Source organism: Schistocerca piceifrons, chromosome 8 (assembly GCF_021461385.2).
Source record: "Schistocerca piceifrons isolate TAMUIC-IGC-003096 chromosome 8, iqSchPice1.1, whole genome shotgun sequence".
Lineage (NCBI taxonomy): Eukaryota > Metazoa > Arthropoda > Insecta > Orthoptera > Acrididae > Schistocerca > Schistocerca piceifrons.
The window spans coordinates 179,234,551-179,378,729 of record NC_060145.1 but is presented as its reverse complement, the minus strand read 5'-3'; positions in this window follow the sequence as shown (position 1 = coordinate 179,378,729).

Here is a 144,179-nt window from a genome sequence, read left to right as displayed (position 1 = left end):
ACGAACTCCAGTGGCATACGCTATAGGAGAGGCATTGCGCATCATCGAAAGGTTAAGTATTGAAATTTCGAGAGAGTCTTTTCCTGGAAGAGCCTGACGAAGTAATACCTTCTCCCACATACACTACTGGCCATTAAAATTGCTACACCAAGAAGAAATGCAGAAGATAAACGGGTATTCATTGGACAAATATATTATTCTAGAACTGACATGTGATTACATTTTCACGCAGTTTGGTTGCATAGATCCTGAGAAACCAGTACCCAAAACAACCACCTCTGGCCGTAAAAACTGCCTTGATACGCTTGGGCATTGAGTCAAACAGAGCTTGGATGGCGTGTACAGGTACAGCTGCCCATGCAGCTTCAGCACGACACCACAGTTCATCAAGAGTAGTGACTGGCGTATTGTGAAGAGCCAGTTGCTCGGCCACCATTGACCAGACGTTTTCAGTTGGTGAGAGATCTGGAGAATGTGCTAGCCAGGGTAGCACTCGAACATTTTCTGTATCCAGAAAGGCCCGTACAGGACCAGCATTATCCTGTTGAAAGGTAGGGCTTCGCAGGGATCGAATGAAGGGTAGAGCCACGGGTCGTAACACACCTGAAATGTAGCGTCCACTGTTCAAAGTGCCGTCAATGCGGACAAGAGGTGACCGAGACGTATAACCAATGGCACCCCATACCATCACGCCGGGTGGCCAGTATGGCGATGACGAATACACGCTTCCAATGTGCGTTCTCCGCGATGTCGCCAAACACGGATGCGACCATCATGATGCTGTTAACAGAATATGTATTCATCCGAAAAATGACGTTTTGCCAGGTTCGTCGTTGAGTACACCATCGCTGGCACTCCTGTCTGTGATGCAGCGTCAAGGGTAACCGCAGCCATGGTCTCCGAGCTGATAGTCCATGCTGCTGCAAACGTCGTCGAACTGTTCGTGCAGGTGGTTGTTGTCTTGTAAACGTCCCCATCTGTTGACTCAGGGATCAATACGTGACTGTACGATCCGTTACAGCCATGCAGATAAGATTCCTGTCATCTCGACTGCTAGTGATACAAGGCCGTTGGGATCCAGCACGGCGTTCCGTATTACCCTCCTGAACCCACCGATTCCATATTCTGCTAACACTCATTGGATCTCGACCAACGCGAGCAGTAATGTTACGATACGATAAACCGTAATCGCGGTAGGCTACAATCCGATCTTTATCAAAGTCGGACACGTGATGGTACGCATTTCTCCTCCATACACGAGGCATCACAACAGCGTTTCACCAGGCAACATCAGTCAACTGCTGTTTGTGTATGAGAAACCGGTTGGAAACTTTCCTTATGTCAGCACGTTGTACGTGTCGCCACCGGCGCCAACCTTGTGTGAATGCTCTGAAAAGCTAATCATTTGCATATCACAGCATCTTCCTCCTGTCGGTTAAATTTTGCGTCTGTATCACGTCATCTTCGTGGTGTAGCAATTTTAATGGCCAGTAGTGTATATCTCACGAAATGATCACGATGAAAAATCCGAGAAATAAGAGATAATACAGAGGATTAACCAACAATCATTCTTCCCAAGCACCATTCGCTGGTGGAACAGAAAAGGGGGTCAATTAGTGGTACCAGAAGTACTCTCGTCAGGTGGGCTGCGAAGTATTGACATAGATGTCGTATGTGAATGTATGTAATGTACCCTTGTTATAATGAGATATAATAGTAAGACATGTATCAGATCGCCATACAGCTCTGTACGGTGGCCTCTGGCCAGTAATACTACATGGTCATTTCATTTCATAAGATGCCACATCTCAGAATATAATCTTTGTAGCCTCATGCGTAAGATAAAATTCGCCCTATTTTTCTACGTTCGCTTAAGTAGAGGTGCAGTGTCTGTGGAACGCCCTGTACTATGCAGACAGTAGAATTATCGCGTTGTTTACTCGAATATGTATTCTCCAAATTTCGGCAACACAGTTCCCTGCGAGGAACATCATTTTTCTTTGAATAATTTCGATCTTAGTTCGCGTGCATCTGTTTCATTTCGTATGTCTTATAACCAACATCTTCAAACACTCTGTGACCGCTACGGTCGCAGGCTCGAATCCTGCCTTGAGCATGGATGTGTGTGATGTCCTTAGGTTAGTTAGGTTTAAGTAGTCCTAGGTTCTAGGGGCTGATGACCTCAGAAGTTAAGTCCCATAGTGCTCAGAGCCATTTTTTCAAACACTCTAAAATAAATTGCACCGTGAAATACACAGCCGTAATTCTCTATTTTTATCAATGTCTATCAATTGCGGTCATGCTTCGGGTCACAAAAATGTATTTAGCTATGCGTTGTATAACAGTAATATCCTATGAAACTCTTAAAATGTTCCATTCTTAATAGAAATGCCCGAGCGAAACAGCCGTATGACTTAGTTCTCTCTCGATCATCTGCTGTAGATCTCCAAAGTGGCTCGAAGATTGGCAACTTATTTTAAATTTTCAGAAATGTAAAACTGTACATTCACGAAACGAAAAGCGTAATGCCGGACGCCACGAATCACCCTCCTCCGCCAACCTTTCCATCTCAGCGTAGCACTTGGAACCTACGTACTCATTTATTTGCTGGATGTATTCCAATCTCTGTCTTCCTCTACGGTTTTTCCCCTATGTCTTAACAGATGTCCTATCATAGTGTCTCTTCTTCTTGTTAGCGTTTTCCATACGTTTCTTTCCTCGACAATTTTGACGAGAACCTCCTCATTCCTTATCTTTTCATTCCACCAAAATTTCAACATTACTTTGTAACAGTGTATCTCAAATGCTTCGCTTCTCTTCTGTTCCGGGTATCCCACAGTTCATATTTCATTAACATACAGTTACGAGCTCCAAACGTACATTCTCCGAAATTCTTCCTCAAATTGAGGCCTATGTTTGGTAATAGTACCTTCTCTTGGCTCGAACGCCCCTTTTGACAGAGCTAGTCTATATCATACGTCCTTCTTCCGTCCGTCATAGGTTGTTTAGCTGCCTAGGTAGCGGAATTTCGTATCTTCATCCACTTCGTGATCCCCAATTCTGATGTTAAAATTCTCGCTGTTGGCATTCCTTTCGTCTTTCTTCGATTTACACTCATTGTCAGTCCATATTCTGTACTCTTTGTACTTTTCATTCCATTCATCTCATTCTGTAATTCCTCTTCATTTTCACTGAAGATAGCAATGTCATTTGCAAATCTTTTCATAGCTATCCTTTTTTTTCATCTCTGTCTTACACCCTTTTTAGTCCCAGCACTTCGTTCTTGTTCATCTATTGTTACTGTTCCCGCTCTCAGATCTACATATGGCGTTTGGCCTTGTCCTCGGATAATACGTTTCGTCTGCATGAAAAATATTTTGAGTGTTGACGTGTGTCCGAGTTATCCACAGTAGAAAAACCAACATCTGTTTGAAGACGCAACAGACCACCGTGGCCTCTTCACAGCTAAGGCGGTTTTCGTCTGGACGACCACATGACATTACACGCAGCTGGGGAATTCCACCATGTGGATTTTATGTAGACATTCTTGTTTGATCTGTTTCCTATTGACCGTCACATACCAAGTAGACTGGACTTCAGAGTCGAGTATGGCTGTGTGGACTGTGCGCCATTGCATGCTGTGGTATTTCGTTTCCACCACATTCGGTTGTCGTCTCCATTGCAGGGTGCAATAGATCTCCTTCGCCGTCGCCAAGGGTGGAGCCAGGAAAGCGTTGCGTGTGTAGCTGAGTTCCCAATAAAAATGCTCAAGACAGAAGAACGGCCGGCCGGGTTGGCCGAGCGGTTCTAGGCTCTGCAGTCTGGAACCGCCCGACCGATACGGTTGCAGGTTCGAATCCTGCCATGGGCATAGATGTGTGTGATGTCCTTAGGTTAGTTAGGTTTAAGTAGTTCTAAGTTCTAGGGGACTGATGACCTAAGAAGTTAAGTCCCATAGTGCTGAGAGCCATTTGAACCATTTGAACAGAAGAACGGTACCGGGATGTTTCGCAACGACAACAGGGACTCGAGGGAAGCTGACGCTAAGGCTTCCAGCTGCAAGCTGGACAGGCTGATGGGGCATTGATGCTGCAACCGTAAATGTGAACTAATGAACAAGACCACCGCTCTGACGAAAACGTTACTAGCCCTAGTCCTTCCCTGTCCTTGGAGGGGAGGGGTGGGGTGAGGGATTCATATAGCACTTTGAACAATATTCATTTGCTGACTAAGTATCCGATAGCGCCATTGTGCTGCGGGTCAGTGGGTTCGTAATTGAAAGTGGCTGTGAGATATATAGCATGCTCGACGTTAGGTAAACATTGGCATGCTGTGTTACGTGCAGGGTTTTCAAAGACCTCTGGCGGTGATCTGATGCCCTTACTCTAATTTGATGCAGAAGGCGTCTGTAGTTACAGACACATATCTCGCGTAAAATTTAAATCCAAGCATTTCAGCTGGTCGCTGACACGTAAGAGAGGTGACCTTGTCGGGTGGTAACCCCGTCCCGATTCGCATGGCTACTGATTTTTTGACGTTAATGCAGCTACCAGAGGCTGCACCAAATGTCGTGATTCATTCCACGGCCATTCTCATATCATCATCACCCCTGAGAACTGGCTTCAAGCTGTCATCGCATGTATTTCATCGGAAGGTGACGTAATTGATCATTATCCCAGTCAGTCTATGGCGTAGACCGCATGGAAAGAATTCTAAGGCCCAACGCCTATAGCGTCGTTGATAATGAGCAGCCTTGGCGCACCACGAAGACATATCATGTAGTAGGCGCATCACCACTTTGGTGAAATAGTCTGGGTGTCGCATGCTCCAGAGAACTGCAGTCAAGAACGAGTGGTCGACTTGGTCAAGTGCTTGACTAAAGTCGACGGATTCCAGCGCACCTGGTATGTGATGTGCCGAACCTCTGCCTGTGTTATAAAGCACCTATAGAGGTACAGAGCTGCGCGCCTGTTGTGGAGACCCTCTTTCCCCCTCAACGATGCTAGATCCTGCGAAATCGCACACTGTACTTCATTCCTGAAATGCTTATCCATTAACGTGGTGAAAATTTTAATGTCAGTATTCACCAGCGTGAAGGGTCGGTAATCGTGGATATGGAACCTACCATTCAGTTTACGAATAGGCATTATCAGTCCTTCTAAGGAATTTTAAGGAAGTGATACATCCAGAGACATTAGTTCTTGGCAGATCTCTGTCCAATACGGCACCAACAGCTGCTTCAATGTCCGCCAAATCTCCGAATCGAGGCCTTCAAGTCCCGGGCTCTTGTTGGCCGCGACTCTGTCAGCAGCATCAGGCACCTCGTCTTTTGACCCTTGCCTATCAAGCCCGCTTCCAGTGCCTGAGGTATGGGGGCATGGGTAAACCCTGACACTTCCGTAACGACCCCCAGATCCGGTATCTACGCCGAATATAGTGGCGCATAGTGATCATGAAAAGCTTTGGCTCTATACCGACATTCCTTGAGATGTCTACCATACTCTTAGACGATAGTTTGAACCAGCGCTCGTCTCCGCTTTTTGGGCTCCATGAGTACGTAATACATTGAAGGTCGTTCTGTGAGCAAGCGATCTTGTACACAGGCGCGTACTAGGCTGCTTACAAATGGAAGCGCGTGAGATAAACGATCTTTTCTTGGCATGGTTGACCAATGGCTGCCATCCAGCGAGGGTGGCTGTTCTGAACATTCTCTGAAGATGGTAAAGTAACAGTCCATTGTTTGTCTGCGCCAGGCTGCTGCTTCTGTAATGTATGTCACGAAGGTTTGCCTGAGGACTGGTTTTGCGCAGTCAATCCACCACCGTAGGGCCAAGGGTAAAGACCGTTACAGTGGACACACTTATTTCATGTATCTTCCACAGCTACATGACAGATCGGGGAAGACAAGTGGGTAGTGTTGAACTTGCATGGACTCCTGCTCCGCCATACCTTGAAGGGACTGAGGCCAATGGCATTGATGTAGATCGAGTGTTCCGATAAAGCTGTTGGCCATAGTTTTGCATGACATTTTGCCGTCTCTAGTGAGTGAGTGACGGCTGGATGGTTGATTGGTTAAGTGAGTATAGCTGTGTCCATCACCTTGGATGTGGCGCCATGTGTCCACCTGTTGAACACTGCAGATATATATGTCAAGCTCAGCACATGGGGACTGGCGCGGAGTCGTTCCGAAGCCGCTTGTGTGCAACTGAAGTCCCTGCCAATCTCCAGACCGTCTACCTGACCCTGGCAGAGCAACGCGATGCCCTCTGTAAAAAAGCTGGAGCCCTCCCGCCATCGAACTGTACCGGAAGGGGCATAGACATTGGTGAGTCGGACTCCGTTCACCGTGGCGGCCATGCCCTGTGCACTAGGGAGCTATCGGACATTGGCTACCGAGCCCTCTCTAAGTAGGACAGCGACGTCGCTGCCGGTGGGCGAAGTGTGGGAGACATTAGTTTTATAAGCGTGGAGGTCAGGAAAACTGGCTACGCGCACCTCTTGTAGTAGAGCGCCGAAGACGTTCGCAACATACAGCATGTCTTGAAACATGAAGAATTTATGACGCGTTCTGATAGTGTTGAGGTTGATTCTAAAAGTTTGTTACCTTGTCTCTGCGTTGGTGGTGTCGTCATGGACGGCGACAGAATGGGATATCGTCGCCAAACGCCGCTGACTCACTGCAACTTCCTTGTCGCCAAAGCGGTAAGGCGACACTGGTTATCACCCTTATCCTCCGCCGTCTCTTCCGTCGTCGCGTCACATTCAGTGTCGTCTGCCCATAGGTTGTAAGATGCCAGCTGCTATTGTGTAGAAGTTCCAAGGCTCAGAACGTGTGTCACTTTCCTACGGGCAGCCGATGGAGGATCAGCATCCCTTGGCGTCGTAGCCAGCAGGTCAAGAGGAGACGAGGAAACTACGTCTTGAGAGTGGAAAGTACCTGGTCGGCCCCTCGACGGGCACATCTTCTGTGTTCTCCGCAACGTCGTCATCACTTTCCTGTTCCGTCGTGCCGAGAAGGCAATGGTCGGAAGGTCAGCGCCGTCACTTTTTATGTTTGCGAGGTGATCGTTGCTTACGGACATGAATTTCCGTGGCAGAGTGAGGCTGTTGATTGGTCGCGGCAGCTCCCTCACTAAGGAAGGCCACGGTCGGCACGACGCTTTTCTTGAATGGCTCTGAGCACTATGGGACTTAACATCTGTGGTCATCAGTCCCCTAGAACTTAGAACTACTTAAACCTAAGTAACCTAAGGACATCACACAGATCCATGCCCGAGGCAGGATTCGAACCTGCGACCGTAGCAGTCGCGCGGTTCCGGAGTGAGCGCCCAGAACCGCTAGCCCACCGCGGCCGGCGCTTTTCCTGAGGTGCGCCCGTTGACGGCGGTTGCCGCAGCGTTGTAGTGCTGTCATCGCGTGGTTTGGCGTCGTGATCTGCCTCGTGTCCCAGCTGGAGCGGCAGGACGTCAGCACCCGCAGATGATCGGTGGTTCCTTCGTCTACGGGGGATGTCTTCACCGCTTTGACGTAGGATCGGCGCCTCTGCCGACGGCCCAATTCTCCGATCAGTGTTTGCGTCAGCCGAAGCTGAGCACGCGCCGACCTGACACGGCCTTCCTGGACGCAGCCAAAACACATTCGTGACTAGTGACCGTATATTACTATAGCACGGCGACCGCCGATGCTCAGGTAGGACGGCATGTGTTTTGTAAGTTCAACTTTTATTTAGCGGACACCATTGTACATCTTACAAGTCTCAAATTTCTGCCGTTTCTCAGTCACTTGGCTGACCACGTTTCCGTACGGTAGGAAATCTGTAGTTCCTACCTCGGCCGGCCTCTCTAAGGGGAGTGTGCGCAAACTCAGTCCTGGATGGTCCACTGTAACCGCTCTGATGAGAGGAAGAGGATGATGATGATCAAAAAGAAGACTGTTCAGATGACGATGTTCGGTTCGGTTTTATAAACTAATAATTTCTTTTAGTCCAGCTTTGAAGTGTAATAACAAAAATGGTACGGGTAATATCTTTTTAAAAAGGACGTAAAAATTAAGGAGCGTTTTGTAGTCAATTCCGTCTTATAGTCCGTAAAATACGGCAGGTTTTTCGTGATTTCACTAAATCGCTCCTGACAAATGCCGGTATGGTTCCCTTGCAATGGCATCTCTTATTTCCTCCCCCATGCTTGACACAAGCCGAGCTTGTGCTCCGTCACTAATGACATAAATGTCGATGGCACTTTAAACCCATTTTTCCTTCCTTCCTTCTTTTAATTCTGAAATTAAGTTTTTCGTTGTTCTCATTTCTGCTATGTCACATTTTTTTCTCAGAGTTTCGAACATCTTGCACCATTTTACATTATCAAACGCTTTTTCCCAGTCGACAAGTCCTATGAATGTGTCTTCTTTTAGACATGTAAAAACAATAATAGGCTTAAAACTGAACCTTGTGGGCGTCGATTCTTCCTCCATACAGAGAAATTCTGACTTACCCAATTTTGCGGATTCGTTTCGGTGCTCGTTACATTAGCCATTTATGGTCTCATCTTTTACACTATTGCTCTGTGTTTATGTAACAAAGTATGTTGTTTAGGCGGTATCTGATAATTGAACTTATTTTCTCCTCTCATTTCTTTTCCAGTATTACCAATGGTAAATAATAGCTCCAGAAACAATCATTTTGAGCTTGCTTGTCCTCCTCTTCTGCTCCCTTGCGCAGTCAACTACGTTCCACCACAAGTGGCGAACTTTTTTCCCCCAGTACGGCCGCCGCGCCCGGATGAATGAAATCTTTGCGGCGACCGGGAAGGACAAAAGGCTAATCCCGCTATTCTGGAAAGAGGAGGGCGTGCGTGGCCGGCGGGCCGCGATTGTCTTGTAAAATGTTAAGGAGCGCCCGGCCCGGCGAGCCGACAATTTAAGAGGCACGTGTGAAGCTTTAATGAATATGGCGTCCGCGCTGCGCCGCGCCGCTCGGCGTGTCGCGGGCCGGCGTGTCTTCATAAACCTCTGCACATCCATTGTGTGCGGCCCGGCCGGTCGCTTTTTCTCCCGCCGCGTCGCCGGCCTGCCCGCCGGGGCGGTCGCTACAGACGCGGACGGCGACGTCGCGCCGCGGTGGTGGTCGCCGCCTGCCAGCCGGCCAGCAATTACCCGCCGTCCGGCGCTCTCCGTACCGCTCAATGGAGGCCCGTCCGCTTCATCCGTCTGCCGGCAGACCAGCTTCTCCATTACTCATTTGGTGTGAGGCCGGCACCTCGGCGTAATATGTAAACGAGAACTTGCTAAATAGCAGTGTCAGTCCAAAATGACGCAAAGTTGTTTGTTAAATCGTTTGGCAACATCCAACAGGCAGCATTACCACCACTTTCGTCACATCACAATGAATAGCCTTTCAGTGAGGAATGCGACATCATTAGTACAAGACAGAAAACTTAATCAATCTTTACACTGAAAAAATTTTGTTAGTTGATTTCCACAAACCGATGATATGCTTCATATCGCCCTACAAAACCCCTTCTAGAGCCCTGGGATGCAAGTGAAAGAAGTAGATAGCATCACAGTAGATAAAAATGATATGATTATTGACATGCAGAAGATTTCTTCCCAAACCACACAAGCCAATAACAAGTTAGCTGCCACCCTAATTCAGCCTGAACCGATCATTTAAATACAAAACCGGTGTTCGCGACTGTACTTTGTTTATAAAACCTTTACATCCATACGTATTATAAAAATGCATGTACTCGTGTACGTATGTATATGGTGTTCTGTTAAACCTCTCGAATCGAGCGAGGTGGCGCAGTGGTTAGCACACTGGACTCGCACTCGGGAGGACGATGGTTCAATCACGCGTCCGGTCATTCTGATTTAGGTTTTCCGTGATTTCCCTAAAACGCTCTAGGCAAATGCCGGGATGGTTACTTTGAAACGGCACGGCCGGCTTCCTTCCCCGTCCTTCCCTAAACCGATGAGACCGATGACCTCGCAGTTTGGTCTCTTCCTCCAAACAACCCAACCAAACCTCTTGATCTATTCCAACCAGACTGGCACACGTACCACTTACTGTTAGGGAAAAAACCCCAGTTAGGGGTAAGAAACGCTTACCTCTCTGAGTGGTGTGAGGAAGGTGCAAAAAAGCATTGCTGACGAAGCGCAAGTACATATTCCTTCAGTATTTGAGGCTGACAGCAGTTAATGACTTACAACGCACTTTAAACCTAATTTCAAGCGCAACGAGATTTCTTCTCGTTGACATCTACCCACTAAATCATGAAAGAAAACTTATCGCTTGCTACATTTTAGCTCTTCATACAATAAAATTGGTGCATCAGACATGACCTTTTAATTTATTACTTATTTACCAATAAATCTATTCGCAGCACATTTTGCATGCAATATTCACACTTACCACTGAAAGTACCTGCAAAAACTTACCGTTTTACAAGACATACTTCCGGCGTACAACGTCATAAACAGTGATCTGTGCGAAAACAAAGCAGCAGTGCGAAATTCGTAAAAGATACAGAAGAAAAATAGGTCAAATATACTCGTATTTTGTTAAAAGTATGTGACATGTGGGCACCCAGGAAAAGCTGCGGGTAAAATGCTACTCCTAAACCCCTGAATCGATTTCAACCAAATATGGTATACCCCCATCCTATTGCGGTGAGTGTCATAATGTGGAGAGAGAAGCGGAGAGGAGGAGATAAATGGACAGGAAGGCATAAGGAGGAGATCGACACAGACAGGAGGGGAAGGAGAAGATGACAGAAAGAGAGGAGGGGCACATGAAAATAGAAAGAGAAGAGGAGGATATGGACAGAGAGAGTGGGTTCGCAGACAGAGAGAGAGTGAGGAGGAGGTATAGCAAGGAGGAGGAGAAGGAGGAGATGAACAAAGAGCGTAGGACTAGGAGTTAGATACAGAAAAGAAAGAGGAGAAGATGCCCATAGGGAGAAGGAAGAGCAAATGGACTGAGTGTTGGAGAAAGAGATGCACAAAGAGTGGGGAGGAAGGGTGCACAGGGTGGATAGAGAGAGATGGACAGAGAGAGAGGAGGAGGTTATGGACAGAGAGGTGGGGAAGGAGGACCGCAACTGACAGAATTGTAATAACAAAAAAGTAAATATGTTTGTATGTTCCACATCTCCTGCTAAACCACATATCGATTTCATCCAAACTTGGTGTCTGGAAAGATGTACTGTCTAAGGGTTGGAGGTGTGGGTAAAAACAGTGCGAAACACTTGTAGAAGCAATTTGAACCTATTTTTGTATGTATTCGACTCATTATTTATATAAAAATACTGTGTCGGCAATATATACCTACCTACCAGGACGTTCAGAGCAGTGACTGATGGCTAGCTATGCCATGTAAAAACATTCGGTAATCATTGCTATTAGTATTATTGCATTCTTAAATGTTGTGGTCTTACATTCGTTGGTGACAGCCCTGATGAGGATTTGAGGTTTTGCCCCTATGTGTGTGTGTGTGTGTGTGTGTGTGTGTGTGTGTGTGTGTGTGTGTGCGTGTGTGTGTGTGTGTGTGTGTGTGTAGCGTGTGATGGGAAGCGGCCGGGGAGAATGGAATAGAGTAGGACAGACAATGATTTTATCAGCCTGTCTCTGTGACGTCTGAAGCATTTTCTGCCAAACATGGCATACATGTCACATGCAATCTGAAAAAAATTGGTGTAACAGATTGATCTTCCTTGTATCCCTACGGTTGCGGGAGGAGATGAAAGACATAACATAAAAGTATAGCTCAGGGACGTCTGCATCAATGTCAGATAAATTTCGTTTATACATGTCTCATCATTTGCATAAGACTGTAATTAACTGACAGTGTCAGAAGGAGAGTGATCTCGATATCAGTGAAAAAAAAGTTCCAAGATAGAAGTTACTGCCCAGAAGACTGTTGTCCATATCCTGATTAATAGTCTCAGCAGAATCATACTGCCCTTTTGACTATCTGATATGGCAATCTGCGTTATGTAGGGACTTTATAATTCATGTACCTGATGATCTGAAGGTGGCAATATAACTTTCATGAAGCTAGTAATCAGATACATATCAACTGCGATCTGGTCAATAAAACGTCTTTTTTAGAATCCCTTTTACATTTGTGTAAGAGTACTGTACGAGTAAGATGCCCCGACTATCCCTAGGGATGGGGATGGTCATGACAAGGAGGTGATACTTACAAATATCGTAAAATGTTTGCATTTCTTTCCTGTATTTACTTGACATGGAATACTTTAAAAATTTCAAGTGCAATTGTCTGTTATTTGTGCTGTTCATTGTGCCAACCATGTCGCAAACTCTACTATTGGCCAATAGTTTTGTCAGTGTGTTTCGGGACCAGGTATTGTCACACAGCTGAATAATACAGATGACTTTTACATCCTCTCTAGCGTCGTATGGTGTAAAAAAGCAGAGAATCAAGCCTATATGTGTGCAATGTATGGGACATATGTGTACACAGGCGAAGCCGCTGGTATAAAGCTAATTTTAAACATAATCGCTATTTTCTCCTGCGCGCCGCAATGCTTTATTACTATAAATTCAGTTTTGCATATTTCCTCTCAACCGTTCTTCACTGTTATTTATCATGATTTCCCATGCCTTGTACAGAAATGAATGAATTGTTCTTGAATAAAACAGTCTTGGTTGCGAAATTATTGCTTCAATGACGTTTTTCGTCTTTGTACAGCATCATCAGATTATTACGGACTGAGAGGCATTGTTGAACTATTACGCTCTGGAATAAGCATACATCCAGATCGAGCGAACCAGAGCATGTGCCTCCGATATAGCCATGACTGTAGATGCAATGGTGTAGTGATAGGACCACACTGAAAAGGCGAAATGCATCATTAAAGCAATATTTTCACAACCAAGACTGCTTTATTCAACAATAATCTTTATACAGCTGGTGTACCACTGTCCAGCTGGCGAGGGGGATGTTTTATTTTGAATTAACTGTGTTTTTTTGTCTCAAATTATAATAAAATTACTGAAAACCGATAAATCATTTATCAGAATATTTCATTTTTTGTTCGTTCTAATGTTCCATCTCTACTGAGCTCGAGTATGATAGTATTATTAGTATTCTGCTTTTCCATGGACGGTTGGAGGACAACTTAAATACAGCAAGAACAGAAGCGGTCCCTGTATTGAACCCTGTGGAATATCAGCAGTAATTTATCACCACTCACAAGAAGATCATCATGGAAACCAAATGAGATATCTGCCTTGATCCTTTCGTGTCTATAAATTAACATGCAGTGGACCACTTGCTCATATCACCTTTCAGGAGAAAGTAACCACATGATCAGGTCAGTGGACAACTCAGCACTGACTATGTGCTGACCCATTCTCTGCTGTATGGCGTTTGGGTGCGGTAGAGAGAGACGTGGGGTCAGTACAGTTACTTTGCAGCCGTTTTCGGCTTTCCAGACGTTTGAACCGCCACTTCTCATTCAAGTAGCTCCTCATTGGAGTAAAAAGTTGACGAGCGCTCGACGGCATAGTAGCTCTTGAACTGGCCTCACGCATGAATGCACCCTTTCCAGTCCTGCCACCTACCAGGGTCCACTATATGGCATTCAGACAAGCTGACCACTCAATTATTTATGCGGACCATAATACGTTGAAAGCCACACACTTTACAGAAGAGAAACACTATACATTCTCTGACGTCTTGGATTCACATCTACATCTACATCTATTCTCTGCAAGCCACCATTAAGTGCTTGGCAGAGGGTCCGTCCCATTGTACCAGTTATTAGGGTTTCTTCCCGTTCCATTCTCGTATGGAACGCGGTAAGGATGATTGTTTCATTGCTTCTGTGCGTGCAGTAATTATTCCAATCTTATACTCATGATCCCTACGTAAGTGATATGTAGGGGTTGTATTATATTCCTAGAGTCATCATTTAAACCCGGTTCTTGAAACTTTACTAATAGACTTACTCGGGATAGTTTACCTCTACTTCCGAAAATCTTCCAGTTCAGTTCCTTCGTTATTTCTGTGACACTCTCCCACGGATTAAACGAACCTGTGACAATTCGTGCTGCCCTTCCCTGTATACATTCAGTATCCCCTATTAGTCCTATTTAGTACAGGTCCTAGAGAACTGAGCAGTATTCTAGGATAGGTTCCACGAGTGATTTGTAAGCAATCTCATTTGTAGACTGGTTGCACTTGCCCAGTATTCTACCAATAAACGGAAGTCTACCACCTGCTTTACCCATGACTGAATCTACGTGATCATCGTATTTAGCATCCCCACAAATTGTTACACACAGACATTTGAATGAGTTGGCCCACTCCAACTGACTCATTGATATTATAGTCAAAGGATACTACGTTTTTTTTTTTTTCGTTTTGTGAAGTGCACAACTTTGAATTTCAGAGAATTTAAAGCAAGTTGCTAATCTTTGCAACCCTTTGAAATCTTACCAAGAACTGAATGAATATTTATGCAGCTTCTGTCAGATAGTATTTCATTATAGATAACTGCGTCATCTGCTAAAAGCCTGATGTTACTAATAATATTGTCTGCAAGGTCATTAATATACAACATGAACAGCAAGGGTCCTAACACAATTCCCTGTTGTACACCTGAAGTTACTTCTGCGGCTGACGATGACTCTCCATCCAGGATACCATGCTCTGTCCTCCCTACCGCAAGGTCATCATTCTAGTCACAGATTTCAGTTGATACTCCAAATGTTCGTACTTTTGACAATTAGTGTAGCTGAGTCAAATGCTTTTCGGAACTCAAAAAATACTGTGTCTACCAGATTGTCTTGATCCATAGCTTCCAGTATGTCATGTGAGAAAAGTGGGACGTGGATATCATATGATCGATATTTTGTATTCCATGCTGCTTGGCACTGAGGGGGTCACTCTTTTGAAGGTACTTCATTATGTTTGAACACATAATGTCTTGTAAGATTCAACAACAAATCGATGTCAAGGTTATTGGACACACCCTTTTTGTAGATGGGTGTGACCTGTGCTTTTTTCCAAGAACTGGGCAAGGTTTCTTGTTCGAGGGATTTGCGATAGATTACAGTTATAAGAGGGGCTAATTCAGCCGTAAATTCAGTATGTAAGCTGACAGGTGTTCCATCGGACCCTGGAGCTTTGTTTAGTTTTAACGATTCCAAACTTTTCTCAACACTACTGACACTAATATTTATTTAATTCATCTTTTCAGTGGTTGGAGGATTGCATTGGGACAGTTTTCCTTGGTTTTACTTTGTAAAGGAACATATGAAAACAGAGTTAAATATTTCAGCCTTTGCTTTGTTACCTTCAATTTCAGTTCCTGTCTATTCGCTAGGAACTGGACACTAACTTTGGTATCACCAACGGCCTTACATGTGACCAGAATTTGTTTGGGTTCCTTGTAAAATCATTTCACAATATTCTGCTACGTTAGTCATTGAAGGCATCACGCATTACTCTATTCACAGCCAAACACGTTTCATTCAGCGTCTCTGTACCTATAGACCTACTCTTTATTTTACACCTTTTATGCAGTAATCTTTCTTTCTGTGTAAGTTTCTTTACAGTGACTGTATACCATGGAGGTTTCTTCCCACTATGGAGTGTTCTACTGAGTACACATCTATCCAGTCGGTGGTCTACTATTCTTTTAAACCTGAGCCATAGTTCCTCTCCATGCTTCTGCCCTGTGCTCAAAGTTTCAAATTCATCATTGAGATATGACTCTACTGACCTTTTATCTAGTGTGCTGAAGATATATATCTTTCTGCTCTTTTTAGTTGTCCTTTTTACTTTGTTAATTATTGATGCTACAGTTGCGTCATGGTCACTGATACCAGTTTCGATGTAGACATCCTCAAAGAGGTCAGGTCTATTTGGTGCCAACAGATCCAATATATTTCCATCACGAGTGGGTTCCTAACTATCTATTCTAGGTAGTTTCCAGAGAAAGAATTTAGTAATGTTTCACAGGATGCTTTATCATGCTCACCACTAATAAAACAGTCATTTTTCCAATGAATTGTTGGATGTTTAAAGATTACAGTATGATTGTGAAAATTACGTACAAGTGAACTGAGGTTTTCTCTAAGGTTTCTGGTTACATCAGAAGGTGAGTCTCGTAGACGACAGCATAAAATGGTGAAGAAGACCGATGTGACCCCATTAGTGATTAAGTGTGGCAACATTCTGATCGTCATTTTTTCCATGAAGTGGGAAATATCACGAATATGAGGAGACCAATTAGCATCAGTTCATTTTAAATAGTGCTGACAAACTTAACATGGATGAAGACATCGTTTATCTCCTACAGAACCCTCCAACCTGCGAGGTTTGCTTGACTAAAAATGTAGACATAGATCTGTCTATCCCTTGGATTTTTTTGGACAGAAAGCTGTTCAAGGGCAATATGTCAACTGCCTTTCTGGCATTGTCGTAACCGGCGCTCACCACGGTTGTGAATGACTCGATGAACTTCTAAGTCTCATTAAAGTTGTTGACGTTTCTTGTCACGTCATATCATGATGTGACGCAGAATTTCAGTTGATGGTCATAGCAGGACTTTAGAGTTGGTAACCGATATAGTCGTAACTGTGAACCGAAAGACAAAAACCACTGAAATAAAGACAGAAAACACTGACATAGCTCTCAGAGTATTGAGTTGTATGACAAATTTAAATCTACCGAATATAAAACACAAGTATAACGCCTTTCTAGGTAAGTATCTGATCATCAACTGCGGCTATGTCTCCAACAAAATAGCACCAAAGGAATCAGGAATTAAAGAAGATAATGCTATATCATGTTGTAAGAAAGTGGTACATTTGAAAATGTCAACCTCCAAGGTTGTTCTCATCAGAAATGTTGATGACGTGGATTAACAGTCAAAAATATAGTACCAGAAACTAACAGTTCATACTTTTCGTCATCACTTGCTTTTATTCCTTAGTTGAAAAAAGGAAAGGTAAACATATACTCCATTCAGATTGAACATCGGCAAGGGGAGTGACTTTTGCCCAGACATTGTAACCACTTTTAGTTTCCTACTCGACTGTTCACCTACATGAAGAGCGTTTTCTTCGTCTCGTTCTCTTTCCACCGAGTATCTAGTCGAAGAAACGTTTGGCGAAGGCATCTTGGGGATGCTATATTACAACCTTTGCCACTTACTATTTTTTGCTAAAATAGTTATTGGCCTTGTCTGAATACATTCCATGAGGGTTTTCCTTGGTACCAGGTTTACCTGATACCAATGATGGAAGGAATACATCTGTCGTTAAAATTCTGTAGTTCCGTTTCTAGTTTCACACCTTTCTGGTTTTACAATCGTAGTGAACATTAACCCAGAAGATTCGGAGCTGGACCTAGTTCCGAGAAGCTGTGCGATAACGTTTAACTTTATTGAAACCTCTACCAACTGAGAAGACGCTACCAAATTTTGATTTTATTCTTCTAACTTTATGTTGTCACTGGTCATACGTGCTCCTCTGTGCTGTACTTGACGTTTCTGACGTTGGACATTAGGCTCCAGCCGTTTGCTTCTCCAATAGTAAATGTTCTGCTATAGAACTAGAGCGGCTTTGGAAAATTTAGGTTGAAACTGTTAACACAAGTCTGTGCCTGGAGTATGAAAAGCTTATTTGCATGCCTCAAGCTACGGTGATTAGCTATTCTCACAGAATTGGAGGAAACATGTTATCTAAAAGGAATTAATACTTCCAAGGTTCACCTAACAGACTTCCTAAAAATCTAAGTGACAGCCTTAACTCTGTCTATGTATTTACTAAGGATCACGCAATCAGTAACTGCTATGAGACAATTGAATCCATCAGAAACATCCCATGCCTATTCATCGCATACTTGCTTATCTCAACATTGAAAATCTTTAGATGATTAACAGGTGTCACTGGAAGAGTTATAAGTAATAATCTCACTATTTCAAATAAAATAATACAACACGTGACTTAAGAACAAATATATATTAAATTAGAGCTCTTGTACACTCCTGGAAATTGAAATAAGAACACCGTGAATTCATTGTCCCAGGAAGGGTAAACTTTATTGACACATTCCTGGGGTCAGATACATCACATGATCACACTGACAGAACCACAGGCACATAGACACAGGCGACAGAGCATGCACAATGTCGGCACTAGTACAGTGTATATCCACCTTTCGCAGCAATGCAGGCTGCTATTCTCCCATGGAGACGATCGTAGAGATGCTGGATGTAGTCCTGTGGAACGGCTTGCCATGCCATTTCCACCTGGCGCCTCAGTTGGACCAGCGTTCGTGCTGGACGTGCAGACCGCGTGAGACGACGCTTCATCCAGTCCCAAACATGCTCAATGGGGGACAGATCCGGAGATCCTGCTGGCCATGGTAGTTGACTTACACCTTCTAGAGCACGTTGGGTGGCACGGGATACATGTGGACGTGCATTGTCCTGTTGGAACAGCAAGTTCCCTTGCCGGTCTAGGAATGGTAGAACGATGGGTTCGATGACGGTTTGGACGTACCGTGCACTATTCAGTGTCCCCTCGACGATCACCAGTGGTGTACGGCCAGTGTAGGAGATCGCTCCCCACACCATGATGCCGGGTGTTGGCCCTGTGTGCCTCGGTCGTATGCAGTCCTGATTGTGGCGCTCACCTGCACGGCGCCAAACACGCATACGACCATCATTGGCACCAAGGCAGAATCGACTCTCATCGCTGAAGACGACACGTCTCCATTCGTCCCTCCATTCACGCCTGTCGCGACACCACTGGAGGCGGGCTGCACGATGTTGGGGCGTGAGCGGAAGACGGCCTAACGGTGTGCGGGACCGTAGCCCATCTTCATGGAGACGGTTGCGAATGGTCCTCGCCGATACCCCAGGAGCAACAGTGTCCCTAATTTGCTGGGAAGTGGCGGTGCGGTCCCCTACGGCACTGCGTAGGATCCTACGGTCTTGGCGTGCATCCGTGCGTCGCTGCGGTCCGGTCCCAGGTCGACGGGCACGTGCACCTTCCGCCGACCACTGGCGACAACATCGAAGTACTGTGGAGACCTCACGCCCCACGTGTTGAGCAATTCGGCGGTACGTCCACCCGGCCTCCCGCATGCCCACTATACGCCCTCGCTCAGAGTCCGTCAACTGCACATACGGTTCACGTCCACGCTGTCGCGGCATGCTACCAGTGTTAAAGACTGCGATGGAGCTCCGTATGCCACGGCAAACTGGCTGACATTGACGGCGGCGGTGCACAAATGCTGCGCAGCTAGCGCCATTCGACGGTCAACACCGCGGTTCATGGTGTGTCCGCTGTGCCGTGCGTGTGATCATTGCTTGTACAGCCCTCTCGCAGTGTCCGGAGCAAGTATGGTGGGTCTGACACACCGGTGTCAATGTGTTCTTTTTTCCATTTCCAGGAGTGTATTACTAATTTTTATTAAATCACGGTTACAGGCTGGCATATTAACCACATAAAAAGAAATCTTGTAGCCCTGAATGGTCGGTCTGGGGCGATCTGAATTGTATAGTGCCTGAAGGAAACATCACAATCCAAGATCGCTAAAAAAGCATTTTATTGGATGGTCGATTTCGACAGAGCTATGCTGTCATCATCGGATCTTATGCTTCTGTTCTTACGTTTAGTTGTAAAAATTCAATAGCATAAGACCCAATGATGACACCCTAGTCTGTCAAAACCGGTCATCCAATAAAATGTTTTTTTTAGCGATCGTGGCTCGTGAAGTTTCCGTCAGTTACCATACATAACAAGAAAGTTCTTGAAAGCTAATAGGAACATAAAGCAAAATATATTAATTTATTCAACCTGATATGTTTAGTACCCTCAAACCCTCTGTTATATTGGACCAGATACAATACTTTCTTTACATCACAGATACCTAATAAATAACAATTTTAATATAACAAATGATATTAAAATGATATGAATGTCTATAGTGCCACTGTGAATAGATAATAGAGACAATGAACTAATAAAGCTAATACCAGTAGTACTTGTACTACTGTTGCAGCTACCACAAATATGAATAATAGTAATAATAATAATAATAATAATACTGACAATAATAAGGACAATAATAACAATAAATATAGTGGCAGACAGAAAAAGAATCTGTAGGTGTACAAAATAGATGTTTTCTAATACAGTAAGTTCTAGGGAAGGGAAATCAAAGGAGACTGCACCAACTAAGAAGGATACGAGGAATATCTGGTCGGAAGGCTGGATGTACAAAGGGGGTAACAAGTGCGTCGAGGGACAATGGTAGACAGTATTTTTACTTCTGTAGATATGTCATTAACTGCCTTCTGAAACTGGAGATGTCACTCAGTTTGTTTAATAGAATGCGGGAGGTTGTTCCAGAGTCGGATTCCTGCTACTGAGAAGGACTTAGAGAAAGTGGCTGAACGATGGAGTGGGACAAAGAATTTTGCTCTGTTGGGAACGGGTGTTTCTTCCATGTTGTTCAGACAAGAGCATTAACGTAGAAGAGAGATATGAGGGACATTGTGCGTTGATAAGACAATAGACAAGACAGAGGGTATGGAAATATCTGCACTTGTCTGCACACAGTCACGATAACTGTGTATATGATGGCGAAATACGATCAAAGATTCGAACATCACATGTGTAACGAGCACAGGCAGTCATAATCAGTTCCAAGTGCCTTGGACTTTACTGAGAAAGATATGAAGATGACGTAGTTTTCCTCTTCAACCAAAGAACCAACATAAAGAAGCAAAGACTTTAGTACACGATGATTAATAGTGGCGCTGCACGGCAAGTAATGGCAAAAACTGGAACGCCCAAATTCCTTAATAGACGTGGGAAAGTTAGGATTAAAACCAACAGTTTCATTATTGAGAGGATTGTATTTGTGAGCACGAGAGGGTGACTAAATATTGCCTGTCTGCAGTAGGAGAAGCGAAGAATGAAGGCGGAGATAATGAACAGGAAACGGACGAATAATTTGAAAATGTCTACCACGAAACAAAACAGCAGACTGACCATTTAATGCAAGAGTCGAATAAGTATATGCGAATAAACATACACTATTTACTGGCATTACGCATTCAAAATTGCAAATACCTTATCCAGGGAAACCATATTTACACACGTTCGTATCTAGTACACACAGGTCTACAGATCGGAAATTTTTATTTGCAGTGATAAGCTATATATTGATTTCAGGCATTTCGAAGTCCACAGTGGATTTGAAATCCACAGTTGATTTGAAATTGTCTAAAATCGCTACCAGTATGTAATAATTATAAAGTGTCGCCAATAGAAAACGAGGAACATTCAGAACTACGACAACACTGTACGCCAAATAAAGTGTACACAGGTTCACTTATTTCAGGTGAAACCAATTAACAACTATAGGGAAGAAAACTGAAGAACTGGGTATTGGAAATAGCTGCTGAAAACTATTGGGAGGTGGAGTGAAATAGTATTAAGACCTACAAACAAAAAGCAGCAACAGTACCTACTGGGAAAAATAAGAAGCAGAATGTAGCCTGGATAACTAGAGTAGGGGAACGTAATAATCTATAAAATAAGCATGTTACTTACATATAAGGCCCACCACAAAATTCTGAAGACAACAAAGAGAGACATATTGATAAAATAAACCATCTTAAGGAAATAATAAAAAGCACAACAGCATCTGCAGATAAATTCATAACGGAAACAAATTTTTATGTACATGATAGGCAGAATTGTACCCACAAAATTGTAAAACTCAAGAACACTAAGGAGAGAGATAAAAAAATAAAATATGTGATACATAAATGTCATGAATGCCAGCAGCGAGAACAGAAGATGTATCAAAAGCAGAAGATGATGAATCTAAAGAAATTCACTGAGTTACAACAGAAAAGCCTCAAAAACATGCAAGGGAAATTAAAACAGACAATCATCTCCAACCGATAAAATAAATTCAGTTCATTTAAAATATGGAGGCTTTATGGTAGAGAGATAAGGGCAGTTGCTGGTATTAATAAATTAGTGCTGTTAAACATTTAAAATGGTTCACTACAGAAAGAAATAGTAATATTAAATATGAACATCAAAACAGCAAAATTCTTAAAATTTACACTCAGAATTGTAAAATATATATATACTATAAAACTATCTGGTATTTTTTCTTTTATTTCAGAAAGGTCTAAAATTTAAAGAAAGTTCTGTGCCTCATTTTGCAATTTCGTCTCATTTCATTTTTACAATACCCTACCCCTTCGGCGTCGTCATAATGTGAGATCAGTAAAGAAATATTTTTTATCCCGTGCCTGATACGAATACATAACATTTCTGTACTCAATACTGCCGTTATTAAAAAATTAATAATATACAGCTTCTAATGATGTAGAAAGTTCCTTCCACTTATCTAAGAAGTTTCAGTACAATAATCTGTTTATCACTATTATACCTAACAGATTTATACTCCGTCGTAGGCAGTAAATAGTCAGAATATCACATTAATTTTGTGGAAACTGCCTGTACTGGTTCATAGGTGTCCACAAAATAGGAAGAAGGATCAAGAAGTAGTTCCTACCGCACTAACTGGCCGTAACAAATCACAAACTTCCGTACGTTTTTATCAACTATTCCTCATATTATGCACAAATTATTGTCAGTATTGTGTGCTGTCTCGAAAAAATATCTAAGACAATGAGATTATACCTCAGATATCTGATTAAGCTTGTACACAAAGCGAGCCAAATATCCAAAATGTTGAAACATGTGCAAAAGCTGAGTTTAGTGGCATCTGATCATTATTACTGTGATCTGGGATAATTTATCATAGTAGTCTGCCTTTAAGGACGAAAGGAGGGACCGGAAAACAATCTCCAGTAATAATGGACGAGTTTATATTGCAGTAGTTGTGATTGCTAACACTTAATCCATGAACCAACCAGCAGTGGACAGTACATTTCCCTCGGCTAGCGTTCGGGGCACTAAGAGAAGAATTCAACAAGACCAGTGAATGAAAATATAAGGCCTATTACCTTAAAAAATAACTCTTCTGTGTAATAGAAACAAAACAAATACCAAAAATTGATGTTCTGGTAATCCAGCACAAGCCCTGCATAATTAACTCTATTGCTTCCACTCTACAGTCAACTGAACCTTTATGCCCTGATGGCTACACGCTAAACGTTTATTGACGTCAAGCAATGAATATCTGAAGATGATTTTATATGTAGAGAGAAACCAGCATTAAACCAAATGGTAGGGACTAAAACGGTTCTAACTTCTTCTTAGTACTGCTGTTAGGTTGCAAATGTTTATGAAAAGTTTTAGGCACTATCACTCGCCTATGCGTTTTATAATGACACCCACAGTGTTCTGCAAGTAAACACTCAGCTGATACCTTCCCCCACCTTGTGAATTAGCTTGCAAAATCTGAATGTGCCTTACTGTACGTAGCACGTAAGGGTTTCGTTGGAAGACGTTCACCAAAACACCTCGTGAACTGTTGTGACTAAAACGTCACACAACTGTCCATTTAATCTAACTCCTAAGCAGACTGATTCTATCTTGAACTAAAATGTCTAACAGTCTGTTACGTTATATCTGTCTCCAAGAATGATTGACTGTGATTGCAGATACAGAACACAAGCACCCTTCGATTACATACAAAGTAAATACACGTAAGTGAGACACACGAACAGATAAAATACAATTTATACTGCTGTATCAATAGTAACTTTGGAAATGTGAGCAGGTAGTGGAAGTTTGTTATACGAAAAAGTCCTTTCAGCAAGCTAGTTAATTTGATTCGTATTGGCATACCAATGTTAGCACATTAGATCTCTTAGAATTCAGAATGTCCTTGGTGGGAAACTTTAATTATTAAACAGAACGATTAACAAGCAAATAAGTGATATCTGATTGAAATAAAGTTAATATCAGCAGTAAAGAATGAGTGATGGCCTGGCTTTAGATAATGTGTCTGTAAGAAGTAATGATTTCAAGTCGTAGTTAACTGAATACAGAGGCCTCCCCATAAACCGTTATATCAGCACACTTTGTTATGACACAACTATACAAAATTCTGGCATTTGAAGCACAGAATGTAAATTTCATCTGAAGTGTTACCGGACAACTCTTCAATGGCAATTTGAGAACTGGCTTGAATTTACTAATGCACTGTAATAATGTTACTCGATGGGAATTCGTATCGACAACGCGCAGCAATGTGATGTCGACTGAGAGTCGGCAATGCGATTGGAGAGATGTGCGTGCTGCAGCATCCTACCCGAGACGACTGCTGTAGGATCTCTGGTGTCGATGCTCTGTTGTCTCAGTGATCACTGACCCGTCGAAACATCCGTAATAAACTTTTCCGGTTTCACATGGACGAAACAGGGCGATCGAGTAAATTTAATATCAGGAACACAAGATGCTCTCCAGAAAACAGCAATAGGCGGCTGACCGAATACCCATCTTGAGTGCAGTCCGCCTATTTATTTTTCACAATGTCAAAATTAAATTGTATAGAAATTCTGCCCTCAGATACATTTCGGATACAGTTATGAGCATACGGAGGCTGACCGTACGCAGTTCACCGTCTAAAATGACGACAGTCCTTCTCAGTCGTAGTGTTCAGCTTCACTCGTAATTGCAACTTACCATTACTCGCTATCGCTCCTCAGCTGTCTCTCTGTAGCGCTCTCCACAGATATTAATTTTTCTAACGTGCCGAAGCGCCTCGAATAACAACGAAATTACATGATACATGGGAACAGTATTACACAATAAATGATAAGATTGATTCTAAATAATACATTACATTGTATCCGTACATGCGAAATAATTACAATTCAAGATTAGCAACGTTAACACAAGAATGAAAAACAACTACAAAAAGTTAATGCAGATTTCTTTAATTTTTTACAGAACGACAACGGTCATCAGTAGTATGTGTGCAATATGTATTATGTGATCAAAAGTATCCGGACACCCCCGAAAACATACGTTTTTCGTATTAGGTGCATTGTGCTGCCACCTACTGCCAGGTACTCCATATCAGCGACCCCAGCAGTCACGAGACATCGTGATAGAGCAGAATGGGGCGCTCTGTTGAACTCAAGGACTTCGATCGTGGTCAGGTGATTGCGTGTCACTTGTATCATACGGCTGTACGCAACATTTCCACGCTTCTAAACATCCTAGGTCCACTGTTTCCAGTGTCATAGTAAAGTGGAAACGTGAAGGGACATGTACAGCATAAAAGTGTACAGGCTGACCTCATCTGTTGACACAGAGACCGCCGACAGTTGAAGTGGATCGTAATGTGTAATAGGCAGACACCTATCCAGACCATCACACAGGAATTCCAAACTGCATCAGGATCCACTGCAAGTACTATGACAGTTAGGTGGGAGGTGAAAAAACTTGGATTTCATGGTCGAGCGGCTGCTCATAAACCACACATCACGCCGTTATGTGCCAAACGACGCCTCGCTTGGTGTAAGGAGCATATACATTGGACGACTGAACGATGGGAAAACGTTGTGTGGAGTGACGAATCACGGTACACAATGAGGCGATCAGACGGCAGGATGTAGGGTATGGCGAATGACAGGTGTACGGCATCTGCCAGTGTGTGTAGCGCCAACAGTAAAATTCAGAGGCGGTGGTGTTATGGTGTGGTCGCGTTTTTCATGGAGGGGGCTGGCACCCCTCGCTGTTTTGCTTGGCACTATCACAGCACGGGCATACATTGATGTTTGAAGCACCTTTTTGCTTCCCACTGTTGAAGAGCAATTCGAGGATGGCGATTGCATCTTTCAACACGATCGAGCACCCGTTCATAATGCATGGTCTTAGGCGGTGTGGTTACACGACAGTAACATGCCTATAATGGACTGGCCTGCGCAGAGTCCTGACCTGAATCCTATAGAACACCTTTGGGATGTTTTGTAACGCCGATTTCGTGCCAGGCCTCACCGACAGACATCGATACATCTCCTCAGTGTAGCACTTCGTGAAGAATGGGCTGCCATTCCCCAAGAAACCTTCCAGCACCTGATTGAACGTATCCCTGCAAAAATGGAGGCTGTCATCAAGGCTAAGGGTGGGGCAACATCATACTGACTTCCAGCATTACCGATGGAGGGCGCCACGAAGTTGTAAGTCATTTTCAGTCAGGTGTCCAGATACTTCTGATCACATAGTGTAATAACATAAGCCAAGTAAACGCATTTCAGGACCCGTGTAGGCTTATCTGTGCATCAGTTCTTAATGATCTGTGTGATACCTGCAGGTCATACCTACGTTTGCCGGCCGGTGTGGCCGAGCGGTGTGGCAGTGACTGATGGCAAGCTATGCCATGTAAAAATATTCGGTAATAATTGGTATTACTATTGCATTCTGAAATGTTGTGGTCTTTAGATTAGTTGGTGACAGTCCTAATAAGGTTTTGCCACTATGTGTGTGTGTGTGTGTGTGTGTGTGTGTGTGTGTGTTTGTGTGTGTGTGATGTGTGATGGGGGGGAGGGGGGAGGGGGAATGGAGTAGAGTAGGAGAGACAATGATTTTATCAGCCTGTCTCTGTAACTTTTGAAGCATTGCCGGCCGCAGTGGCCGAGTGGTTCTAGGCGCTTCATTCTTGAACCGCGCGACCGCTACGGTCGCAGTTTAGAATCCTGCCTCGGGCACGGATGTGTGTGTTGTCCTTAGGTTAGTTACGTTTAAGTAGTTCTAAGTTCTAGGGGACTGATGACCTCAGAAGTTAAGTCCCGTAGTGTTCAGAGCCATTTGAACCATTTTTGAATCGTACGTACGTTTGCTAAGAGACAGTCATAATTATCATCTCCTTCCAAGGATTAGGTGGTAATCACCTGTTCCTGCCTCTATCATCCATCCATCCAATTCCTCTAAAAGGCAGTCTGTTTGAAAATTGCTCTGGAGTCAACAAGCGCTACTGGGTATCATCTAATGCCGTGTCTCTGCATCCTTGAATCCTCCTCAGTATGCTGTCCACAAGACTGCTTAGACGTTGCTGCTCAAACCTGAACTACATTCAGGAGGCAGTCCTCTTGAGCTCATCCACTGTGTGAGAAGGATATCTACTAGGGCTCTCTGTATGTTTTAGTTAGCCATAAGCATTATCAGTGGCACTCTTGTCAGCAGATACTGCAGACTTTCTATTTTATTGATTATTGCCTTCTTGAGGTACGTATTCACGAGGTGGGTTGTCAAGATCACGCACTGTCGCCTCGAAGTTATCACCGATACATCGACATAGTGATTGTAGGGCTAGGTTATAGATTATTGGAGGATCATGTCTTGAATAATCTATAGGATCATGTCTTGATGCTTGGATAGCTGCATCAAACCAGTCTCAGGACTGAAGACCACAACAACAACACATGTCTTCATACTTCCGAGGTAGTTCTTTTTTTTTACTTCCTCAGCTATTTTCTGGATGTAACACAATCTCTGTCTTCCGTTACAGTTTTTACCCTCTGCATCTCCCATAGTGTATCATACCGACGCAAAATTCGGCATAACCCATCGCCTTCCCGAACTCTAGCGGCTGGAAGCCTGACGCATATTGGTACCTGGCTCACTCTTCTACGTCTACCTCTACATCTGCTCGTATACTACGCAAACCACCATAACGACGCGTGATGGTGGGTACTTTGTGTATCACTGTCATTTCCCCCTCTTTCTATAGCGGTCGCGAATGGTCCTCGGGAAGAAATTGCTGGTAAGCCTCCATATGAGCCTAGTATTCTGTAGAAACATCCCATTAGAAAAATTTATGAGTTACTGTGCTGGTAAACCTCTATGTTATTTGATTTTCAAACAGCTGAGCAAAACTGAATGTACTCAGACACTTCTCTCTTTACTTCTTCTGATCAACAGTAAATTGACACACAATATATATTTTTTTTAGCGCAACGCAATCTGACTTTCAATAATCCCTACAAAAGAATGGCCCTGACTAACAATAACCTATACCTTTCATGAATCACTTACCTCACAAAAATCTTCGTTACTCGAACTACTGCTTACAGCGAGCGCCAATACTGCCAGCTACATAAAAGATTCTAACTACGGAAGGTACTAACTACTGATAGGCGTAGTCAGCAAATGAAAGATTTTGATGGAGAACAAACAATGTATTTACCTTAATAGTGTTCAAAATCAGTTCATGAAGTCCGGTCTTACAAATTTCGTTTTTCTGACGGACACACGTTCAGATCGTCCGCTCTCAAGACTCTGCCATCTCTCTCCCCACATCCACCACTGCTGGTGGCTCACCTCCAACTACGCAACGCTACGCACTGTTCACATCCCACTGCCCAGCACTACAATAGCGAATATTCCAACAATGCAAACCAGCCGCAGCCTGCACACAGCACAGTTTTCCTCTATGTTTCCTCTACGAATCCTATCTGATACGGATCCCGTACTGAGAAGCATTATTCGAGTGTTGGTCCAACAAAAGATTGGTAACTGGTAACACATCTACTTCGTGGGTGGATCACACCTGCCCTACCTAAGATTAGTTCTATGTTTCTCTCCATAAGCACTCTCCTTAATATATTATGGAAGTGACCGCATCCACCGATTGTTCTTCATTTGTATAATCGTAAAATAATAGGTCTTTATGTCTGTTTATGAACAATACTTAACATTTGTTTCTACTGAGAGCCAATGCGAATCCCTCCAACAAGAGTAGGTCGTCTGCAGGGGTTTCTGCAGTTCACTAATGTTTTCTAACGTTGCAATTTCTCCTAATACAACAGCGTCATCTATGAACAGCCTCACTGAACTCCTAACGTTAACCGGTAGGTCAGTTACATAAATCGTGGAAAGTCATAGTCTTGTAAGACTCGCTTTGGTTGTGCCCCAAGTTCCTGTCTGAAAATTTCTCTCCACCGACAATGAAGTGGTGTGTTCTCTTTCCTAGAAACTCTTCAATCAAACGACACGAATGTTCTGCCGTTCCCTATACTCTTGCTTCGGCAGCGTGTTTACTAGACGACAGTCCGAAACTGTATCTAACGCCTCCCTGAAGTCAAGGAACAAGGTATCAACCCGGGCGTCGGTGTCTACCGCTTTCTGCGCTTTCTGGTATCGTAGAATAACAGAGCGACCTGGGTTTTACACAGTCGTTTTTTCGGAATCCATGTTGATTCTTACAGAAAAGTTTTGTCTCAACACGAGTTCATAAAACATGTCCCAAAATTCTGCAAGAGACCGAAGTCAGAACTTTAGGGCTATAGTTTTATGTGTTTGACTACCTGTCCTAACGGGAGTGACCTGTGCTTTATCTCAGTCTCTAGGACCGCTTTGTTTCCCCGGTGACCAAAAATATAATGGCTCACTGCTGCTAGGAGAGCAACAAGTTCTTTCGAACACTTCGTGTGGAATCGTATTGTTATTCAATAAAGTCTAGTGGTTTCCTGTTTCGAGCGGCTTCAGTTGCTTTTCTATTCGAGATCACTTATTTCGATATTTGTATTTTGACGAATTAAAGGAGGAACCACAGTACAATCTTCCTCGGTGAAAGAGTTTTGGAAAAAAGGTGTTTAATATTTCGGCCCTCTCTCTACCATTCTTTGTTTCGACGTCATTATGGTCAGAGAATGTGTGGACACGCTAGTACGACGTCATCAGGCATTAGACAGATTCTGTATTCAAATGCGAAAACAGCCCGACGTTATTGAACCAGGTTCTATTTCAAGTGTTACCCTGACCACTTCCATCGCTCACCAAGGTGCAGGAGGTTTGTACTGTGTTTCGTAATGGATCCCTCGAGCCTAAATTGATCGAGGGGTCGGATTTGCGTAGACACAACTCCGCCAGTTGGCTCTAAAACGACATTCATAAAAAAGTCAGAAATAAAATAAAAGTTACTCGACTCATGAGGGTGGTGCCAAACGCATCTTATGTGTGATCATCGAAGCACTGTAGCTTATTGTCACAGCGAATGACTGAAGTCTGAGGAACGTTCGGCGATGGAACCTCCTAGATGTTCGAAATAGAAAACAACATTTTTAGGGAGGCAGAAATGTGAACAATTAAGAGTAAAAAAGTTCATGAAAATACGAATTAAATTTTCAGAACATGTCAGATTTATCACAGAAATAAGCAAAACAAAAAATATTTAAAAGTGTACACAGAACATACAAATAATACGTAGATATTCAGACATCGCAAGAATGGTTTACAGCACTTCATATAAATTTCCCTAAATTAATAATTTATCTTCCAAAATCATCGAACCCTGTGCTATTATGTTGACAATAAACAGTATAGAAGCATTAGCAGTTTACAGATGGCTACCAAATTTACAGAACAGTCTATCCAATATATAACTGTTAAAGTGGATCTGCAAGCTAAATGAAAACCTGTACAAGAGTATGTGGTGAAACTTTTAGATCCTCTCCCGCAATTGTGATATTAATAAAGTTGGCGTACCGGAGTGTTTGTGGAAAAAAATCGCTCCATACAGGCATACAAAATACAGACTGATCTTCTTCTTCATATTCTCAACTTGGGTGGTGTACACTCTTGCTGTGGTTTTCAGTCCTAAGACTGGTTTCATGCAGCTCTCCACGTTACTCTATCCTGTGCAGGCCTCTTTCTCTCCGCACAACTACTGCAACGTACATCTTTTCTAACATGTTTACCGTATTCATCTCTTCGTCTTCCTCTACAATGTTTACCTCCCACACTTACCTCCAGTACTAAATTGGTGATTCATTTATGTCTCATAACGTGGCCTGTCAGCAGTCCAGACAACTATCTTCAGAAAAGACTTCCTAACATTTAAATCTATATTCGATGTTAACAAACTTCGCCCGCATCTCGTGATCGTGCGGTAGCGTTCTCTCTTCCCACGCCCGGGTTCCCGGGTTCGATTCCCGGCGGGATCAGGGATTTTCTCTGCCTCGTGATGGCTTGGTGTTGTGTGCTGTCCTTAGGTTAGTTAGGTTTAAGTAGTTCTAAGTACTAGGGGACTGATGACCATAGCTGTTAAGTCCCATAGTGCTCAGAGCAATTTTTTTCAACAAACTTCTCTTGTTCAGAAATAGTTTTCTTGCCATTGTCAGACCACATTTCACATCCTCTCTACTTCGGTCATCATAAGTTATTTTACTGCACAAATAGCAAAACTCGTCTACTATTTTTAGTGTCTCAGTTCATAATTTAATACCCTCAGCATGGCGTTACTTAGTTCAACTGCATTTCATCACTCGTGTTGACGTTCATCTTACTCTCCTTTCAAGACACTCTCCATGCCATTTAACTGCTTTTCCAGGTTCTTTGCTATCTCTGACAGAATTACAGTGATATCGGCAAACCTAAAAGTTCTTTTTTTTAATTTTTTCACCCTTGGGCTTCAATTCCTTCTCCAAATTTTTCTTTGCTTTCCTTTACTACTTGCTCAGTGTACAGACTGAATACCAGTGGGAATAGTTTACAATCTTGCCTCACTCTCTTCTCAACACCTGACTGCCTTTCATGCCACCCGACTCTTATAACCGCCGTCTCTCTTCTGTCAAGTTGTAGATAGCCTTTCACTCTCAATATTTTGCAGCTAATGTCTTTATAATTTCTGAGAGAGTATTCCAGTCAAGACTCTCTCTAAGCCTACAATTGCTATAAACGTAGGCTTGCCTTACCTGTACCTGTCTTCGAAGAGAAGTCGTAGGTTCGGTATTATCTCACATGTTCCTACATTTCTCAGGAACCCGAACTGATCTTCCCCGAGGTCGGCTTCTACCGGTTTTCCGTTCTTCTATAAATAACTAATGTTAGTATTTTGCACGCATGACTTATCAAAATGATAATTCGGTAATATTCACATCTGTCAGCACCTGCTCTCTTTAGAATTGGATTCTTTACTCTCTTCTTGAAGCCTGTGGGTATTTTATCTGTGTCATATATCTTGCAAGCCAAGTGAAGTAGTCTGGTCATGGCTAGCTCTCGCAGTACCGTCGGTAGTTCTGACGGAATATCGCCTACTTAGGTCTTTCAGTGGTCAGCCAACTTCTTCTCGCAGTATCATATCTCCCATCTCCTCTTCAGTTACGTCCTCTTCCCTTTCTATAATACTACGCTCAAGTTCATTTCCCTTGCACAACCTCACTACACAATCCTTCCACCTTTCCGTTCTTTACTTAGCACTGGTTTTCCATCTGAGCTCTTGATATTCATAAAGCTGCTTTTCTTTTCCCCAAATGCCTCTTTAATTTTCCCGTAGGTGGTACCTATATTTCTTCTAGTCAAATATGCTTCTAAATCCTTACCTTTTGTCCTCCAGGCATTCCTGCTTAGCCGCTTTGCTTCCTGTCAGTCTCATTTTTTGGACATCTGTTCTCCGTTTCGCCTGCTTTATTTGCTGCGTTTTTATATTTTCTCCTTTCATCAATTAAATTCAGTATGTCCTGTTTTGGCCAAGGATCCCACTAGGCCTTGTCCTTTTACCAGTTCGACCCTCTGCTGCCTTCACTGTCTCATCTCTCAAACCTACTCTTTCGTCTTCTACTATATTCCTTTCCCACATACAATCAACTGTTGCCTAATAGTCCCTCCGAAACTCTCAACAACATGTGGTACTTTCAACTTATCGAGGTACCATCTTCGCAATTTCTTCAGTTTTAATTCATAACCAATAAGCAGTAAACAGGATCCACCTCTGCCACGGGAAGTGTCTTACAGTTTAAAACTCGGTTCCGAAATCTCCGTGTTAACATTACACAATCAAATTGTAACCTTACAGTGTCTCCAGGTCTCGTCTGTATATACAGCCTTCTTTCATGGGTTTTCAAAGCAGTTATTACTCATGACTGGATTATGCTCCGTGCAAAATTCTATCATTTCACTTCCTCTTTCATACCTAACCCCCAGTCCTTATTCACGTGACATTTTTTCTTGTCTTTCTTCTCCTACTGTCGAATTTCAGACCCTCACTACAATTAAATTTTCGCCTCCCTTAACTATCTGAATAATTTCTTTTCTCTCATCACATCATCCATCATCTACGAAGCTTATTTACATATAAAATTGTACTACTGTGATCGTTGCTGGCTTCGAGTCTATCATGCCTATGATAATGAGTTCATTATACTGTTCATAGTAGTTTACTGGCACTCCTATTTTCTTACACATTTTCGCCTACTCCTGAATCACTCCTATTTTATTTTGTATTTGTAATCCTGTACCCACCTCAGTAGCAGAAGTCTTGTTCCCCTGACACCGAACTTTTGTAACACTCACTGTATCCCACTTCTGCGTAACCATTTTGCTGTTTAAATTTCCTAACCCACCTGAAAGATTAAGGGAACTGTTGTGCAGCAGAATAACTTTATCGTACATGTTCTTTTTTTTTTTAAGTTCTACCAGATAAGCTCATATCAGAGAAGGCTATTTCTGGGCTCGTGTGCCCATCGGAATGTCAACAACCAATATAACGGACGTCAAGGCGTCAGGTGAGCAGTGCCACAAAACCAGAAAGTGAGGAAAGCAGAAAAGCAAACGTTGTAGTGCTACATTACAATGCGCAGTGATGTAACACTTTATTGACCCAACGTCAGCGCACCTGACGATCGCGACATGTCTGATCGCCAAAATATTGTGCCCGTTGAACACTATGAACCGGCAGCATACCTGCGGACTGTTCGAGCAACAAATATGCCGGGAGAAACTGAAGAATCACATCATGAATACTGTTTTATTGCATCTAATGACGCTACACAGGTCCTTAGTCTGCATACTGACAAAACAGTCGGTGTTTCCAGCCTGGCAGCAGGCGATGCCCACAGATAATAAGAGTATATAGGGTGAAAGTGTTGCTATCTTTCATAAGGAGCCATCAGTGATACTAAGAAGAACAGATTATATTGCAATTATCGCTACCTACATGCAAAAACCATGACAGATGCATATCCAGTTCCAAATATTACGAAAACGTTAGATAATCTAAGACAGCGCCAGTATTTTACTACAGAGGATCTAAGAAGTGGAAATCATCAGCTGGAGGCAATCTCATGAGAACATTGCCAATATTAAAGTATACTGTTTGGGTTGAAAAACGCACCAACCATATTCCGACCTTACATGGTTTGCAACTGAAAACTTGTATGGTATATTTGGACGATGTCACTGTATTCTTCAGAGATGCCGGCCGCGGTGGCCGAGTGGTTCTAGGTGCTACAGTCTGGAACCGCGCGACCGCTACGGTCGCAAGTTCGAATCCTGCCTCGGGCATGGATGTGTGTGATGTCCTTAGGTTAGCTAGGTTTAAGTAGTTCTAAGTTCTAGGGGACTGATGACCTCCGATGTTAAGTCCCATCGCGCTCAGAGCCATTTGAACCATCTTCTGAGATATGCCACACATGTGAAATGCTTGAAAGATTTATTCAGTAGGCAAGGATCTACACATCTGACACTTAACGTAGACAAGTGCTACTTGGCACAAATGTGGGTAGCTACATTGTACTTGTGATCAGTGGGAAAGATCTTCAAACTGATCCTCACCTAACAGAATCAATCCAGAACTTTGTAGTTTCACATACCACAACAATACTACGTCATTCCTACGTTTGTGCAGTTATTATTGCATATTTGTAAGGAATTTGCTTGTTGAGGGATGTGAAATTCCCATGGTTAGCAGACTGTCAAATGGCATTTCAAATGCTGAAGGCAACATTAGTTTATTATCCAGTACTGCCCTTCCTGATTTTGAGAAGGAATTTATCCTGTCATCTGACACCAGTAAAGACACAGTTAGTTATAGAATGTAGAATGTACAATGTTATAGAATGTAGAATGACAAAAACATCCCAAAGCACATGCTTCAAGACAATGGAACAAAGTGGAGCACAATTACTTTGATACAGGAAAGCAGTTGTTGGTAGTGATACATGGAACAGCACACTTTCATTGTTGGATGGAAATTTAAAGTTGTCAGAAAACGGCTGTTGGGGCTGAAAGTATGTTAGTGAGATGGGCACTCAAACTCAATGAGTTTGATTATGAAATGATTTGCAAACCAGATAGGAGGCACAAAAATGCAAATACATTGAACAGGAAAGTTGCAGTGCTGAAGGAGCTAGGCAAAAATGTAACAGAGTGGCAGAGAGCACAAGAAGCCAACAAACACTATCAGCTATTCAGGGCACAACTACAGTTGAGGCTTTCTCTGCCAAATGATGAAATGGAGACAACGTATAGTGGTTCTGGCAGCACTCAAGGATGTATCATTGCAAAAGGCATGTGTTTTCAGGCCATGGAGGATGCTGAACAGTGGACAAACCAATAGCATAAAGTTTTGATGGAGAACAAGGAAATGTGATGTAATCCAATACATGAAGGACTGTACGCCTTGCACACAAAGAGCTGATCTTAGTAATCGTGAAATCACTTTGAGAAGACTTTCAGAAATGTTTCAACCCTTTAAAATAATTGCACTCGATATCTAAGGACCATTTAATAGGACAGCCCTTGCAAATAAATATATACTGATGAATATATGTAACTTTCAAGGTTCTTGGCACTGGTGGCAATTACTGGTCAGCAGGATTGTACAGTAAGCCTTATTTAGCAGCTGGATAGCTGATAGCTCAGTTACTGATAATGGTACAAATTTTGTATCAGACTTGATGAAGGAGTTATGTCAGGTATTTAATATCCAGAAGATATGGGCAGACCCGTTCCGCCTGCAAACTAACGGCAGAGCAGAATGAGTTCATAAGACAATGTTTGAAGTGTTGAAATATTACGTTAATAGTCATCATAATGACTGGGATACACATCTTTACTAGACAGTTTTGTGTGTATAAGAGTAAAGTAAGTCCCGGAACAGGTCTCTAACCTTTCCAGTATGACAGAACAAAGCCATCCCCTTTTGATGTCATGGTCCCCAAATTAGGACTAAACAATGAATCAGTTAAAACGTTTGCAAAAAAAAGTACAGGAGATACAGCAGAAAGTAAAACGAACCAATACTTAAGTTTTGGAACGACAGGAACAGTCTGCACAATGTGTGAAGAAACTGCCACAATGTCGAGTGAACCACTGGGTCACTAACCACTATGTGCCTAAGCGAAAGACAAGGAAGATTTGATTAAGTGTCAGGGTCTTTAGGATGTAGATACCTTCGCCAGTGAACATTAAAGTGCATTTCTCGATTGAAACGTTTATTGTCCATGTAAGTAGTGTTAAATCCTATGGATAAGAGACGGTTACATCTCCACAAGTGCCAAAGACAGAATCGGGGAACGACTAGTTCCGTAGGAAAAAATTAAGGAGCAGCTCTCCCAAGTCATACAAAGTGTTAGTACGTGAAATTACAACATAAAAGTAATAACGGATGAAATAAAATGTTTATGACCCAAAAAAGACAAGCCATAACTTTATGTAACCGCAATCAACAATATATCATGGGAATCACCTTAAATTTTCAAGGAACTCCCCGACAGAATAGAAGGAGTGACCCATGAGGAAACTCTTCAGCTACGATTTTCAAGCGCATAGATCGCTGCTAAGATTTTTGTATTCTTGTGGTGGCTTATTGCAAATGGATGCAGCAGTGTACTGCACACCTTTGTGCCTCAGATTGGATTTCTGCTTAGTATTAACTGCGAATTCTTGGAAATAAACTGATATTGTTAACAGTAAAGAATATATGTGTTGAGATGCCAATGTCAGAATACCCAGACTAGTGAACAGTGGTCGTCAAGAGGGTCGCGAACTTACGCTACTCATTGCCCGAACCACCCATTTCTGAGTCAAAAATATCCTTTTAGAATGGGAAGAGTTACCTCAAAATATAATACCATACGTCATACACGAATGAAAATAAGCAAAGTGGAGTACTTTTCGTGTCGAACTATCAGCTACTTCAGAGACCGTTCGAGGTCATGCGACAGACTTCTATTTTTTCTAAGAGCTGTTTAATGTATGTGTTTCTCTATTCTTGTTCGAGTGTATTGTGAATTTATACTAGTTACCATAGCTCCTTACAGCTGCATATTGGTTACGAGTTATTTCTTAGTGGTTTTGTTGTGTATACGCATTTTCGAAGGAGGTAGGGATGAAAGCACAGTATTGGTGTTACATGGTTCTCTCTTATTCAGTAAGACTGGGAACGGAGGGTTCAAGTAAAAGTATGAGAGTTGTTAATAATGCCTGAGCACTGAGAAGCACTCGCTCTTGTATCTCTTAGGAACCTGAAAGACTGTTTGAAGGAAAATGTCGCCATTTTTCCAGCCAGAGAAGTGCAGACTAACTTCCAGTCATGCTTAATACTAATGTTTCTTAGGGAAGCAGAGGCAACGGACTGTCAGACAGAAATATTGGTACCACAATCTCACAACCTCATTTTCAAGAGGTAGGAGCACATCTGACACATTTAGTTTTTGTACCGGAAATTGTGATCATGAATTGTTATAAGAATAAAAAACCTGAGGCATTATAAAGTTCTATTTTCGTGGGATTTTGCTAAAAGGTACAACATGTGAGATAGCCGAGACGAACTTCTACCTCCCGCCTACACTCATGGGCACGACTGAATTCCAACTAACTCACTCTGCATTTTATTGGCTAGAGAAAGCTGTAGAAATACTGCCAACTCAAAATCTAACCTAAATTAACAACGCGGTGAATCCTGATCTTTTGCAGTGTTTAAAGACACAAGCAACAAAATTCCAATGGGACAAATGTTGCAACATTTTAACAAAATCAAGAGAAGCGACGCCAAAATGTGGTAACCATAAGTACAACGAACACAAGTCTTGACGTGTCTCTGATAGCAATTTACATACTTTACTTTTCTCTCAGACGTAGAATTATCCCTTCTCCAGACCTACACATCAGCTACCTATAAAATCGTTAATAACATAACCTGGAATGCAGATTAAGAAAACTGTAAATTAGTATATCTTGTAAAGATAAAAACGAGGACAATCTACCATAGGTGTAAAAAAGGTTAAACAAAAGGAAACTCAAGAAAAATGGTACAGAATTAGGAAATAAAGAGAAAATCCATGTGAGTCAGCCCTCGAAATGTTGGTGCAATGATCACTATGTGCAGTTATGTAAGTATATCTATGTGTCTGTTGCAGGGGATAATCAAAGGCAAAATTTAGGACAAATTCTTTGAAACAGGGAGAAGTGTTGCGCAACAGAATAATTTTACTGTACATGTTTAAACTTTTTTACATGTTTAAATTTTTTAAAGTTCTACCAGGCGAGCTCAGGACCGGTGTGCCAATCGGTATGTCAACAAGTCTTACCGCCGGTATAACGGCCGTCAAGGCATGAGGCGAACATTACCACACAACCTCAGAGCGAGAAAAACAGAAATGCAAACGTTGCAGTGCTACATAACAAGGTACTGTGAAGTAACAGCTCGTAGCTTCAGCATCAGAGCGCCACACCCAATTCAAACTTAGGCAGAAAGAACCGATCTCAGTTACCCAGAATAATTATTGAATTACTACACTGAGGCGAGAAGGGCCGATGGGACCGATTAACGAGGGCAAATGCGTTCGTACACGCAGAGCCTCCATGTCACTTGAGCAGGCTTTCGCAAGTCGAAGACACTTTCAGTCTTGCTGCCGTTCTGTCCATGTCACCAGACTTTGAGAGAATAACGGTTTGCTAAGTTTCAGCGAAACTGCAAGATTATCGATGCTACTTGGTTGCCGACTTCAACGCCGAGATGCAGCCAACCTGATGCATACCACAGCTGTGGCCCGCTGCTGCAGTTACTGGGCCATTGCGAACGAGGCGAAGACTGGTCTACAGCCAACTCTCCCCTACTAAGGGTCGTCATGGATGATCTGCAAGACGCCATCTCCACATCTACCAGGGGTGGAGTGTTTGTACAGTCTCCAGGCCCACTTGTGAGCATCTGCTGCAGTCTCGATCGACCCATGAATGGGGACCTACTCTTCACGACAACTGACATCCTGGACCACAGTCGGCTGCTCTCATCTGAGTGCACGATGGACCACCTACAGCACAGATGTTGACTCCACACTGTACCGCAAAACCTCTGCCGCCAGCACAGTGCGCTGTAGTGACTCACTGACCTGTGGAATGATGTCATGGCTCCTTGATGATAGCACTTTATCCCATCACGCACTTACGAGCGGCCACCAACCAACCAACATCCTGAAAATGCCTTACAACTCTGTAAACTCACAACCAGAAATAAATATTATTGCAGATACTAATGTGTCACTGACGCCTCCGTGAATTAACTGAACTACCCACACACACTCCTTGACCGACTTCCTGCCCACAACACGACATCACCTCCCCAGATCGCAAGAGACCTCACATTCCAACCTCGGACCCGTAAAATGCCAGGTTCGTTACTCCTGATCTGATCAAAATTACCTGGAAACGCAATAGTGGACGTGAATATGGCGTGTGTCCATTCTCCGCCTTGATGAGAGCTTGAACATTACTGTTGACGCTTTCAATAGGATGTTTAAATGTCTGTGGACGAGTGGAAGTCCATACCTTATCAAGGGCCGAAACCAGACTAGGTAGTGATGTTTGTTTTTGGGGTCTGGTGCGAAGTCGACGTTTTAATTCATCCCAGTGGATCAAGTTGGGACTCTCAGCAGTTCAGTCCATTTCAGGAATGTTATTGTCCATAAATCATACCTCACAGATGCAGCATTATGACAGGGTGCATTGACGTGGTAATACAAACGATCATCATCTCTTAATTGTTCCCCTATTGTACGCAGAGCACAATGCCGTAAAACATGTTGATATCCTTCCACATTTAGCGTTTTCTCAAGCACAAATAGGGAATGACACGTTAAACACAAAAAACACCCCCATGCCGTAATACCACGACCTCCATACTTCATTGTCAGCACTACACATGACGGCAGGTAGCGTTTTCCAGACACTGGCGAAGACCAATCACCTCAAACGGATTGCCACACAGTACAGCGTGATTCATCATTCCAAATCACTCATTTGCTCTGTTGTGTCACGCTTTGCATCATCTAAAGTGTTCGTAGCACTGACTACGAGTACATAAACGTGTGTCTGTTCGACGATTGTCCCCCGTTCTTTTTAACTTCCTACACACAGTCATTGTGGTGTGCTGTCTGGACTACTGGTTGCATTCCGTCAGCTGATTTCATGCTATTTTTTACAACCACACTCCACAATGCTCGACAGAACCTACCCATCAGTAAATGAGACCTGCCTGGTCTGGGTTTAATTATGCTTATTTCTTCTCGTTTTCACATCACAATCAAATTTCCAATAGTCACCTACGATAGGTTTAGAAGGGTTGAAATATCGATATTGGACTTGTTACTGAAGTGACAACCAATGATTTATTCACAATCGAAGTCACTGAGCTCTTATAACCCACCCATTCTGGTGTTACTGCTTCGCAACCCCCCCGTCTAGTGGTGTAATCTCTATTATACAGAAGTGCAGGAGTGTCCAGATGCTTTTGATACAGTGTAGATAGCTCCTGAAGCAGATGTTAATAATATTTAGGTTTTCCACACGAGTTCTGGACCTTCTTGCTTCTTGAATATCGGCAGCTGCAACGCTGCACTGTAAGCGAAGAATATTTCTGTGCGTAAGCTCTGCAACCACATCTGGAAGAAACCTTCCCCTCTTTATACCACAATCCCCTGGCTGAAGCTCTGACCACACGTAGGAAATTTTTTCTGCGGTCCACAGCAACTTATATTTCGTTCACCAATAGCCTCCTAAGGCAAACCTTCTGCCGTTTTGTTTCCCTTAGTGTTACAATGGGTCCTTCTGATTCCTATTAGGAATAATGTTAGTTGTTGCTGAATTAGTACGGAATGAGGCCATTACTTTTTCCTCAGTATCAGTATTTTACGAGAGCTGGTGTTGGCATAGGATAATTTTAAACGATGATTGACTATCCCACGTGTTGGAAGCATGTTTGCTGAGCTTCGGTGCTGATATTGGATCCAACAAAATGATGAAGGGGTCTTCCACTTGTCAGAAGAATATTAGAGACCGTGAAGGATTGTTGTCGGCTAATAAAGTTGAAAAACATTTTTTCTTTGCTTTTGGCAATAGCATTCTAATACACCCTTCGGGATCCTACTTCGCTTAGCGAGACTTCTACATAGGGTGTCCGAGGATCAGTGGTCAATTTTCAGGGATATGACATGAACGAACATTCGAGGAGGTAGCATGAATAAAAACAAGAAATAATTGTCTGATAAACATGGGCTCTAAAATGCATAGCTCAAAAGCTGTGAGCACTTGTTGAGTAGAAGAAATGTGTTTCACAGTAGCGAAGGCTTAAGGCATGCACTTAGAACCCCATGTGTACTAGGCATTTTTTCTTTGTTTTGGCTCGTACTACCATCTCTCAAAATAAGGGAAGCAAAGAGCTCGCAGTAGAAGAGCTTTGCTTTACAGTTTCGAAGACCGAGAAGTACTCATAGCTCTTAAGGTATACATTTTGGAGCATATCTTCATTATACTCTTTTGCTTCGAATGATCGTTCCTATAATATTTCTGAATAAAGGCCATTCCTCCTGGGACATCTTGCATATTTGGATCTGAATATTCTCCGTGCATGTGTGTATGGGGGAGGGGGGGCCGAGAGGTGCTGGAGGGTAATGAGTTTGCTTGGACACTGCTTCACTGTTGGTTAAAAGTGTGGAACGAAACTTCCGGCTTAAAGAAGACGGTCCTGTGATGAAAATAACCGAATTTTATTCACTATAAATGGCTTTGTGAAAGCTTTCGAGTCTGAAAACAATGGGTTTGTTTATAAATAAGTTTTCTAATAACAGTCACTATTTTCTTTTATTCGTATTTTACACCACGTGTTTAGGGAAATGATTCCAGTTTCCGAGTGTTTTTCCTCTCTGTACTGTGCTATTTTTTTGGTAATGTTTTCGAAAACATTACTTAAAAGTGATACAATACAAAGGGGAACGGCATTGGAAAATGGGAATCATTTCCCGAAACGCGCCGTGCAAAATAGGAATAAAAGAAAATCGTGACTTTTTGCAGAAAAGTTATTTACGAAGAAACCCGTCAAAATAACCTTTTCGAGTAAGAATGGCCACTCATCTTGCAGAAAGTGTCCTAATGCGAATGCTGTACTACATTCCGATAAAACTGATATCATTAAATGAGTATGAATCGCAGCGCATTAATAGTTGTAAGGCAAATTCGCAATGGTGTTAGATTTTCGTCTCATCACTGACATGTTATATGGGTGTTTGGGTTATATTATTGAAGAATGTTAATTATGCAGTTAACTTTCTTATAGGACTGAATGGCCCATGGATAAATATACATCGGCGAATATTCACTTGCCTAATTTCATAGTCTACGTGGAGGAGATAAATTAGATGTTGAATACAATAATTCCATTTTCCTCATAGTTTTAGTTTTGTGCCCGAGGCATCAATGTGCATTGTAATTCTTTGTCTTCTTCTATGTAGCGTGCTTTTCAAGCATATTTTGTTCACCTCCAAGTACTGAAGAAAGTTTAGGAATGGAATCAGTGTCAGCCCTTAATGGAAAAGAAGAGCAAACACTCTTGAAATCCTTATTCTACATCTAAAACAAAGTATTTAGTATTAAAAGTAAGTTCTTATAAACATCAAGCCATAGCACTCGTATTTTTGAACTCACCGCTCATCAAATGTGAGGGTTTTAATATGGTTTCTGATTGCTGTAAAACTGTAATCTGTCGTGAAATAATGTAACAGCATTCTCTTCGGTATAGAGCAGAAGTCACCAAACCTTTTTCACATCGGACCTGATCCAGGTGCGTGGGCCGTATGGTCACTCTGTGAGGTACTTAAAAGCCAGAACGAAAGCCCTTGGATAAAAAGAGGAAAAGCAAGTTCAGCACTCCGTGTTAATCAAGGGAGAGTGACTTGTAACGAATAAGAAAACAAGGACAATCAACATATGTATTCATTTATTTATTTACCAAAAATGTTATCAAAAAAGGCGAAGCTAGAAAAAAGGTACGTACATCAAATCTAGTGTGCACGTATCCGAATCCCACAAACTAAGTATCAAAAAACGTTGGTTATATTGACTTTTGGCTTTCTAGATACTGTTTGGTTTGGTGTTGCTGCATCCAATCAAGGCAATTGCTTTTGAATGTACATTAGTAAATCTCGTTAGATATGCTGGCTTCGGATACTTCATTTCTGAAAGTGGTTGCTCACCGACATAACTTCCTCAAAACAGTGACATAATACCAGCGGCAAACTTCTTCACTTTCTCAAATTCAACATCAGATAAGCAGCGGTAAATTCAACACGTTTCTTTTCTCTGTTCTCCTGCTTCAACAAGGCATTTATTTGCAAATCAGTGACCCCGACTGTAGATCAACTGCCACATCATCAAGGATCAAATCAGACACATACTGGAATAGAAGGATGTCACTCTCAGTGTTGCCAGGATCTCAAAATCTCTCGAAAAAACTGCTCCTTCAAGTCACGAATAATTCTTTGCGCGAAATCAAGGTTGAAATCTTCGGGGACTGTAGCACAAAACTCTTTGAAATGAAAAGGAGAAAAGTTTTCTCCTTGCAGTTGTCCTTCAATGACATCTTTCTCCGAAATCTTTTATGATTCTGTAGGGAACGCGAGATTACCCTTTCCCTGACGTATCAAGTTCAGTTCATTTAGGTGGGATGTGATGTATACCGAAAATGATGACTTCGAGGGCCAGTCACGATCTGACAGCTGTGGATCACCTCTCTTTTTCAGTGAGAAAACCTCTATTTCGCTTCGTAGCTAGTAAAAATGAAACAGGACTTTACCGCAGCTGACGTACCTCATTACTGTATGATAAGTTAAGTCACAGAATTCTTCGTCAAAAAGAGCCTGGAACTGACAGTCATTGAGCTCATGTCGAAGCATAAATTTGATACGGGATTGAACAGGATTTGACACAGTCTGTACACAACATAACCGGAGAATACGTCCATAGATCCTTGTGTACAAAGATTTCCCGGTTCATATGTTAGATGTAGGCTACTGGCGAAATTTAGACATGGAACTCTTGACTTGCTGAAGAAGGAAAGAACATTTTCGTGATGGGTCGCCACGTTGTTGCAAAATTTCCGAAAGGAGTATGTGTGGTTCACCATACACTGGTTCCGCTGCAGAAGCTCCAATGTCAGGTTTAACAGCTGCACATAACCCTAGTACCACCATCAGTAAGGCAGATACGTCTTGTTTTACACACGTTTCATCAAGTAAATTCAAGTACCGTCGGCGGGCCGGGTGAACTGACGTTGCAGGCTGGATCCAGCCCGATGGCTTAGCTTGGAGACCCCTGGTACTGAGTATAAAACTCAGTTTGCTCTGAAACGTTCTATATCAACAGGAAACATTACAAAACCAGTATATAAATGCAATGACGACAGGTGCTGTATGTGTAAAACTTAGCAACGTTGTTTCGAATACTTCTTATACGATAGAATGGCAGCTAGAAAACGCTGTTTCGATTGATTCAGCGAAGCAAATGCAATTGTTTCAGATTTGCATAAAATTCCGTCAGCTTTAGCTTTGCTACAACTGATACTCGCACGTACGTTTAAAATGATTTTTACTTGTGAGTTGACTCCCACCTCTGCGCACTAAAAATCACCGATGCTGTTACTGATTACGCGATGTAATTGTCCTCGATCGGTGTTGGGAGCAGTGCAGCTTCGGATTTCTTTCCAAATGACTGCAGGTTCAGGTCGTACAATAAACGAAACACAGACAATGAAAATTTGTACAACGCCAATGGCGGATCGGTGCCTTGTCGATATGTTACGTCTCTCCCACACAGCACTGAAAAATGAAACTGGTACTTAGCTTAAATATGTCGGCTGGTATGGCATCAGAGTATTCGAACACGTTTTGATTGGCATTTAACTTAATGTATTACAAATCATACAGAGCTACAAAGCAGGGATGCTTACATAATGGAAGCGAAATGACAAAAGACAAAGGCGAACAGGCAAGCTCTCCTAGCTGCCCACGAAAAAACTGAAGGCCGTGCCTTCGTTTATTCGTACAGATAACTCTGTGGTCACAAGCTTTACACAGAATTTTGCATAGCAAATAATTTTTCGATACACTCTCTAAACCGCCCTTTGAACTACCTGCTGAAACATTTACTGTTCCTTCTGCAACACCCTAATGTCCTCCGCTTGAGTCTCGAGATGTAGGTGAGAGTAATTTGGGAAGTCTCGACACTTAGAAGTGGGAAGACTCTTGGAGAAGACTTAATTTCAATAATTCCGTCAAAAAACCAGTGACTTAGGGGAGTTAACCGATGCAATGATGACGTAACACTCTCAAAACATTTTACGAGGAAAGTGAAACTGGATGGCAATCTGTCCACAATTATTGGAATTTCCGAACACTGGAGAAAATCGCCACAAAGAACCCTTGAGCTAATGTGACACACGTCACGTCAGGCTTCAGTCAGCGTCTCGGACAACCTGTTTCATCAAAAACTGTCCTACGTGAGCTGTGCGAAATGAGCTTTCCTGGCCTGGTGGCAATCTCCAAATCACTGGTTACCAAAAAGAAAGCGTTAACAAGACATAAATGGCACCACCTTCTGGAAAAGATTAATTTTCTCGTTAGTCACTCTTCTTCTAACAACAGTTCCGGTTTGTCTGTGACGAACACTGAGAAAAGCTGACATGTCACTCTGTCTTCTTAGCACCGGTGAACGCGACTGTTTGTTTGGTTCCACAGCCGCTCTATGAGAAAGGATTTCAGTAAAGCACGAGAAAAATCTGAACAATTCTTAGCATGACGATGCACTTTTAACTCAAAGAAAACACTTATTTTTCAACGTCTTGTAAATCAACAGATATTCTTTTAACTAAAAGTAATGTCTCAGCATTCCTTAACTCGATTCTCCTTTGATGGTCAATATTAAAGAACCATGCATTCATATTTCACAAAGCTTTCTCGTGGTTAACAATTCATTCAGTATTTACACTACTCCTTCGTCTAATGTATTTACGTAGTTTCGATGTGCAATCGTTGGTTTTCCAGTATCATTTTGTTCAATTTTTCATTGTTTTCGTCTCTGGTCCGAATTTCAGGAAGTTCTTTGCGTGATTGTCGTTTAATGAAGTAAGACCGAGCTTCATTTCAGTCACATATTTCCTAACACTTGAAAATGAACAAGCGGGTACCTTTCAAATAATCAACTTTGGATGGATCTCCATCGCCAATAAGCCGGTCAGGCAAAACAATTTACGACGGGAAGGTACATCGGTTTATCCACGTGAACCAAGCACATCTTGCTTCTTTCTCATTACCCTGAGGAAGTCTGTTGGGGATTATAGTATCGACGTATACATTCTTTAGTGTTTAAACAGTGCCCTATTTCTTCCGAGCGATTAGTACAAATGTCATTAAAACCGAAACTAAAATTTTATGGGAGTGTATGAATCCTAGGCAAAACGGTAATTCGTTGTACTGTCTTAGAATTTTGTTCAGAGATTTTACATAGTCCATTAAGCCATATCCAATCCTAATACCATTCTCATTAGTACCTAATGTTGTTCCAATGCGGTTAGTGATTATATTTGTGAGTATCCCGTACATCGCAGGAGAAGACAGATGGGTCTATGGCTTTTTACAACTTATCATCCCTTTTGTTGTGAAGGACAGTAATCACAGCATCGTTTTATTTCTCAGCAATTATCTTCCACCGCATACAATCTGTAAACACTTTTGCGAGTTCGTTTTGAGACTTTTCCTTCGCCTTTAATCAGCTGAAACATCATCATCGCCATCAGCTCTGTTCCGTATCTCGAATTACCAATAGTCTTGGAGTCTAAAAACTTGAGAGTGAAAGGCTTTGCAGTTTTCAGATGAGGCCAGTTCTAGCTGACATGCTGAATGAACGAAATCGCTGCGCCGAAAAGGCGTAAAGGAGCAGTTGTGGGATCCAAAAGACAAAAAATATTGTAAGCGCCAAACGAGACTTTCGTGAGAGAATACTTGTTGTTAAATTTTCCTGTAGTAGGTGAGTTTAGCGAGTAAGTTGGGATAAGTCCGTGAATATTAGTTGCTGACGTCTGGATAGATGTTTCCGCCACTGTTTCATTTTTCTCTGTTCACATCACATTGGCTAGATGCAACTGAAACTTGTATCATAGTCTGAAACGATTTCCGAAGTAAAGAGAGATTCAATCCACTGGCTAGACATCATCCAACTGAGTCCTCATGCTACGTCTAACTTTTATTTACTTTTTTTCCTTTAGCTCAGACAATCAACTAAATATGTTTTTCCGATTGTAGCGCGTACTCTGTACAGCATGGTTACTGTGGATCACTTGTATTCGTTTCTGCCAGCTCCCAGTAAGTATCAGCATCTGGACAAAGCTGTTTATCACAGTGTCGAGATAGTTTCCAGAATTAATTTTCTGCTTGTTTTTAGCAGTTTTGAAGTGGAATATCTTTAGAATATGTTTTTATATGCTATTATACCTTGTGATATCCAATAAATGGATATTTCATCAAAACAATTCGGTGATACTCTTACCTCGATGCAGCACTAGATATACATTCGGCAGCCAGTAATACTTTCACATTTACAAGAGAGGGTGCGAGAGGCAGAAGACAGTGAAGAAAGAAAGAAAGAATGTGATGAAACGATGGTGCTTGTCTAATGAGGAAACGGCCCACAACGCCAAATCCTGTGCCATCACCAACAGTAACGTGTTCCACCATGCCATGCATCTACCTGTCGCGATGGATAACACCGAAAAAGTTTCAGGTGTGGGTTGCCTGGATGTAGGAATTTTAAATTTATGCAAGGTACTAAATGAAAAAAATACGACTTTTTAATGGAAAAGTAACTGTTTTTTGCAGTTCTATATAGATAATAGCAGAATACTGAAACATATTCCGATTATTTTTTCAGACATAATAATGAAGTAACATTGTGAGGTATTTACATAAATATATAAACTGCACAGCACTGCAGCACCAGCTCAGCTTTACACTTTCTCTTGCAGTTGTCTTTTTATGTTATCTAGGCATTGTGCCTCATTCAACACTCAGAAATTCACACCACCTAACACATAATTCATAGTTTTAACAACATAAATAATCGATCATCAGACGTGCAAATTCTTGTTACATTAAAGTTTTAATTTACAGAAGTTAATTTAATAAAGTTTTGTGCAGCTGACACCTGATTACTTCTAAAACGCGCTTCACATCTCTTGATTGACTGCCACTAAAAAAATTTAAATAATTCATAGTGTTTGCTTTAAACAATAACATGGTACCGTGTGATTTTCTGCTTCATGAAGGAGGCAGAATATCTTGAGAACATAAAAAGAAGACCCCCATACAAATCAACCACTCAGACTTCATATCCAGCTGCTAACTCCCATAACACTGTAAAATCGGAATAAATTTCTGAAACGCGTCATTCTACATATGAAAAACCCTAACTGGTACAATATTTAAATTTTTATAGACACTGTTGCAGGACTTCTAAGATCATCGCTTACGACGGACAAAATTAAGCTTCTACTGATAGTGAGGAGATGCAAACAGAAGGCCGATAAACCGTACATCTGTTGAGAATTTATGCAATGGTTACCTTCTCAGATACGGTATCCAAAAATTGTTTGCTTCTTTACTAGACACTGACATTTCCTATAAGAGAGTATTTACGTCATCCTTGGTAATCATCCCACAAGAATGGACTTCCAGAATATGCTTGACTATGTATTTTGAATCAGCAGTTCATTTTTTGATAGAGGTACATAACTGCTCTAATTAATTACTCACGCTTGTTCGCTACAGTTTTTGCACAGCTGATATAAATATTTCGTTAATTTTGTAGGTCACGCTTATAGTCTGAGAGACGAAATTAGTAATTATTGTATAGTACAAAAACTGCCCTAAGTCCGTTGCAGCACTGATGTAAATGAAATGCAACATGTCACATTTTTCTTTTATCTGTAGAATATGCAGACGAGGAAGCATTACGTCAAAATTTACAGGAAACTGATCTTGTCAGCATTCCTGCTCTGTTCAAAGGAGGCACAAGATCTTTTCTGCTAAGAGAAGATGCTGTTACCATCCATAGATACAGCGCACTTTAGCTGAATGGGTAAGTTCGTAAATGGTCACTGTAGCTGAATAAGCAACGCGCAAGCTTTATATGTAAATGGCCTCACTTTCGAACTCATATGAATATCTTTTCTCTTTTTCGGCGAAATGGTTCAACAATTTGTTGTCCATGAAGCCCTCCACTATATTATATTAAACACATTTCGATGACTTGCAGCTAATTTCCCACAGAAATGTGCGACGGCATTTTGGCTATAAATCAATGAGAGTCACTTCTGGAGTCTTTAACTTAAATTTACTATCGCTGTGTTACATAGCACGTGAGAATCATCGACACAGTTCCGTTGATATTACGTGATAACAGATTGTTGCTGCGAGTTAGGTCTCCAAGCACACCATTCGTACTGTAATAGCCTACGGCAGTACACAGGCAAAATCCTACACCTGCACCTCATGGCTTTCAGTCGAGTCGCATTTTTCATGCAGCAGACCTCTTCGTCAACAGGCTTTTCGTGACCGCTTCATTCTTCCTGTGGAGGAAGGGAATTTGCAGGCGTTGGTAGCCGGGGCAGAGTATGGCGTTTCTAAGCACACTGTTATCGAGATACTAGAGAATCCAGCAGGCATGTGGGAAATGCACTTTGGCACGCAACTTGGCCAGGCTGATAAACTTGTCAACAAGGAACGACCAAATACTTTTTCAACTGCGACGCACGTATAAATGTGTTTTACGACTCGGTGCATACAGTTCGGAACCAGCTTCAAGAGACGGACAACTTAGCAAACATATGGCTATCAGCGACAGGCTCTGTGATAATCTTCGACTCTACTGATTAGCGTCTACCGAGGACAATATCAATCGTGACGGACAGATCGTGACGACGAATCGGTATCACACTCCGCGAAAGGTGGCCCATTTCGACCCGAAATACATCCATGAATCACCTCGCAATGGCCTTGTGTCTGTGCCAGTTTGGGGCTGGATAGTTTCCAGTGGACCTGGAATGCTACATATGATAGATGACCGACTTGATGCTGTCAAGTATACCCATATTTTGAAAAATACTAGCAGAGCCCAGCGATGTTAACTGCGGTTAAACATTTATTTACAGGGAAATGTCAATGTCGAAACTCACAATCCACCCATATGACGCATCAAAAAAGTTATCTTTTGGAGGTGTTGAGGAGCGAGTTATTTGCGGCCCAACAAACAATGCAACGTCGGAAAAAAGCCACATTTCGAGTCGATGGGAGTAGCTAACAGAATACATGTCGCGCGAAATTCGATATGCACTGTCCAAATTCTCAACAACAATTCTTCTGAACTATCGGCACATTAAAAGCAAACGAAATCGAAAATAAAATTATAAATCATTAAAGTCCAACAAAATGCCACGTCACTGCGAAAGAATCCCAACAATATCCCAATCCAATATACTTTCAAAACATCCCATGTTCTGCGGAGTATTTTCATGCGCATACGTTGTTACGGAGTTACTTGATTCTGTTCCACAGGAATATTTCTGCTCTCCTAGGTTTATGTACGTTCCTATTTCATTTGTCAAAACAGTTAAAAACTAATCTTTAAACTAAACCTAATGCATTCATTGTATAGTTAATTGTCATGGATTAATTTTTAGTCACGTTACCAATCCCGCGGGAACAGTAGTCATGTAGACCATTCCAGGGGAACACTGATATTTTTTGTCATAAAAGGTAGCCTATGTGCTGATTCGGGGAGTAGGCTATCTCCATCCCAAAGTTCATCCAGATCTGCAGAGCCGCTTCAGCGTGAAGGAGTATAAAACATACTAACTCGACGAAGAAGGAAAATAAGCAACTTCTAGTTCAGCGCTGGGCAAATTTTATGATAATAAATGGTTCAAATGGCTCTGAGCACTATGGGACTTAACTTCTGAGGTCATCAGTCCCATAGAACTTAGAACTGCTTAAACCTAATTAACCTAAGGACATCACACACATCCATGCCCGAGGCAGGATTCGAACCTGCCACCGTAGCTGTAGCGCGGTTCCAGACTGTAGCGCCTAGAACCGCTCGGCCTCTCCGGCCGGCCAAATTTTATAATATTCCCACGTGTAAAAATGTTATCTGCCCTCACTTACATGCCTGTTCCCAGCTGAAACGCTCACATACCATAACCGAATCCAGATTCACTAAAAGCCTACCAAGTTCCACACATGAAGACACGACGTCTCTCTGTCGTACAGTATTTATTAAATGACGGCCGCGTTGTGAGTCTTGAAGCGTCTCAGAAGCTATTAGATATGCCTGACACTCAGCGGCTAAAATGCACTGGCTTTTATGGAAAGAAGGTTGTATAAGCATTGTATTCATTACATTGAACCGTGTCATGTGGGACACGTGTAACAATAAAAGTATTTTCATAAATACGTTACAGCTCAAAAGTCAAAGACCAAATAACTTTTTCTAAAACGCAAAATAATTTTTGTTCCAGGTTTCGTGTTATGTTCTCCTAATCAATAAATATCTTCTACTGCACACTTTCGAAAGTAGCCTGTGTGTTAGTTCAATGTAAAAGCTAATTCCATTGCCCGTTCCTTCCGAATCCGTCCAGCCGTTTCAGCGTGAAGCAGAACAAACATACACACAATTTTCACATTTATAGTGCAGTATATATTGGCTTGTGATCCTATTAGTGCGACAACTACACCCTGATGGAGTAATCTGTTTTCCTACACACATGTTAGCGATGCTGCACGAGTAGTTTGCAGGACAGAATGAGATTTCCTTCTCGATTGGCCTCCTTTCTCACCAGACCTAACTGCTACTGAAAGCGTATGGGCAGAGACGAAACGGACCATGCTAAAAAGTGGCCGGATCCCGCAAGAATAGCACGTGATGACCTTTAGAACGCCACCCCGGATGCCTGGGAGGGAGTACAAGAAAACGAATGATTGATTGACGACATCATACACTCTCATCCGCGCAGACTGGAGTCAGTCATTGAAGTTGAAGCTCTGTAGATGGGATATTAAGTGCTGAGTAGCCACATGCTGTGCCCTTTTGACGGCCGAAAAGAACTTACTTATAACCGTGAAATGCGAACTCTATTAATTTCGTGATTGCTACAGTTTAAACCAACTGACAGAGCAATGCAAAAAAATTGCAAAGAAAATGGCTCTGAGCACTATGGGACTTAACTTCTAAGGTCATCAGTCCCCTAGAACTTAGAACTACTTAAACCTAACTAACCTAAGGACATCACACACATCCATGCCCGAGGCAGGATTCGAACCTGCGACCGTAGCGCTCACGCGGTTCCAGACTGTAGCGCCTAGAACCGCTCGGCCACCCCGGCCGGCAAAATATTGCATTAAGACAGATAAACACTACACGTTATCACCAGGCAGTTGCTTACTTGCTTACTCTTTTTTTTTTTTAAAAAAAAAGAAGAAGCGTTGTCAGTCTTCGAACCCAAGATCGACGACACTTTCACACTTTCATCGCTAGTCAAAGATTGTTGATTTCCTTTTCTCTCTGTTTCTTCGTCGGTTTCCTTCAGCCCTAGTTCGGTTCGGGGTATGAGCGGACGTCGCATGACGTCTTTCAGAGTCAAATAACGAAAACATTACTCAGCTTCTTTATTAAAGAGGGTAGCCAGTCCGTTCATCGACCGCACTGAGCTACCACCTCTGATAATTACTAACAAATTACGCTGCAGCTGCCGAAATTTAGATACTTCTTACCGCTTTTGACTCCACATCACGAAATTAAGTGCCTTTAGAAAGTTCCAAATCTACGAATGACGAGGAGCAGTTTACTCGCATGTTCTTGGAGGTTGAGTCCTTAAGCTAAGTGTGAAGACGTTTTAATCCTTCTACTAATAATTACAATAGTTCTTTACTTATATGAGTAGATCTGTAGACCTCGTAATATGTTAACTCCTGCCAAACATTACTGGTAATTTAAATTTCAGCCGCGGCCATTATTTAAGCTATGAAGTGTATAATATCTTGCGACACGCCACACTCTATACTTTTTATGCCAGTAGTTATCTTTTCTTTGATGTGTTTCATGGGAAAGCTGCACTTAGCCCGAATTACGCTGTTAATGCGCGATGCACAGTGGCAACATTAATCGATTAGAATTACAGCAAGAGTGCTTTATGCCGGCTTGGGGAAGGTGTTGGATTTCAAAGATTCGGCCTTCAGTCTTCAGTCAGTGCTAGGCCTTTCTTCAGTCAGTTATTTCTCCTCTCACCTAGGGCAAAGTTTTATTAATACGAAAAGTGCCAGTCGGAGTTTGATTCAGAATCCACGTTAAACAGTATGTCCCTCTATAAATGGATGGGTAACTCAGTTCAAACGCCGACGTTTGCAGCTCTCTGGCATACAGGGGACGCTGTATTGTCTCTCACATATTGCGTCGTGTCACGGTGATCAAATTAATTCCAGGAGAATAATTCTGAGTAAGGTACTATTTTTTATGCTAGTTGTTTTTACTTATAAGGCTCCTGCAGTCTACGTATCTTGAAAGTCTTGTCTCTTCAACCGATAGCTTTACGTGATATTTATAACTACTCGGCATTTCAGCTGTATTTCTCAACCTGCTCACCTCACCAAAAGAATTTGTCTAAAGTCTGGGAAATGACAGATTTATTATCTTCGATTATTTTACTTCATTTCAGACTGATTTTCAGGTTCTTTATGACATGTGTCTCAAATTTCTCACCAAGCATATCAATTTTATTCTATTCAATACCACATGCTTCTTTATTTCCGGAATATCTTCGTACGGGGTTTCACTTACCAACGTCCCCTCAAACGAACCACCATCCCTAATCTCATACAATAACTACCGCGACGTTCCACCAAAATAATGAGAATTTTTCAATAGTATCTTGCTCAACACTTTGTCGACGTCTCCACAAAATTTAACGGACCTGCTGGTTATCCATAATGGTGCATATGATTTGACATAAAAGATGTAAACAACGGCTCAAAGTACGAAATTTTTTGTCACGATATTTTACAATAAAATCTAGTTTTAATGGAATAGAGGCTATTCAACAGTAGGTTAGTGCCCAAAATTAACCACACACGACCAAGTGTATCGCGGTTTCATACAGCTCCAATGCTCCATGTATGGTTCGCCATTCAACTTCATATTTTTGATACAAACTTCCTTGCCGGCCGCTGTGGTCTAGCGGTTCTGGGCGCTTCAGTCCGGAACCGCGCTGCTGCTACGGTCGCAGATTCGAATCCTGCCTCGGGCATGGGTGTGTGTGATGTCCTTAGGTTAGTTAGGTTTAGGTAGTTCTACGTTCTAGGGGACTGATGACCTCAGATGTTAGGTCCCATAGTGCTCAGAGCCATTTGAACCATTTTACAAAGTTCCTTATTAGCGTTTAAAATATCAAATCGTTGAGACAAAGCGCACTGTAGCGAGCCATTATTCTAACGACTGACTCCAACGAGCGAGCCAAGATTCTAAGGCCAATTATTCAAACGACTGACTCCAACGAAGTTTGTAGCCTGTGCACAGAACCTGTCCTCGTACTTGTGCCGAGTGCATGCCACTGTGTTGGTCCTAAATCTTCCTTGCATCGTTCCTTGACTCCCTACTGCTTTCCGACGATGGGAGACGTGATTTAATTGTCTTTCACGAGGTACTGAACATTCACATTAACGTCTTGTCTATTTTGTGGGTCTTTCAGGATGATATATGTTTTGAGCGAATAGAGAAGCAGGACCATTCAGCTGTGGACTACACTTCAATTATCAGTCTACGATATTATCATTAGAACATTTTGCAAGATATATTCTGGATTTTGTCAGATACTGATGATCCTATTTGGTAAATTACTTAAAAATGAAATGATTCATTTACCCGCAAGCACAAAGCCTGAAAGTTCGAAAGTAAAAAGGCGGAAAACGTTCAAAATGTCTTTCTTCAGTCAGCAGATTTTCTAATCTGTAAATGAGGCGTACATTTCTAACTTTGACAACAGTCTTGCACAAGATGTACTTAAACGTAATTTTGTAGAAATAATTCCTCTGTTGCTAGCCGAGTGTTGTAATTTTCCTGCTACTTCTGCAGTGAGTATTATATTTCTGAACTAGTGTTGGAATTAGAGATGTTAGGGTACCTGATGAAGTTGAAGCAGGTAGTGTTATTTATTTTTATTCTTCCATTGGTTGCATCTTAAGTTCTTCGATTGCTTCGTTTTGAAAGAGGCACAATCAGCTTCATAGACAGAAGTTCTACTTGAGGCGATTTCCTGTACGTTTTTCATCCAGTTTTCGCCATATAGCTCCAAAGCTAGGGTTTATTTACGTCTAGAGTTCCATACTAGCGTAGTATGTCTGTTCATCAGAGGTCATCGGTTACCTGAATAATAAAACAATAATCCTCCTTACAAGCAAAATTGCTTCCTCTTTCATGTGGATGACTTATTTCCGTGTTTCTTTAATGGTGGGTCAGTTTTTTGAGATACATATTTTCACTGAAAACTGCAGTCTTGTTTCTAGAGAGACTGATAATGTAGTAAGTCATGTAGTGATACGTTAGACGAGTTCAGATACGACATGGACGGACAAACAACAATCGTTCTAACAATGCCCGGTTTTGGTAAGTTACTTTCGATAATGATCGATGAAATTTCTCAAAGAGTGGATTCATTTTCTTCATTAGCCACAGAAGAAACAAGTATCAATGCGTCCTGAATGAAATGAAGAAGACGTCATGAAAATATGTATTCTCCGGTTCCCTTAGCGTTCAGTTTTTACTCTATTGTTCCTCTTCATATGCGTTAATCACATCTGTGTTGTAACTGTCACTTGCATAAAATGCCATCAGGCGCTAAGAACATCGTCTCAGCCATTTCCGATATGAATGCAGACGATATAAGAAATGAAGGACATCAAAGTAAAATATCTATTTTATGTTCTACTATGTTGGGGAGGCGGAATATAATACAAAAAAAATTAAACGATCTAGGAATTAAGGTCTAGGGAGAAGAAATAGAAACTTTGAGGTTTGCCGATGACATTCTGATTCTGTCAGAGACAGCAAAGGACTTGGAAGAGCATTTGAATGGAATGAACGGTGTCTTGAAAGGAGGCTATAAGACGAAAATGAGCAAAAGAAAAGCAAGACTCTTGGAATATTGTCGAACTAAATCAGGTGATACCGAGGGAATTAGATTAGGAAACTAGACACTTAAAGCAGTAGATGAGTTCTGCTATTTTGGCAGCAGTATACTGATGATGGCCGAAGTAGAGATGATATAAAATGTTGTCTGGCAATGGGAAGAAAAGCGTTTCTGAAGAAGAGAAACTTGTTGATATCAAATATTGATTTGAGTGTAAGGAAGTCTTTTCTGGAAGAATTTGTGTGGAGTGTAGCTATTTATGCAAGTGAAACGTGGACGAAAAACAGTTTGGACAAGAAGATAATAGTAGATTTAGAAATGTGGTACTACAGAAGAATGCTGAGGATTAGATGTGTAGATCACGTAACTAATGAGGACGTATTGAACAGAATCGGGCTGAAAAGAAGTTTGTGGCACAGCTTGACCAGAAGAAGGGATCGGCTGGTAGGACACACAATTTAGTGTTAGAGGGACGTGTGGGGAGTAAAAATTGTAGAGACTTACCAAGAGATGAGTACAGTAAGCAGATTCGGAAAGATGACGGTTGCAGTAGTTATTCGGAGATGGAGACGCTCGCACAGGGTGGAGTAGCTTGGAGAGCTGCATCAAATCAGTCTTCGGACTGAAAAAAAAACATCATTTGAATGGCAAAAACTTGCCGACTGTCGCTTCATATAGGTTTATAATAATTCAGCACAATGTGTGTTTTAACTTTATAACATTTTTCTCGTACAAATAATTCGAAACAGGGTAACATCTGTGTGACTTCCACAGTGGATAGGTTGTAATACTGCTCCTGAAATCAATAACTTCAGAAAAACCTCGTTTCTTCCTTCTCTAAGCCATACTGACAAGGATCTTCAGAATTACGAAACAATTTTTTTTCTCCTTTGACTCTCTTGGTATTTTCTTCTATATGAAACCTGATCAAAGATCACCGCTTATCATTATCCGATTCGGTAATATGTGTTTGTACTCTCAACTGAGAGAACTTTACGTTATACATATGTGCATGCAGAGTAAATAATTTGGTATAAAATCTTCGGGGAGAATATCTTAATGTTTATAGTTATCATAAAATAAGAGAAATTAGTCATACCTTCACCCACGATGTAAATAAAATATTTGGTTAACATGAAGTAAAAACGAAGAAATTGGAACCTGGTTAACTCGTCAGCGCTACAGGTATACTCCGGTGATTTGGTTTATAATTCATATCTAACATTTTCATGAATAAAACCTCGTTGATGATAGTTAATTTTTTCTGAAGCGTGATTGAGTAAAAAGAACACCGTTTTACATCAAGGCCTATCAATAACTATTATTTATACAGTCACCGACCAATCAAGAGAACGGGTTAAAGTCCGCTACCAATCCTTCTTAGAGCTGGATACATCAGACAGGATCTGCCAGTCTTCATGTATGAGCTGTAAGTAGGCTGTTTAGGTTTTTTATTGGTAAAGCCACGTAGGACTCTGTATGAAAATCACTGGCTGTGCCGTGTGCAGTCAGTGGCTGGTTTGCATTGTTGTTTGCTATTGTAGTGTTGGGGATGTGAACAGCGCGTAGCGTTGCGCAGTTGGAGGTGAGCCGCCAGCAGTGATGGATGTGGGGAGAGAGATGGCGTAATTTTGAGAGCGGACGATCTGGACGTGTGTCCATCAGAAAGAGTAAATTTGTAATATTGGATATCATGGACTGATATATATATTATGACTTTTGAACACTATTAAGGTAAATACATTGCTTGTTCTCTATCAAAATCTTTCATTTGCTAACTATGCCTATCAGTAGTTAGTGCTTTCAGTAGTTTGAATCTTTTATTTAGCTGGCTCTAGTGGCGCTCACTGTATTGCAGTAGTTCGAGTAACGAAGATTTTTGTGAAGTAAGTGATTTGTGAAAGGCATAGTTTAATGTTGGTTAGGGCCACTCTTTTGTAGGGATTAATGAAAGTCAGAGTGCGTTGCGCTAAAAATATTGTGTGTCAGTTTAGTGTTGATCAGAATAGGTAAAGGGCTAAATGTCTGAGTACGTTCAGTTCTGCTCAGCTGTTCGAAAATCAAATAATGTAAGAGGTTTATCATCACAGTAATTCATTAATTTTTGTAAGGGGACGTTTCAGATCTCAAGGGTGTATGAACATAAATACTTATGGGTGTAATTGTTCTGTCGTTGCAACAACAAGAAACATTTTGATTTGGTTTAAGATCGAAAAGCAATTCGCTAAGAACATGTTGATTTGTACTTACGGTGATTTTCACTTAATCTCTCGCTTACGTGGGGAAATGCATCTGCTAGCATATTGTTGTTTTCTGCATTAGACGTTGATAAACAAATAACCGCCAGGGTAGCCGAGCGCGCTACCACGCTGCTTCCTGGACTCGGGTAGGCGCGCTGGCCCCAGATCGAATCCGCCCAGCGAATTAACGACGAGGGCCGGTGTGCCGGCCAGCCTGGATGTGGTTTTTAGGTTGTTTTCCACATCATGCTTCGTGAATACCGGGCTGGTTCCGGCGCAGTTACACGCGTCGCAGCCATTTGAAATACGTCCGCTCTATTTCACGATTTACACTAGACGCAGACAGTTCGGGTACAGTGATTCTGTCCTGATGGTACGGCATGGCGGCAGGAAGGGCATCCGGCCATCCCTAACACTAACATTGCCAAATCCGGTGTAACCACGCTGACCCTGCGATCGCTGCGGGACTACGGCGTAAGCGAAAGAAAGAAAGAAAGACAGACATTGATAAACAAAAAAACAACGCAGTGCTAGCACATGCATTTCCCCATGTAAGCGAGAGATCAAGCGAAAATCGCCGTAAGCACAAATCAACATATTCTTAACGAACTGTTTTTCGATCCTAACTCCAATTCAAAATACAAGTAACTTATTTACAGATGCTTTACCTGAATAAAGCGAAAGGCGCCTCGTGAAAAAAAATCACGGATTTTCTAAGTTGCAACGACAGAATGAAAATACCTTCAATAATTTTAAAGCAGCCACGAACAATATGGTCACACAAATGAAGAACATAAAAACTTCGTGTTTAGTTAGCCCAAGTAAGGGTGCTATTTGGTTCATTGATGGACTAACGGCCTTGGATGGTACGCGCATTTTAAGATTACGCGTCAGATTTGCTGCACTCGCAAATCCTATACCAAGCTATCCAATAGTAAATGACAAGGTATTCTTTCTCTTAAATTCCTCAGTAGTTTGAAAAAGCTTTATGAAGGCGCACTTGGAGAAACATTGCTTGTCAACAGCTTGTCTAATAGTGGTTACATCGTCCTTCAACCTCTATTCATAGATGCTCACGTTAGTAGCACGCGGCAGCCGACCAGTGCTCGTTCCTAGGCTTAGGCGATAACAATGTGCCCTTTGCCAAAATCGCTTGTGTCACTGATTTTCCCCGTTTGTGGCTTGTATGATCACTAGAATGATTTCCGATGCATCTCTGCTGCCTTATCACAGAAGATATTGAATTTAAATGATGAAATAAGAAAAAATAAAACTACAGCAAATGAAGCAGGCGGAACGAAACACAAATATCTAAAATATGAGATTAACAGCAGGGGCCAAATGGCTAAGAGGGAGTGGTTAGATGAAAAATTTAAATTTATCGAATCACGTATAAATAGGTGAAAGATAGATACTGCCTACAGGGAAACTAAAGAGGCCTTGGAGAAAAGTGAAGCTGCTGTATGAATAGCAAAACCCCAGGTGGAAAACCAGTACGAAGCAAATAAGGGGAAGCAGAGAGGTATGTCCAGGCGGGTTGAACAAGAGAAATGAACCTGAGAGCCATTTTGTAGAAATAGAAAAGGAAATAGATGAAGATTAGATGGAAGATATGACACTGCAAGAAGAAACTGACAAGACCTGAAAGGGTAAACCGAAACAAGAGTCCTGGAGCATACGACATTCCCTCAGAACTGCTAATATTCCTGGGGAAGGCAGCCATGACTAAACTATTCCAGCTGGTGTTCAAAATATATGCCAGCGAAAAAAATCTCATACATTCCAGAACAATCTAATTATTCCAAATCCTAAGAAATAAGATCTCGATAAGTATGTATATTACCAAGTATCAGTTTAACAAGCCGTGGTTGCAAAATGCTAACATGAATTATGTACAGAAGAATGGAAAGAAACCACTAGAAGCCGATTTCGGAGAAGATCAGTTTAAGCTGCGGAGAAAGCTTTGGACACACGAAGCGGTACTGCCTCTACGGCGTGTCTTCGATGACGGGATAAGGAAAGCAAACCTAGTGTATAGCATTTGTAGATTTCGGAGAGCTTTTGACAAAGTTGCTGAAATACGCTCTTCAAATTTCTGAAGGTAGCGGGAGTAAAACACAACGAGCGAAAGATTATTTACAACGCGTAGAGAAACCAGTCGGCAATTACAAGAGTCAAAGGACATGAAAGGGAAGCAGTGGTTGAGAAGGGACTGAGACAGAGTTTTAGCCTGTCCCCGATTCATGCCATTTATACGTTAAGAAAACTTTGAGGGAAAACAAGGAGAAATTTGGAAAGAAAATTAAAGTTCTGGAGGAAGACAAAAAAAATTGCCGTTTGCCGATGTCATTGTAATTCTGTCAGAGATGGCAAAGGACTTCGAAGAGCAGCTGATTGTAATGGATGATGTCTTGAAAGGGGGTACAAGGTGAACATTCAAAAGCAGAACAAAGGGAATGGAATGTAATCGAATTAAATCAGGCGATGCCGAGGAAATTAGATTAGGAAATGAGAACTAAAAGTAGGAACCGATTTTTGCTACTTGTGCTGTAAAATAACTTACGATGGCCGAAGCAGTGATAATATAAAATGTGGAAGGGAAATGACAAGAAAAGCGATCCTGAAGAAAAAAGAACTTGGTAACACCGAATATAAATCTACGCGTCAGGAAGACTTTTCTGAAAGCATCTGTCTAGTGGGTAGACTTGTGCGGAAGTGAACCATGAATGACAGGCAGTTCAGTCAAGAAAAGAACAGAAGCTTACAAAATGTGGTACTTCAGAAGAATGCTAAATATAAGATAGGTAGATTTCAGCCCAGACGAAGCATGCCCATTTTGTAATGGGCTATATGCAGACTAGTTACCAAAGTCGGGATGGATTCAGTGTCTATTCTGCCGCGTCTATTCTCATGAATAATGTTCCAGTGCTGAGAAAGACGAGTACTACCTTTGCTGTGATTCCTGTTCTTCGTTAATTGTGTCTTTTTTTATTTTTTCATTAGGAACAGTTACTGAGAATTTTTCTTAGTCAGTGAAATATTTGTATTCTTCGAAAATTCTGATTTGATGAAAACCAGTTCTCGTACTCAAAAGAAGATTTATCCAATCTCTTGGTAGTATATTTAAGGTTTTCTATATGTTTTCACATATTTTTTGCGTCATCGTCATCACCATCATTTCATGGATTAGGCCGTTCAACCTATTCCGGCCTCAATCCACTATTGCGTCCGTCTTTCTGGATCTCTTTGGCTAATAGGTCTGTATGACAGTGCCACTTTAAGAATATTTGTGTTGTCCATTATTTCTAAACGCTCTTCTCACTTCCTTCTGCCTTCATCCAATTTATCCCGTATTACAAATGTTTATAACACATTCCCTATAACCTGGTATTTTATTTTATCAAGGTGTGTGTGTCTCAATAGTGCCCCAAGGAATTTCATTTCTGTGGCTTGTATATGACTGTGGTCACAGAATGACAAACACTGCCATCATTTTGTACAGCTTCAGATGTGTTTAGGACCGTGCTGTTCTTCGAATAATTTCACACGTTATCTGATACCTTCGTAATTTATTATTTAATCTCTATCGTAATGGCAGAGATATCACACCCTACATAGTTAAAATATTGAACCTGGTTCTGAAATTTTATCATCAAAAATGATCTTTGCTCTTGTAGGGTGTTTGCTTGCAATGCTGTGGTTACTGATTTTGAGGTAGAAAATTTAAAATTATATTCATTAAAAACGTTTTGTGGTAAATAAATATCTCTTTGAAGATTATTTTCAGTATTTTGCTTAACCACTAAGCCATCATCACATTTAAAGCAGTCCTTCGTTACGTAATTCCAAGTGGTGCCTGATCCTTCCGTCTGTCTAGCACATCATCCATATAAATGTTAAAAATCTTGGGTGATAATACATGCTCTTGCCTTACTCCGTAATTATTAACTATATTTCCCCCACTGTAACTGGGTACACTGAACTTTAAACGGGTGCCCACATATAAACTTTTCATACACATTATTATGTGTTGAGAATAGCCGCGTTTAGTCATTATATTCCGTAATTCGTGCCTCTCTACTTATCGAAGGCGTTCTCCAGATCTGCACATGCCATATAGCTGAGGAAATTGTATTCCCTTCTTTTCTCTATAAGCTGCTTCACAGTGAATACGTTCTCAATAAAGGCTCTCACGCTTCGGAAACCATTGTGTACTTATTGCAAGAGTGACTTAATTATTGGATTTAATCGGTTATTTAATATACTAGCATATAGATCATAGGTTGAATTTAAATACTTATACCTCTGAAGATTGTAGATTTATCTCTTTCCCTTTCTTAAATACAGAAGAGATAGTAGGCGTTGAACATATATCGAGGATCTTCATTGTAAGCCAGCGGGTATTTGACAGATGAAGAAGCCGGTGATTGAGTAAAAGTTCTCTATTCTCATATTTATGCCCTCTGATCTCAGTGAAATACTATTCTTTTGGTTTTTATTACTGTCCTAACTCCCCTAAGGCAACCAAGTCAGTATTTGTTACGAATTCTCCGGTACTATCTTCCTATCTTCAGGACTAGTAGAAAACTCTGTCTCAGGGTTGAACCATATACATTTGTGATGTTCAATCCAGTCATTTTGTTCTATAAAGTCTATTCGCGTATTATCTCTTTCTGGCTTATTTAAATTCGTCAATAATTTATAGGCGAAGACTTATCTGCCATAGATCATGTTCCACACCACTCACGCCTTTTTCCTAACTTTCTCTGTGTACGCTTCTTGTTAGATATTTTGCAGTATTTCTAACAGCTATATAATGTTGCCTAGCTTGACCTGTTTTTAAATGTAGGTGCGTTTCATACGCTGTTTGCTTATTTCTCAGGGCCTTTTCTATTTCGTCGCTCCATAATCTCAGACCTTTCTTCTGTTTTTGGGCGGTTTGTTTGTTCAATACTTCATATGCTGCTCTTTTCATACAGTTCTTTATCCTCAGCATTTCTTCAGTAAATATCCTACTTTGTATCATTTTCCATCAAATATCTGTTTAATCTTTCCTGATAGAGCTTGTATATTAGTTACCTTCGAGGCATTATACATGCAAAATTCTCGCGTCTTTTCACCATTAGCGTTAATTCTTGCTTACCCAAACTTACCTACAGTATAGCTGATAGGAGTGTTCCCAACTCGGGTATTCCAGTCTCCACAGAGGTACAGTAAACCTGTTTTATTGATCTCTTTAATGACAGATTGCAATTTGTTGTAGAATTTCTCCATCTCTTTTTTATGTCCTCTTCTGGACTACGAACACCTGCTATCGTCATATGCCCCTATATACTTTAAAATAGATTGACATAAGTCTCTTATTATAAAAGGTGTATGCGGTAATTCTTTTTACCATTGGTTATTCCCAGTAAACTGAAACTTTTTCTTGTTTTCAAATTTTTTTTCCATTCCTTTAAATAGGTACCCTGTTTTACATCTTGGGTGACGCAAAGCTGGTCCTCTGTAACTAGCTAGGTTTATTGCTTTTTATTCTGTGATGGTATATTTTAAGCTGAAATCGGAGTTGTATCATGTTGCTGAATATATAAGAGATCTAAATAACCATAATTCACAAACTTATTGATCACTGAAAATAATCTACATCAATTGAAAGTTAAGGTACGTGATTTTACACTATTTTCCCCTGGTATAGAAAGAAAATAAACGTATGGGTCATATTCATCCATGTGAAGTATAACAACAAACAATTACAGAAAGATATATTTAAAATATTGACTCAGGGAGCAATGAACGTGAGGGAAGGGGTCGAAAAGAAATTAGGGGAAAAGAAAAGAAAGTGATAGGAGTGAACAGAAAAATAAAAAAAGGGAGAAGTGTGGGAAAAGATGGGAGAATTTACTTTACTGTTTGGTAGAGGGTTAATTTTTGGGAAAAATTTTGTAAGGATGACAAAAAGGGAATGTTTCTTCTTAAAAGTAACATAACATATATCTCTGCGCAGAGTCCAGAGGCAGCATCAGAAAAATAATTTGTGAATTGTACTGTAAAAAAAGAAAAAAGGCGTTGCATGGACACAGGCAGCATGAAATTTAACAGATGTTGTTTGTACCACAATGACGACGATAACATGGTTTCAAGTTTCAAGTGAGGCCGTACTGGTCTGTTGGATTGGTCTCGTTCCTTTTCAGTTTGTCACTCGTTTCTCTTTCCATTTCCGCCGTTCCTCATTCTCGCCTCCGTTAACCAATGCCTCTTTCCACTTCCTTCATTGTTCGTTCAATCCTTTCATTCTTAGCTTTCCTTCACTTCATTATCCAATTCTTATTCAATTACAAACCGTTACAGAAATCTCGACATCCAGTTCTTTGCACTCGTCGTTCAGTGACCTCGAACGATAATTTATAATTATTTTTATCATTACATACTGAAATTAAAACAAGAAGTTCCTGTTCGTTGGAACTTGCTTTCCGGCATGGATGTCCGTGTGATCGTAGAACAATGAAACTGCGTGGATGGATTTGTAAGGACATGCGGAATAGAAATAAAAGAAATACGTTTTAGTTTAGACATGAGAGTGTAACGTTTGTTAACTGCGTATCATGTTTACGTTCCAGGGCACAAATGTTGCTCAATGTGAGGACCATTTGCATTGACGACAGCCTGGAACCGCAGAAGAGATACCATTTTTCACATGTGTTCGCAGCTCTTTACAACCGGTGGACCATAGAATATCCAGATATCGTGATACCCTTCGTGCACTGCTTGAAGATCGCACATTGCGTCCAGCGTTCTCAGTCACGGCAACACAAACTTCTTCAACAATTTGTGGTACACTCGGTCTATCCCAGGAGAAATTCCCAAATCGCCAGTTTAGTTCCAAATCATGCACTTCATACCCGGTATGGAAAGATGACCTCTCCGTATTTCTTTTTGCGAAGATACTCGCGATGAACAGCGGCACTATTGCTATTGTTTTGATTCAACAGCTTACGAGTAGAGCCTGCTCACGATATCCAGACACATGTTGACTCTCTGCAACTCTAATGCACACTTCTGCTTGTGTTTCAGTCTTGCAGTGTCGTATCACTACCGGCGCCTAACGGCAAGTCATGATGCTGGCACTACAAACAACGCAAATCCTGCAGCACGTGGTCTGAACATCATTCTTATAATGTTGGTTACCCATACGGTAAATAGTTCTCCGTCTGGACTGCCTGAAGTACCGAAAGTTTAATTACAACCATCTTCTAGGAATGTTCTTCCTACGAGTTATTAAAATTATAATTTTAAAACGAACTTAAAGAAACTTATCAAAATTGTGCACTGTACCATTCTCACTTATCTCCTGAGACACAATAGTTAATACTTTGAAGGGATTAACCCAGGATCACTAAACCCTTGTACGATCTACGATTGCATTAGGGTATAAAAGAGGACATTTTGGTACGTAACATACCACTGGAGATCTTATAATTGTATTTAACTAGTGCATAACCTATAAATTACGGCTTCCTCTGAATAAATTTGGATGGTTTTGTAGCAATGTAAAATTTTGCCTCCTTTAGTAAAAATGGAAATGAGCGTGTGGCATTGTTGGCCGGGAGGCCCAATCGCCCGCCGTTGGTGGCCAAGCGGTTCTAGGCGCTTCAATCTGGAACCGCGCGACCGCTTCGGTCGCAGGTTCGAATCCTGTCTCGGGCATGGCTGTGTGTGATGTCCGCAGGTTAGTTAGGTTTAAGTAGTTCTAAGTTCTAGGGGACTGATGACCACAGAAGTTAAGTCCCATAGTGCTCAGAGCCATTTGAGGCCCAATCCGGCGAAGTTCCGCCGCCGAGTGCAATATTTATTTCAGTCGACTCCACATTGTGCGACTTGCGTGCCGGTGATGAAAATGAAATGAGGATGAGGACAACACAACACCCAGTCCATGAGGAGAGAAAATCCCGAACCCGGCCGGGAATTTTCGAACCCGGGCCCACTGCGTGAGAGGCAAGCACCTAACCATCTAGCTAAGCAGCCGGACGCTGCTTTAGTGTTCTAGGGTTGAACAGCAGTGGGATAGCCTGAAGTCGATTCTGATTTCAGTTTCCCTGTCACAAGTGACCAATTCTTTCAGTTCAAATTTCGATACATTCTGATATAACTGAGTTAAACGTATGTGAGATATTCATACAAATGCCTCAGATTTTGAAATGACAACGTTATATTGCCAGTAGATAATTATTTTTGTTAGAATGAAGTACATGTCAAGAAATATAGAGATATTTTACTAGGAACATTTCATGAATTTTCATTTTTTATCCAAAACTGTAAAACGCCGTTGTTTCACGGCTTGGGGATGTGCAGTGCACTCACCCCCAGCTCCCCTCCAAGGGAAACCTGTACTCGCATCTTGCCGCACCACAAAGGCAGATGACAGATTTATTAATTTCACCTAAGAAGGGCATGTGCACTCACGCTCATAAATTAAGGATAATGCTGATATATGGTGGAAAAACGCTCTGGTGGGCGGTGTGCGGGTTTAAATCACCTCGGGGTATGACCTTGCAGTGCATTTGACCTGCGGTCGTTGGACGGTGGCGCTGGCAGCAGTCCACATATGCAGAGGTGTGTTGGTGCATGTCAGAGTATGGTGCAGCGAGTAAGTTGCACATGTTTCCAGACGTGCTAATGGTGACTGGGTGTTGAAAATGACTCAAAGAACACATATTGATGACGTTGTGAGGGGTAGAATACTAGGGCGACTGGAGGCTGGTCAAACACAGCAGGTCGTAGCACGGGCCCTCCGTGTGCCACAAATTGTGATCTCACGATTATGACAACGATTCCAGCAGACAGGAAACGTGTCCAGGCGCTACAGTACAGGGCGTCCAAAATGTACAACACCACATAAAGACCGCTATCTCACCATCAGTGCCCGCAGACGGCCACGGAGTACTGCAGGTAGCCTTGCTCGGGATCTTACCACAGCCACTGGAACAGTTGTCTCCAGACACAGTCTACAGACTACTGAACAGACATGGTTTATTCGCCCGGCGACCTGCAAAGTGCACTCCACTGACCCCTGGTCACAGGAGAGCCCGTAAAGCCTGGTGTCAAGAACACAGTACATGGTCATTGGAACCGTGGTCCCAGGTTATGTTCACGGATGAGTCGAGGTATAGTCTGCACAGTGATTCTCGCCGGGTTTTCATCTGGCTTGAACCAGGTACCAGATGCCAACCCCTTAATGTCCTTGAAAGAGACCTGTATGGAGGTCGTGGTTTGATGGTGTGGGGTGGGATTATGATTGGTGTACGTACATCCCTGCATGTCTTTGACAGAGGAACTGTACTAGGTCAGGTGTATTGGGACGTCATTTTGCACCACGCTTTTTCAGGGGTGCAGTGAGTCCCACCTTCCTCCTGATGGATGATAACGCACGGCCCCAACGATCTGCCATCGTGGAGGAGTACCTTGAAACATATGATATCATCCGAATGGAGCGGTGTGCCTGTTCTCCAGACCTAAACCCCATCGAGCACGTCTCGGATGCTCTCGGTCGACGTATCGCCGTACGTCTTCAAACCCCTAAGACACTTCAAGAGTTCCGACAGGAACTGGTGCAAGACTGGGAGGCTATACCCGAGCAGCTGCTAGACCACCTGATCCAGAGTATGCCAACCCGTTGTGCGGCCTGTGTACGTGTGCATGGTGATCGTATCCCATTCTGATGTCGGGGTAGATGCACAGGAAACAGTGACGTTTTGCAGCACACGTGTTTCGCGACGGTTTTCTCAACTTCTCACCAATTCCGTGGACTTACAGATCTGTGTCTGTCTGTGTTCTCTATGTGCTTATGCTATTAGCGCCAGTTTTGTGTAGCGCCACGTTGTGTGGCACCACATTCTGCAGTTATCCTTAATTTATGAGCATGAGTGTAATTATAGACTTTTAGCAGGTGTAGCCAGAACCATTCGCCATCAAATCTCAAAGTTATTTTGCCGTTCATTAAGAAACCAGTATGAATCACCTCTCCCCTCACCTTCCTCCACAAAGTTAAAGTCGGGTTATGGATTCCTTGGTTCCTTGGATACGATACTTCTCCATTTTAATTATTTACAACTATTACACAATCAGAGAAAAAATGGAACGTTGAGCTAGTACAAACGAACGGATGCGAAGATGGATCGATCGCCAGCGAACTAGTCAGGAAAGATGAACGAGTTTGCCCACGTGTGACCGGCGCCCCCCCCCCCCCCCCCCAGAACGGTAGCGGAGAGCGCCGTCAGATTCCGGGAGAGCGGTGGCGGCGGCGCCTGTGCCGGAACGAACAGCTGCGGCGCTGGACAATGAGCAGAGCTGGAGGCCTGGAGCCGGAGCGGCTACTGTGCGGCGCGGCCGGCGTGTCGCGGTGTCCGCGCTGATCGCTTTACGACTTCCCGCGGCCCGCCGACAAGCCGCGCTCCGGCTAGTTAGGCGGCCGCCTCATTCCCGCGCCTTTTTACTCGCTGACGGCGACGGCCACGTCCGCGGCCAGCTCTCAAAAAGCCTCGGGCCATCGCCAATAAAGTGTGCGCGTCGCCCGCGCCCACCGGCCCGTGTATTGTTCTCGGCTAATGTGGCCAATAAAGCAGCGCGACGCCGAGACACCCCGCGCGTCCGTCTTCCGTCGGCTCTGCTGCCCCTGCGGCTCCGCCGAAAAGGCCCGGGCCCCCGCCGCCGACGTCAAAAGCCGCCGCAATCCGCCAATCCGCTTGTCGCCGCCTCCTTTCATAAGGCTGGCCGCCGTAGCTTACGATGCCGCCGCATACCTCAGGCGGCACACTGCCGAAGAGTCAATCGCTGCCCTCCTGCGTCCGCCACTGACCGACTAACCCTGCCCTGAGCCACTGGCGCCCAAACGTTTCGCCTCAAGTGCCGAGAATCCGGCAGCAACGGAAAAGGCTTTGCGCCGTTGTACACCACAAGAACACCAGTCAATCACTTGCACTGTTGTAAAAAATCGCGACACCAAAAAATAATTAATGTTGTTGTTGTGGTCTTCAGTCCTGAGACTGGTTTGATGCAGCTCTCCATGCTACCCTATCCTGTGCAAGCTTCTTCATCTCCCAGTACTTACTGCAACCGACATCCTTCTGAATCTGCTTAGTGTATTCATCTCTTGGTCTCCCTCTACGATTTTTACCCTCCATGCTGCCCTCCAATGCTAAATTTGTGATCCCTTGATGCCTCAGAACATGTCCTACTAACCGGTCCCTTCTTTTTGTCAAGTTGTGCCACATACTCTTCTTCTCCCCAATTCTATTCAATACTTCATCATTAGTTATGTGATCTACCCATCTAATCTTCAGCATTCTTCTGTAGCACCACATTTCGAAAGCTTCTATTCTCTTCTTGTCCAAACTATTTATCGTCCATGTTTCACTTCCATACATGGCTACACTCCATACACATACTTTCAGAAACGACTTCCTGACACTTAAATCTATACTCGATGTTAACAAATTTCTCTTCTTCAGAAACGCTTTCCTTGCCGTTGCCAGTCTACATTTTATATCTTCTCTACTTCGACCATCATCAGTTATTTTGCTCCCCAAATAGCAAAACTCCTTTACTACTTTTCTAACATACTGCGTGGTGTCTGTTTGTTCTATATCGTGTCTCCCTACCACTTTCGCGCAACGACGCTCTGAGCGTGTTTTTTAGGGAATTGACTAGTTTGAACCAGGGACCTGTTGCTGGTAAGGAGACGCCAGACCACACATGACATGTAGAGTTCAGAAGAGTTCAGTGAGACTAGCGATGATATAACTAAATAGTTAATGATTGCAGCGTCAGCTCCACTGCACTCCCTGTAAAAGAATCTTAATACTAACTAAATTTAGTGGAAGGGGTTCAAGGCTTTCCTATTTTTAGTTAGCTGGTAAAATAACGTCGAAAAAGCAGTTAAGTTTACCATTGGAAATTTTATTCTACTCACAAAACACAGTTTATAAAATGGTTCAAATGGCTCTGAGCACTATGGGACTCAACTGCTGTGGTCATCAGTCCCCTAGAACTTAGAACTACTTAAACCTAACTAACCTAAGGACATCACACACATCCATGCCCGAGGCAGGATTCGAACCTGCGACCGTAGCAGTCGCACGGTTCTGGACTGCGCGCCTAGAACCGCGAGACCACCGCGGCCGGCCACACAGTTTATAAATTGCACTATTGAAAAAAGGAAATGTTTTAATACAGGATGGTAAAAACCAATTGCGTTCAACAAAAATGTGAACGAATATTCCCTGAATGGGTTTCCAAGTTCTACAATGGATTGAATGATGACCTATGGCATATCACATCTATAATCTAGGTTTAAATTAAGTTTCACAAGAGAGTAAACTACCAAAATGGTCTACAGAGACCCTCAATTATCTTTAATTACTTATCTAACTTGTCGTAAATTACAGTGTCTGATGTGGCTTCTCAATAACTATATAGCAGAAAAATCGTGGCGTTTCAGATTTTTACTTCAAGTGGCAAATGTGAACACCATGAGCTTTAATTGACGATCGACACTAGTATTACGCAAAAAGGGGGTGTAACACATGAGACTTCTGCAGTTCTGAGTGAAGCTTTATACGCTGTTATGCATTCATTACCTTGTCGATGTTCGTCAGGGGGCGGCGTACAGCACAGCTCCGCTCACCTCGCCGTCTCGGAAGCAACTCTCCCTAACTTCTCCTTATTACAATTTGCCGAAGTTGGCTTAAAAAAATTATCTGGCTGTGTTTTCATCTGACCAATCAGGGTCTCAATGTTAACCTTAAGCTCCGCCTACAAAAATTCTGTCCATCCAATGACAAACGTTATACTTTTCGTGGTGGGGCAATGTTTTTAAAGTTTGCAACGTAAAAGAGACGCGAAAAAGTCTCACGCTAAAACTTGCAGCTGGTGTGGTCCTTTTAGTGTTATCATAAGATCTGTACTGATCTTCTGGACGGCTCTATCTTTTAACATGGGCTGGGGGGTGGTCCTGACGTAACAGAGACGCGAAAATGTCTCACGCTAAAACTTGCGGCTGGGGGTGGCCCTTTTTGTGTTATCATAAGATCTATACTGTTCTTCTGGAGGGCTATAGCTTTTAACATGGGCTGGGGGGTGGTCCTAGCGGTTATCTGGCCACGTGGGTGTCCATCCCTTATCGTAGGGCCTTCCAGCTTAACACGGTTCTGCTCTCGGCTTCTGTTCTCGTTTCTCCCCTCGGAACTGCGTCTGTCTCACGGTGGGAAGGTATGACATGCATTTAGGCATTCTTGTGTTAGTCTGTGGTATTCCATTTGCTCAATCGTTACTCGTATTACTTTGGTTAATTTAATGTCACGATTTATTCAGAGCTATATGAAATACTACTGGATTTGCTTATCACGTCAGGGTTTTCATGGAAGGTGTTGGATTTGCCTGACACACTTTAAGTGCCTCATCTCCTAATCTAATTCCCTCAGCATCACTCCACTTAATTCGACTACATTCCATTATCCTCTTTTTGCTTTTGTTGATGTTCATCTTATATCCTCCTTTCAAGACACTGTCCATTTCGTTCAACTGCTCTTCCAAGTCCTTTGCTGTCTCTGACAGAATTACAATGTCATCGGCGAACCTCAAAGTTTTTATGTCTTCTCCATGGATTTTAATACCTACTCCGAATTTTTCTTTTGTTTCCTTTGCTGCTTGCTCAATATACAGATTGAATAACATCGGGGAGAGGCTACAACCCTGTCTCACTCCCTTCCCAACCACCGGTTCCCTTTCATGCCCCTCGACTCTTATAACTGCCATCTGGTTTCTGTACAAATTGTAAATAGCCTTTCGCTCCCTGTATTTTACCCCTGCCATCTTTAGAATGTGAAAGAGGGAATTCCAGTCAACATTGTCAACAGCTTTCTCTAAGTCTACAAATGCTAGAAACGTAGGTTTGCCTTTCCTTAATCTTTCTGCTAAGATAAGTCGTAACGTCAGTATTGCCTCACGTGTTCCAATATTTCTACGGAATCCAAACTGATCTTCCCCGAGGTCGGCTTCTACTAGTTTTTCTATTCGTCTGTAAAGAATTCGCGTTATTATTTTGCAGATGTGACTTATTAAACTGATAGTTCGGTAATTTTCACATCTGTCAACACCTACTTTCTTTGGGATTGGAATTATTATTTTCTTCTTGAAGTCTGAGGGTATTTGACCTGTCTCATACATCTTGTGAAATTTTGAATAAATGTGTCAAGGTAATATATTTGTGTGGTTAACACTGAAAGGTCACAGATTAATGTAAGCGTGATATTAGCCGTTGCGTGTGTGAAATGCTGGTACATGTAAATGAGCGTACGACATTGTGGGCCAAGAGTCCCCCATTCGGGGAAGTTCGGCCGCCGAGGGCAAGTACGTATTGCATTCGACGCCACATTGGGCGACTTGCGCGACGGAGATGGGGATGAAATCATGATGAAGACAACACGACACACACTCCCTGAGCAGAGAAAATCTCCTGCCCCAGCCGGGAATCGAACCCGGCACCCTTGACGTGTTATTCCGCCGAGTTGGCCACTCAGCTAAAGGGGACGGACACTGGTGCCTTAATAACTGTGTAAACATGACCGCAAGTACGCTATTCAGCGGCCATCTCGGGTGATAAATTATGGTAATTATAATCTATTAATTATATCATAACAAGATGCCAAGCGAGTGGTATTTTATTCAAGAATCGTTAAATTAGGCTATGGCATGTGGCAGGTTTGTTTACATGAGAGGAAACACGAGTAGTTCTCCAAATTACTGAACAGCTACATATCCAGACATGGTTCACAGAAACTGGCAATTACAATGGACACAATAGATAACAGATTACTTACTACAGAAGCAACACAAAATGGAAAAGGTCTGGAACAGGAAGAAAGTGGACCCAGCAAGACAAAGAAGAACACTCTCGAAGAATAAAGAAAGTCTAGGTGTAGCGAAACCAAAGTTGATTTGTCGCACCCTCCAAAAGGGTTATTCGAATAAATTCACTGACGGAAAAAGATCGGTACACCAAAAAGGAGTTGTGCGACATGAACGAAAGTTGGTAGGTGTGATTCTACATCTGATGAAGGGGTGCATACTAATGTGCATGCATTGTAGTGTACAGGTGCCGGATGTCAATTTGTGGGACAATGTTCCATGCCCGTCGCACGTGGTCGGTCAATACAGGGACGGTTAATGCTGTTTGCGGATGACGCTGGCGTTGTCATGCGAAGATGTCCCATATATGTTCGACTGGAGACAGATCTGGTGACCGAGCAGCCCAAGGAAACTTTTCGACAGTCTGCAGAGCAAATTGGGTTACAGTAGCAGTATTTGGGCGAGCGTTATCTTGTTGGAAAATGCCTCCTGGAATGCTGTTCATGAATAGCAGCACAACAGGTCGTATCACCAGACTGAGGTGCAAATTTGCAGTCAGGACGCGTGGGATAGGAATGAGAGTGCTACTGCTGCCCTACGTAATCGCCGTAAATCCAAGTGTAGGTCCACTGTATGAAACACGCACATAGCTTGGATGCAGGCCCTCAACTGATGGGCCACTAACCAACACATGGCCATCACTGGCACCGAGGCAGAAACAGCTTTCATCATTAAACACAACACACGTCTAACCTGCCCTAAATTAATCTCTCGCTTGACACCACACAGAAGGCGCAAATGTGTCAGCGGAATGCACGCTAGAGGGCGTCTGGCTCGGATCTTTTCTTGAAGTAATCAACTCGTAACTGTTCTCTGTGTCACTGCGGTGCCAACTGCTGCTCATATTGCTGCTGTAGATGCAGTACGATGCGCCAGAGCCATACGACGAACAGCATGGTCTTCCCTCACAATAGAGTCATGTGGCCGTCTGGAGCCCCGCCTTTTTGCCACCGTACATTCTCGTAACCACGGCTGCTAGCACTCACGTACAGTGGCTACATCCCTGATGAGTGTTAATGCAATATCGCAGAAGGAAAACGCAGCTTCTCGTAACCTTATTGTACCATCTCGTTCGAACTCGGTGAGGTGAGGTGTGGAAAATGGCGCATTTGTCGCCTTAAGAACATTCTTGACTAACATCAGCTCACCCTGTCCAATGTCAAAGGTAACTAACGCTCACGACCGTTACAATGTACTAGCCCTCAGGACCGTTGCAGTGTGTATTTTAGATTAATTTTCATCCTCATAGTGGCGCTAATAGCGCAACTGTTATTAGAATGGAGCGAAATTTTAATAGATGTAGAAGCACGCCTACCAACTTTCGTTTATGTCGCACAACTCCTTCTTGCGATCTTTTTCCCTCAGTGAATTTATTCGAATAACCCTTTTGGAGGGTGCGACAAATCAACTTTGGTTTTACTTCTTTGTGTTTAAATTTCGTTGCTCCTACACTTTCTTCATTCTTGTTCTTTGCCATATTAGGCCCACTTTCTTCCTTTGTCAGACCTCTCCCTTTCCTGAAATTTTGCGTTTTGTGTTTCTTCTGTAGTAAGTACTCTGTTATCAACTATGTCCATTATAATTCCAGTGTTTTTCACATCTTTGCCAGTTTCTGTGACCCGTGTCTGGATATGTAGCTGTTCAGTAATTTTCAGATCTGCAGATCTACTTGTGTCAACGTGACTATTACTTCTAAGTCCCAGTATTTTCCTTAGAATTTTTTTTCAACTTTTCCCAGCTTTCTCGTCTCTTGCGATGCTTTTTTACTACGCGTCAGTAGTGAAAGTGTGCAGGCTCTAGCCGAACAGGCTCTATTTTCCTCTTATGTAAACAAACTTGCCATTTGCCATATCTAATTTAATGACTCGTAAGTAAAAAAAAAACCACTCGCTTGGTATTTTGTTTTGTTTGTTTAGGATATAGTTAATGCATTATGATTACCATGATTTATATCCCAAGATGGCCGCAGAATAGTGTGCTTGCGCTCATGTTTACACAGTTGCCCAAATGCTTCTAGCTTAATCTTAATGTCTATAATATATGACCCAAAAAGGAGTACCCACTCCCACACTGTTCCAGTGTCACATATTGGTTCCCCCACCACCTGTCATCTCCTCTCCATTACCCCCACTCTTAGTGCGTCCAGCATTTTCAGACAGGACGTGACAGTCATGGTCTGTACCTCGCTCGAACTACAGCACAACGAAACATCACAAATTCAGGTGATAATCGTGATTCCGAGCAGAGTACCACACTCAAGAGTATATTTTCTATAGCACATAACGCTAATTATAGTTTTTCCCCAATTTTCAAGAATACGCTTGTAAAATATTGGAATTTAAAAGTTTAACAATTAATGTCACAGTGCACCAAAAACACGCTCTTGCTACTTTGTCAGAAAACATTCACACCATAACTTTATGGTATATAATTGTGGGAACGTTCCTACACTGGGACAGGTGAGCTAAACAGTTTGTTATATATCTTCCACACACAATGGCACTGTGCTCTGCAACTTATTCGCTGACTTCAAAATGTTGAAAGATGCCTCAGTGCTCACAAATGGTAGTATACACTCGTCGCCCAGATGTAAATTAATGAATAATACTATCACCCCCTTTCTTATTGCGTTTAGCGTTTAATATCACAGTCATTGTTCCATGCAGTATGAGTGATTTTAATGAACTGACTGTGCAGCTCTGCACGTGCTTCTTCCTCATACACCTGAAATCAAAGATGATATAACTTATTATTTTTTATGTTTTGAAGTTTCATACACTGCAGTGAATGTAATATATTAACAGTAGTTTAACACGGGCTATCTTCGTTGAGTAAGAGCTCTCGAAGGGTGAAGATGTAAAAATGTTCACTGAAACAGCACCTCTCTTTCCCAGTGTAGGCAGCATGTAGGTATCAGTGGTAGTGCTGTAAGTAAAGGAAGGTTGTGGTCGTACATGTATGCCTAACACATTTTTTCTTCTTACTGCAGGTGAGATGAAGGCACCACAGCAGCTGTCAGATATCAGAATTATGCTACAGGGTTCCTCCTACAGTTTAAACACCAGTGGGAGCAAATGTGAGAGTGTGGGGATCATCTCAGATCGTGAGTTCTTTCGAAAATCCTCAATGTAGATACATCTAGGTCATAATATCCCTACATGTGTAGGTTCATTTATGTGAAAATTCAGTGCAGGTTACTGCCATTCTCAAAAGAATTGACCAGGCACCCTAAGTGATTATGGATAACCTTACAATCAATTAGTGGACTTCCTGGGTAGCACACTCATTTACAGGGGCAGATACTTAAAATTTAACATAGGGCAGTTATGTAACCTGATCTGTTTTATACATGCAGCTAAGCAAGGAACAGTATATATATAGGTTCTGTGACAGAATCTGGAGCAATCTGAAGAAGTTAGCACTTCAGGCTCCTAAACCATCTGAAGAAACCATCACTAAACTCCATGGGGTTTGCTGTGTGTTGATACGCAGGAATATGTACCAGCTACGCCTGATGTGGGCATTGAACTATGACCCTATTTAAACATGTACATTAATCCTGCTAAGAGCCCTGTGTGTTTTCTTGCTCTCTATAAACCCTCAGCATGCTAATGTAAACTCCTTCCTGGTAACATACGTGCTGTTATTATGGCTCATCCACCTGCAGTAAGACAATTATTATTTTACCGTTGCTAACACATCCTGAAGGTTTTCGTTTTGAGAATGTCTGTGTACTCTCACTACATTACTTCAGACCAAATACCAGCTTTTTCAGTAGATACTGTCAGGCATTGACAGTTTCACATACCATAATATTCAGCAGAAGCAATGTTATTCCACCACCTGAAAAGTGAAATTTTGCTCTGTGTTTATATTCAACGATGTAAATGAGGAAAACTAGGATCAGTTACGGACGTATTTCAGCCCTCATCTGGGTGCTGAAGTTTTTATTTGAGCCAGACATGCTCTAGAATTTTGAAGCAGTTGGTAAAGGATAATGCAAATCTTATTATAACATTCAAACAAGACAATTTGAATTTAAAACATATTTATCAAGTGCACATACGAACTGAATGACATTCAGTGAATTTATAGCCATATTTGTGGTTTACTGAAAGCACTCAGAGTATTCATTTCTGGTTATTGATAAAACAAGAATTGTGTGGCTAAGGAGGAGGTGGCCTACCAGTTTACCCCTTTTTTTAACTCCTTACTCACAGTCATTGTGCTAGCTGATACCAATTCCAGATTCAGGAGTGATTTATTCCAGTGATTTCATGTGATTTTTACAAACTCTCTCCACAATTCGCAACGGTCCCTGCACATCGGTACATGAGGTCTAACAGGTCTTGATTTAACTGTGCTCATTTCTTCACGTTTCCGTTTAACAGCGACAGTCGACTTGGGCAGCTTTAAAAGAGTTGAAATGTCCCTGATGGATTCGTTACTCAGGCGGCAGCTACATTCTGTCAGCTCTCCTGATAGTTCTGTTATGCTGTGACTACTTCTCTGCTGACAACACACTACACCCACCTCTTTTCTACAGGCAGATCGGCCTCTCGTAATATCTAGTGGTCAGTTCCGCATTACAATGAAGCTTTGGGGACTGATGATCTCACAAGTTAAGTCCCATAGTGCTCAGAGCCATTTGAATCATTTGAAGGTGTGGGTCAGGTAACTTTCTTGCATGTACAGATGATGATTATGGGATTTAGTCCCCATGTTCAGCCAGTTAGTAGTTGTACTGTCAGACCAAAATGCACTTCAGACATACACATCAGCGCTGTAGTGGGTCCTAGTGGACTGGATGAAACAACAGACCCGAAATATTAGGTTGCGTTATTAAAACTTGAACCATCTCAAACACTTAACTTGGAAACAATCCACGACTGGAGAAAAGTCACTTGTATATTTGCTACTGTCACTGAACGCTATAATATACTGAAGGGCAAAACAACTGGTACACCAGCCTAATATCGAGTAGGTCCCGCGCGCGAACGCAGAAGTGCTGCAACACGACATGCCGTGGACTCGACTAATCTCTGAAGTAGTGCTGTAGGGAACTAACACCATGAACCCGGCAGGACAGTCCATAAATCCGTAACAGTACAACGTGGTGGACATCTCTCCTAAACAGCACGTCGCAAGTTATCTCAGATATGCTCAATAATGTTCATATCTGAGAAGTTTGGTGGCCAGCGAAAATGTTCAAACTCAGAAGAGTGTTCCTGGAGCCACTATGTAGCAATTCTGGACGTATGGGGTTTCGCAATGTTCTGCTGGAATTGCCCAAGTCCGTCGGAATGCACAATGGACAGGAATGGATGCAGGTGATCAGACAGGACGCTTACGTACAGTCATTTGTGGCGGTGGTCGTAGCGACAAACAATTCGCGGTAGAAACGGCTTACAAAGTCACCGCCACACTTTTAATAGCGGGCCGACCGGTCCGCTGGAACAGTGAACAGAAAGATGAAAACCCAAACACTCTGATTAAATAAAAGTCGGTACTTATCTTTATTAACGAAGATACAGAAACACAGTGGTGAACTCCGTGTCTACAGAAATCTGTTTAGTTCGAGTCGGAGCGGCTAGGTCAGCGTCGGCTGACGACAAACAACAACTCTGCTGCGATGAACACACAACTGACTAGCGAGTACACAATTCGGTGGCGAGTATACAACTGAGCAGCGAATACAGAACTGTCCTAGCGCTCGCGACTCCAGCGCTTAAGAACCCAGAAGCCAGCGGTGGCGCGCGCAGACTTGCGGCGATTTGCTGTCTCGCTGGCGCTGCTTATGCGGACGGCGTCCGGACTTTGATGCTGCCAACCTTTTGGCAGCGGGCTCGGGTGGCATTACTGGCTAGGATATAACACTCCCCCCCCCCCCCCCCCCAAATCGCCGCACCGTCGTTGAATAATGACGTGGCGAGCGTCGACGGCGGGGGAGGGGTCTGGCCGCAGGCGTAGCAGAAGAGACCGGGGCGGAGACTGCTGTCGGTGGCAGTCCCCGGTCCGCACCCCAGCATTGGCCGCGCGGGGCCTCGGGAAACACCGACTGAAAACCGAGGTCAGGGTGCACGCCTGTGACCACGGGCGCAGCTTCTGGTACTGGACGCGACGGGGCGTCGGGACCCACGAAGAGTGGCAGCGTCTCCTGACGCTGCGTCGACGACTGCTGAATGGGCGCCGGATAAGGCGCTGCGGTGTCAGACTCCTTGGGGGTGCCCAAGGAAAGCGGCTGCAGGACAGGCTGCACAGCCACCGCTTGGGAAGGCGGCCCGGCTGAGGGGTCGACGTCCATCAGCTCCGAAGGCGGGGACGACTGAAGAGGGACCGCAGGCGCCGGAGCGACCACCTGGGGCGCTCCCGGATGAAGCTGCGCGGGAGGCATCAACGGGACGGGCTGTCGGCGTGGAAGCGGCGACGGCTGCTGCTGCTGCTGCCCTGGGGGCGACAGCGAAGTCGGAAGGCGCGGCTGGAACCCGCCGCGGACCAAATCTGTGGACAAAGAACGAGCGGCAGAATCCGGGCGGCCAGCGCGGCGCAACTGGTTCTGATGCCTCCTGTGCACCCCAGTAGCACCTTGAACAGTATAAAAACCGCGACACTGGACACTTATCACGGTACCACGTTCCCAACGACGGCGACCGTGATAAACTCTGAAAAAAACGGCGTCGTTGCGCTGAAAACGCGTGCGATGCTCAGAAGCGGCGGGTCGATCCGGGGGGTGCAACAACCGTAGTAGGGTGGGATGACGACGGCCGTGGAGAAGCTCCGCAGGCGAAGGGCCGTCGCGTGGCGTGGTCCGGTACGACGACAGGAACGTGATGAGGGCCTGCTGACGAGAGTGCGTAGCACGAAGGCGGTCCATATGACCCTTGAATGTGCGTACAAAACGTTCCGCTGCACCATTCGATTGAGGGTGGAACGGCGGAGTAAGAACATGGCGAATGCCATTGGCAGAACAAAAAATTTCAAATTCAGCAGAGGTAAATTGTGGACCATTGTCAGACACTAAAACTTCTGGAAGACCCTCAATACAATAAATTGAAGTCAACGCCTGTATAGTTTGTGCAGACGTTGTAGACTGCATGGGCACAACGAACGGAAAATTACTAAATGCATCTATCACGATGAGCCAACGAGAATTCCAATATGGACCAGCGAAATCAATATGCACTCGCTGCCAGGGACCGGCAGGGCGTGCCCACTCAAAATAGCGTTGAGGCGGAGCAGCTTGGTGTTCGGCACACGTCGAACAATCTGTAGACATCTGCGTAATCTGCTTATCAATGCCGATCCATGTACAATGACGGCGGGCAAGCTGCTTGGTGCGGACCACTCCCCAATGACCTTGATGCAACAACTCGAGGACCTTGGATTGGAGCACTTGGGGAACCACTACACGAAGCTGGTCATTCTTGGTGCGTAACAGCAAAACCCCGTGCGAAACAGACAACAGATGACGTTGCGGATAATAGCGACGAACCACAGGATCCGATATGTCCTTTGCCTTGGATGGCCAACCACGTTGAACAAAACGTAATAGTAAACTCAGATGAGGATCCGTAGCTGTCTCACGTGCCACCTGACGATAATCAATCGGAAAATCCCGGAGGGATTGATGCTCATCGGCGTCAATCTGATGGCAAGAGTCGTCAGAGGAATCGAAGACATCATCCGCAGCAATCGGCAATCTAGAAAGCGCGTCAGCGTTTGCGTGCTGAGCTGTAGGGCGATACAGTATCTCATACTGGTATTGTGATAACAAAAGAGCCCAACGTTGTAGTCTCTGAGCTGTCCGCTGAGGAACTGGTTTAGACGGATGAAACAGTGACGTCAGGGGCTTGTGATCTGTGACTAAATAGAATGGTCTACCATAGAGGTAGTGATGGAATTTTGTGACACCGAACACAATAGCCAACGCTTCCTTGTCCAATTGGCTATAATTACACTGAGCTTTGTTTAGCAATTTAGATGCGAACGCAATAGGACGTTCGGTGTTACCGACTCGGTGAGACAACACAGCACCGAGGCCGAAAGAAGAGGCATCACAAGCTAACACCAGAGGCTTGTTAGGGTCGTAATGGACCAGACAACGATCATTCAATAAAGCCTCTTTAAGCTGCTGAAAGGCTGATTGCCAATCAGCTGACCACACAAACGGAACATTCTTATGGCGGAGACGATGCAACGGTGCAGCAATCTGTGATGCATTAGGTATAAACCTAATATAATATGTCAATTTGCCAAGAACTGCTTGCAATTCATGCAGATTGCGAGGGGCGGGCAAATCACGAATAGCTGCTAAATGTGACTGGGAGGGATGAATGCCTTGAGCATTAATAACATGTCCCAGATACTCCATCTCCGTAAGGAAAAATGAACATTTATCGATGTTGCAACGTAGGCCTGCCTGAGACAACACTTTAAACAAACACTCCAAATTACGGAAATGTTCAGCAGGCGTCCGACCGGACACAACAATATCGTCTAAATAGTTGCAACACGATGGCACATTAGCCAGAAGTTGTGACAAAAAACGCTGAAAAACAGCTGGAGCTGACGCACAACCAAAAGGCAAACGCAGAAAACGGAACAACCCCAACGACGTGTTTATGACAAAATACTGTTGTGATTGCTCGTCGAGGGGCAATTGCAAATATGCTTCACGGAGATCAATTTTGGAAAAGAAACGAGCTTCCCCTAACTTATCCATCAGCTCGTCCGGTCTAGGCAAAGGAAAAGAATCAATGACAGTCTGAGGATTAACTGTCGACTTAAAATCAGCACACAAACGTAACTTGCCAGACGGTTTCTTTATAATAACTAAGGGAGAAGCCCACTGGCTCGCTGAAACGGGTTGAATAACACCGTTGTTTTGCCAACGACGAAGTTCACCTTCTACAGGTGCCCGGAGGGCGTGAGGCACTGGACGAGCACGACAAAATCGAGGCTGAGCATTATCTTTTAACGTAATATGAACGGCAAAGTTCGCAGCACAACCTAGTTCGTCTTTAAATATGTCACTGTATCGTTTACACAAATCGGTTATGCTGTGTTGAGGAACAACAACAGAATTAATTTGCAACACATTGTCTTGGATAGACAGGCCAAACAAGTCAAAACAGTCTAATCCGAAAATGTTTACACTGTCTGTAGCGCGGAGCACTGTGAATGAAACTGTTTTTGTATTGCCACGGAATGTGGCTGGCACGCTACATACACCTAACACAGGAATTTGTTCTCCACTGTAAGTAGCCAAAGAATGTTTTGCCGCTGAAAGTTTAGGGCGGCCGATAGCCGCATACGTAGCACTATTTATGAGAGTCACAGACGCACCAGTGTCTAATTGAAAATTGAAGGTCTTATCCTGGATGCGTAGTTTCACAAATAGTTTATTACACTGTCTCTGGATCGGTGCAGTGGAGGCGGAAGACACAAAATCAGCGCGTTTAGCGCGTGTTCGCTGCTTACGACAACTCGTGGGTTGGGCGGGTGGAACAACAACACCCGCGTCACTTGCAGTCTGTACATCACTTTTCACAGCGTTTGAATTACGCTTGGGTCGCATAGCAGATGGCTTATTGCGAACAAGTTTATTACCCACACGAACCGTGGAAGAGTCTTTAAACGCGACCTTCTGGGCGGGCTGGCTTTGAAGAACATGAATATCCATGGGCTGGGCAGCACTAGAATTGTTCTTGCGTTTACGCAAACAAACAGTCTGGATGTGTCCTTTCCTTTGACAAAAGTGACAAACCGCGTTTCTCAACGGGCAACGTTCACGAGGATGAGCAAGAACACACTTAGGGCAAGACTTAACTTTATCATTTTGCACACGCGGCTGACGAATGTGTTTAACATGACGCGGCCGGCTAGTGTTTACCGTCGGACTCTGCCGGTGGGGCCGCGGGCGTGACATAACTTGCTTAGCACAGGCAATTTGAGAAATACATGGCTGATCTAACTCACACTCAGCATAGTCAAAAGTATCTTGGGCTTCAATGATGTTCATCACAGTCTCTAATGACGGGTCAGGCAACTTTAAGATAGCAGCACGAATACGAGAATCTGCAATGTTTTGAGTAATAGCGTCTCGTAACATGACATCACTGTAGGAAGCTCCACAAACACAATTAAATCGGCACTGACGGGTGAGGCCCCGTAAATCTGTTAACCACTGTTTATTAGATTGATGTGGCAGTTTCTTTAATCTGAAGAACTTGAATCTGGCTGCTGCCACATGAACTCGCGACTCGAAATCCTCAGCAAGCTTGTTAACAACAACGTCATAGTCTAAAGCTTCTGGCTGGGATTCCGGGAACAACTTACAAAGTAGTCGATAGACTTCCACGCCTGCAGTGGAAATTAAATAAAGCTGCCGCTCAGTATCTGTGATTTTGTGGACTGTCATGTGCGCCTGCAACTGCCCGAAATATTCTCGCCATTCTTCTCGTGATGCATCAAAAGCACGGAAAGGTGGTGCTGCCTGTGCTTGTTCCTTTTGTGTTGGAGGATTAGCCGCTTGTTTGGCGATTGCTTCCACCAGACTTTGTATTTGCTGACTCTGTAACAAGATCAACTGTTGTAAGTCGGCAGACATAGTGAACACAAATTAAACCAGCCCCCAAAATTTTATCGCTATAATTAGTATAACCAGAAACAAGTTGAACCAGCCCTGCACACGAGTTCGGCAGTCCTCGTCGCCAGTTTTGTGGCGGTGGTCGTAGCGACAAACAATTCGCGGTAGAAACGGCTTACGAAGTCACCGCCACACTTTTAATAGCGGGCCGACCGGTCCGCTGGAACAGTGAACAGAAAGATGAAAACCCAAACACTCTGATTAAATAAAAGTCGGTACTTATCTTTATTAACGAAGATACAGAAACACAGTGGTGAACTCCGTGTCTACAGAAATCTGTTTAGTTCGAGTCGGAGCGGCTAGGTCAGCGTCGGCTGACGACAAACAACAACTCTGCTGCGATGAACACACAACTGATTAGCGAGTACACAATTCGGTGGCGAGTATACAACTGAGCGGCGAATACAGAACTGTCCTAGCGCTCGCGACTCCAGCGCTTAAGAACCCAGAAGCCAGCGGTGGCGCGCGCAGACTTGCGGCGATTTGCTGTCTCGCTGGCGCTGCTTATGCGGACGGCGTCCGGACTTTGATGCTGCCAACCTTTTGGCAGCGGGCTCGGGTGGCATTACTGGCTAGGATATAACACAGTCACCTCTCAGAGTCGTATCTAGGCGTATCAGGGATCCCATATCACTCAAACTGCACACTCCTCACACCATTACAGAGCCTCTACCAGCTTTAACAGACGCTGCTGACATGCAGGGTCCATGGATTCACAAGGTTGTCTCCATACCAATACACGTCCTTCCGCTCGATACAATCTGAAACGAGACTCGTCCGACCAGGCAACATGATTCCAGTTTGATATTTTCACTCTGCAGCGGAGTGTGCGCTGATATGAAACTTCCTGGCAGATAAAAACTGTATGCCGGACCGAGACTCGAACTCGGAAACTTTACCTTTCACGGGCAAGTGCTCTACCATCTGAGCTACCGAAGCACGACTCACGCCCCGTCCTCACAGCTTTACTTCTAGCAGTACTTCGTCTCCTACTTTCCAAACTTTACAGAGGCTCTCCTGCGAACCTGTGAGGCCGGGGCGTGAGTCGTGCTTCGGTCGCTCAGATGGTAGAGCACTTGTCCGCGAAAGGCAAAGGTCCGGAGTTCGAGTCTCGGTCCGGCACACAGTTTTAATCTGCCAGGAAGTTTCATGTTTTCAGTGTTAACAGTCCATTGTCGGTGTTGACGAGTCCAAGGGAGGCATAAAGCCTTGTGTCGTGCAATCGTCAAGGTTACACGAGTAGGCCCTCGGGCTAGAAAGCCCATATCGATTATATTTCGTTGGTTCGCACGCTGACGCTTGTTGTCCCCACTTCATCGCTACCTCGGAGATGCTCTGTCCCGTCGCTCGTGCGCCGACTATAACACCACTTTCAAACTCACTTAAATCTTGGTAACCTGCCATTGTAGTAGCAATAATCGATGTAACAACTGCGGCAGACGTCTTTACATAGGCGTTGCCGACCACAACGCCGTATTCTGCCGGTTTATATATCTCTGTATTTGAATACGAATTCCTATACCAGTTTCTTCGACGCTTCATTGTATATCACTTGATGGAATATAGCATGACAGTGTATTAACAATGTAGTTTATAAACTTGGATGTACAATTCTGGTTAGTAGTTCTGTGGGTCGCAGCCGGAACTGACTAAGACCGTGCTGCCATCTAAAGCAATCAATGCAGAGTGGGTCTGAGTGGCAATGTGCTTTAATGTAACTACTCTTCCAGCAGTGGCGGTGTATGGAAACTGTTGTATTCTCCTTTCGTACAAGCAGGTGGAAAAAGAGGAAAGTCGATGAACATTAACAGTCAAATGAACGACTCTTTATTTATTACTCTCTGCTGCTGTGACTGACGGGAGCACACGTTGAGTTATTTATACCAGTACAAGTCTTGATTTCCGCAGTAGACAAAGAATCAGCCAAACACTCTGGAATATGTGAGATGGCAAGTCTGTAGACGTAGCTCTCTAAATGCTCTAAGTGTAGCGACAACAAACGCTATCCGTTAGAGCGGCGGCTGTTTCCACTCGATCCAAGTTCAGACAGCATTGCCATATTTGTTCGTAGGGGCCGTATTTAATAACCACAGTGCAGCGACTGTGCCACGTACCTTCCGGGGAGGTGTGGCTCCAGCGTCATCTGTACTGGCGCCGCTAGTGACACTGCGTGGACGTGCAACATGTTTGTGGTGGTCGGTTGCTGGCGTGACAGTATCGACGATTGGCGACACCGCAGGATCTCTGGAGGATGTGTCAATGCCGATATCTCTCATTTGTAGCTGGGTCTGCCATCGACTGTACCTTCTTGTGGTTCTGTCTTGACATCCTAACTTTCACGTTGGACCTCGTTCTTTGGATGACATCACTGATATGTCAGCACAGCATGGAATTCAACTTTTACACAACGACACAAGCTCAGCACAATAGGCTGTGGGGTGGTAGGACTGGACTAAGTGACACGTCAGACAATCATCATCGACAGTTGCACTGAACATTCATTTGGCACATTTAAACAACACAAATAACAAATAAAACCATCAACATATTTTTAAAATTCCCATTTAGGTGATAGCAAGTTACTTCAAAATTTAAACATTCATAAACGACAGAACTTATGGCCTACTACACATTTAGTGAAATGAGTTAAAAATTATTTACTCAAAACTATGATCAACCTGAAGAACAACTTACTAAAATTTACTGCAGTGATTCGTATTACCAAAGTAATTCAGAGTACAGGCAACAACAAATTAGATACCATGGCACACAACCAGGTTACTTAAATGGCAGACACCCTACAATGTAGAATATAAAGTTTCATGTGACCAAGCAACCTCGTGGGATTCAACAAACCACGCCAAGCAGCGGACGGCTGCCCACTCAGATGTTTCCAACACAGGCTCGGCATGGACCCCCAGACGGGAGCAGCAACGGTCACGAATAGGAACGAAAAATCCCAGAACTAGTGGGTATCTATAACAGACTGACATCTGTCTTAAGTAACTAGAAACACAATAATTCATTACAGCACATAAACTGAGGAATTAATCAACCTATTAATGAACATCAGCTAAGTAGTACTAATCTATTATCTTATGTGCGTAAGACCAATTATACATTAAGCCGCGAGCGAACTAGATACACCGCCAGCCGACACACGAGGGCAAAGGGGGCGGAAAATACACAACAGCACCAGCAGGACGCAATACAGGACCCCGTACCCCCTACCAAGACAAACACCAGAAGTCCCGATAAAACGAAATCACATGCAGGTAACTAACGAGCAGGCTAACGGTATACCTCTCCACCCCTCCCCCGACGCAAAACACAAAGCGACTTACAGCAAATAGCCACACTTAAATTTATGACTAAATCAGAATTAATTACCACATCCACCTACTGTCATTGAAGGAATTCTTGTACTTTCATTAACAGACTCAGTTCAAACTATTTAAACAAACAATATCAACTGGCCTCTCAGTAACTTGCAAGAATTTATGAAACTACTCATTTACAGTTAGACACGTGTCTCTCAGACACACTGTCACTTCAGATAGAAACATAACAGTAATGTTATTGGAATTTGCAGCAAAATATATCCAGGGAAAATTTTATCCATGTATATCTATAGCAATTGGCCAGCTTAACTCCGTTGTGTGATATAAATACAATAAACAGGCGGCACTTAGACAAGGACTAGCCAAACTGCTTTCAGTGGCGGTTAACACTGACAGTAGCAATCTACAAACAGAATGTATCAGCACTCCAGGCCCTAGTAAATGTTAATCATCACATCACATACAGCTCTCACTAGAACCTTGCGTACTAAGCAAGCTGAAATTAACACATTCGAGGACAGTAGGAGTAGCAACGGACGGCCAAGAAAATGTAGTCAGCAGCACAGAACCCAGTAGTCGATTCCGGCCACAATGTACAGCATAAGCAAGAGCCTTGCCCTCTTACTTGTTCGATAAAGCCAGCAGCCGGAGATCCCGGTGCCAGGCGGTCTTTCTCACGGGAATGGTACCGAATCTAACATCTGTCACCGGTACCTCTTCCCAGTAACGCGACTGCTTCCACGCCAGCGATATTTTCTACGGCACCGTCACCCGGGTAAACAGCCTCTTTTAGATGTGCTCTTCCTGCTGCCTCGCACGGCGCCTGTACTGTCCGCCAGACTTCCCAAACGACGTTACTGCTAGGCGTCCCAAAGCAAAATCCTCGCTACTAGCTAGACCTTACCCTTCGCTCCCCGATCGGCCCGGTAGATGGCGCCACCGAGAGCGCACGCCACCGGAATGATGATCCTTACCTTACGGCGAGAAAAAGGGGCATAAAAGTGAGATGTGTTAATACTTTCATCCTTTTTTACCTCCTCTACATTACTGCAGATGACGTGTGACTGAGCACATCTGTATTGTGCATGCAGTACACGTGAGGTGCCTAGTTGTTTCCACTGCCCTGTGTGGAATACATAAGTTCTTGTACACTTCACTAACCTGCTGTCTTCATGATGATGATGTCCCCAGCGGAGAAAACAGCACGCAGGTCGTGGATTCTTTTTCTTGAGGCTGAAATTAACTTCGCAGGGAACTGCTGCTACGAATAAACTATAACTCATTTGGGATGCCACTCGCGTTTTTGTTGATATAGACACTAGAAACTATTCTTGATCACGACGTAATGAATATATCTTTCCACAGTCATTATATCTGGCTAAAATAACATGAAATACATCCTGCCACGGACAACATGTCTGTCTACTGGAACCGTCAGAACTGGAGAATAAAATTACATGAATCAAATACTACTATTACCGGCAGCATGTCTGTACCTAGCGACGGTCGGAGCTGTAGTAAATAAAACTGCATGAAACAAATACTGCTATAACAGATAATTTTGAAATGATTGATTGATACCCGGCTGTTGAGAGATGTTTATTTTTAAAAAAATGAAGTAATTTGGATGACATATTTAATTAATAATAGCAACTAAAGTTTAACGTTTTGGCGCCCTACCACCGAACACAGCAACCAATCAGAGATCAGCAGCATCATGCAGGCGGTCTTTCTCACGGGAATGGTACCGAATCTAACATCTGTCACCGGTACCTCTTCCCACATTGCGTCATCTCTATGTTTCTTGCATCTCCACTGCCCTGGGAATAGCTTCCTGGAGCCTAATATGATGGCTGAATAAGCCAGAAATATTACAACCTGCGGCGGGAATATCGCTGATAGAGCCACATGGCTCAACCACAGTAGCTTTGGTACTTTTCAGCTTGCGCTACCACATCTAAACTGACTGTCACAGTTTTTTTTATCCCAGACGGCCTGAATGAAAAGAGCTTGCCCCAGTTAGTGGCCGAGATAAATACTGATAAGCGTCAGGTTCTGATGTTGTTATACTGGCTAGTATCTGACTGTGGGAAGGCATGGACTAAGATCCTGCTTGCAGAGAACCACTGATTTCAATGGATACTGGGGAAAAGTAGTAGAAATTGCAACACAATTAAAATACTTTGAAACTACCAAAAAGAGATATATTCTGAAATTAGCACAGAACAACGTTCTCTTAACTGAGGGCAGTCTCCACTGACATACACACTTTCAGAGAATGACGTTCAGAGATAGCATCGACCAGTAGCTACACAACTTGAACTGAGAATATTTGGAATGGGAATCCTGAACAAGCAAACTAACTTCCGACAAAAAAAAAAAAAAAAAAAGGTATGGATAGTGGCCGAATTCGGTGACCTTTACCACATGGCTGCCGTTTCTGCTCTCCCGTACTATCGCAGAATACTCGTGATCGCCAAACGACCGAAACGGCGATCGAATCTGAGCATCATACCGGACAGTGCCCGAAGTCACGGACTTTTAAGCTGTGACTGCTTCTCTACTGACAACACACACAGTGAAGGGAGCACATGCTGAGCTATTTATACCAATACAACTCTTGACTTTCACAATAAACAAAGAAGCGGCCGACCACACAGGAATGTGTGAGATGGAAAGTCTGTAGGTCTCGCACTCCAAATGCTCTAACAATAAGTGCAGTGACTACAAAGACTGTCCGTTAGAGTGACGGCTGTTTGCATTGGAAACTTTCGTTTCGGTGACCATCCTGGAACCGATACGCATGTGTACAACCGCTGTGTCCACTCTAGTGTGGCATTCTTATTGCACTATCGACAGTCTTAGCGAACTTCAAAAGCACATGATAATCCCTCAGCTACCGGGTATCGCACTTATTAAACTACTCGCGGTGATATAACAGATTAAACACACTGATTGTAAATAATACTCTTCCGACCCAGTGAAAGCTTTACCATCGCATGGCGGAGCGTACCTATGAACAACAGGCGGTCGCAGGCGAGACGACAGCTTGTGAAGCTTCCAAGAAGACGTTCCAGAGTGGACTTGGCGGCAACGCTGAGGGCTTTTGTTAGCTGGTCAGAACCTCACACTAGTGTGTCTAGAGCCGAAAAACGTAGTTCTGGTGCCAGCTCGCTGGGTGGCAAGCGGATAGATATAGTGTGTTGCGACGAAGACCTAGCCGATCCCTTTTTTCCCCAGAAGTTTCCTAATCCGGCAAATTCCGGCCATTGGGCTTGTGGGATGTTTGGTGTTCGCGCTATAAAGCTCTTATATTTTATTCTCTCTACTATTTAATGACCGTTTTATTAATGTGATTGCGCATTATTATTAATTGCTTTTTTATGGTTTGGTTTAGCGATTCCTTTTCACTGTTTGCTCCTTTTATTTGAGTCCTTTTAATTACGTTTGCGGCGATTATGGAGTCTATATTGCTTACAGTTCCACGTAAGTTAAAGAATACGGTAATACCATATGCGTTTCGCAGCAGCAGATCTCGTTGAGTCTCCTTGCTGGAACTTCTCCACCTGAAATCGCTAAAGATAATTTATCGCTTACGGAAATCGATCGGTACAGCAAAGTGCTATGCTGTGTCATGTGTATGGAACATAGCGTCCAACTTTAGTTTGTGAAATTATTTTGGTCTTCGGAGAAATATTCTCGACGATCCAAAAACGGTGTAAAACTGCAGGTTCGCACCATCAAAACATATAACACTTCCGAATGACTTGTATCTTTATAATCGCTGAATATTTCTTTTGAAATGATTAAGGGTTATGAACTCTACACACCTGATACTCCTTTTACTGAAGAAACTGCAGAAAGGTGGGAATTTAAGGAGATGGGACCTGGATAAACTAAAAGAACCAGACGTTGTACAGAGTTTCAGGGAGAGCATAAGGGAACAACTGACAGGAATGGGGGAAAGAAGTACAGTAGAAGAAGAATGGGTAGCTCTGAGGGATGAAGTAGTGAAGGCAGCAGAGGATCAAGTAGGTAAAAAGACGAGGGCTAGTAGAACCCCTTGGGTCACAGAAGAAATGTTGAACTTAACTGACGAAAGGAGAATATAAAAAAATGCAGTAAATGAAGCAGACAAAAAGGAATACAGACGTCTCAAAAATGAGATCGACAGGAAGTGCAAAATGGCTAGAGGACAAATGTAAGAATGTAGAGGCTTATCTCACTAGAGGTAAGGTAGATATTGCCTACAGGAAAATTAAAGAGACCTTTGGAGAAAAGAGAACCACTTGTATGAATATCAAGAGCTCAGATGGAAACTCAGTTCTAAGCAAAGAAGGGAAAGCAGAAAGGTGGAAGGAGTATATAGAGGGTCTATAGAAGGGCGATGTACTTGGGGACAACATTATGGAAATGGAAGATGATGTAGATGAAGATGAAATGGGAGATACGATACTGCGCGAAGAGTTTGACAGAGCACTGAAAGACCTGAGTCGAAACAAGGCCCCGAGAGTAGACAACATTCCATTAGAACTACTGATGGCCTTGGGAGAGCCAGTCCTGACAAAACTCTACCATCTGGTGAGCAAGATGTATGAGACCGGTGAAATACCCTCAGACTTCGAGAAGAAAACAATAATTCCAACCCCAAAGAAAGCAGGTGTTGACAGATGTGAAAATTACCGAACTACCAGTTTAATAAGTCACAGCTGCAAAATACTAACGCGAATTCTTTACAGACGAGTGGAGAAACTAGTAGAAGCCGACCTCGGGGAACATCAGTTTGGATTCCGTAGAAATACTGGAACACGTGAGGCAATACTGACCTTACGACTTACCTTAGAAGAAAGATTAAGGAAAGGTAAACCTACGTTTCTAGCATTTGTAGACTTAGAGAAAGCCTCTGACAATGTTGACTGGAATACTCTCTTTCAAATTCTAAAGGTGGCAGGGGTAAAATACAGGGAGCGAAAGGCTATTTGTACAGAAACCAGATGGCAGTTATAAGAGTCGAGGGGCATGAAACGGAAGCTGTGGTTGGAAAGGGAGTGAGACAGGGTTGTAGCCTCTCCCCGATGTTATTCAATCTCTATATTGAGCAAGCAGTAAAGGAAACAAAAGAAAAATTCGGAGTAGGTATTAAAATCCATGGAGAAGAAATAAAAACTTTGAGGTTTGCCGATGACATTGTAATTCTATCAGAGACAGCAAAGTACTTGGAAGAGCAGTTGAACGGAATGGACAGTGTCTTGAAAGGAGGACATAAGATGAACATCAACAAAAGAAAAACGAGAGTAATTGAATGTAGTCGAATTAAGTCGGGTGGTGCTGAGGGAATTAGATTAGGAAATGAGGCACTTAAAGTAGTAAAGGAGTTTTGTTATTTGGGGAGCAAAATAACTGATGATATAAAATGTAGACTGGCAATGGCAAGGAAAGCGTTTCTCAAGAAGAGAAATTTGTTAACATCGAGTATTGATTTAAGTGTCAGGAAGTCGTTTCTGAAAGTATTTGTATGGAGTGTAGCCATGTATGGAAGTGAATCGTGGACGATAAATAGTTTGGACAAGAAGAGAATAGAAGCTTTCGAAATGTGGTACTACAGAAGAATGCTGAAGATTAGATGGGTAGACCACATAACTAATGATGAAGTATTGAATAGAATTGGGGAGGAGTATGTGGCACAACTTGACAAAAAGAAGGGACCGGTTAGTAGGACATGTTCTGAGGCATCAAGTGATCACAAATGTAGCATTGGAGGGCAGCGTGGAGGGAAAAAATCATAGAGGGAGACCAAGAGATGAATACACTAAGCAGATTCAGAAGGATGTGGGTTGCAGTAAGTACTGGGAGATGAAGAAGCTTGCACAGGATAGGGTGGCATGGAGAGCTGCATCATACCAGTCTCAGGACTGAACACAACCACAACAACAACAACTATAAAACATAGATTATTGCCTTAATGGCGGCTGCCAACAATCTCTTCTCAATCCGACATAGAACATCTCTCTTCCAATGTCCAACACGGAGTAATTATGTCTTCGCCGTAGCTTAATACAGTCTGTATATCTTTGTTATCGAGTTCCCACAGAGATGCTTAAATTCCACAGAGTATTTATCTCCGGCGCAGGTATTTTACATTTATCGTTGTATTAATAGTCCTTCGCATTTTGTTTATGGGTTTACGCATCACGAAACGCTACAGCGCGCGTCAGGTCAAAGAAGACGCGCCGTTTAAACTTTCCCTAATGGCAGCTGCCATTTTGAACAGTTTATCAATTCTTCTGCAAGAGACGACATCCGAGGTCTGATGATGGGCCCCTACCATGGCAACTGCGTCCATAGAACCTGGACTTGAAGGCTCTGTATGGACGATTACAGATAGGCACACTTAAACTTGTTACGTTATTACACTACTGGCCATTAAAATTGCTACACCAAGAAGAAATGCAGATGATAAACGGGTATTCATTGGACAAATATATTGTACTAGAACTGCCATATGATTACATTTTCACGCAATTTGGGAGCATAGATCCTCAGAAATCAGTACCCAGAACAACCACCTCTGTCCGTAATAACGGCCTTGATGCGCCTGGGCATTGAGTCAAACAGAGCTTGGAAGGTGTGTACGGGTACAGCTGCCCATGCAGCTTCAACACGATACCACAGTTCATCAAGAGTAGTGACTGGCGTATTGTGACGAGCCAGTTGCTCGGCCACCATTGACCAGACGTTTTCATTTGGTGAGAGATCTGGAGAATGTGCTGGCCAGGGCAGCAGTCGAACATTTTCTGTATCCAGAAAGGCCCGTACAGGCCTGCAACATGCGGTCGTGCATTATCGTGCTGAAATGTAGGGTTTCGCAGAGATCGAATGAAGGGTAGAGTGACGGGTCGTAACGCATCTGAAATGTAGCGTCCACTGTTCAAAGTGCCGTCAATGCGAACAAGAGGTGACCGAGACGTGCAACCAATGGCACCCCATACCATCACGCCGGGTGATACGCCAATATGGCGATGACGAATACACGCTTCCAATGTGCGTTCAGCGCGATGTCGCCAAACACGGATGCGACCATCATGATGCTGTAAACAGAAACTGGATTCATCCGAAAAAATGACGTTTTGCCATTCGTGCATCCAGGTTCGTCGTTGAGTACACCATCGCAGGCGCTCCTGTCTGTGATGCAGCGTCAAGGGTAACCGCAGCAATGGTCTCCAAGCTGATAGTCCATGCTGCTGCCAACGTCGTCGTACTGTTCGTGCAGATGGTTATTGTCTTTCAAACGTCCCCATCTGTTGAGTCATGGATCGAGACGTGGGTGCACGATCCGTTACAGCCATGCGGATAAGATGCCTGTCATCTCGACTGCTAGTGATACGAGGCCGTTGGGATCCAGCACGGCGTTCCGTATTATCCTCCTGAATCCACCGATTCCACGTTCTGCTAACAGTCATTGGATCTCGACCGACGTGAGCAGCGATACGATAAACCGCAATCGCGATAGGCTACAATCCGACCTTTATCAAAGTCGGAAACGTGATGGTACGCGTTTCTCCTCCTTACACCAGGCACCACAACAACGTTTCACCAGGCAACGCTGGTCAACTGCTGTTTGTGTGTGAGAAATCGGTTGGAAACGTTCCTCATGTCAGCACGTTGTGGGTGTCGCCACCGGCGCCAACCGTGTGTGAATGCTCTGAAAAGCTTATCTGCATATCGCAGCATGTTCTTCCTGTCGTTTAAATTTCGCGTCTGTGCACGTCATCTTCGTGGTGTAGCAATTTTAATGGGCAGTAGTGTATTTATTTTCTTCAATACCATAAAACATAGTTTACTGCCTTAATGGCGGCTTCCAACAATCTCCTGTCAATCCGACATAGAATATTTCACTTCCAATGTCCAACATAGAATAATTATCTCTTTGCCGTGCCTTAATACAGTCTGCATATCTTTGTTATCGAGTTCAATCGGAGATGCTTAAATTCCTCAGAGTATTTATCTCTTGCGCAGGTATTTTACATTTATCGTCGTATTAATAGTCCTTACTTATTGGATCGTGCATTCTAAAACGATCGATCGCGCGTTTAGGGCCGAAGAAGATGCGCTATTTATCAAAGGCCTATGCTGTTTTGAATTATTCATATATTCTTGAGTTAAATACGGCAGCCGAGGTGTGGTGAAAGATCTCGTTCCTCTGTAAGTACAGAATTTTTATTACAAGGTTTCTGTAATGATTTAGCTGTTGTAATTCGCCTCATCCTTTGTTTCCGGCCTCGCGGGACCGCTCATGCTCTCGTCACTGCACATGGCGTGTTGGGAGGGTTCGTTGCACGATGTATTGGTGTTTTTGTGGGCTCGTTTTGACTGGCTAGTAGGTGGGGTTTTCAGCTTAGCAAGTACCAGGTGATTAAAAAGTCAGTATAAATTTGAAAACTTAATAAACCACGCAATAATGTAGATAGAGAGGTAGAAATTGACACACATACTTGGAATGACATGAGGTTTTATTGGAACAAAAAAAAAAAAAAAACAACCAAAGTTCACAATATGTCCGACAGATGGCGCTGGACAGCAAAACGTCAGTGGCTGCGCATGACAATCGTGTATAAAAGGAGGTGTAATGAGAGAGAGAATCAGATGCACCAGCAGTCGCAGCATGTTGACGTTACCTGAAAAGGCGCTCTTAGTGAAGCTGTATTATCAAAATGGGGAATGTGTTAGTTCACGATCCTATCGCCGTAGGAAGGGAATTCGAAAGGGTAAAGGTCCGTTGACAAATACAGCTGTGGCGAGAATGATTTCGAATTTCGAAGCCACGTGTTGCTTAGACGATAGACCCCGTAGTGGCCGACCGAGCACATGGCGCAAAGCTGGTGAGGCAGTTCAGGAAGAAATGGAGACTGTTGCGGGTTCGTCTATGCACGGGGAAGTCAGCGCTCGTGCAGTCCCACGTCGCACTGGCATTCCATGCACTACTGATTAGTTGGCACTGAGGCGTACCCTCCGATGCTATCCGTACAAAATCCATCGGCATCATGAACCTGGCGATTTAGTAAAGCGGAGGGCATTTGCTGTGTGGGCGTTTCAAAAGATGGCGGAAGATGACGATTGGTTGAGTAACGTGATGTGGACCGACGAAGCTCATTTCACGCTCCGAGGGTCTGTCAACGCCCACAACTGCAGAATTTAGGCTACCGAAACTCCTAGAACTGTCGCGGAAACTCCATTACACGACGAGAAAGTCACGGTATGGGTGTGATTTACCACATCTACCGTTATCGGGCCTTTTTTTCTTCGAGGAAATGCGTGATTCTGGTTTTGTAACTGCTACCGTGACGGGAGAGAGGTACGACGATATGTTACAGAATCGCATCATCCCCAGCCTGGCTGATAAACACTTCCTGGAACGTACGATGTTTATGCAGGATGGCGCTCCACTCCATATTGCTAGCCGCGTGAAAGATGTCTTGGGCGCGTTGTTTGGTGATGATCGTGTGCTCATCCGCCACTTCCATCATTCTTGGCCTCCCAGGTCCCCAGACTTCAGTTCGTGCGATTATTGGCTTTGGGGTTACCTGAAGTCGCCGGTATATCGTGATCGACCGACATCTCTAGGGATGCTGAAGCCTCACCATAACTCCGGACATGCTTTACAGTGCTGTTCACAACATTATTCCTCCACTACAGCTATTGTTGAGGAATGATGGTGAACATATTGAGCATTTCCTGTAAAGAACATCATCTTTGCTTTGTCTTACTTTGTTATGCTAATTATTGCTATTCTGATCAGATGAGGCGCCATCTGTCGGACATTTTTTGAACGTTTGTATTTTTTTGGTTCTAATAAAACCCCATGTTAGTCCAAGCATGTGTGTCAATTTGTATCTCTGTATCTACATTATTCCGTGGTTTATTCAGTTTCCTAATTTATACTGACTTTTTGATCACCCGGTATATTACGAAAGTGACAGTGTCTCCAAAGAGTCCTCTACACTGTCGTCGAACACAACCTCTCCTCCATGCGGGACTCACCAGCGACACCCGGCCGCTCGCTCCCGCCCACCAGTACATCACGGCTGGTAGACGTCCGGTGCTCGCGGGCCGCCCGGCGACACCTGGAATCCGAGCCGCACGGCTGCCCCGCGCTGCGGTCCGCTCCCGCGGCGCCAGCAGTAATTGCGCGGATCTGCCTCCCGGACCGCCTCCTCGGCGCGTATCGTTAATCACGGCGCGCTGCTTAAAGAGCACGTGCGCACCGGCATAAATCAGCTCTAATGCCGCCAGAGTGCGCGCGGGGCGCCCATTACGGCGGGCGATACGTCACTATTAAGTGAAACTGCGCTCTGTCGAGGCGAGGCACCCGTAATCTCGTGACGGGACATGTGTGCTGTGCTGTCACACCGAGAAAGGCCAGCGCGAGTTTTTATCGCCTCAGATATTAGCTGCTCACTACAAACTTTTTATTTTTCTAGCCTCGAAAACGTACTCCTGACATCTGATGCAGCTGGTTGTTAGTATCGACAACTGTAATTACGTCAGTCAACGAACACAAGACGGATGTAATATGGACGCAGAGTATGAAGTGGTGAACTCGTAATATTCAAGCGAAGTTTTAGTGTTCTAATGCTACCTGGCACTTGCCGGTCTCACAATTACTCACGTAACAAAAAAAAAAATTAAGGTTCACTCGCTTAAATTCATGTTACCTGTGAAATGATCTAATGTTAGGTACTTTGCCGTTTGGCAGTGCCAGAGATCGCGTTATTTCATGCTTTTTAAGTCTGTGTAGCTAGATGGGAAGAAGAACAATCGCAATTCAAACAAATACTTCGCTGGATTACTATCACGTCTGTACTTCAGGTCTAATCCTGACAAAAGGATAACGTAGTATGTCTCTCCAATACTGCACTGACAGAGAAAAATGACACTTGAGTCTAAGACAAAAGACACCGAGATTAATGAGAGTCCCCTGGACATTACAAAAGCCGTGACGTCGTTGTCAGCACGGTGACTGATCATCAAGGGCGACAAAGCACGCGTTGTAACGTGCTCCCGTGCTGGCCACAAGGATGGTAAGGAGTGCCTGTCGTAGGGCGTTACAGTCCCCAACCAGCTCGATTTACAACTGTTGAATGATGGTTGGTGCTTTTGGACGTACTGCAGTACGTCTCCCCAACACGTCCCACATCTGCTCAATGGGATTCAACCCGCGGGAACGAGCAGGCCAGTCCATTCGCCGATTTTCTACTCGCACCAAGAGCTCCTCAAACTGCGCGGTTTGATGCAGTCGCGCATCCATATGAAAAAACAGGTAAGTGTGAGTAGGACTAGCATCGACGGCTTCGTAGAAAGCTAATTATTTATATAAACAGTTCATCCATCCGTGAAATGAGAATTTCGACGATTTATTCCTGTCATCCATATCGATAATGGCAAGATATATATCTGCCTACTCCTCAGAAAAAGGGACCGTAACAGACGGACAGGACTTTTTCCTTTGCTTGGATTGTGAAACCTTATATCTTGCCAAATTTCATGATTCTAAATCTACAGGCAGTACCCATTAGGCTTTGATGAGTGAGTTTTCCAGTATCAAAATATGTGACACGAAAAGTCGTCTCTTTTGATTACATTGACTTAAGGTCTTTACACCCCCAAGGCACTAAAGATCAATAACGTTGATCGGTGAGTGTACCTTGTTCAAAGTTTTGGAGGTCAGCTTCCCAACACCCCTCCAAAACGATCATTTCAGAAAATAATGGACGTACCTTTATATGGCGAGATGTATCATTTCTATTCGTCCCCCTGTGTGTGTTCTTCAGTTACCTTCTGTGCTACGCTTAGCAGTTCTTTCTATGGATGGTCCAAATTTCATCGAGCTATGTTCTTTGGCAGTGACACATTATACAAAAGTTTCTTTCTTCAATAAGTTTCGCACGCCACTGTAGTTTTGACTTAGGACACTAACTCGTGGACTGTTAAGGTGAACGTCATTCAAAAACTAGAGGTTGCTCAACCATCATTCAAGAGGTGTATAATAAAAATTATTAGGAGAGTTTCGGTCAATAATGAAAATTAAGTAGGAGTAGGTGGGACATGTTGCCAGGAGACTGGATGATAGGTGGACCACAGAAGTTCTTTTTTGAATTCCAAGTTGTATAAAAGTCCAGGTAGACAATGTAACAGAGAATGGATGGACGATGTTACAAGGGCTATTCGGAATGTAAGTAACGATCTGTACTGAAATGGAAATCACAGTGAGAATCCAATTAAGCTTTGCACCGACTTGTTGGACAGTAGTATGCCCGTATATCGCTGTTCTCAGAACCTAAAAGCCGCGTGGGATTAGCCGAGCGGTCTAGGGCGCTACAGTCATGGACTGTGCGACTGGTCCCAGTGGAGGTTCGAGTCCTCCCTCGGGCGTGGGTGTGTGTGTTTGTCCTTAGGATTATTTAGGTTAAGTAGTGTGTAAGCTTAGGGACTGATGACCTTAGCAGTTAAGTCCCATAAGATTTCACACACATTTGAAAATTTTTTTCAGAATCTAAAGACGCCGAGAAAATAGTGCCTCCCGCCAGGAATGGGTGCCTGCCGAAAGATATAGCCTGATGTCATGCAACCCCATATAACGTAAATGTCATGCAGTTCCTTCTTCGTGACAATTCTTGGCCGCACACTGCAGGGGCAATGAGGACACTTCTGCAGCGTTTCCTATGGGCAGTGTTTGAACCCACCACTCAGCCCAGACCTGACTCCCTCTGATTTTCATCTCTGCTTACATGAATCTCTGACTATAACGACAACATTCTGGCCCAGGCAACGAGCTGCAGTCTATCGTAGAAAACTTTTGGAAAGCATAGGAGATTGCATTCTTTGATGAGAATATTGGAAAGTTCGTACAACAGATGTCTACGTCAGAGCGATGACTATGTGGAGAAGTAGCTGGAAGGTGTAGCTAATTGCTGCAAACAAAACAGATTTGATTTTCACTGTGGTATCCATTTTGCAACCGATCGTTCCTTACTTTCCGAACAGTCCTCCTTGAAAATAAATGCTAGCAAAATACGTCAGCCTACAGTAGAAGACCAGAACGAAATTTACACTCTATGGACGCCGACGTTCCACCTGACGAAGCCAACGGGGATTGTCAACTGACCAGTAGTACATGTTTCGGCGGTTTACCTGGCCGTGATTGGTAAATGCGGCTTCATCACTAAACAAGGTGTATGATACAACTAGAGTATTCTGTCTCCATCCCCACGTACAGAAGTTAACACGTTTCCATCCAGCTCTTTATGGAGAAAAATATTATAGGGTTGGAACCTATGTCGATGGAGAATGTGTAGGACGCTTGCCTGACTCGTGTCACTTCCTCATGCGATTGCGCGGAATCTCGCATGTGGATAAACTGCAACTGCCACAAAAAATGGTTCAAATGGCTCTGAGCACCATGAGACTTAACATCTGAGGTATCAGCCCCGTAGAACAGAACGACTTAAACCTAACTAACCTAGGGACATCACACACATCCATGCCCGAGGCAGGATTCGAACCTGCGACCATAGGAGTCGCGCGGTTCCAGACTGAAGCGCCTGGAACCGCTCGGCCACACCCAACTGCCACAAGAAGATTAATTTCCCCCTCTTCTGTCCAAGGGTTGCACTACCACTTTCACGTAACTGGTTGAAGAGGTTGATAAATAATTTCCGTGTGGTTAAAGCGTACTGGGATATCTTGCCGCATACACCATACAAGAACGAACTACATTCTTTCTACTCTCTCCATACACCATGAGCTTGTCGGCTTTTTCTGCATTGGTAAATCCCATCATCCACTCACGACCTACTTCTTGTAATGTCCCACAGTAACTGACTAGCAAGTCGCAACGCACACAAGGAACTCACAAGCACACAGTAAGCAAACATAAGAACATCGTACCTAGCAATCACGCAGGTTGAATGGCACAAACTAGTGTCAATTTGGATACTTTTCAAAATACCGGGTGATCAAAACGTCAGTATAAATTTGAAAACTTAATAAACTACGGAATAATGTAGATAGAGAGGCAAAAATTGACACAAATGCTTGGAATGACATGGGGTTTTGTTAGAACAGAAAAATAGTATTGCTAGACACGTGAAAGATCTCTTGCGCGCGTCGTTTGGTGATGATCGTGTGCTCAGCCGCCACTTTCGTCATGCTTGGCCTCCCAGGTCCGCAGACCTCAGTCCGCGTGATTATTGGCTTTGGGGTTACCTGAAATCGCAAGTGTATCGTGATCGACCGGTATCTCTAGGGATGCTGAAAGACAGCATCCGATGCCAATGCCTCACCATAACTCCGGACATGCTTTACAGTGCTGTTCACAACATTATTCCTCCACTACAGCTATTGTTGAGGAATGATGGTGGACATATTGAGCATTTCCTGTAAAGAACGTCATCTTTGCTTTGTCTTACTTTATTGCTATTCTGATCAGATGAAGCGCCATCAGTCGGAAATTTTTTGAACTTTTGTATTTATTTTGTTCTAATAAAATCCCATGTCATTCCAAGTATGTGTGTCAATTTGTACATCTCTGTCTAAATTATTCCTTGATTTATTCAGTTTTCAAATTTATACTGACTACTTGATCACCCGGTACGTTACCTCGTAAACGACTCGCACTATAATCCTGCAAAAAACACCATTGACATTTTAATTTACCCTACTTTTAGTTTGTCAAACTCAATAGCAATTGTTCCATTTTAAGAAGTCTATGTTTGCACAAAAACACATTTTCTATGTATTATTACAATCTTTTTATAGGCGAACACTGCGAGCCCCTAACTGCCAATCCATTCTGTGAAAACCGCTGTTTCCACAATTTTTGAGGTGCAAATTTTAGGTGATTCATCCTGCGTGTCAAAGTTGTCCTGTTCGAACCTGAAAGTAAGTAGACACGTAAATCATGAAACTTCCGCTTGTAATGTCACCAAGATTCCACTGCAATCACGAAACAGAAACTGGTAAACTTAACACCATTATATATTCTTGTAATTCTTCACAGCGATGCGCCATTTAAATTCCCCAACTAGCATTGGAAATCATGTATCAGCAACAATCCACTGACTTCAGTGTAATGCACAATAACCTTGGTGCATGTATCTTTTCCACATGACATACAGAAGGACTTCAAGTGAAACTGGACATTTAATATTTCAGTACTGAAGTTGTAGTCGGTGTCAACAGTGTATTCCTTATCACCCGCGTCATCTTAGCTGCGCCGCCAGCTGTCTGCTGCTGGTGGGCGTCTCCTCATTCCAGCGAGCACACAAGTAACGTCGGCTCATTTTGTTAAAACAGCATTTCTGTAACAATTGTTCACACTGATTAGCACATGGTATCTCCCTCATACTGCTCAGTCATTTTTCCATCAGCAGTAATTTTTATTCATAACAAATCGGGGCGTTAGGCCACGTGGTTAAATCACAAACGAAAAATCGGAACGGCCGCACTATAAGAGGGTCGTCACAATCTTTATAAATGGAAATAATCTTTCAACAGAGGAACAAAAAATACTAACTCCGCCGCTAAAAGGGAGAGGGATACCTTTTAATGAAGATATTATTCGGGCCGGCCACAGTGGCCGAGCGGTTCTAGGCGCTCCCGTCCGGCACCGCGCGACTGCTACGGTCGCAGGTTCGAAGCCTGCCTCGGGCATGGATGTGTGTGATGTCCTTAGTTTAGTTAGGTTTAAGTAGTTCTAAGTTCTAGGGGACTGATCACCTCAGAAGTTAAGGCCCATAGTGCTCAGAACCATTTGAACCAATGTTATTCGGCAGGAAGTAACTGACAGCAACAGCTGCAGTACGTGACAATATCGCTGATTGTGAGAGCTATTTCTTTTTCTTCTTTCTTTTCTTCTGATTCATTTACTCTGTATGCATAGGCCTATCTTTCACGGCTTACAGCATTTGTGACTGCTTTTTGCTTTATTGATTTTGCAACCTGAATCTCATTTAATTGAGTATGCAAAAGTGTCAATGCATGTTTGAACTTCTTTGTAATGCTTTTGGGAAATGCAGCACTGTTGTAAGAACTATGATGCGAGACTTGCCTCGATAACTGTCGGTCGAACAGTGACAATGAGTGGTTTACAGAATCTTTGCGTATGCGCTTGCTGGTGTTGCGTAATCGTGCTAGACAGAAGCACACGAAAAGTTATGACAGCTTTACTATTTTTCGGTCACGTTATAAATTTCGACATCTATGTTATGTAGCAAAATGTCAGACTGCCAAGTTTCATTGAGTACTATAAACAGAAGTCACAATGCTTACGCAAAGGGACAGTGATTGTGGTAGTTAGAACCGAACTTTTTTGCACGTAACTGAGTTGCACGAACTAATATACTTTGAACTTACTACCTTGCAAGTAACTTAATGAGCTGCTACGCGCAATAAACATTAACTGTCACTGCGGAGAGTTTGAAATTGTTTGTTACGTGTAGTACTGTTTTCGCTAGAACTGTGATTTCGCGACAGTAATTGCCAGAAAAGCGGATGGACTGTAACTTCGCGAACTCTATACTACTTTAAAACTGCGTGCGGGGCGTTAGTAATAGAAATGTGTGTGTTGGAACGTTGTAACCGCACATTCACGAAACTGGATCTGCGTCCTTTCAGCCGGCAACTAAAGGTATGCAATGGAAGACAATACTACCGCCATGTGAATCAGTTACTAAGCAAGCTGCAATTTCACTACTTATGGAGACACTTCAATTACGCTGCCAGGACCGACGAGACGCCGTTGTTGCATTGCACAGACCGAGCAAAGATATGCAGCAATGCCAAACGCTCTCCATATACAGACTTAAAGCATCTCACGTAGTTTCACTTTTAATTTCTTACTCTTTTGCGAAACTTTTACTCAAAATTTGCTTTCTTGAAAAATAAACACAGTTTCTCTAAAGTGTTCAAAAATGGTTCAAATGGCTCTGAGCACTATGGGACTCAACTGCTGTAGTCATAAGTCCCCTAGAACTTAGAACTACTTAAACCTAACTAACCGAAGGACATCACACACATCCATGCCCAAGGCAGGATTCGAACCTGCGACCGTAGCGGTCTCTCGGTTCCAGACTGTAGCGCCTAGAACCGCACGGCCACTCCGGCCGGAGGTGATTTGTGGCTGCTGTATTTTTGGAAGGCTAGCCGGCTGTTAATAATGGCTTTCTCATAGTCAGAATTCCACCAGGGGTGTTTTACCATCTTTTGCAGTGGGATCAGTTCTTTGCCTTTTCTGATTATTTTGTTGTGTAAGTCAGGACAATTATTCGTCGGTTCTTTCTCCAATTCTTCTGCGATTTTTGTTTCCTGATTTTCGATACATCAAAGTTCTGGATGTGGGCTTTTTGTGGTGAACTCTCTTCGGGGAAAATTTTACTTTGATTTGCGGTTCCAGACTGTAGCGCCTTTAACCGCTCGGCCACTTCGGCCGGCTCTCTAAAGTGTGTTCGCAGTTAGCGTTGAGTTCACCCTCAAAAGTAGTTATTACTAGTTACTCTCTCTGTGTAGCTGTTATTGCATGTGTTTTACGTATTTTCTGGAGGGTTGCGTTTTTGTGAACGTTAACAGCGTTTTTGTCAGGTGCATTTAGTGTTTTGTTTTGCAATGTCCCAAACAACGTAAGTAGTAGTGTCCACCATTAAATTCTGAGCGCCGACCAATCACAGTTAGTCGGCTCGTCCGCTAATGGAGCAAGGTACACTATAAGTGGGAATTTTAAATCTGACAGCTGACAGCTACGTAAACTGTGTTTACAGTCAGTAAGAATTAGTTGCCTCTTACAGTTATAACCGGATTACAGCTATTCCCTAAATGATTTGCAAATTTATATACGGGAGTTCTGGTGTTTGTGTGAACTGTTTTCTTCATTTGTGGCTCGTTTCGTGTTAGGTCTAGATAACACATGTCATGGCTTAATTTCGTTACGCTACTGAGTCATTTTCTTCACGAGTTCGACGCTCGCCGACAGTGCGCCACGAGTGTTGTCGGTATCGGTGGCCACGACTGCAGTGCTCGTTAATCCCTTTACGCTGATTGGCGGCGAGCGCGTTCACCCCCGTGCCATCTGCCCAGCGGTAGTTCACACCCCTGGGGACTTGGCCGTACCGCGCCGCGCCGGGCTGCCAGTAAGCCGACTCAAATCAGATTAAACTTTAAGTAAATACCAGCGCTCGGCGGTGGATCCCAGCAGACGAGGCCAGCAGAATGGCTCATGAGTTCCGCGATCGTGGAGGCTCCAGTTTTCTGTCTTCAGTAAGAGATACTCTTTCGGCAACGTGAACTCACTTTCTCTGTCATGTTCTCCACTTAGGTCTCTTCTCAGTAGAATGCGGGGTCAAAGTCGGTCAAAATTCTTTCATTCTCAACTGTTTCGGTCGCACAGGTTCGACTTTATAACGGTTTACGATTTTTTTTAAATTTTTTACTTTTAGGCAGCTGATCATCTGATTTCATGCGACCGCGATGGACGTAGATCGCTCTTTGACAGCTTACTTTCGTAACAAGGTACTGAAGACTCGTAAGAGTAGATACCCTGAATACCCAATACCCTGAAAGTCTCCTGCTGTCAGACGCATTTCTTTCATGAAGTGTATTCATACACACACCAGTAGACACACATCTGTCTCAAAGAATCTGTTGTTACTTCTGTGTCTGCCAGCAAAGCTTATTTTTTGGATGAAGGCAACAAAAACTGGAGTACCAACACGCGAAATTAAAACTTGTGTCTGAACCAGTCGTATCTTTGTAACTAATGCAAACAGAAATATGTTATGCGGCATGAAGTGGACATATGTTATATCGAAGGTTTTATTCTTATTAGTCTATTGTGTAACCTTTCAAAATACTTAGCATTTCTGCTGAAACAGCTTGTAAGTTGAAAATTCTCAGTTTCTGCTGGTCTTAAGAAATGGCATAAAGAATAATTTACACTGAGGTGACAAAAGTCATGAGATAGAGATATGCATAAATACAGATGGCGGTAGTATCGCGTACGCAAAGTATAAAAGGACAGCGCCTTGGCGGAGATGTCTGCTGTAGTCAGGTGATTCATATGGAAAGGTTTCCGCCCTGATTATGGTCGCACGATGGGAATTAAAACATTTTCAACTTGGAGTGGTAGTTAGAACTAGACGCGCGGAACATTCCATTTCGGAAATCGTTAGGAAATTCGATATTCTGAGATACACAGTGTCAAGACTGTGGCGAGAATACCAAATTTCAGGCATTACCTCTCACCACGGGCAACGCAGTGCCCGACGGCCTCCACTTAACGACCGAGAGCAGCTGCGTTTGCATAGTGTTGTCAGTGGTAAGAATGGGAAATTTATGCTCAACGTCGCAACAGATTGAGGCCAAATTTGGCGTTTACAAGGATTAGCCGTAATCCATTTCTAAGAAATCACGTCTGCAGTCGTCTTAAGTGATTTATGCAAATGGTGTGAAATCTCAAGCAGCGCCCTCAGATGGGGCGGGGGGATATACTCCACTCCTCCCGGAGTCAACCTTTATAAGAGTGTATGTTGCCAATTACATATAATATCATATTCAATTCACCTCATACGCTGTCCTCAATATCCTTTCAAAAATGCGTCGTTATGATTCTGGAGGTACCAATCAAGTGTCAAGGGTGCATAATTCACAAGTGTTGAATACGAGAGTATTTTCAATTTAAATATATATTTAGTGCCGGATAGTTTATTTTGCAGAAGGTGAACGAAAAGTTTACAAACACTTTATTAGGGACGGCATCAGTCACTGTTCTTTGTTGTCTTGCTAAAATTATTTTAATTGCAATAATATTTCCAACATGTTTCGGGGTTTGACCTCATCGTCAGGCAAAAATAGCAATTCAAAATCATTTAACGTGAATACACAGAGACCTTGACGCAATTATAATGTCGTCATGTGTCGCGGACCTCCTGCTTGAGACGAGAAGTATGACACTTCCGAGAGAGCATTTACGAAGTAAGCTACTACATTAGTATTTATGAGCGTCTAGCGTTTTTGTATTGCCAGTTTTATTTTTGATGAAATGCTACCTCATAATATGCTGCAATATTGAAATAATTGACGCTAGGTATCAAAGAATTTGGTAGTGGTCTGTGAAAATTTGTTGATAAGGTTTAACCACTTAAAGGAGTTCTCACAGAGAAGTACCCCTAATGAAGCTTACTTTTAATTAAAAATGTTGTTAAATGTAAAGTATTTGTGTCTCAACAGAGACTGCAGTAAATCTCAACAATATCGTGATTCGCCAGTATTAAAATTTATTCACCAGCCTACGCTTCTAGGCTGTAGATTTTAGTGTGTTGTAGAGTGGCTGGTTTCATTCTTTTTATTCCAGCGATCAGTCAGCTGCAGTTACGTGTCGTATTATTTTATTTATTTTTACTGAATTTCTCTTATTTGTTGCAGGTTTTAAAACTGACTAAATACTTGATTTTCGTATTTCTCTCTCTCTCTCTCTCTCTCTCTCTCTCTCTCTCTGTGTGTGTGTGTGTGTGTGTGTGTGTGTGTGTGTATGTGTGTGTGTGTGTGTGTGTGTGTGTGTGTGTGTGTGTGTGTGTATGTGTGTGTGTTAATTTCGAATGATTGCGCAGTAGCACCTCAAATGCTATGGTTACTGACAACATGTAATGTATCTGAGAGCAACAACATGCATGGGCAAGCTCCTTATAGTCGGATATATTACCGAATGGTAATGTGCTTCTCAGACAATTAATTCAGTTAATTTTGCTCTTCGTCCCATTCCTAATCTTGTAAACAAACGTATTGACCTTCTGAAATATTTTGCATAGTTCCATTCAGTAATGCCGAACGGAATAATTTTCTGAGGTAACTCATCACTTAGAAAAAAAGTATTGATTGCATAAAAGCGAGCAGTAAGAATAATATGTGGTGTTCACCCATGGACGTGATGTAGATACCTCTTCCAGAAGCTAAGCTTATTAACTGTGCCATCGCAGTACACACGTTCGCTAACGAAATCGTCATAAATAATCCATCACAGTTTGTGAACAATGTTTTCCATACCTACAATACTAGAAGGGGAAATGACATTTATTACATAATAGCGAACCCAACAAAGCATGGCAATTGCTAAAAATATATCGAAATGGCATTAGACCCTAAATTCCTGCCCCTCCCCCTCTCTCCACCCATATTTTCATCTCCCCTCTCTTTGTGTATCTCCTCCTACCCCCATCTCTCTGTGCATAACCCATCCTCCCCACTCTGTCATCTCATCCTCCTCCTCTTTCTATGTCCATCTCCACCAGAATGTTCAGTAGAATATCATGTAAAAATCTGAAGTAAGTCCAAGATCTTTTCCAGATTTTTGGTAAGAACGTTTGCGCGCACGCGCGCGCGCGCGCGCGCGCGCGTGTGTGTGTGTGTGTGTGTGGTAACAACGCTTCCCCCTTTATGTGTTACATATATATGTATATATTACATATATTACAAAAATACGTAGCCTATCTGCCTATGTCCGTCTTAATGTCAGAGTGCCGTGTAAAAGTTTGAATTAAAGCGGTTAAGAGATTTTTCAAGATTTGTGGAGCTACGCTTCCCCTTTATATATTAAATCATTGGTAAGAATTATGCACATCAAAACATAAACACGAACGGCACACGGCTGGCAGAGATCTACCAACAATGTGATCTCAAGATTATGTCTACCCACTTCAGAAAACCCGCACACAAATAGAAAACGTGGTGACCACCAATCCAACAACTCGGTGAATACCAGATCGATCACGTAGCCATCTCCCACTCCCACTACAGAACCATCCATGATGTCCAAGTGCGACAGGGTGCGAACATCGATTCGGAACACTACCTTACACAAATCAAAGTAAAAATTTCCCCGAAGAGAGTTCACCACAAAAAGCCCACATCCAGAACTTTGATGTATCGAAAATCAGGAAACAAAAATCGCAGAAGAATTGGAGAAAGAACAGACGAATAATTGTCCTGACTTACGCAACAAAATAATCAGAAAAGGCAAAGAACTCATCCCACTGCAAAAGATGGTAAAACACCCCTGGTGGAATTCTGACTATGAGCAAGCCATTACTAGCAGCCGACTAGCCTTCCAAAACTACAGCAGCCACAAATCACCTCCGGCCGGAGTGGCCGTGCGGTTCTAGGCGCTACAGTCTGGAACCGAGCGACCGCTACGGTCGCAGGTTCGAGTCCTGTCTCGGGCATGGATGTGTGTGATGTCCTTAGGTTAGTTAGGTTTAATTAGTTCTAAGTTCTAGGCAACTGATGACCTCAGAAGTTAAGTCGCATAGTGCTCAGAGCCATTTGAACCATTTTTGAACCACAAATCACCAGAAGCCCAACAGCACTTCCTCAACATCCGCAAACAGACAAACAGAACCATCTAGAAAAAAAAAGCAAAAAAAAACGCGAGTACATCACTGAACAACTTAAATCATTAGAAGATACCTTCAGGAACTTCAACAGCAGAAATTTCACCAAGACCTCGAGCAAAATTAAAGGTTACTCACGGCAAAATCTGACTTTCAGGAAACGAGATGGAAAACTTGTACTCACCAACCAAGAAAACTGTGAAGAACTGGCATGGTACTCTTCCGACCTCCTCAACTGCCCCTAACCACCCAACACCTAGTCCCAGAGCACACAAACCCCGATGCGGGACCACCAACACAAGAAGAAATCCATCACCACATGAAGAAACTCAAGAACGGAAAGGCATCAGGAGAAGATGGAATCGTCGCAGAATTACTGAAAAATCTGAGGCCACGATCACTTCACGAATTCACACGGATCATCCAAGAAATCTGGCAAAGTGAAAAACTTCCAGACGACTGGAAATGTGCACTCATCCACCCACTCCACGAAAAACGAAACAAATCTGACGTAAATAACTACAGAGGAACCTCCTTCCTCCCTTTCCCTTACAAAATACTCTCCACCTGCCTCCCACACTGAGCACAAGAACAGCCCGAGACCCTGACTCGTGTTTACCAGACAGCGTTTAGACAACACATACACTGAACAAATTTTGAACTTGAAATCCACACTAAAACTTTGAGCCACACGAAATCTCCCAACCATCTGCCGATTCCTCGACTTCAAGTAAGCCTACGACTCCATCGATCGACAATCCCTCTTTAATATACTCGAAGAAAGCAATCTTGACCCGAAGACGTGACGACTCATCCAACAAACCCTAACCGACGCAACTTCCACAGCCAAGTTCAGCGGAGAAATCTCCCCACCTTTCTTCGTCCGACAGGGTGACGGACTCTCCCCACTACTCTTCAACATCGTTCTCGATAAGGTCATCAAATAATGGGAAAAAAACAAAACAGCTGGAGACCCATCATGCTAGGAAAGAAACGGGATAACTTCAATGTCAAATGTTTAGCCTCCGCTGACGATCCCGCGATCCTCTCGGAGGATGAACAAAATGCAATTCGCCAGATCGAAGTACTCAAAGAATGTGCCGAAAAAGTCGGACTCCAAATCTCTTTCATAAAAACTGAATGCATGGCCAAAGATCACGTCTAAACAGAAAATTTGATCACAGAATACGGCATAATGAAGAGAGCCAATCACTTTAAATACTTGAGTGAAATCATCGAACCCACAGGAACAAAAAGGTTAGTCCAAAAACACGTGAAGTCACAATGCAAAAGCAAACCGGAAAATTGCCAACATCTACAAAAAAAGGTGCATGAATATCAAAACCAAATTTCGACACTATGCGACTGTCATCAAACCCGAAACACTGTATGCAGGCGAGACCCTAAACCTCAATTAGAAAGGGGTCTCGACAACACCAAAAAAGCTGAAAGGAAAATCATTCGCAAAATCCTGAGTCCAAAGATCACAGACGAAGGATATCGACTACATTCAAACACGACAACAGAAAAATACTTCAACACTGAAACAGACTCCCGCAAACGACTACTGAAGTTCTATGGCTACATCGTGAGACTGGATGACAACAGATTAACACAGAAACTGAAACCGACAACAGCCTGGATCAAACAAATTCAAACTGATCTCAGAAATGCCAACATCTCATCCGCAGACATCGCAGATCGAAATACTTCAGACAGAAGATCCACTGCTGAGAGGTTGCACCAGAAGAAAAACCCAAAAGATCTACGGGAAAATGGACAGAAGAACGTCGAGCTAAACATAGCAGAGGATGAGAGAATTCTGGAAGGACAACAAAAATAGCAACCACAGATCATAGTTCGCTTTGTGTGAGGTACTCGGTAACAGCGTTTCACCTTCACATATTACATACGTATTTATATATTATGCATATTATTGTAAAACTGATTTTTTGTTATGAAACCACGTAACAGCAGAACTTTCAAACTGAATGCAGTTTTTGTTATTATCTGTTTCAAATCAAAATTACGCTTATCATCCACAATAGCGAACGCAAAAAAATGAAAAGAAAGAAAGAATCAATGAAATTTGTTAAGTCGTTCTCAATCGATGATATTTCAAACATATGGCTTTTCCTTGGCTTTTTCAAAAATTTTCTTTGGTGCGAACCTCGTCTTGACAAAAACGAATACAACGAAAGAAAAATCAACCAGATCGGTCAATCAGTTCTCATTTGATGATCTTCCATGCATGCGGCTACTGACTTTTATTAATAAAAATTTAATAAAAATGTCAGTGGATCAGAATGATTTCATTATGCAGCAACAAAAATTTTGATCATTTACCCAGTAACATAAAATGTCTGACAGGTACCGAAGCAAGTTTTAATTATAATTTCAAATCATTTTTCCTGGACAACTCCTTCTATTCCTTTCATGAATTACTACTTAAGTCCAGTAGCCGTAAAAATGAAAAGGTAGTGCTGTTGCATGAGTAGGACCAAAAATTATGATGTGTTCATCAATGTCAACACTAATCATGTGTAGGTACATATAAACTGACTCGTTCCACAGCGTTTCGACAAAAGAATAGTTTAGATGATCTATGGAACATGCAACTAACTAACTAGTACTCGAGAAAGTCCTATAAAACCAAAATTGGCAATTCGCACGTGTTAATTAAGTAACATTCTCCTGTTATTATTCTGCCATTTTCGTCCTCATTCGTCTCATAAAACTTTATTATGGGCGCTGAAGAGCTAGCTGTCGTGTACCCAAACTTACACTTTATCGTCATCTTAATAGGTTAATCTTAATAAGAACATGCAAAACATTAACAGCCTGCTGTTTCTCTACTTGGGTTCGAACTTTATGCCTCCATGGAGTAACATCTCTGTATCGAGCAGAGATGTTTACAGATTCTCCTTCCAGCCTGCCTGCCCCAGTCTCCGCCGAAACCAGTAATCAGCTCAACTTTTCGCGGCCATGTGTTCAGAAGCACAGTAGGTAAGGCACGCCATTTCGGTTACCACAGTCCTGGCAAGCTTCATGGGACCGGTTCAGCCTGCTGCACTTGACAATTGGTTACACTATCAATCCACCGTGACTAGCCAGCTGTATGCTTGCGTGGGTAGTTTCACTACAGCTCGTTTATCACAACCGTGCGACCAGCAAAATGAACAAACCAAACTTAAATGAGATTTAGGAGAAATTGGGGAATATATCTACTGGTCACGAAACGGAGCCCAAGACCAGCAACGGAGAAGTTTTGTTTTATGAGTCAGCTTCAATCAAATCTGTAGATGTCTGGCAATAGAAACTGCATAAAAAATTACTAAACTCTCATTCGGAAACTCGACTAAGTTAAGACATGTTTGTAAATTTGACCAGCAGTTTCCTCACTCCACAAATATTTAAAAAAATGGCGAACGCTTCGTGGCTGACAAGTTTGCGGAAATATATGCTAAGACCTTAGACCATTTAGCAGTATATAGCTTTTCTAAGTTTAGTGCAAACATTGATTGAAATAGGAAAAAAATATGGCTCAGTGTAAATTAAAGGCCTCATTGTGGTGGTACGCAACGCAGTGCAAAGAAAGCTTCTTCTTTCAGGTATGTAGTTTTTAGATTAACATAAAATGAAAAACGAATTTCGTGTTTGCTAAAATGCGTTTGGAGAATTTTGAATGAACCGTGTTTCAACGAACCCGCTACAAACATCCTGGAAAAATTAATTAAAATTGATATGACTGGGATCGTAGTTGGCCGGAACACACTAAGCTTACAGAAACTAGACTTCAAAACCTGTACTTCAGTTGGCATTGCAGTGTAATGCACATTTTCAGGTTCTTCACTGCAAAGGATCTCGACTTTCAGAGACGATTCTGCTTACTACAAAAATACAAATATTAGAGGTGACCTGATGATGGTGCAAACTGAGAATAGCCAATAAGCACTCGAAAGACTATGAAGTTAGCAGAGAAAACCATTCACTTCTAAATAAGTAAATGAGCCACAATACGTCAAAAAGGAGAAGAACAAATTTACAAATAAAATCCACCATTTTTAGGCTTACAATGACCCAAAATGAAAATTTCTTTGAGCCTCATTTTGTGATACTTCGGTAAAAACGTCCTTTCATCAATTTCCGAATCCTACTCATAACCCTAAAATGAAAGAATTACGGTATAAGCTGCTGCGTAACGTATCACAGCAAGAATACGCGCAGGCAAGACTCCGGTAGGCTATTTGGGTTGGGTGTAGTTAGGCTTGGTTAACTGGCAAGCACGGACAGGCTAAATGCGGAATGTGTACACCTCTGATATCGATCCCGTACCGAAAGTAATGCGAAGACTCCAGAAGGCCGCCGCGTCCCTCGCATTGAGTTCCTCGCTGCAGAGTTGTGGGTGCGTGCGTGCGCCCAGCGGCGGCACACACAGTGTAGGTGGCCGCGGCAAGGCGGCGTCATTTGTCCCTGTGTGCGGACCCACTGTCAGTGTGTCTGAATAGGCAGCCGCTGTTTAGCCGACCGTTTGCCGCTAATGCGATTCGATTTCCATTGTGTCGTCGGCGGGCAGTTACGGATTCAGAGAGCGGCCGCTCTGTAGGGGTACGGATAGGGGTAGGGGGTGGCAGCAGATGGGGGTGGTGGCGTTGGGAGAGGGGGGAGGCGGGGGTGCCTCGCGCAATTACCGGCTGTGGGTCAACAAGGGGGTCACGCTGCCCGGCTCCAACCCTCGCGCGCCCACTCGACCGCGAAGGGTCCAAAACACCCCCGCAACCGCGCCAGGGGTGCGTCTGTCACAGGGGTGGTTGCGCGCCGGCGAACACGACCGCCGGCCTGGCGCCGTCTGTCCACTCCGGACGTTGCTCTGCGCTCTGTCTACAGTTCCGAGCTAGAGCCGACGCTTCACCGCAGATACCTATCCCGGCGACGAGCAAAGAAACTATGTGTGCAACGTTGTATCATCGGAATCGAAATGAGAGGCGTAGGCATGATGACAAATGTAGCACGTTCTGAGGCAAATATCGAAATGTTTTAGCTAGTCAATTATTGACACACCTGTTAAAAGTCTCACATTCAATGTGAACTATTTAGTTGTGTATGGAGGTTTATATCTGCTCATATTTCTTCTTCTGTGATTACGGTTTCCCCTGTATATCTGCCTCATTTCTTGGATACGCTTGATCAACTACTGTCCCATCTCTTGGATGGTCGTCCGGATAGCCATTTCCCCAGCGTTAGTCCATGTCTACAAATTTTTGCTAGCCTTGTGATGTCCATCCTTTCCACTCGATCGTTTCAATTTCTCTTTTTCTTGTTTCCGTCCATTAATTTTATATCTTGTATTCCACGCCATTCTTTATTAGGTCTTGGATCTTTCTCAGTACATTCACCTCCAGCCGACCGCCGTGGCTGAGCGGTTCTAGCCGCCTCAGTCAGGAACCGCGCGACTGCTACGGTCGCAGGTTCGAATCCTGTCTCAGGCAGGGATGTGTGTGTGATGTCCTTAGGTTAGTTAGGTTTCAGTAATTCTATGTTCTAGGGGACTGATGACCTCAGATGTTAAGTCCCATCATAGTGCTCAGAACCATCTGAACCATTTTTGAACGTTCACCTCCATTGCTTTTAACTTTTGTTTCATGTTTTTATTTTCTCTTCTAGCTTCTGCTGCATACGTCATAACAACACGCCAGTGTTTTATGTACTTTTATTTTCCCTCAGTTGTCATAAATTTGTGTCTCCATATACGCCGAATCGACAAACAAACTCGTACAGGCATGCGTAATCAAATACAGAAATGTATGAGCAGGAAGAATACTGCGCTGTGGTCGGCAACGCCTATATAACACGTGTCTGGCGCAGTTGTTAGACTGATTATTGCTGATACAATGGCACGTTATCAAGATTTAAGAGAGTTTGAACGTGGGGGACACAGTATCTCCGAGGTAGCGATGAAGTGGGTATTTTCCCGTACGACCATTTCACGAGTGTACCATGAATATCAAGAACCGGTAAAGTATCAAGTCTCCAACATCACTGCTGCCAGAAAAAGATCCTGCAAGAACGGGTCCAACGACGACTGAAGACAATCGTCCATTGCGATGGAAGTGCAACCCTTCCGCAAAATTGCTGCACATTTCAATGCTGGGCCAGCAACAAGTGTCAGGGTGCGAACCATTCAACGAAACATCTTCGATATGGGCTTTCGGAGCCGAAGGCCCACTCGACACAAAGCTTTGCGCCTCCCTTGGACCATCAGCACCAAGAATGGGCTGTAGATGACTGGAGATATGTTGCCTGATCGAAAGAGTCTCGTCTCAAATTGTATCAAACGGATGGACGTGTACGGGTATGGAGACAACGTCATGAATCCATGGACCCTGCGTGTCAGCTGGTGGAGGCTCTGTAATACCGTGGGACGTGTGGAGTTAGAGTGATACATCTAGATACGACTCTGACAGGTGACACGTACGTAAGCATCCTGTCTGATCACCTGCATCAATTCATGTCCACTGTGCGTGCCGACGGACTTGGGCAATTCGAGCAGTATGATGCTACAACCCCCACGTCCAGAATTGCTACAAAGTGGCTACCAAACTCACCAGACATGAACATAACTGATCGTATCTGGGATGCATTGCAACGTGCTTTCCAGACATGATCTCTACCCCGTCTTACCGGTACGGATTTATGGACAGCCCTGCAGGACGTGTCAGTTCCCTCCAGCACTACTTCAGACATTATTCGAGTCCATGTGACGTCGTGTTGCGACCCTTCTGCGTGCTCGCGGAGGCCCTACACGATATTGGGCAGGTGTACTAGTTTCTCTGGCTCTTCAGTGTAGTATTTTGCAGGCATCCGACTACCCTTACTGCCTTTGTCACCTGATTTTTCACTTCAATTGTTAACTCTTTATGGCTGGTGACAACAATCACTAGATAATTCAAGCTCATCACTCGCTCAATTGACACACCATCTGCTCCTAATTTACGTCATACAGTTGTTGGGCTATTATCATACTCCTATATTTTTTAGATGGGATTTCCATCTTACACTACTCAGCTGTTTCATGAAATTGCGGGAGTAACATTTGCAATTTATCCTCATTTTTGGTATCAGCACGGCATCACGAGCATAACGTATAATATATATCTCTTTATTTCCCATTTTATAGGCCTGTGTTTTTCTCATTGCGTCAGTGATGTGGTCCATTATTGAGTTGAACAGGAATGAGCTGATTCTTTTATCTAGTACAATCTCATCTGTGACTCTGTTCTCGTTTTATTACCTGTGTATATATCTTCCATGATTTTCACCAAGCCCATTGGTACTCTCTTGTCGATTGAGGTCTGTGTTATATCCTTTCCTTTGTAATCCTATCAAAGGCTTTTCGCAAGTCAACGAAGAATAAGTGGGCTTGCTTATTAAATTCTCTGGATTTCTCCAAAGTCTGTCTAAAGCGAAAGTAGGATCTATTATCCCCTTGTTTTTCCTGGATCCTTGTTGTTCTTCGGCTGCTTCTTTATCATTCTGCACTTTGTCTCTAATTACTGATGGTAACAGTTTCAAGGTGATGTCAGGCAAGGTAATCTGTCGTCAGAATTTAATCACTTGTACCAGCAGTACTTCTTTGTGTTTTATTCTTGCTTCCAATGGACAAGGCGCGCTGCCTGACAGCGGGCCCCATGATAGCGATATCAGAATCTGGCACGGGTCCCCAGTTGGGACGAACATATTTTGTTAAACATATCGCACGAAAATATTTTACATTTGCTTGGCGCGTTTGACAAAACGGACACTCTGAGATCTCGGTTTAAATGGTTAAGTGAACGGAGGTGGGGCAGCGGTCTCGCAAATGGAAATATTTGGGAAGAGATGCTGAAACCTCCCCTTTGAAAAATTAATGAATGACTGTGCTGATAAACCCCTACGTTATTTGCTTTTCAAACAGATAAGCAAAACTGAACGTACTCAGACATTCACTAAACTGACACACAATATTTTTAGCGCAACGCAATCTGACTTTCAGAAATCCCTACAAAAGAATGGCCCTGACTAACAATAACCTATACCTTTCATGAATTCTTACCTCTCAAAAATCGTCGTTACTCGAGCTACTGCAATACAGCGAGCGCCAATACTGCCAACTAAATAAAAGATTCTAACTACTGAAGGCACTAACTATATATATATGACATCCATTCTTACAAATTTACTCTTTCTGATGGACACACGTCCAGATCGTCCGCTCTCAAAATTCTGCCATCTTTCTCCCCACATCCACCACTGCTGGCGGCTTACCTCCAACTGCGCAACGCTATGCGCTGTTCACATCCAGCTGCCCAAAGCTACAATATTCCAACAATGCAAACCAGCCACAGACTGCACACAGCACAGTCAGTGATTTTCATACAGAGCGCTACGTGGCGTTGCCAACATAAAAACCTAAACAGCCTACTTACAATGTATATTTCCTAGATTTATCTTGCAACCAAACAGACAGACAACCTTTGTGAGAACCAAGGGGGAGGCGAAGGATGGATGAGTAATAAGGGGTGGCGGATTGAATCTGTTTTTGATTTGTTCCTGGAACTATACGTCAATGATTCCATAGTGCATGACGGAGTATCTGTGTACTGGTGTTGGGAACAAATATGGAAACACGAAAAAAAAGGACACTCCCATTCCTTGTACGGCGAAGGAAAATAGTTGGCATTCAAAACAGCTTCCAGGCGTCTCCGAATGTATAAATACAGGCCCTGTATGGTTTCCAAGGGAATCTTATACCATTGTTTATCCAAAATAGTGGCAAATTCAGGTAAGGTGGACAGCGATGACGCACATTTCTCCCGACAGCAGACCACAAAGGCTCAATAATATTGAGATCTTATGATTGTTGTGGCCAGGGGAGATGAAACAATTCATTCATCCCTAAGCTCATAAACCAGTCCTGGACGATGCGGGACGCGTGAATAGCGACCCTGTTGTCTTGTAACATAGCATCACGATTCAGGAACAAACCTGATTTGCCGACATGGTCTCACAGTCCTTGGCAGTAATGCGGCTTTGCAGAGTAACCGTGTAATGCCACGGTGTAAGTGTCCAAGCCATCACTGATATTTCACTCTTTGGTTATAAACTCGACCAGAAGTTGGAAACTGTATGAAACAAGATTCAGCTGACCAAATGACTTTCTTCCATTGCTCCCCAGTCCAGGTTTTATGGCTTCATCCTCCAGTTTTTCTGTTACGGGCATTTGCATCAGTGATGAGTGGCTTTGAAATTCCAGCTCGTCGTGAAGTTCTCGCTTGTGTGTTGTTTTGATGCTGACAGGGTTCGCGAATACGAGAGTTTTGCAGCCGCTTTTACAGCTGTTGTTCTCTTATTTTTCGACGTGATCCAACGACTGTGTGCCACAGGCATTCAGCACACACTTTCTTTCTGCGTTGTGATTTAACAGAAGATGTTTTTCCGCCTTCCCAGCATGAGGCACGTCTTCCATACGGCCCCCCTTGAAGCACCAAACATTTCTGCTCTCTTGGTTATGGAAGCTCCCACCACACGTGCATCAACATTTTGTTCACTTTGGAACCACTTGGCACCGACGTAACGTACTTTCAACTAAACAGAAGACTGTTCTGACCACGACCGCCTCTTGCAACATATTGAGGACACTTGATACGTGCTGTTTGTTGCCAAATTCGCATTGCAATCTGCAGGCTGGGTTAGCTCAAATGGTTCAAATAGTTCAAATGGCTCTGAGCGCTATGGGACTTAACATCTGAGGTCATCAGTCCCCTAGACCCACAGCTACTTAAACCTAGCTAACCTAAGGGCATCACACACATCCATGCCCGAGGCAGGATTATAACCTGCGACCGTAGCAGCTGCGCGGTTCCGGACTGAACCGCTCGGACACAACGGCCGGCTGCTGGGTTAGCATCTGCATTTATGTTCTAGTATGCGCTGTGTTTCCACATTTTTGTCCAACCCCTATATAATGTCACCACCCATTCCTTCAAACAGATAGAGATCGACTTCTGAAAGTATATACACGATACAGTGCGCCACCTTCTTTCACATGCGCACGTCCTTTATTCGGCAAAATTCCAAGTCTGTTCAGAATGTGTTATTTGTATCAATCAATATGTTCAACGACCAACGGTTTCACCTCTCAACAATAACTCCTTTATGTTGCAGCAATTCACGCCAACTCGACTTAGTGACAACATGAAAGACAAATTTTCAGGTATCTGCAGTGCACTAAATGGAACGTCGATATGTCTTTTCTGTCGGTCTGCTTCTCTAAACTGTTGCCTTAACCACCTCAACCATCAGAGTAAGTCTCCCATCCAGTCCATATTCCCAAATTCCGCACAGTATTATCCATTATCCCCTATTTGCTCGCAGCTGTTCAGCTGGGTACCGCAAGTGTTGGGACGACTGAGTGTATCCGCGCATAAAATATCAGTATACGTACTTTGTGCGGTTGTCCTGAAATTCTACTCACATGTATATCTAAGCATGCACCACTCTTCATTCCAGTCTGAAGTCTGTTGGCTGCCGCTGCCGCCTGCACTGTGTTGGCTAGCAGTGTATGTATATTGCTCTGACACTTCCTCGCAGATTAAAACTGTGTGGTGGACCGAGACTCGAACTCGGGACCTTTGCCTTTCGCGGGCAAGTCCTCTACCATCTGAGCTACCCAACCACGACTCACGCCCCGTCCTCACAGCTTCACTTCCGCCAGTACCTCATCTTCTACTTTCCAAACTTCACAGAAGCTCTCCTGCGAAAGGCAAAGGTCCCGAGTTCGAGTCTCGGTCCGGCACACTGTTTTAATCTGCCAGGAAGTTTCATATCAGCGCACACTCCGCTGCAGAGTGAAAATCTCATTCTATATTGCTCTGGTCAAAGATCTTGCCACATGTGAGGATGTACCATATCGACTAAGAACGCACTCGATCGATGGTCGAGAGACCGTCAGCTTTAACCTGTCCGAGAAGTCTGTAGCAACGTTACAGGCGGTCTGCTGCTCCGGGAAGAGGTGCGCGGCATAGCATTGGAACGAGAGCTGAGCCCGGAGCGGCGTTGGTCGATGGAAGCGCGCCGCCGCTCACGCACATCGGCACGCACCGGATAGAGCTGCGTGACCGCCGCCACGACCGCCACGCAGCGATTTATGGCCACCCGGAGGGCGGCGGGGCTGGCGCCACTGCGCCGTGTCCACCGTCTGCACTCAAGCGAGTGGCGCCAGGCGGGAACTGTGGCCGTGGATTCGAGGCTCTACTGCCACACTCCGAAACTCGGACGCCACTGGTCAATGGAGCTCTCATAACCGCAAAAAGGTGTCCTCTATCGTATATGGGGAGCCACCACAGCGTTAGTGGCTTCCTGTTAAAATATAAACGTCAGACACACGACAGACGCCACACGACCATACAGGAACACGAGACACTCGAACAATCTTTTCATCCTTGCTCTGGGAAACTGCGATCACAACCATAGGTGGAAGCACAAGCGGCCGAAGACACTACAGGCTAGGGCATAGCCACCTATAGTAAGCTAACATACACCAACAAGCGACAAACGTCGGCAAGCCCCTGCATATCAGCAACACTGACTGGAGATTATCAGCTGCTATTAGAGCCGACCAACAGGCCACAGCGGGGAAGCCGACGAGCTCGCACGCTGACGCACAAACAATTCGCCAACATCATCGTACACTGTGCATCCGATATATGACCTATGGGACACAAAAACGATGATAAACGTAACTGTTGCAGGTTTCTGATGGTGATCGAAAGTTCAACACCGGCACCCAGCGGCAGCCGCCGTACAACAGCACCTTACAACGTCAAAGGTATCGACATCCATGATATCCACTACTAACAAAGCAACCCTTGCACGACCTATCGCATGCAGTAAGACATCCGATACTGCTCTTATCACCCGATCTAACTATCGCAGAGGTTTTTTCCCTGGGCTCATGCCTTGGCACTTTTTTTCCTCTGCCCTTCAATCCGCTATCCTTCGACTTCGACCAAGTCTATCTCCATATGAGCGTGTCTTAATGGTTAACCTTAACCATACGTACGCAAACATCGCAGTACCCACATCCTGCGACACCTCACTTTAGTGAAAACTATCCCTTATGCAGAGATGGCAGTAGATCTTTTGAGTTGGCCATCATGCTGGTGTGGGCGTGGAGGGGCTCCACCTCTTTTTAAACTTTCTTGTGTGCTCCGGTTATCCGATATCAGGTTGTATAGACAAATACAGTCTTTTAAAAAAATTAAAAATTATAAAAATAAAGAGAGGGAGGGGGAGAGAAACGGTCCACTGCGAATAAATTATCCAAATGGGACGGAAATCGGTAGCTGTGATGCACATGATGATTACAATTTGAGGAAAATTGGATGATTTATTCAAGAGAAAGAGCTTCACAAATTGAGTAAGTCAATAAAGCGCTGGTGCGTCTCTGGCCCTTGTGCAGGCAGTAATTCAGTTTGCCATCAATGTATAGACTTGTTGGATGTCCTCCACGGGGATATCATTGCCAAATTCTGACCAACTGGCGCCTTAGATGGTCAAAATCTCGAGATGATTGGAGGGCCCTGCCCATACTGCTCCAAACTTTCTCAACTGGGGAAAGATCTGGCGACCTTGCTGACCATGATCGGGTTTGACAAGCACGAAGATAAGCAGTAGAAACTTTCGCAGTGTGCGGGTGGGAATTATATCACTGAAATGTAAGCCCAGGATGGCTTGCCACGGAGGGCAGCAAAACGAGGAGTAGAATATCATCGACGTGTAGCCGTGCTGCAACGAAGCCCCTGATAACAACCAAGGGGGTCCTGCAACGTAAAGAAATGGCACCGCATACAATCACTCCTGGTTGTCGTGATATACGGCGAGCGACAGTCAGGTTAGCATCGCACCACTATCCGGAGATCCTCCAGACACGTCGTAGGCCTGGAACCTCATTGACTGGAATAGAAATTGTCTTTGGTGGTGAATCTCACTTCTAACTGAACCCCGATAACCAGCGTAGATGTGTCTGGAGACGCCCCAGACAGCAAGGGATTCGACGTAACTGTGCCTCATCTTACGGACCGACAACCAGGAGCTGTGGTCTGGGCTGCCATTTCTTTTCATAGCAGAATCTCTCTGGTTGTCATCAGCGGCACCGTTACAGCTCAACGGTAAGTTGACGATTTTCTATGTCCTTATGTCCCATTTTGTTGTCCTTCATGGCAAGTCATCCCGGGCTTACATTTCATCGATTACAGTACGCACACAGACATTTATTCTTACACTTATCCTACGCGAATTTAATGAAGAGAATGCACTTCACGGTCTTCAATAAGTCTTCCGTCGGTCATAAAATCTCACCTCTGTATATTCCTAGAAACCTCCCAATGAACCGAAGGCGAACAATTTTCAACGTGTCGGAACATTAGTATAGGAAATTAAATAGATTTTTGTCATACGGGAAGAAAAATGACTCATACTCCAACAGAAATTCATACATATCATGAAAATTGATGTATGTAAGTGTGTATGTACGTTTGTATGTTCCATACCTCCTCCTAACTCACGGAACCGATTGCAACCAAATTTGACAGACATACCCTTTACCGTCAGGCAGCAGTAGCCTATTTCTTAGAACCACCTATCTACCATAGTTCGCAATGAGATGCATGAAGAACCGTCGCATCATGAATGACGTTTAAATTTAATACTTATTTGATACTAACTCTATTCGCAACATATTTCGCAGACAGTAGGGTAAAGAGGAAATGGACACAGAAAGGAAAAAGTATGAGATGGACGGAGAGAGGCCGGAGGAGGAGATAAACAGAGGCATTTGGGGTGGGGGAGGGGAGGGGAAGAGATGGGCAGAGAGAGGGGAAGGGGAGATGGACAGAGGGACAAGGGATGGGCAGAGGCGTAAGGAGCAAATGGAATAAAGCATACCCTAGCAACGCCGGGTACTCAGCAAGTCATGATAAATAATTTTCTGAAGTAAGTCATCCCTTAGAAACAGAGTATTAAGTGAATAAAAGCGAGGGGTAAGAATAATATGTACTGTTCACATTCGGACGTTATAGAGGCATCTCTTCATGGAGCTAGGCATTTTACCTGTGCCGTCACAACATATATTTTCGCAAATGAAATTCGTTACAAATAATCCATCACAATTTGAGAAGAACAGTGATGTCCATATCTGCAATACTAGAGGGAGAATGACCTTAATTACCCACTGTTAAAGCTGGTAGTAGCTCAGAGCAGAGTTCAGTATGCAGCGATAGAAATTTTTGATCATTTGCCCAATAACAGGTAGTAAAGCAAGTTTTAAATCTAATTTAAAATCATTTCTCGTGGACAACGCGTCCTATTCCATTGGGGAATTTCTAATTAAAAACTGGTAGCCACTTAAAAACGAAAAAGAAAGAAAAGGGAACTGTAATCATTTATACATATTCTGTAAACTGACACGTTCCACGTCGTTTCTGTAGAAGAATTGTTCAAATGATCCTCATAACATGTAACTAACAAACTAAGTAACTGAGAAGATCCATGGAACGTTCGTACGACCGATTCTGAGAACTGTTCGAGTTTCTGTGATACCACCGCCAGGTCGGATTAAAGGAAGAAATCGAAGCAATTGACGTGCGTGAGTCAGATTCGCTACTGACTGCATCGATCAGTGCGAGGATGTTATGGAATTGACCAGTGAGTTTACTTTGGAATGGTTGAAGGGTCTTTCTGCAATTACATAATTTTATAGAACCAGCAGAGGTGACTGACTGCAGAACGGCTCTATTACGCCCAACGTCCATCTCGCATCTTTGTCCTCGTGTCTCCGTGAGGACAAAGTAAGAGAGATTACCGCGTCGCCGGCCGAAGTGCCCGTGCGGTTAAAGGCGCTGCAGTCTGGAACCGCAAGACCGCTACGGTCGCAGGTTCGAATCCTGCCTCGGGCATTGATGTTTGTGATGTCCTTAGGTTAGTTAGGTTTAACTAGTTCTAAGTTCTAGGGGACTAATGACCTCAGCAGTTGAGTCCCATAGTGCTCAGAGCCATTTGAACCAATTACCGCGTCATACACCACAGAGGTAGAGAAGCAGTCGTTTCTCCCTCCTTCCCTTGCGAGTTTATAGGGAATGACAGACAATGGCACGGCGTAACCTCTGTTGTGCGTTGTGCAGAGCCATGCGGGATGTGTGTGTGTGTGTGTGTGTGTGTGTGTGTGTGTGTATGTGTGTGTGTGTGTGTATCTCACGCTTTCCAGTGCTCCATCAACAAACAGTGCTGTAACTTAAGACTCGGTAAATAGAAATTTGCCGGCCGGTGTGGCCGTGCGGTTCTAGTCGCTTCAGTCTGGAACCGAGTGACCGCTACGGTCGCAGGTTCGAATCCTGCCTCGGGCATGGATGTGTGTGATGTCCTTAGGTTAGTTAGGTTTAAGTAGTTCTAAGTTCTAGGGGACTGATGACCACAGATGTTATGTCCCATATTGCTCAGAGCCATTTGAAATAGAAATTTAAGTGTTAGGAAGTATTTAATGAAGTTAAGTTTCTCGAGTGGTGCTTTTTACGGAAGTGAAATGCGAAAAATATGCCAGAAAAGAAGAGAATTAAAGCTTTCCGAAAGTGGTGCTACAGAAGAATGCTGAAGATTTGTTGGATAGGTCGCGTAAACAATGAAGAAGCACTGAATCGAAATGGCAAGGAAACAAAAGTTTGGATCAACCTGAGTAATAAAAGAAGGGATAGGTTGACAGGACACGTACTGGATCATCATGGAATGGTCTATTTTCTAATGGAAGGAAGTGTGTTTGCAGAGGAGGGGGGAGTAAAAAAAATGGTTCAAATGGCTCTGAGCACTATGGGACTTAAATTCTGAGGTCATCAGTCCCCAAGAATTTAGAACTACTTAAACCTAATTAACCTAAGGACATGGCACACATCCATACCCGAGGTAGGATCCGAACCTGCGACCGTAGCGGTAGCGCGGTTCCAGACTGTAGCGCCTAGAACCGCTCGGCCACTCCGGCCGGCGGGGGAGTAAAAAATTGCAGACAAAAGCCTGACTAAGGTAAGCAGGCATGCTCAAATGGATGTAAGTTACGGTTGCTATGCAGAGACCAAGATGCTTGCGCTTGGTAACCTCATCAGCCCAGTCTTCGGACTGAAGACAACAACAACAAACAACAACAACTCTCCCAAGTCTACAGCCTCTGACTCTCCATACGATGCGTTGAGGTGGTAGTCCTATGTCGCAACCTGAAAAACCCTGGTCGATGCCGCTCTCCTGATCTACATCGGACTCATGAACAACCATCACTCAATCCACGACAAAATCTCTTGTCCTCAGTAAACGCTACTCTGCGCCATTCATGTCTTTCTGCAAACATAATGTGTGTCGCAGTGGTCTTAATTTGGTCTGCGGTCATCGTGCTGCCATTAATGGCTGCTTGCTCTGGACGAATATAGCACGAGGCAGCTATTCGGAAGAATCGTCCAGCTCCGCACAGGCCCGCAGTATGCCCTTGGTGAAATTCGGTTAACTGACCACGTTGGTGCCTGAGACCAGACGTACGCCTTACTTGCCGTTAATGAGTGTGGGGCGTACTGCCCCTCTGCCGCTGCCGTCGAGCGCCGTTTCGCGGTGCCGCCCCCGGCACGTGGCCGCAGCTCGCGTACCAGATGCAACAGACGCGCCGCCACGGTCGACCACGTTCGCTGGCCGCTCCCTTTAATTGGGCCTCCACCCCCGTGGCGCGGACGTCGGGCACAACTGGTCCTGAAGTGTCTCCATCAGGCGCCGCCCCCCCCCCCCCCCCCCGCCCAACACTCTAACAGCATTTCGCCTGTTGGCACAACAGCAGTTATTCAAGACTGGGCATCAAATGTGGAATGGAAAAGTTATATTTGACTTCTACGTCTCAGTCAAAGGAGTCATTAAAAGAGCGAGACGCCATAATTCATTTCCAGCTAGACTGTCTGAATTACTCAAGAGCTATGAAAAAGACATGCCTCCGAGACCTATTGTGAGGAATACTGGAGCGGGAATCAATGATCCGGACATGTGCCGGGTGATCAAAAAGTCAGTATAAATTTGAAAACTTAATAAACCACGGAATAATGTAGATAGAGAGGTAAAAATTGACACACATGCTTGGTATGACATGGGGTTTTATTAGAACAAAAAAAAAGTATTGCTAGACGCGTGAGAGATTTCTTGCGAGCGTCGTTTGGTGATGATCGTGTGCTCAGCCGCCACTTTCGTCATGCTTGGCCTCCCAGGTCCCCAGACCTCCGTCCGTGCGATTATTGGCTTTGGGGTTATCTGAAATCGCAAGTGTATCGTGATCGACCGACATCTCTAGGGATGCTGAAAGACAACATCCGACGCCAATACCTCACCATAATTCCGGACATGCTTTACAGTGCTGTTCACAACATTATTCCTCGACTTCAGCTAATGTTGAGGAATGATGGTAGACATATTGAGCATTTCCTGTAAAGAACATCATCTTTGCTTTGTCTTACTTTGTTATGCTAATTATTGCTATTCTGATCAGATGATGCGCCATCTGTCGAAAATTTTTTGAACTTTTGTATTTATTTTGTTCTAATAAAATCCCATGTCATTCCAAGTATGTGTGTCAATTTGTACCTCTGTATCTACATTATGCCGTGATTTATTCGGTTTTCAAATTTATACTGAATCTTTGATCACCTGGCACTTGGAGATCTTACTCAAACTCATAGCAGGGAAATGTCTACACAGTATAAGAAATTTTACTGTCTTTATCGGCAGACTTCTCTAAAGCTAGAAAGCAATGACTTACTGATTGAATGAGTGCTGCTCACCGTCAGTCAGTTGACGTCTTTACTGAACAAGCAACCATCCCCACCGCTGGCAGCAGCTCCAAAATTCTGCTTTTACCAAAGCCAAGACGAAAAACGTTCTCACTATAGGGTTCAATTACAGGCACAATTCGCAGCCTAAAAAATAACAGGTCGAGCGCAATGCATATTTTCTGCCCACCGTCGGTGTACCGATGTGTCTGGCCACTGTGTCAAATTATGTGCCAGAACTGTTCGCAAGAAAGTCTCGTTGGTCGATCTTGTGAAACGGTCGGACGAACATTTTGATAGTCAAAGCCATGTAGCAGCTGTATGTTTTAAATCTTTTCGTCTAAAGCGGCAGTCTGCTCGGTCGGTGAAAGAGCTGATAGCATAACTCGGAGGACTCACCTAACTGTTCGCGTGGAACTAACAACAGTGAAGTCGTGTTTCATATCGGACGCATGCATCTGTGCTGCAATTTTAAAACTGCCAGACTCCAATTTAAAAACAGTGCTGTCTGTAGTGGAATTACAGATGGTTGTGGACTCATCAGAGATTTCATTTTGAGGCTCCATGTGCTTCTTTCGTTCGTACTGTACCATGTATCCAGTCTCACGTACAGAATAGTGTTCAAGTGATTAAGAACAGAGTTCAAACAAGTTGTAAGAACAACAAGAACAGAAGAAGTAAAACCTTCCAGTATCTTGGCACACGACGTCTGTTGCACTCCTCTGGGTGAAAATCGTGTCCTAGTGCTTTTTGAGACATGATCGAAAGATTGTGCAGTGACTAGAACGTTGGACTCGCATTCGGCAGGACAAAGGTTCAAACCCGGATGCGGCCATCCGGATTTAGGTTTTCCGTCATATCCCTACATTGCTCCAGACAAAGGCCGGGACGGTTCCTTTGAAAGGGCAAACCGGATTTCCTGTTTTACGCTTGACACCATCCGAAATAGTGCTCCGTCTCTATTGACCTCGATGTTGACGGTACGTTTAACCCAGTCTTCCTTCCTTCTTCGAAATATTGCCCTTGTCATTACGCAAACTGCTTTTAATGTGGACGTTAAGGTGACATGCAATCAGAGTGTTTACGCAGAAAGCAAAACCATGGCAACAGCCGCAAACATGTGAGCACAGCTAGGCTGTCAAAGATACGCCACTCCCTCAGGCACTAGCCGGATCAAACGCTGTGGAACAAAAGATAAATAAATTACAGGTGGACGCTGGTGCTTCTTTTTACCCGCTAAATAAAGACACTTATGATATAATCGGTAGGTCACGGTTACAGCAGGCTGCTTCTAATTTGTCTGCCTGTAATAGTCACATAATTCCCGTCCTGTACTTTGCCACAAGCTTTTTAGGGAATGACAAAGTGTGTTTCTTGATATGCACTAAATTCCAAAAACAATGCAAATACTTTTGTGGTAGATATATACGATTTATTCAGTTTGCCCATTCAAAGCACTGTCCTATAAATCAGTGTTCCTGTGCAGCTCACTGATGTTCCTGCCTTATGCAGTAAGTAGAAGGAACTAAGTGTAGGAATCTCTCAAGACTTTGAAGCATACATAACTATGGAGGACAATGCACGGCCACAATTTTTTCCTGCACGACCTATCCCCACGCATTACGTGAGTACATTGTTCAGGAACTGCGAAGATGGCAAGACAATGTGGTTATCCAACACGTTTCTCTTAGTCAGTTGGCATCACCCTTGGTCATTCTGAAGAAGCTTTAAGGTGGTTTACGCCTGGGTGCGGATTTGAAGGCAACATTAAACCCACAAACAGTAGTAGATTCTTTTCCTGTTCCACGACTGGAGGAATTGATTGTCGGACTGGGACAGGGCAGATATTTTCCGAAAATAGATTTGCGAGAAGCATATGTACAGTTACCGCTGGTCGAACAGCCCAAGCGATACTTTATGATACACACTCACTTGCTCTAATTTCGTAAAATAATGTCTGCAAGTGCTTCAGCTCCTATAATTTGTCAACGGTTCCTGGAACAGTTAACACAGTGAGTTCGTTAGTTCGTTCTTTTACAAACTCTTTAGACAATATTGTGGTCGCGGGTTGTACGCCTGCTAAACATTTAGCAAATTTAGAATGCTTGCTTCAAGTTCTTTCTGCTGCTGGGTTAAAGTACAAAAAGGAAAAGTGCTCCTTCCTCCAGGAAGAACTGAACTATCTGGGTGATGTAACAAACAGACAGGGCTTACATCCAAATATTTCACGTTTGAATGCAACTACGGATCTGCTGTCATCCCGTAACATTAAGGTGGTAGTTGTTGGGATGTTTAAGGGGGACTAAACAGCGTAGGTCATCAGTCCCCCAGTAACATTAAGGAGCTCCAATCAGTAACGGTCTGCTTACCTACTATAGCAAATTTATTCCCAACGCTGCGGAATCACTGCTCCGCTTAACCGTCTGCGCAGGAAAAATGTTGCCAGTACGCACTTCACGAATTGAAAGGCTCATTGTTAACTCATAGATGTTGGTTCATTTTGACCACGCCCCTACGCTTGTTGTGTAAACTGTGGAAGGGTGGTGGGGGGTAAGGGGGGGGGGGTGGCAGCCCTCTCCCATGAGAGTGGTTTTGCTCTCAGACCTACTACTTTTCCCTCGAAAACCCTTAACAAAGCGCAGTGTCACAACGATCAGATTGAAAAAGAGGCTCTCGCCGTTATCTATGTGTTATGAAGTTCGACTAGTATTTGTATAGTAGGAAGTTCTATTTGCTGACAGATCATCGGCCATTGATGACCATCTTCAATCCTGCCAAGCCTGTCCTGCTTCGGACAGCTCAAAAATTGCAACGTTGGGCTCTGTTATTGACTAATTATCAGTATGAATTGTTGAACAGGCCCATTGACTAACATTCCAACGCTTACGTATTGTCTCAGTTGCCAGTCGGTACTGACATTGCGTTTGTTTCGACTGAGGAACCATGTTTTCAAGTCGATTCTATAGATTTTGAAAGTATTCCAAAATTTTGCTCTCGATTTCTAACGTGCCGCCGCTGTCAGTGCTTCTGACGTAGCTTTGTTTTGCAATATGTGCGGTGTCGGTGGCCACACAGTTTAATGAAATTCCTCACTCAAGGGCGCGACGCTATTTTTCGGATCGTCAAGTGCTCTCCGAGACATTAGGTGTTCCGATGTTGCACACAGAGAATGACGGTGCCCATGTTGTGATCCCTGAATCCCTACAGCAGGAAGTCTTGTCATTATTGCATCGAGATGATTGGGGCACAGTTCTCACAAATCATCTCGCTTGATGTCATTGTACTTTGCAGGACACGGAAAGCGTCGCTTCGACATCGACGTCAGCACAGAGTGAACACAAGCTCGGATTGTGCCAAGGATGGGGAAGGAAACTGGCCGTGCCTTTCCAAAGGAATCATTCCGGCATTTGCCTGGAGCGATTCAGGGAAGTCACAGGAAGCCTAAATCTGCATGGCTGGATGCGGGTTTGAAACGAACCCTGTGTCCGTCTGGACCGTGGCAACGGATTCATATTGATTTCTCTAGTCCATTCTGCAGTACGCAATGGTTGTTAGTGGTACATGCTTACAGTAAGCTTCCTTTTATTTGTCCCCTTGCCATCCATCACCAATGCAAGTACGATCTCAACTTTGCCTTCCGGTTTATTTTATTTGTTTTTTCCAATTTTTCTTTCTTGAAGGTCTGCCTGAGGTTTGTCTGACAACGTCCCACAATTCGCGTCAGCCGACTTTCAACAGTTTTGTGTAGCAAGCTTCCTTTTATTTGTCCCCTTGCCATCCATCACCACTGCAAGTACGATCTCGACTTTCGAACTTACATGGTCGAAATAACACGCGCAGGAAGAAGTGTTTTATGAAGTCTTTAGAAGGAAACAGCTGTGAGAGCGTTTAATCATAACCAGAGAAATCGGACGCTCATCTTACGTCGTCCACAGTTCTGCTGTACCGCTGCGGATCCATTTAAACCAGCTGCGCCAATACGTACAAGTTTCTCAGTGCTTCTGCCGCAGAATGTTTGTCCGCAGACCCAGCACTTCGCAGGGGTCCTCACCTGCAGTCGCAGCCGTCTCCCTGCCGGTCGTGGTGAGTACCTTCGTTGTGCCCAATCTATCAATGCCCCTCTGCTGTCGTCGCCGACGCTGTTACCTATGCCCCGCCGCCGCAGCTGACATCAGCGGCGCTGACATCCACCCAGCTGTGAGAGCGTGTAATCATAACCAGAGAGCCGCTACTGAGAGAGCATCACACCACACCAGAGGATCCTCTTGTCGTCCAGCCGAACACATTATCTGCATGTGTGGATGCGGGCGTCCACCCTGTGATAGGTTTCAGGCCGGCGTTCCTGGTCGCCCACGCGATGGATACAGGGCTGTGCGCCATCGGCCGCAGTTATCCTCCCTGCTTCCTCATCTGCACACGCCGTCCGACCCCAACCCCGGCTCCTCCGCCTACTGTAGCCACGTGCGTTCGCCATACACGACGACCGTGTGTAGGTTAAGTGACGGGGTGGGAGCGATGTGATACCATTCAGAAATCGCGGTACCACATCACAACCGGCTCTGCACAGACATCACTGCGGTTCCGCTAAACACTGCAATGGGCGAGACTGAAGATGACAAGCCCTCTCTCTCAGCCCAGCAGCACCCTCGCATGTATGTCGATATAGAGGTGAGCACGGAAGCACTCGGACCAAGTTCATGATATCAGCTGAAGCAGTCAACATCATAGAGTAGGACTACAGAGTTATTCATGTCTCAGATGGAAATGTAGTTTTGTAAATGTAGAACATTGTACTTCAAGAGAACAGTTTGTTAATTAATGTATCAAGTAACGATTTAATAATCAGTGACAGTTGTTAATTATTAAGCACACCTTTGACAATAGAACTGTGCAAAGTTAAGTAGATCTTCCTATCACTCACGTAATAAAATGGACTAATATTTCAAATGTTGTATTTCAGTTGAGTCATCTCCCAGATCAGTCAAAGAACACACATTTGTAGCTGTCTGGTAATAACAGTAATGCTGGCAAATTCTGTTTCTGTTTCCTATGAATAATGTGATTATGAAGAGAAGTATAAAATGAATTCTAACATGGATATAAAGTGTTTCCGGACCCATGTCCACCTAACACATTTTATTCCTCTAAGTGTGAAGAATGTTTCCTGAAAGTTTGGCCCTCCTGCATAGAGCAAGTGCAGTGCTCAGGAGTGTATCGTGGAATACCAGCAGCATACTCACTTCCTCAAACCGAGCCTATCCACTATCGTCGAACACTGAATTTCTACTGAACGTTCGTTTAAATGCTAAGAAACAGAAATTATGGCTCACACTTTAAAGTTCTGAAATTGGGTTATCAACGAAGCAGTGGAAATCCCACTGAAGTCCCCATCAGTCGGGATGCATGGAACTCTGCCAGAGAAAAACTTCGTTCTCTATGTATCCAGCCGCGTTCTGCTATTTTACTATGTGAAGATCGATCTAAAATCGCTTAGATGATTTTTTACCATGAGGGATTTTCCGAACAGCACACTAACTTGCGGCAGAAGTGCACACACTAAGGCAACGCGTGCGCAGTGACAATGGGGTACACCACACATGTGAAGGTGGGTTATTAAATAGGGGATCTCAGCGTGCTATCGCTAATAATCAATTGAAGGTAGTTAGAAAACTTTGCACCGAAATATTGTGGAAGCAAGGTACAGACATCTTGCAGTTCGCCAGAAATTTGTGTTCTCACATTTTACAAGGAGTACTCATAAAATTTTTACTATCACCAGAAAAAAAAAATCAAGCTCCGATCGTCAAACTTGGCGTTAGCCCATATTCACCCTTAAGTGCGGCACTTTTTTTTCTTTTTTCTTTTCTTAGCGACGATAAATGACTTCGTAGAGAGCTTTGTTGTGGAAATGTGTATCTTTTTTTTCGAAATAAATGTCCAGCATCGTTATTACGGGAATGCGTGCGACGCAATGATCTCTTCATCCGAGGAAAAAGGAAGATATCACTGGCACCATGCTAGAAGAATATTGGAGTGAGCCAATATTTGACAGCCCAGAGAAGCAGCTTTTGTCATAGTGTGCTGCGACGCTTCGTTTTCATAGCATCCCGCAACTTCGTCTGTAGATTTCATTTGTATGCTGCTCTGACGGTTACCTCTTACAAGCGTAGGTTGTTTTCACCACATCAGGGCAGTGACAAAATAATAATGAAAAAAACTCAGCAGCACGTTGTCCAGTGATGATTCTGTCTCCGATTTTTCGGGTGGTGGTGAGCCCACAAGCTCCCACTCATTGCTTTGCTCCTTCTTCTCGGGGTCATAGTGACACATCCCGCCCCCGGTAGCTGAGTGGTCAGCGCGACAGACTGTCAATCCTAAGAGCCCGCGTTAAATTCCTGGCTGGGTCATAGATTTTCTCCGCTCAGGGACTGCGTGTTGTGTTCTCCAGTCGCAGAACCTGCGTCGTGTTCAAAATGTCGCACAAGATGTTAAAACCAGATCCATGAGTCATTTTCACTTTTTCCACTATCACTCAATTGCGATTCACCGGACTTCGAGAAACATAGTCGTCACTTTTCTTCCGGTTCCCACTTCTTCGCAAAGAGATGGTCTGTCACTTCGTTCCCAGAACCAAATTTTCACTCTTCAGCGGAGTGTGCGCTGATATGAAACTTCGTAGCAGATTAAAACTGTGTGATGGACCGAGACGCGAACTCGGGACCTTTGCCTGTCACGGACGAGGGCTCTACCGTAAACGGTGACAGCTATCACTGCTGACAGTGTTTATGCTTCCATCATTTCTTTGACGATGCATGTTTGCCGATACCAGGCTTTAGAGGAGTTTCAGCGTGATATGGTCGGTTCTGTAAGTGGGGCATGTAGTTTGTTAGCAAGTCATTGTGTTCCAATGGAGTGATCTCTGTCATAACTAGCCGGCCGGTGTGGCCGTGCGGTTCTAGGCGCTTCAGTCTGGAACCGCGTGACCGCTACGGTCGCAGGTTCGAATCCTGCCTGGGGCATGGATGTGTGTGATGTCCTTAGGTTAGTTAGGTTTAAGTAGTTCTTAGTTCTAGGGGACTGATGACCACAGATGTTAAGTCCCATAGTGCTCAGAGCCATTTGAACCATTTCTTTCCGTCATAACTATAATACCGTTTTAGCTAGAATAACCCATGATGATGTTGGCTCGTCAGTAACTAGTCACACGTCATGTCTCGGACATTTTCGTAAATTTCATATTGTTGTTTTTGGGGGTTTTTTCTTTGTATGATAGGTGTTACTTTTGTTCAGCAACATGTATGTACCTCTACATGATTTAAGCACTTATATGTTTGACCATTATCTTTCCGACAACATACATCTCTTCTCCTATATTTTGTTGTCTAAGTATCTTAGTATGAATGTAATTTTACAACCTTACTATAACGCACTGACTGTTTTAGCTGAGGCATACAATATGTCATCTTCATATGAGTTCGTAGACCTAGTTTGCTGAAATTCTTTGTATCTTCTTTAGATAGTCTACTCCCTTGGTAGTCAGCATGATTTTATTAGTGACCACGTTTTCGATTTCTTAGTGTCTAATACGCTACTTTTATATTTAGGACAATTAAGCATTTTACTGCTCCCTTATAGTGGCAAATGGAGTTATCTATTGTCAGCTATCACCTTCTAGCCAGTTGCATTTTTAGACCCAAACTGACAAATTCCCCAGTTCACTTGTGGGAATTCGGTATGTCTCGACTGCGCCTTATGAGTATGATTATGACCCGGTTAGTTTATCAGATTGTCAGCGTTGTCCTTACTTCCCCATACAGATTAGGGGCAATGTTATAATGCTCTTACTAGAGACGAGTTTTGGTTTTAATGGAGTTGGATGATGTTACTCGCTTTATGGACTTCAACTTTGATGATATGGTTGTCTTCGCACATTCATTCACCTTTTATTTTTTCCGTACCCACATTGTCTATCACGGCGCAACTTGCTATGTATTATTATTTAGATAGTTAGTCATCTATAGACAGGTCATTAAGGTAGTGCCTTATACTCCCAATGAAATTGTATGACGTTGTCGGCTGGTAACTTGGAGTACTCCCCTTGCTTAAGTAGTATTTGAGGTCCTTGCTGGTTTATTTAACTGTGGTAGTGCCGAACTGTGAAGTGATATAAAGGAGACCCAATCATATCTTTTTATTTCGATTTGCTGTATAACCTAGACCACAAGATGATTGTGAATATTCTTAGCCTTCGCTTTGCACACTATTTTCTCTTAATATGTCGCCTGCCGTTGTGTTTCGCGTTAATTTATTTTTCATGCTGCGGCAACTAATTGTGTCACCCTCCGTGATAATGCCTAGACTGTAAATATGCATACTATTGTACTTCACAGCTTACTGTGTAACATCTTACTTTAAATGAAGATTGGCCGTCATCCGTCATATATACTAGGCGCTTCCTCATCTATAAGAATTTTATAGGATGTATATATATATATATATATATATATATATATATATATATATGTGTGTGTGTGTGTGTGTGTGTGTGTGTGTGTGTGTTCCCTTGTAAATCTGTGGTGTTAAATAGTTATATGACTAACAAATATGTACACATTATTTCGTCTGTTGTACTGGGTGTATACAGAGATTTGGTTTAACGCTACTAATAAGTATGTACACATGTTTAGTCTGTGGTACTGGATGTACACAAAGATTTGATTTAACGCCACTACCTTCATTTTTAAGCTCAAGAGGTATTATGATTACCCCTCACTTTCTGTAAGCTTGTCTTGTACACCGTGCTGGGGCCTGAAAATGGCATAACGATATGCCGAAAATGGTTGCTTTCAGAATAAAATAAAATAATATCTTAAAGTATACGGTTGTTGGTGAATTTTATTGACATTGGCAATTACTTACCAGCCTATGTTCCCTGGCCATGACGGACCAACAGAGAAAAAAAAATTGTGTCCTCTCAAAAGGGTGAGTTCTCTTTACTTCATTACTATTTTTCTGCAGGCACAGAAACAGAGTTTAAAATTCAGATAAGATAATTACAGGTGAATAAGTACGTCATTAGCTTCCGGTAATGACATGCTCGCAGTATTTTCTACATCTCCATCACGGAAAGTCATTTTCAAAGCATTATGGCCGCCGATAAGCAGCGCTGATTGCTTCCAGTATTACAGGGTAAATACTGTCATTACCGGTCGTAATCTCACTTTCCAATCTGGTCAGTTCGATTCGTTCGTCAAAGAATCGTATCGAACTAATGTCGGGAACAAATGGTCAATACTGCAAATTCTCCAGAAGCCGTAATGCACATCTGAATAATTTCACTCAATGGACTGTCTACCATCAATGTAAAGAATAAATATTTTAATAGAAACATTACTTTTAATGGAAAGTGGCATCAAATCTTTCATTTCAGGGATTACTTTTCGACATATGCAGTTCAGTCAGATACTTAATTTCCTTACAATGGAATACTGTCTTGCTGCTAATTTTAAATTCAGAAAGCTCTGTTTCGACACCTGTGAACATTTTCTGTTACTTTTTCTTCTTCTTCTTCTTTTTAAGAAAGGAATCAGCTGTCCAAAATTATCTGTTCTAAGATTTCATATTCTTTTTGCACATGTAGAGTATTTTAGCTAGTTAGGGCCGTGTCATTACTTATGATCTCTTTGAACTTTGGTCCCAGTCTGTGTACCAGCTTCACTGAATTCCCTAAGGGTATTTACATGAGTGTAGTTGAAGGAACTGGGCGTCCCTTATCGTCATCCTGTGCCCGTTCGTCACTCAGTTCCCTCAGAATTATTACTTACGTTCTGTAAGTCTTTCTGTGGTTTTTTCATAGCGTTTGTTGTCTTTAGATGCAGAAATTCTTGACAAGACCTTCAGATCGTTGAATGAATGTCTGATCACCTATCATGTAGAAAACAAGTCGAGTAAAAAGACAGCTTTTTCGATATTAAGTGAATGATAATTAAGGCTGCATTTGTTACCAGTTTACCTCCTTTCTAGAAGTGCTGGTGAAATTTTCTGTTCTTTCTGGTGGATCATCAATTATTTAGCTATAATTTGTCACATTTCCTAAGTAAACGCAAGTTTTGTGCTTTAATTGTAATTTTGTGTACACAGTGACAGTAAAAAGCGAAAAAGTGTGTGTGTGTGCGTGTTTGTGCGTGTGTGTGTGTGTGTTTCTAATCTGAAGCTATTGCACTATGACACCAAAATTTCTCCTTATTTCTGTTTTTGTAATCTATTGTTTCTCGAATTTTTTCTATTTTCATATCTGGCAGTCTTATTTCATATTCGGGCCGGAGTTCCATGTCTTGAGATTATCCGGTATTCCCCATTCATCCGCGTCCCTTGAATCCCCATCCGTGAGAACTGCTGTATCGGGGGTCGCAATACAAAGTACATCAGCCTGAGAAGCGTTTGTTACCTCAAATAGGAAGTCTAAGGAAGCCTTCAAGCTCAAACCTCATTGTAAAGATTCCACGTTACCTCTGTCATGAAGTAAGAGACAAAAAGCAACAAAATCGATTTTGACCCTGTAAGCACCAACTGGTCAGGTGAATACAGGGTTACAATTACAAAATCAAACAGGGATAATGCAAGAGTAGGTTTTTTTAATGAATTTAAAAAAAAAAATAGGAGTGTGGGTAAGCCACTATGAACAGCACAGTGAACGCATTACTGTAGCCAAGATAGACATGAAGACCACGCCTACCACAGTAGTACAAGTTTATATGCCAATTAGCTCCGCAGATGACGAAGAGTTTGATGAAATGTATGATGAGATAAAAGAAGTTATTCAGATAGGAAAGGGAGACGAAAATTTAACAGTGCTGGGTGATTGGAATTCGATAGTAGGAAACGGAAGAGAAGGAAAAGTAGTAGGTGAACATGGAATGGGGGTAAGGAATGAAAGAGGAAGCCGCCTGGTGGAATTTTCCACAGAGCATAACTTAATCACTTGGTCCACGAATCATGAAAGAAGGTTGTATGCATGGAAGAGGCCTGGAGACACTGGAGGGTTACAGATAGATTATATAACGGTGAGACAGAGGTTTAGGAACCAGGTTTTAAATTGTAAGACATATCTAGGGGCAGATGTGGACTCTGACCACAGTCTGTTGGCTATGAACTGTAGATTAAAACTGAAGAAACTGCAAAAAGGTGGGAATTTGAGGAGATGGGACCTGGATAAACTGAAAGAACCATAGGTTGTAGATGGTTTCGGTGAGAACATTAGGGAACTATTGACAAGAATGGGGAAAGGAAATACACTAGAAGAAGTGTTGGTAGCTTTGAGAGATGAAATAGTGAAGGCAGCTAAGGATCAAGTAGGTAGGCGTAGCAGAAGTCCTTGGGTAACAGAAGAAATATTGAATTTAATTGATGAAAAGAGAAAATATAAAAATACAGTAAAATAAACAGGCAAAAAGGAATACAAACGTCTCAAAAATGAGATCGACAGGAAGTGCAAAATGGCTAAGCAGGGATGGCTACAGGACAAGTGTAAGGGTTAGAGGCATATATCACTAGGGGTAAGATACATACTGCCTACAGGAAAAGGCTATTTACAATTTGTACAGAAACCAAATGGCAGTTATAAGAGTCGAGGGACATGAAAGGGAAGCAGTGGTTGGGAAGGGAGTGAGACGGGGTTGTAGCCTCTCCCCGATGTTACTCAGTCTGTAATTGAGCAAGCTGTAAAGGAAACAAAATAAAAATTCGAAGTTGGAATTAAAATCCATGGAGAATAAATAAATACTTTGAAGTTTGTCTATGACATAGTAATTCTGTCAGAGACACCAAAGGATCTGGAGGAAGAGTTGAACGGAATGGACAATGTTTTGAAAGGAGGGTATAAGATGAACATCAACAAAAGCAACACGAAAATAATGGAATGTAATAAAATTAAATAGGGTGATGCTGATGGAATAAGATTAGGAAATGAGACACTTAATGCAGTAGATGAGTTTTTCTATTTGAGGAGCAAAATAAATGATGATAGTCGAACTAGAGATCATATAAAATGTACACTGGCAATGGCAAGGAAAGCGTTTCTGAAGAAGAGAAATTTGTTAACATCGAGTATCGATTTAAGTGTCAGGAAGCCGTTTATGAAACTATTTGTATGGAGTGTGGCCATGTATGGGTGTGAAACATGGGCGATAAATAATTTAGACAAGAAGAGAATAGAAGTTTTCTAAATGTGGTGGTTTAGAAGAATGCTGAAGATTAGATGGGTAGATCACATAACTAATGAGGAGGTACTGCATAGAATTGGGGAGAAGAGAAATTTGTGGCACAACGTGACTAGAAGAAGGGATCGGTTGGTAGGGCATGTTCTTAGGCATCAAGGGATCACCAATTTAGTACTGGAGGGTAGCGTTGTAGGTAAAAATGGCAGAGGGAGACCAAGAGATGAATACACTAAGCAGATTCAGAAGGATGTATGTTGCAGTAGGGTCTGGGAGATGAAGAAGCTTGCACAGGATGGAGTAGCATGGAGAGCTGCATCAAACCAGTCTCTGGAGTGAACACCACAGCAACCGTAACAAGCTCCAACACGACTGAAATATTCATATCATAAACAGAATGTGAATTGTTGGATAACAGCTTCCTTAAGATGAAACTATCGATAAAAATACTGAGATTTACTGCAAAAGGCTTCACTTGGAAAATAAAAAATTCCTTTATAAAAAAAAAAATATTTGAATCAGATCAGTATGCTCCGATGCTTTTGTAAATACAGTACCAACAATGCACACTGCCACAAAAATAAACACAGCAATGCAGTGTTAAAGCATCGAATGTAGCATTCAAAACTCTCTCTGCATCTACACGACTACTCGCAATTTACATGTGAGGATCCGACAGGGGATTCTTCGAACCACTTTCACACTACATCTCTACCGCTCCACTATCTAACAATGGGCAGGAAAAACGAACACTTAAAAGTTTCCATGCGAGTTTTGATTTATCTTATTTTATAATAATGATCATTTGTTCCAAATAGATTGGTGTCAAAAAATATTTTTGAATTCAGAGTAGGGAGTTGGAGATTGAAATTTCGTGGAAGGATCTCGCCCCAACGTAAAATGTCTTTGTTTTAATGATTGTCACCCCAATACGCATATCATGGACATGGCACTAACTCCTCTATTTCGCGATAATACAAAACGACCTCCCCTTCATTGAATTTTTTCGATGTCCTCCATCAATCCAATCTGGTAAGGACCCCTTCTGCACAGAAGAACTTAAGCAGAGGACTTACAAGGATATTGTAGGCAGTCTCGTTCGTAGACCCGTTGCATCTTCTAACTGTTCTTCCAATAAAACACAGTCTTTGGTCTGTCTGCTTCATCGATTCTATATATGTCATCGTTCCAACTTAAAACAAGAATACATGGTTTCCAATGCTAAAAATAACTGCAAGTGACCAGAAAATAAGTAGTAAATACCCACACAACACGAACTCGCAAAAATGCCGCACAACGTAGGGAAATGCAGTTCGGCATATCTGCGACGTTGAAATGGTAAATAGGGGAAGTAATTCGTGAATGTAATACATTACTTTAAACATATGTTAGCCTCTCGCTTGTAGCAGCCAGTTGAGCACCGTGGCAGTCTCGTCACCTGTGTGCACATAAACGCTGAATGGAAAATCGTTAACTAGGAGAATGATCATATAACAACACAACTTTTTATCGTGCATATGAGTGTGAGAGTTCAGTGAAGCAACACAAACACAAGTCTGATAAAAACATCCAGCACCGCAGCGTACACATTGTAACTTTCTCATTTCATGAAACTTAACTGGCACACATAGAATTCCTGTTATTACCCCTGTGCCTCAACCATATCTCAGTAGGTGTACATTTAATCATGAGAATGACTATCACCTCAGTAGTTATTTTTTGTGAAAAAAAAACAAATACAAGGAAATGGCTTCCAGTCAGCGTGGTACATTCAGATGGATGACATACAAGGAATTATGAGTTTATCGATAAAATAAAATCCTGAGAACTGAATTGAACCAGTACTGTATAATCAAGAACATATAGATCTTTTCAGTCTAGAATTCCAAGTACTGGATTCACAAGCAGACACATCATTCGCGAAATACGTAGTTATATACCTCAGAGAAGATTAATCTTGACACTTCAGGTGAGATGATGGCTTGAAATTAGCATACCAAGAAACAAATAAAGTAATAAGTCATGCTGTAGTCAGTTGATGAGCAGTTCCGAATCAGCACCCTATCTACACGTATTTCACATTTCTATATATAGACTGATACCCATAAACATTCCCAAGCTAACTTTACCCACAAACCTATACGCCGTTACCGAATATGAACTGGACTGATCTTACTGTTTTCATTGTATGTGACAATGTCTGCTCAACAGTATGGCTCACCATTAGATGAAGGCAAATTCCATTCCAGTGTCACAAACCCTCAAGTGTAACTGTTCAGTCAGAACAGGAACGAGACTACACTAGCATGGAAGTAGTAGTAGAAAAGTGATGAAAAGTATCAAAGAAACCGCCTGGATTGCAACCTGTCAACAACTGCTATTAAACAAGAAGTAATTGAGTCATCAAAGGATTTATACTGATACAGTGACTGGGCGAGGATGTTGTGAGATAGTGAAACTAGTAAGAGGCTGTTGTAGATTATAGGAAAACGAATATTCGAATTCATAAAAACATAAAAGGAAATAAAAGTGCTAAGAAACATCCAACTTTCATTACCATCTCCTTAATGAATTGCGAAGATTTAGAATGTGCTCTGGAGGAGACAACCAGGAGAGATTTGAGATTGTATCATTACATATTAACTTATCTCTAAAAATATTATTAAATAATGAGAAAATAAAGAGTTAATCTTAAAATGTTGAATGATGAGAGTAATTCATGGTGATTCCTTATGGATGGTTCTACACAACCCTACTCCATTACTCCCAGTATGTTGCTCAAAATAAACATTGTACCATCAGAAATAAAAGATCTCTTAAATTGTCCAGAAGCAGATCCTAATGGAAAAATGATGCCAATACATCTGTCATAACAAGCAAAAGAAAATTTTAAATTAATTTGAACAAGGTTTTCAGTGAAAATAAGGCTTCAATTACATCCATCAAATTGTAACTTGTAATATTTAAAATTAATGCTAAAATGCCAGGTTTTTAAATTAAAACATATTTGCTGAATCCTTGAAAATAAATAATGGAGCAATAAAAACACTTTTCAATTCAACTGTTTTTAAACAAAATATTAACACTATTCAACCATTTCAAATAGTGTCAAAATTGTGTCTTTGATTAGTTATATGAATACTGTCAAATACTTATTTCTACACAATAAATCAAAACACTAACAAGGAACAAAGACTGTAAAGTTTTTTGTAAGAGAGAGATATGGAGCAAGCGACTGGATCAATGTTTTGGACAGCATTTGAATTTATCAGCACACCAGACAGGGATGGGCAAAATTCGAAGAAAGTGACACAAACTCTGTTTTCAGTTAGGACGGATCTGATTGTGTTATGGCAGACATAATGGGAAGCAAACCCTACAGCCATCCATCCACTAGTATTTTTTTGATAACTTAGTGTGTTTATTGTGGTCATAAAGGATTCGGGGTTTTTGGATTATTGTAAGCGAAACATGAAGCCTCTTGAGGGGTAGTTGAAACAGCAGTAACAACAGAAAAAGTTGCAAAAGCAGCGATAACAATAGCAATTAAAGCAGCAAATGCAGGAGCTTATCCTTTTGCTGGCCCGCACTGCCAGTGATGTGAGGGCAGCTTTCACTGTTAGCACCACTGGCCCCACTAAGGTGGGAAAGGTGGGAGAGCTACCTACGCCCTTTGAATCTGAACTGTGAGGTACGGCGCATCACTCAGCCTGTAGATTAGAGGACCTTCTTACTGTAGACTAGCAGTAGCTTGTACGAGGTAGCGTAGAATCTGTGGTCCCTTGAAGACCCAGAAAAATTTGAATTTATATAGTGACGTCAATTAATAATGCACTACTATTGTCAGCAATTCGCATAGTAGTTGCCAGATTGCAGTTTAATCTCTATTACAAGCACCCCGAGCAGTCGTATGTGGCATGGATAGGACACTTGCAAGGGTTATTGCTTAGGTGTAATTCTAAGAGTAAATATTTTATCACTTCCTATGGAGACTCCAAAATTTGTGATGTAGTGGTGCAGTTGGTGCCAGACAGGGCTAAAGCATTACCTCATGTGGATCAGATTTGGAAGTGGAAACATAAATGGCAGAATCGGCAGAGTTGATAGCTGCAGCGCAGACTGCGTTTTCTGACGATTGGCAGCTCTCAAAACGTGACGAATCACACCAGAGGCAGAGGTCTCCAGTGGAAGCTATTCATGCTTTAGTT